At 31.2% G+C, this 144179-nt stretch overlaps 2 protein-coding genes and 1 long non-coding RNA gene across 5 annotated transcripts; 1 reads left to right on the plus strand and 2 right to left on the minus strand.

The window, feature by feature from the left end:
- The first annotated feature begins 301 nt into the window (after positions 1-301).
- Positions 302-119604, plus strand: Sos (Son of sevenless). Of its 3 annotated transcripts, none has more exons than XM_065502141.1 (16): positions 302-566; positions 629-963; positions 1031-1150; positions 42340-42477; positions 53754-53918; positions 53990-54430; positions 54542-54768; positions 54836-54963; positions 55446-55918; positions 55980-56423; positions 66955-67686; positions 67757-67873; positions 72658-73430; positions 118321-118552; positions 118631-119345; positions 119421-119604. In XM_065502141.1, the coding sequence occupies exons 2-16, from the start codon at positions 841-843 to the stop codon at positions 119462-119464; spliced, it is 4872 nt and encodes a 1623-aa protein (XP_065358213.1). In that variant the 5' UTR covers positions 302-566; positions 629-840; the 3' UTR covers positions 119465-119604. The 3 variants fall into 3 exon arrangements, with proteins under 3 accessions (XP_065358213.1, XP_065358215.1, XP_065358216.1); XM_065502143.1 differs by having other exon boundaries at positions 663-963; XM_065502144.1 differs by having other exon boundaries at positions 302-963; positions 118324-118552.
- LOC135951573 (uncharacterized) lies at positions 46078-47376 on the minus strand. Its single transcript, XR_010575982.1, has 3 exons — positions 47281-47376; positions 46594-46746; positions 46078-46528 (listed from the first exon to the last, which is right to left on the minus strand). It is a non-coding gene; the product is annotated as an uncharacterized LOC135951573 (long non-coding RNA).
- A 6209-nt stretch (positions 119605-125813) lies between the features above and the next one.
- Positions 125814-126374, minus strand: LOC135950706 (uncharacterized). Its single transcript, XM_065500235.1, has one exon. It carries the CDS (start codon positions 126372-126374, stop codon positions 125814-125816), a length of 561 nt encoding a protein of 186 aa, XP_065356307.1.
- Between the last annotated feature and the right edge of the window lie 17805 nt (positions 126375-144179).

Genomic DNA, 144179 nt, shown 5'->3' on the forward strand with positions numbered 1-144179 from the left:
CTTGTTAAATACGCCTTGTTACCAGGGTTCAATGTAGTTTGACATTTGTGCGAGCTATTTCTATAATCAGCTGTGCTGCCGATGGCACCTTATAAAATGCACCTTGCCAGGGTTCAAAATCTGTAAAGTAGTCAAGAAAGTTGCTAAATTATCAGACTATTAATACAGTGTTTAGTACTAGTGTTGCATTTTTCGGTTTGGTTACATACGAAATTATACAACAATGCGTAAAATTAAATCGATTTTTCATACAATTCACAATTTTTTCAAGTGCTAGAAGAAAAAATTCTTAATAGAATGGATAATAGTGAAAAACAATATTTGTTTTAAAAATATATTCGCAAAAGCCGTAGTAATAAGCACAAAAAGTATATAATTTCTAATCTTCTCAATAAAATGTAATTGTTGGATATTTTTTTTATAAACTAAATCTATATTGACCGATGTAGTAAAATTTTAACGAGAACAAGAAGCAGAGAATAGAATAGAATATATAAATTGTGTATCCCCTTTGATAAATACCTTACAAGCTACTACTATAACTGCGGTCAATAATAAAAACGTCGGTAAATATTCATTTGTTAATTTTGTGTACTTGTGATTTGCTAATTTCAGTTTTGATAAGTAGATTTAACTATTAAAAAAAACAAAATATAAACCAGATCTTGACTTAGATTAAGTGCGACCGATTAATTCCATTATTATGGTGAATCTTAATGGAAACTCTGCCGTCAAGTAGTGTATACCCCTGAGTGATTTGGCGATTGTATTTTTGTGTTGTGTATGTCTGTGTGAATAGTCTATTTTATATTTCAATTGACATCAAATAAGGAAAATACAATGTTTTCCGTACAACATGGAGTTGGTGGTAGCGGATGCATTAATGATACTGATGGATATGATTTCACTAAAAGTGAAAATGCTGCTCGATGGAGGGGATTGTTTACACCATCCTTAAAAAAGGTGGGTCATCCCGCAAATCATTTGGTTGTTTTTACTTATTACATTTTTCATATATATTCTTTTTCAGGTCTTAGACCAAGTACATCCACGTCTTACAGCCAAAGAGGAGGCTCTGTTGTATGTGGAGACATTATGTCTGCGCATATTATCAATGCTTTGTGCAAAGCCACTTCCTCATACTGTCCAAGTAAGTTGTATAAGTTACATATAGTACTGTGCAGAACATGAGCAACAAAATTAGAATTAACCTAAAACCATAGAATAAAATATAGGTAGTTTGTCTAAAACTAGGTTTATTTTCAGAATATTAAATTTACAATTTTCAGAATATTAAAGCTATATTTTCATAAGTATTAACAAAAATATATTATTTTGTATCGCTTTTACGCCACATTGTGGGCGCATAGTGCCAATACAAAGTTATTCCATTCATTTATATTTGAACAAACGTTTTAACTTTATTCCATGATAAATTTCCTGTATGTAATTTAATGTCATCTTAATTAACCTCGTCGTCTGCAGCGCATTCAACTTCCTTGGGGATCAAATGAAAGGTTTATCTGCAGATATTATTGGCAAGTTTGCAGTATCCAATCCATTTCTTACATCCTCTGTATATTTTGATATCCAATTGTTTGGCCACCAAATTTGTAAAATGTAGCGCAGCGATCTATTGATAAAGGCTTGCATCGCATCCACATAGTAGCACCGATAAGACATTAATTTAAAAATCGCAGTTTATTCCTTATTTGGTTGGAGCGTCAAATTTTGTAAAGGTTAGCAAACGCAGTAGAATTCGTCTACCGATTCGATGAATTGATCATATAGAGAGGCTGTGGATTTAGATTATTACAACTCGTCGCCTTGGTTTTGATAGCATTAATTTTCATACCGTATTGGCTAGCTGTTCTTAATAAGTCATTTATTTTGCTTTGCGTGTCTTTGTGTCGTTTGGATAGGAGGGCAATACTTCAGTCGTGGAAAATACTTCTGTCTCGCAGATAGTAGATTCTGGGTCATTGAGAGCTGATACCATTTATTTGTGGAACCGCTACATTGGGTTTGATATCTGAATAAATTTCCACTTCATTTGCCACATGAAAAAGTTCAGCGAAGTGTTCATACCATCGAGATATCTTATCTGAGTCAGCGGTTAGAAGATTTAGAACACTTCCCCTCATTTTCCTGAATGATATACGTTTACTGTGTAGTTTTGAGTTGCCACAGGCTGCTGCTGTTTCTGCTTCCGCAGCGATTGAGATAATCAAGGCCCGACTATCGAGCCTACATTTCTGTCTAACAGCCTTGTTAAGAGTTTCGTTTACGGTTTGTGCATGTTCTTTTGCGGCAACGGTCCTAGCTGTGTTTATGTCAGCTTTTTAGGCATCCCATGAGTTTGTCATCCAATCCTTTCTCTGCACCAGTCCTAGAATTTCACGACCAGTATTCGGGTAGGCTTCTTATATCGGAGACCACTTTCCATCAATAGTACTTGTTGCTGCTATATTTGAGATATGCGATAGCAGATTTAAGCTATATGTAGCTCTTGTATTAGGATTCCTGAGCTTTTGAACATCCAAACGTTGTTATGTGAGTGAATTATGTATGTTGGTCTGTCCATGCAATTTTTAGTCGTAGTTAGGCTATCAAATTATGGTGGTCGGGCGCTTATTTCGTAAATCCAATAGGCTTCCTCACCACATTTTGTTGAAACATTAATGGTCATTTTGATTTTCTGTATGCCGTCAGGGTTATCTTATGAGCATATTTGCAGGGTAACATGGTACCGCCGATGACAAGGTTATTGAAGCTGCAGAGTTCCGTAAATAAATCCCTATTAACATTTATGTTGCCTATGTCATGTTTTCCCATAATTTCAGGTATGTTAATGTTGTTACTAGAGTGTCCAAAAAACCGGCAAATTTAAAAAACCGGTTTCCGGTTTAACCGAAAAGGTGTGTTTTTGAAAAAACCGGTTTTGATTTTTATCTTTTAAAAAAACCGATTATCCGGTTTCGGTTTTTGTCTTCAAAAAAACCGGTTAACCGGTTTATATTAAATTTTTATTCAATATAAAAAATACGCTAATTCAAAATTTTTGAATTCTTAAGGCAATAATTTTATATATTTCCCGAAATATTATCAAATGCAACAATTTTCTATAAAACTAATCAATATTTTAAAAAATGGTATCATAAAAATATGTTTAAATGAGCTTTTGAAAATATGTTTCATAAGACCGGTTAACCGTCTTACAAAAACCGGTTTTTCAAAAAACCGAAATGTTTAAGAAAACCGAAACCGGTCGAGTTTACAAAGATGAAAAAACCGGTTGACCGGTTTTCGGTTTGGGTTTTGGATACTCTAGTTGTTACCTACCATGGAGTTTATATCACCAACTGTTTAGGTTGTATCCTTTTGGTAATAACCAGGGAAACCGGAAATATGCTCTAAAAAGCGTTTTAAGCGCTTTAAATATGCAGTAAAACATTTAAAATATCGTCCCTGTTTTGAATATTAGTACTATGTGGGTTTTAACAAACTTTTCAGGAAAGCAAAAAAACTGTTTAATTTTGCTATATTTTTTTATATCGCGTTACTCATAAGAAATAATTCTTTCCGTGGACTAATTTGCGAATGTACTTCGCAAAAAGATACATCATTTTAACGCGTTTTCGAGTTATTCAAAAAAACTCCACATAGCACTTTTTGGAAAACAGTCTTTATATTTAAATATTTTTACATAGGCTAGAAAATTAAGGTTTTGGTATAAAAATTGTGGTATATTTAGCTTGGTATAACAATAAAACAGTGTATTCAAATAAAATAAACGAAAATTTAATTTTTTACATAGCAATATATTATAATTATTTACAACAAAGGTAATGATTAATTAAACGATTAGTTAACAATTAGATAACAATATCAAATTAATTAAAAATTATAATGATCAGTTAAACGATTAGTTTAGGATAATGATGTTCATTTCATTGTGCTTTTGAGATGAGTAACAACACACTTATTCTTTAAAAGAGCATAACAAATGTCTCATTTTTTTCAGAAATTCATTAAGCATTGTTGTTGGTTGGTTTTTGGACGAAGCATAGCAAACACACGCGTTTCAATTACAATTGAACACAAAACAACAAAGTCAAAAATAAAAAAAAATTTGAGCGAATTTCGGCCGTATAATTTTCTTAATTTTTCCTTAAAATTTAAATTACATTCATTTAATAAATTGGTTATTTTGTTCTTATTTTATGTGTTTTACATTATGTTTGTTGGGTAGCTCTCTCACCAATACATCTTCATTTTTATTTTTGAAAATCATCCTAAACTTTAGGATAACAATAACAAATTAATAAAAAAATATAAATAAGATAAATAAAATAAGCTAGTAAGAAAGGTCATCATAAAATGAATGATAATCCTTATGAATAAATTTTGTATGTGATTGTAGACTATAATATTTAGATTCATCAATTTTTAAAGGTTTACTATATAACGGCTTGGGTTCAACAACTTTAATTTCCTTTGCTATCTTTTGTTGTAAAATGTCACATTTATTTAAGTGACGTATTTTAATCTTTACTACATTGTCTTTAAAAAGAAGTGCGCGAATATCAGTTACTGTTGCTTTCCCAGGTTTTTTTCCTGATCTAATTGAAGTGAAATTCCCAGGGAAATCTTCATAATTTTTTAAGAATTTAAAATAGAAATAATTTATTTTGTATGGTTGCGATGGCCTGGCTAGTCCATGCGACTTACATAGTCACTCGGGGAATATATAGGGAGCTTAAAAACTTTTTCCAAAGTTTAATGTACACTATCCACTTCCATCATAAGTGGATAGTGTACATGAAATTGAACAATACATTTTTCTAAAATTAATTGATGATTTTCAAGGCCTGTGGATGAAGATATACATACAGTACGAGACACAAATGTGTAAATAAATTTGGAAATATCTATAATTTGAATTTTTATGCTCAACATTTACCAATCTGACAATATTTTTTACACAATATGAAGATCATGATTAGTGAAGTATAGCAATACAAAAAAATTAATGTGAAGTAATGGCATTTAAATACCAGGATATCAAAAAGTTAAAAACTGAATTATACAATTTTGTCGCATTTTCTTTAAAGTTAAATAAACTTCTTATTATTATTTAGAAAAAGAACAATTTTAATCAATTTCATTAATGACAGTTAGTTAAAACATGTTACTAGTTAAGAATTTACAATTCTTTAAGGAATATTGAATATGAAGAAGCTTATCACCGAAGTTGCAAATTCTGTTACCGAGCAGCTGAAAAATGGTATCTCCTATCGAAAAATATCCACCAAATTCAATATTTCTTTTAATCTGTTGAGAACATAGTGAATATATGTGGTTTGGCTTTTCCAGTACCAATTTGTGGACGGAATTCAATTCTATTGTTAAAAGATGGTCTCACTGTATAACGTCTAGTTGCATCAGGAGAAGAAAATAGTCCCCGTGAGGTACAACCAAAACTATCTTCATGCTACCAAATTAAGATTTCAAAACGTGCATCTCTTAGAGAAATCAAAAGATGTGGTTTTTATGCAATAAAGATTGTTAAAAAACCTCGTTTAACTGAAAGACACAAGTCTCTTCGACTAACATTTGTAAATTTTTTTAAGAAATGGACCTTTGATGATTGGGAAAAAGTTATATGTACAGATGAATCGAAAATTAACCATTTTGGAACTGATGGACCAAAATATGACTACCAAAAACGAAATGCGCCATTAAAAGACCGTGATTTTATGACGACTATGAAATATGGTGGTGGAATATTGCCATTTTGTGGTTGTTTTTCTGTGAAAGGTGTAGGAAGACTTCATAAAATTGGTAGTAATATGAATGCAGAAATGTATATAGACATTATCAAGACAACAGATATGGATAGTCTGAATGATTGGCGTGGACAAATTGAAAACACTGTGATACTACAAGATAACGACAACAAACATAAGTCTAAAAAAACCCTTAATTTTTTAAAAACCGCCAAAATTACATTGCTAGATTGACTCCCACAATCTCAGAATTTAAATCCGATTGAGAATTTGGTGCGAATTCACGAATTTTTCTGTGAAAGGTGTAGGAAGACTTCATAAAATTGGTAGTAATATGAATGCAGAAATGTATATAGACATTATCAAGACAACAGATATGGATAGTCTGAATGATTGGCGTGGACAAATTGAAAACACTGTGATACTACAAGATAACGACAACAAACATAAGTCTAAAAAAACCCTTAATTTTTTAAAAACCGCCAAAATTACATTGCTAGATTGACTCCCACAATCTCAGAATTTAAATCCGATTGAGAATTTGGTGCGAATTCTAAAACGTCGCGTTTATAATTATCAAAATGCATTTAGAAACACAACTCAGCTCTAGGAGCGCTCCCATGATATCTAGGGATCTATAATGCTAGAAGAGTGTCGCAAACTGGTGGAGAGTATGCCCTCCAGAATTCAGGCTGTCATTGACGCGAAAGCAGGTTATTCGAAGTACTAAAAAAGTTACTTTAGTAATCTGCGCCAAAAGTGTGTAAATGGGTTGCAGTTATTTTTTTTAGATTACTGGAGTATAATTAAGGAAATATTTTATTTATTTAGTCCTAAAATATCCTTAATAAATATTGTTTAAAAAAACACAAAACGTTTCTTTATAAACATTGCACTTTAAAAATGGTGTCACAAAGTGTAAATATATGACCATCATTTACACATTTTTGTCTCACACTGTATTTGCTAAGGCGCTGCATAAAACTTTGTTTTTATTTTGGTAACTGCACCCATCAGATATGAGTAGGGGGCGGATTTATATGCAAATGCATGTTTTTTCTCGAACGTCCAAATACAATGTAGACTAATTATCTATCCGAATCGCACATTTTGCTGCAAAATGGCATCGATTTGTTAGTGCATATTTTTGCATATTTTATTGATAACGCATATTTTGTTATATTTTACTTCAAAATGCATATTTATATGCATATAAGGCCAATTTTTAATAAAAATATAATTTTTTGTCGTTAATGGGCAATACATTGTTTCGACAAAAATTTTTTTGTCAGTCATTTCCAAGCAGTTCTACGAGACTGTCGTAAACTAGTGATTTTGGATAACTTAGAGAAAAAATACACTACACAATTAACGTTTAAAGTCCTTACACTATAGATTACATAGAGACACTTAAGTGACAATTGTCTTTATGCTAGATTACATGGGATGTATAAATTAACCAATTGACGAGATAAATATTAAGGTTGGATGCTACTTTACAGCACGATCAAAATATTGATGATTTTAAAGGGAAAGTCACAATATAGAAGCTCTTGGCTTTAAAGTTTAAACAAGTATTTATACCAAGATATTACAATTAATATAAATATCCATTGTTTTTTAGAAGAAAAGTAATGTTAAAAATAGTTTTAGAACTTTAATTGTTTAATACCTGGTATAATTTAAAGAGTTCTAACTGCTGGCAACAGTGTTGTGTATTTTTAAGATATTTCGAAATTCATACTTAATTATTTTATGTTTCTACACAAAAATATAAGTGCATATTTTTTAAATTTTTAGGTCATATTTAGATTTTTTTGAAGCATATTTTAGGCGCATATTTTCCAATAATAAATGCATGAAAATCCGCCCCCTAGATATGAGTATTACCTTTTTATATTTTAAACAATAATATTTTAAAAATTGTATAACACAACTTATTTGCCGTTACGCCTCCATCTCCTTCATGCCACACATACAAAAAAACATATTTGGTATTTTTAACATACAAAGTAAAGTTGTGAACTGTAAGCTTTGTTTTGTAATACAGTTCCAAAACTAAAAGTTTTGGATATAATAAAACACTTTGCATATCCATCGTTACAACCAGCTCTTCTGGGGACATTTTGCTAATTCATTATAATTGCTTCAAAATCACCAGTTTATATTTTAAAATTTGAGAGATGGACGAATAGTATTAAATCTCTTAAGAAAACAATTTTGGATCTATAATTTCACTCGGAGACTCGCGTTCAATTACTCTTTTTGACGTTATACTTACCAGTATAAACTTAATGTATTTATAGTGATTAGAACAAGAAAACCTATATGATTAGAAACACATAAGACTTTTTGTTGAAGCATTTAGTATATGAAAATCACATAGGTGCTTTTGTTAAATCCTGAACTAATTAAGATATCAAAAAATGTTTTTGTGCATATGTATGACCAGTAAAGGAACAAATTGCAACAATAAAAAAAATCTAAAAAATCCACATAGTACTAATATTCAAAACAGGGACGATATGCTCTTAAAATTTAAAAAATATGCTCTTAAAAAACAAACTTTTACATAATATTTAACCAAAAAATATACTTTTATTTAAAAAAATCAATCACCCATATCGCGAATCAATATTTCACATGAAATATGTTCCCATTTCCCATTTTTCGTTCATAAACTTTGTTCATGTGAAAAAATTCCCCATGTTGTGAAATTTTTAGATGGAATTTTGTAAACAATAAACAGCTGTTACAAACAAAATCAACTATTGTGAATGAAAAGTTTAGGGGAATATCACGATAGCAATTTTCCCTTCGAGGGAAATGGATATTTCATGGGAACATAAATTTCACATGTTTTTCACGATAGGGGTGAATACAATTCATTTCTAAATAGGAAAAGAAACATAAAATAAACAAAAATAACATGAACTAAAACAAGTATAAAAAAAAATAAATACAACATAAAAACAATAAGCTATGAAAAGGCCTCGAGAGGTATTTTTTGATGATATTTTATATAAATATAAAGTCACTTCTTCAATTAAGGTTATTATTGCAATAAATTACAAAATATTGACTTAAATTTTCAAATAAAAATCGTTGTCTATTGGATCTGAAAACATTTTTATACGTAGGTAATTTTCTTTCGACATCAACTGATGTTATAGGAGCAAAATTTAAAAGACAATATTTCTTTAACACTTAATGGTTAAGTTTGAATTAGAAATAAAATTTGATATTTAGATGGCGCTATTATTAAAATAGTGCTTATTTTATATTAAAAAAAACATTATATTTTTCAATTTTGAATTTTAAACAAAGTAATTAAAAACCTGTAACACAACAGCGAAAAATAAGTAAGACAAAATTTGTTATTGATAAAGTCAAAATATGCTATTAAACAGTAAAATATGCTCTAAAAACGCAAAATATGACATAAATATGCTCTTAAAACAAATATATGCACTTAAGGGTTAAATATGCAAAAATAAGCACTAACAAATTGATGCCAAAATTCTTAAATAGTTCTGAAACGTGTAAATATCTTATCCATGTGCCCATTATACTCACCAGAAAAATATGCATTTGCATATTTTGGTTTCCGTTGTAATAACACATTACATTAAACTTATTATACCATGTTCACACGACGGCATTATTCGTCATTCAACCCCCAATTACGAACTGAATTACATGATTCGCCATACAAAATTTCAAGTGCGAATTACCTTGTTCGTACGTAATTCAGTTTGAATTACCTTATGAATTACGAACGAATGACTGTCATCTCTAATTTTTATCGATTATTTATGTATCAAAATCAGCTGTCCAAACAAAAATGTCAAAACAAAACAAAATAAAGAAAAAGATTTTTGTATTAAATAAATAAATTAAAAGAAATAAAAAGTCTGATTAAAGTTAAATTCTTTTGTAGAAGTAGCAGCTCTGCCATTCATTCAGCCCACACCTCTAATAAAGCCCGCTCGCTGCCCTGGTCCCACTTGCTTGCACTTTTTCTTTTTTCTAATAATGAAAACTAGAAAAAATAACCCGGTGCACTTCGCTACCCCTACCCTAGTAAAATTAAAAAAATATGAATGGAAATACGAAAATGACACATACAAAATTTGAGAATTTCTCAATTACAGTTCACTTGATATTCGAAAATAACTAACTAATTTTGTATGGGAGATACCATTCCACTGCTCTGATCCCACCAATTTTTTAACCTTTTATGTAAATATGAAGCTTTACTTTAACTTGCCTTTATAAGGAAAGGCTATCTAAGCTACTAAGCCGATCATGCTTAGCTAAACTTCGAACAGGGAACAGGAATAAATTCGTTTTTAGCTAACCTCCGCAGAATGGTAATAAATTGATTGCTACTCTGTATTCTTTTAGAACTATAGTTCTCCATATATTCAAAATTAATTATTTACTTTGTGCCACAACCACTAATGCAATCCCGACAATTTTCAGCCAATCTGTGTAAAATGGTAAAAGAGCTATGCGGACAAAGTTTGAAGAACCTTGCAATTATTACTTTGTATGGGAGGTGGGTGACTTACCTTTTCCGACCCCTCCCATTTTTTTGCCCAGATATTCGAAATCAGTATTTACTCTGTATGGGAGGTGATATGCCCTCTAATCTAATTCCGTCTATATTCAGCTAAACTCCGCACAGTAATAAGAAATTAATTCGCTAAAAGTTTAAACACTTTTACAATTATAGTTCTACAGATATTCGAAATTAATTATATACTTTGTTGTTCCAATCCCGAACAATTTTACCGAAACTATGCAAAATTATAAAAGCGCCATTTAGACTAAATTTGAAGAATCTTGCAATTATAGTTCTCAAAATATTTAGAAATAACTATTTACTTTGTATGGGAGGCGACTCACCATTTTTTCCGACCCGTCCCATTTTTGATTAAACTTCATGCAGTGATAAGTAATTGATTCGTATGAAGTTTGAAAACCGTTACAATTATAGTTCTGCACATATTATAAAATAAGTATTTACTTATGTACAATTACACATTTACCCCCATATGCATAAACAGTTTTTAAATTTGTCAAAGGTTTATAAAACAAATTTTGAATGGAAATTTTATTTTATAAACCTTTGATAAATTTAAAAATTGTTTATGCATATGGGAGTTAGAAAATAAAAAAACACCTTCAAAATATATGTTTGTGACTTTAAATTACTAAAGTCATCTTCTTTGTTTTCTATAACAACTCTCACTTAAAACAGAGCGAAATCAATACTATTTAATTGTTTCTCTTATTTATTTACAACAACAAATTGGACAAACGCATTGCTTTGTTTACTTTTTAGCTTAAGGTTCACATGTACACGTTTTTGCATATGTGTTAGTAACATCTTTAAACGCTTATAACTCTGAAAAAAAAAACTGAACCGATAATATATATTCTGCACTTCTGTGAATAAATCCCTTTAAAATGATATATTTCTTGCCCAAATTGAATGTATAATGTGAGCGTAAAAGGGGTCTAAAAAATCGACTTGCCTATTAATATTATGATAACAATTATATTATATTTGTTTAATTAATAATGCTACAATTTTATGTTTTTACTTACCTTTTTTATCCATTGCCAAATCACAAATTTAAAATTCGCACCAAACAAACAAAATAAACAAAAAAACAAAACATGTAAACAGAAGAAAAAAAACAAGAAGAAGAAATAAATAAATGTCAAACTGAATTACGAATGTTGTCGTGTAAACAGGTTGATTCGCAATCGTAATTCAAAACGCGAATTAAGTAATTCAGACTGCCGTGGAAACATGGCATTATACTATAACAACGTTGGAATCTATTGTTGCTTTCTTTTTTATGCAACTTTGCTGGAAGTATTTTACTAGATTGTTTGCCACCAAATTATACTTGTTATTTTAGCATTAAAAAACACTTGTCAAATTGTCTTCGACATAAGCACTACGTACATCTTACTAAAAAACGCGATATACATATTCCTTCTACGAGGTAATATTTATTTACAATAAAAAAATCTTCGTCTCTAATTTAAACTTAGAGCTTATTGCTTTTGAGGCAAATTTTAATGATTTTCCTGAGGACATTCATAATATTCATACCTTGGAGGTTCAGAGCGCTGAAATAAAAGTGTTATGTGAGAAAGTCAAGTCAACATATGAGGCTTGTTTAGATTTTTTGGAGAATTCTGATACAGAGCCTAGTGATGTAGATGTAGCTGCGTCTAAATATCAGGTCACATATGTAGCCTATATTAAATGTTTAGGTGCGATTATTGAGAAGGTGCGCAAATTTAAATCGCTGCCGAACGCAGGTGATTCGACAGCGGTGGATTCTAATTCTAGGCATACTTTGACAGGGGATTATGATTCTTGGCCGGCCTTTAGAGAATTATTTACGGCAATTTATATAAAGAGCTCACGCCTTAGTAATATGGAACGTCTTTGTCATTTAATACGTAAGACCGAAGGAGAAGGATATTGTTTTGAAAAGTCCATTGAGTAATGAGGGCTTTGATGTCGCCTGGCGGGATCTTAATATGGCATATGAGAATCCTCGTATGTTGGTAAACAACCAGCTGAAACTTCTTTTAGCCTTCCTTTGACATGAAAACTAGTGCCGGGCTTAAGACCTTAAAACGCGGAATTACTAGTTGTCTTACACCCCTTTCTATTTATAATTGGATAATTGGGACCCAATTGTCGTCTTTATATGCGTTCAAAGACTGCCTTCATCGACAGATTCTCTATGAGAACACAGTGTAAAGAACAAGACGGTTCTCTCCCTTTGGCAAGATTTGGATAAGTTTCTGACGGAAAGAATTCAGACATTGGACTGTCTTAACAATCTTAAGGGTAACGTTTTGGAAACAAAGTCAAACCACGTAAAATATTCTGTACCTTCTGACGATCTTACTTCTTCGAATATTTCTTGTATTTTATGTCCTAACCAATTTCACTTTTTACGTTCTTGTCGACGATTTAAAAGTCTTCCAATAACTGGCAGAATTTTAGCTGTGAACGAAAATAACTGTTGTTCTAATTGTCTTTCAAGGACACATCATGTCAGCAATTGTAAAAGCAATAATAATTGTTTAATTTGCGATAATCGACACCATACTATCCTTCACTAAGAGCCAATAGAAAATTCAAACTTGGAATGGCCTACGACTTCTTCCGGTCAGAGTTCTGCTGAGGATCTTCGATCCACTAACTCGACACCGAGTTATCATCAACCTTCTACTTCTACAAATGTTACGCAAACTCGACAAGTATTTCATACACGTCAAAATCAATCTGTTATCTTAGGAACTGCATCAGTAAATATCACACATAATGGCAATAGGTATCAGGTCCGAGCTCTTATTGATTCAGGAATGTTCATTCGTTAGTAATCGATTACGAAAAAGGTTTCTTATTGGGGCTGATTTATATCCGCAAATTATGTTACCGGAAATTCGACGAGACGTATTAGGGTCACTATTGGCTCAGAGAAAAATTTTTGCCTGAATACTGACAGGTCCAGTTAATTCTATATAATTATCAGTTAATGGTATTTCACTAACTCGGGATTTCCTAAAAGACCTAATGCTGTCATTTGATTATTCCTCTTTTTATTACTATGGATCTATATCTATGAATTAAACACAAATGAATTCAACATTTTAACTAACATTCGAATTGTATATTTACGTTATCATTAAAAAAGCTCATTGAAATATATTTACATTATGCCTTTAATGGTCAGTTGATGGGTCTGTCTAAAAACCATTTAGTTGATGGATCTGTCTAAAAACCATTGCCCGCAACGGTCAGTTGATGGATCTGTCTAAAAACCATTCAGTTTATGGATCTGTCTAAAAACCATACCTATGCTATTAACATTACAACACACATTAGTGTTGCAAGGTGGCCGGCTATGTTTAGGTTGCATCCTTTTGGTAATAACTACATTAAACGTATTATACTATTTTTAACAATGTTAGAATCAATTGTTGCTTCCTTTTTTATGAAACTTTGCTGGAAGTATTTTACTAGATTCTAGCGAGTAAACCGTTAACGGGTACTTAAATATTGTTTGCCACCAAATTATGCTTGTTATTTTAGCATTAAAAAACACTTGTCAAATTGTCTTCGACATAAGCACTACGTACATCTTATTAAAAAACGCGATATACATATTCCTTCTACGAGGTAATCACACTTATCGTGGTTGGCGTAAACGTCTTACGCCTACGACTGTTTCGTACTAGATTAAAGATAAAATGCAAACTGTGTGTTTAATCTAGTACGAAACTGTCGTAGGCGTATGACGTTTACGCCAACCACGATAAGGGTGAATATTTATTTACAATAAAAAGAAATCTTCGTCTCTAATTTAAACTTGAAATTTGTTTGTTTTATTTTTATAACAATTTTGGAAAACTTGGATTGATGCCAAACACCAACAAAGATATTTATGTTCCCCTTTTCCTCACTACTGGGATACCATTTTGTTAGCTATAAAAGTTTTCTTTATCAGGAAGAGCTGCCGTTTCGGTGGGCGCTAACACGGTATTATACTTGTGTTACGAACCTTAGTACGAAAGGTAGCCGTTATGTTCCTCTCGTCGGTTGGTTTCCATTTAATAAGGCATTGGTAAGTATTTCGGCTGAGTAGCAAACCAATTCCATGGTGTTGGGATGCACTTGGGCTGTTCCAAGTTTATATTCGCGGTAATTTGGCCAACTTATTTCGGACATGCCAAAATTTTTTATTGGAATATTTTCAACATACATAATTGGATTAAATTAATTTATTTGTCGGATCAATTACCAGACCTAAAACTTACTTGAAAACTTTAAATAAGAACGTAATGATCATTGGCCAAAAATATAAACGAAAACTAATTCCGAAGACCACAATTAATAATTTTAGGGCATCCATGCCACTAAGATTTGTAGAAAATTTTAAATATGTAATAAGGATTTCAAGTAGGCTTGCCAGACGTACTGTTTTCAGCAGTACGCGTACTTTTTTTAGTTTTTGTACTTTTAACTGCATAACCCCTAAAGAAGTACGCAAATGTAGTTCTTTTTAGTATCTGTACTTCTTTTTGTACTTTTTTTCTACCTTTTTTGTACTTTAACCATAATTTTATAGAGGTAAACATGTCACTTAAACGACAAATTTGAACAACAGCAGGATGAAAATTTCTATGGGTTTTTAGTTGCAATAATCAGCAAGAGATTTGTCTTTTTAAAAATCGTTCAGCAGAGTTTTTATCGAATATAAGTACTTATATAAAAGGTCGTTTCAATTTAAAAAATTAAATAAGTTTGAAAAACTTTAAATTTTCCTTCTTAATTCAAACATTTCTTTTCATGAATTTGTGGAAATAATTACATTATTTTCAATCAAAAATATTATTTATATCAACTTTTTGACGAAAAAGAAAAATCTGCAGAAGAAAAATGGAAGGAATTCTTAAATAGTGGATCATTTCCTAATTTTGAAAAGATTTGTTGCTTCGTCTTTTCAATTCCTCATTCTAATGCAGCCAGTGGACGAATTTTTAGTTTAATGTATAATTTTTGGAGGAAGGAACGAAATAAACTTTTAATAGAAAATTTGGAAAGCGAGTTAATAATAAAATCAATCTTTGAATACAGTTGTACTGAGTTTTTCAATTTTTTAAAAACCGAAAAAGGTAAAAATGAATTTGTACAACAAATACAAAAAAGTGAAAAATATTTATAATTTATTTAAATCAGTAAATTTTAAAGTCAATAATTTTCAAAAATTAAAAATGTATATATGTATGTACTTATATCAAAGTATACCATTAAAATTATACTTTTTAAATTAATTTTGAAGTATTAAACAATGAAAATTTGTTTTTGAGTTTTTATTCAGTTAAATTAAGAAACCAATAATACTATTGTTTTTAGTCTAGTCTGAAATATATATAAATTCAATAGATTTAAAATCACAAAAACTGATTTAAATTAAATTTAAAGTACATTTTTTTATATTAAATAGAAATATGTAGTTATGATCTCTTTTTTTATGTTCTTCATTGTTACTGTTGTGAACTATTTTTTTGTTAGTTTTTTTTTATTGAATTAAATAAATTTTGAAAATAAACAATTGTACTTCTTTTTATTCAATTGTACTGCTTTTTTAAATTCGATGTACGTTTTTTGACAATTTCAAATCTGGCAAGCCTAATTTCAAGCAAAATATTACTTTGTTGTTCACATTCTTATATAGAGATGTTACGGTTTTATCTTTAGCAAAAAATAAAATAAATTATTATTTTAAGTTAATTTTCCTAAAATTACTTTTTTTGTAATGGCAATATTCTAAAAATATAAAAGCATTTATTTTTACGCTACTTTTGTTGCTTATGTACAGTACTATATGTAATCATAACCCTTTGCCTGTCCCATAAAAAAAAAAATGTATGCTAAAATTTTGTTTGTGTATAACTTTTTAATGATAAAAATAATATAATTTGTGAATCATATATGATGCACGAGCGTGTAAATGATATTTCTGTGAATCATATGTGATTCACAGGACAGGGAAAGGGTTAAATTTTCTTCTTTTTATTTAAAAGTAATATGCATTTTATACTATCTTTATGTAAACGAAAAAATTAAAGGTGATATTTTTTGATAGTATATCGTTTGAAATTGTTTCAAAATACCTCTCGATAATTCTAAACTTCATTACAGTTACAAAATTCAATATTTATTTAATTTATTATAAATATTGTCCTTTAAAACATTATAGTCCGTCCTAATATTCAGTGTCGGATTAGCCCAAAATTAATAGTATAGTTGTTGTTGTAGCTGAGTTAACAGCTTTTGGCCGAGTAAATTTCGGTCACTCCGAAGTACAGTATAGTTCAAAAGATTTTGATTAGGCTGAATAATGATTTGTTGTTCGAATATTGTTCGAACTTTATAGTCGATTAATTATAAAATAAATATGGTCATTTCCATGGAAATATCCATGATTTATTAACATGTATGGACCACAGCAAGGTCCACAAATGCTTTTTTCTAATATATTTAAACAAATTTCTAATTGGAAACATAGGTTAGCTATTAGCAAGGTCTATTAATAAGGTTTATGCAACTAATCAGCTGATAATTGTTTGCCCCTTTGTGTTTACATACTGTGATTGTTAAAATATGTTTACATTTTTTTAATTTGTTTATTTTTGTGTGTCGCGACATTTTCTTTAAATTTAAAGTTTTATTAAAACAAATTACAGTCCCGTACTTAAGTATTGGCACATGATGCTCATTGTACTTTAAGGTCTAAAAAAATATATTTACCTGATAGATTGATGAATTTCCTACAAAATATAACCAACTTCATTTCAACAATTTAATACCATTATTTATTACACTATGCGACATCTGCCCAATGGGAAATGTTAGATCTGTAAAAAAAAGTTATACGTGTCCCGGCGTTTCGCTGGTTCAGGTCTAGGAATCGAGATATATCGATTTGAAATTAGTATGAATCGTATAGGAAAAATTGTATTTTTTTAGCCTTTTTCATGCATTTTGACCATCTAAATGTCAGAATATCGCAAAGTTACCCAGCAAAAATTTTGTGAATTTTTGTAATGACAACTAGTTATTTCATGCATTCTATTGTAAGGAGAGGTGGTTACCCAGCACATTATTTTATTTACTAAAATAAGTACTTATTTTTATACAGGCTGGTAATGAACTTTTGCATTTAGCACAGCTATCTAGTGTGTTTGACTGGAAAACGGAAGGTTAGTGGTTCGCCACCTGTCAAAGCCATTAATTTTTTTGTTCATATCATATTCATTTATATGTTGATGTTAAAACTATTGTTAACTTCCAATAAAATAACTCGTACATGGAGCAATGAGTTAGCAGCTTGACTATCAAACACAAGCAAATAATGTGACTGTTCGATTCCCACACTAGGCAATATTTTTTGTGTTTTTTTTTTAGCTACATATTCTTGTTGTGAATTTACTACTTATTTCTCAACTGATTGTAAGTACATTTGTAAGCTTGACCCCTGAATTTTTTAAAAATCTCGAACAACGGTAAGTAGTGTTTCAGTCAAATAATAAGTAGTTATCGCTTTGCTCCAATTATACTTGCTGGCTTACTAGGTAAGTAAAGTTTTTGCTGGGTATGTTGAGTGAAGTTGTTAAGCTCAACGCCATCTACAACATAGTCAATAAAGAAAAGTGGTATTATTTTATTGAGTGGAACCCTGGAAAATCAGTTTTTTATAATTTTGTTCGTTAGTTATCTTACACAACTCAATTAAAATCTTCTAATACTGTACCCAAAGCAAAAATATAGTTGTACAAGTTCTATAACAATATTATGGTTACGGTAATTATGTATATGATTGCGGTAATCATAATATGTTTAAGATACCATTCATATAATTGAAGCAAGAATATATATGATTGTAGTAAATAAATATATGTTTATGGCAATCATGTTTATGATGAATCATTATATCATAATATGTTGTACTCAGAGTATAATAACCATAATATGAGAACAACACAATATGGTGAAGTAATACATAAAAATGGTTGTCACAAACATATACATAATTACTACAATCATATATATGATTGCTGCAATTATATGAACGGTAACTTACGCCTACGACTGCTTCGTACTAGATTAAAGATAAAATGCAAACTGTTTCTTTAATCTATTACGAAACTGTCGTAGGCGTATGACGTTTACGCCAACCACGATAAGGGTGATTATGATTACCGCAATCATATACATAATTACCGTAACCATAATATTGTTAAAAAAAAACTTGTAAAAATTATGAAATGGTTATGGTAAACATGTACAAGTCTCTGAGTATAGGTTAGGTTCCATGGGTAGCCACTCTTCAAGCAGCTCACTTGGGTCCATTCAAAACTGATCACGTTGTGATACCCAAGGGGTAAACAGCTTGGTGTTTATTATACGTCCGTTGTTTCCATTCTAAACCAACCAGATTCTCTGATGAAAGTGTAGATTCGTCTAAGACTCATCCTTGATAGCTCATCTAAGCATGAAAGGAAGGGTAATCCAAGGATGCGTTCCCTCAGGTTTATCAGAGCCGGGAATTGGCAGAATAGGTGTGACACCGTCTCATCTTCTTCATTGTGGCAGCTTCTACAGTATTCATTATACCGTAGGCCCAATCTCCTAGCATGTGTCCCAATTATACAGTGTCCCGTAATGAAGGAGACAATTAGCCTTATTTGCTCACGACGAAATTCCATAAGTAGATTCGTCCTGCTGGCATCATATACGGGCCAAGTAGACCTCGTTATAGGTTAGGTTTCATGGGCTGCTGCTCCCCAAGCAGCTCACTTGGGTCCATTCAAATCTGATCCCATTGTGATACCCAGGGGGTAGACATCAGGGTATTTACAATACTTCCGTTGCCTCCAAATTAAACCAAGCTCGTCCAAGCATGATAGCAATGGAAATCCGAGGATGCGTTCCCTCAGGTTTGTAAGAGCCGGACATTGTCAGAAAAGATGATACACAGTCTCTTCCTCTTCTTCATTATGGCAGCTTCTACAGTAATCATTGTATCGTAGGCCTAATCTTCTAGCATGTGTCCCGATTAAACAGTATCCTGTAATAAAGGAGACAATTAGCCTTATTTGCTCACGACGGTATCCTACAAGTAGATTCGTCCTGTTGGCATCATATACGGGCCAAGTCGACCTCGCTGTAGCACAGGAAGGTTCATTAGTCCACCTGTTTTGTGCAGTCTCATATAGTTTCTGCTGAACAGCCATCTTGCATTTAACAAGGGAAATACCAGAAAAGGGATCGATTGCCTCCTCACTCATCATCGCATCCCTTTTGGCCAAATCATCTGCTATACAATTACCCTGATTTCCATCGTGTCCAGGGACCCATATAAGCGTTATCATAGAATGTCTCGCTATCTCATTTTGGGATACCCGGCATTCCTCGGTTAACCTAGATGTCGTAAAGACACCCGCTATTCCGTTAACGGCAGCCTTGCTGTCAGTAAATATACATATATCACCAGATATTCAATAATACCTCAGCCAGTTGGATGCACGCTTAATAGCAGTAATTTCCGCCTGCAGAGCAGTACAGAAGTTAGGTAGCTTAAAGTAGGTTTTTATCCCAAAGTTTTCAATATAGAAACCTCCACCGACCCTGTTTCCCCTATTAGAGCCATCAGTATATATCCGTATGACATCAGCAGGAGGGAAGAGTCCGCGCTGCCATAAATCCCTGTACGGTATCATAATATGGAAATGCCTATCGAAAAAAGGTTTTGCGATGCAGTAATCGACATTACCATGTATCTGTCCATAGTAATTCAGTATCCTAGAGTGTCCAAGATCCTTACCAGACCACGAACCACCCGCATTTAATTTCACAGCAGAGTTGAGAGCCATTTGTATCACCATCAAATGCACTGGTAGCCAGTTTAGAATAGTAAAAATTGCCTTAGAGGAAGTAGACCTTATAGCGCCTGTAATCAGTATCGCAATAGTCCTTAGAACTCGTTCAACGGCCTTCCGGTGAGTAGCATTATCCAAGGCCTGCCACCACACCAATACTCCATAGAACAAGATGGGTTTGACGACTGCTTTGAAGATCCAATTGATACCTTTCAGCATAATGCCCCAGTTAGTGCCAATTGCCTTTTTGCAGGAGTAGATGGCCACGTAGGCCTTGTTAATCCTGTTCTGAATATTCATATTCCAGGACAATCTCTTATCTAGAATGATGCCAAGATATTTTGCATTATCCCTAATTTCAAGACTGATTCCAGACTGATACAGAATCGAAATGTGTACGTAATTATCGTTGTAATGAGAAATAAATGACAAAATTTGGTTAAAAAGTGGTAAAGTTATTACAAATTCGCCAGACCATTAATGTGTCTCTTTTTTTTGGTTTTTAATAAAAATAGTTGATGGCAAAGCAAAACGCAAAAAGCCAGGGTATCCCACACAAAGGAAAAAAAAAACACGGGAAAACGTTGGGCATTGAAAAATGCCTACTTCCTCTAGTATAACGCTGTTAGTGACTAACGGTTGATTATTCCTAAAACTTAAAAACGATCTCGTATGTTAGCTTCCTTAATGAAACTAATTAAATGAGAGTATATACCGATGTCATGAGAATTTAATAAGTCAAAAAGATTAGTGAATTTACGAAATAATTGGTGTTTAATTCTAATATCATTGAATTCAGAACAGTGAAAGATAAGATGCTCAGAATTGTCGATCATGTTACAAAAATCACAAACATCAGGCTTTGATATTAGTTTTCATATTGGAAGTGCAAAAAAAAATGGATTTTGTCAGTTCAAATGGACATAAAGTTATTAGCTGGGCTCAGCTGGGCAGAGAATTTAATATAATTTAAAAGCCTGGACATTTAGGCGTTGTTTCAGAAAAAATTGGGTTGCGCATCGCTGCGCCTCATAAGTTATATGTAAATTAGTAAAAGCCCTTTAAGTCTACCATCAAAAAGCACTTTGCGATTCTGATAAACGTTTTATTGCTGTCGTTGTTGTTATTATGCTTGTTTAAAAGTTTTTTCTTGTGGTTAATACGAAGTCATCCGATAGCAGGCAATTTAGCTTAATAAAAAAATCATGTTAGTGAGCGCGATCGTGAGAATTTTAAAGTTTTATATCGGGAGCCAGTTATTACTCACGTTCAGATCTGTAGTTTTTATATTGTCTCATTTCAAACATTGTGTTGTATAAATTTCAAAGCAGTGCATTTAAACTTTGCAAGTCTTTTAGTGGCAGGAGTTGGGAAAGATCTCTAATATTCAACCTCCCATTACTAGTTAATATAATGATAACATCTAAAAACAATATGGTAGATTTTTTATCAATAACATGCATAAATTTAGTGTGTCTCACTGATGTAGTTCTATAGATATAGGAGAATTAATAATTCAATTGTATGGGGGGAACCCGATTCCACCCTCGTATACCCTTCCGATTTTGGCGGAACGTGTAGTTTGTTTTTAGTGTTACCCGCGGCAAATTTAGTGTGCATAACTATTGTAGTTCTATAGATATAGCACAGTTAATAATTATTTTATATGGTGGGTAATTGACTTCCCCCTCCTATATCCCTAAAATTTTGTTACAATATGCGGATTGGTCTAAGGGCTACCCACGTAAAATTTTACCCACGAGCGTCGCTATTATTGTTGTTGAGATATTAATAAATCCGTAAAAAAGGGGCATTTGACCCCACTGTGCGGCGTGGAGGGACACAGTCCTAGACAACGTCTTAGACTTGAGTTCTGGAAGGTCTGAATCTTCCTGTCAACATATCTAGGGGCGTGGGCAGAAGTAGATCTCGCATACTCCATCTTACTCCTTATAAAAGCACGATAAAATCTCAATCCAATATGAGGCCTTAGACCTCCTCTGATGCCCGATAACTTCTTGAGAAGATTGGTAGCTGAAGAGGATTCCCTCAAAACACGATCATAATGATCATTAACAGTCAAAGTATTTCTTATGGTCAGACCAAGAAACTTAAGCGAATTCACCTGGGTAATAGAACAACCATCCACAGTGAGTCCCATATCAAAATTAGCCCGTCTGCCAAAAAACATACATTTGGTCTTTGATGGATTAATACGCAAATTAAGGGAGGAACAGATCGATCGAAATTGACCAACTTTAGAATCATGGTTAGATACCGCCTGGTCAAAAAAGGAATCAAAGGAGAAAATCAGAAAATCATCCGCATACTGAAAAACCAGGGTCCTATCATCCTCAAGAGTGTGAATACCAGCAGTGTATAGGTTAAAAAGTATCGGACTGAGGCAACTTCCCTGAGGAAGTCCATTAAAAACACTGACGGAAATGTTACCCATACACAGCTCCCTTTCAGAGAGAAAACATGATATCCAATCAATCAAATCCAACGAAATAGCCTGACTGAGTAGAATGTTTCTTAGTATGGAAACATTCACACAGTCGTAGGCATTGCTGATATCGATAGATGCCAACACAACTCTCAAACCCGTTGACTTGAGATATGACACCCTTAAAAGAAACTCATTCAAACACGTTGTCGTCGACATTTTTCCTCTGTAAGCAAAAGAACGAGCCTTTTCTTTACCATCATATTCAACAACTTCAAAAAAACTGAGATGAGAGCAATCGGCCTAAAGTTCCTAAAATCATCTAGTGGGACATGCCTCTTGGGAATGGGAACAACCTTAATCTTCCTCCAATGTGGATGCAAAGTACAATAAAGAAACAATTTATTGAAAACGTGTAAAAGAGACTCCTTACATGCAAAAGACAAGGATTTAACCATATCATAAGTGACTCGATCCAAACCCCCCGCAGACGCTCGTTTCCTTGAGTCAAGAACATCAGTGAACTCCTTAAATGAGAAAGGTGTAATATTCATATCAGATGGCCTAGAAGTAGAGAAAACAAAACGATCCCTAGATGAAACTTGATCCGCCAAATGTCTCAAGAAAGAACCATTAGCATCATCGTCCCACATCGATGGTCCATTGGAGTTGTAATCCTTCAAACTATTGACAAAACGCCATGCAGCAGCAGTATTTGGTTGATTATTCACTTCCTCTATTCCTTTTTTGTAATCATCACTTCTAGCTTTCCGAGCCGCCAATTTCCAGGCATCCGAAGCATTTACAGAATCCTCCAGATTCTCCTGTGTTGGATATTTAAGAGCCTTACTCCTTGCTGCAATATGTTTCCTGAAGAGACATGAAAGACCACCATTCCACCAAGCCTTGGGCACAAATTTACCGGACTTGAATGTTGCATTAGAAATTTCAATCCTAAGGGAGTTCATAATGCAATCCATATCTGGTTCCAGTTCTATTGTCGACAGATTCTGCAAGAGTCTGCGTTTAGAAAGAAAGTTGGTCGGTGAAACCGCAACAGCGCCAATCTCAATAATAATAGGAAAATGATGGGAACCGCCAGACCACATGGGACAAGTTCGCCATTGGACTGACATAGAAGATAGCCTAGCAAAGGTCAAATCTAAAATAGTCCCTCTGTCGCTATCTAAATGAGGAAGAAAAGTGATGGAACCATCATTCAAACATACAAAATCTGATCGACTGAAAATGTCTCTAAAACAACATCCTCGGGAAGAGTCCAGCCTGTCACCCCAAAGGGAATGACGAGCGTTGAAATCTCCTCCCATTATAACATTGCGCATGCCCTCAAGAAAAGACAATAAACGCGACAATTCAGCTGCACAAGTACCAGTGGATAGACTGGGTGGAAAATATATCGATACAAAAGTAAAGTTTTGTATCGATCTATTTTCAACCAATCCTTCTGGCACGTATAGATTTCCTGATAATTATGGCACAACCGCCATAATTATCAGGACGAGTTTTGGAAAAAATATTGTAATTCAAAAGTTTACAGTTGGGATCTGAATCGTCAACTTTAAAAATCTCAGAAAATAAACAAACATCAACGTTATAATTGTTGATGTAAAACTCAATGGAAGACTTGTTTGATCTTAAACTCTGGACATTGTGCTGTAAAATCTTCATTATTAATTAGAAGGAGAAGACGATGGATCACCAGATGTAAGGAATTCAGAAAGAGCATTAGATATTTTATTGTTGAAATCATTAAGTACACGAAGGTGGGAACCACTGCCCTCCTTGGTAAAGAAATCCTTAACAAAAGACGAGAATTCGGCAAAGATTTTCTCAAAATCCGAAACCTTAGCTTTATTCTCCCTGTAAATCACCGGCATAGAAGGGTCTGTATCAACAGGTTTAAGAGGTACATAATTAGGTACAGGCCTAGGGGGTGGAGGCTTCGCATACACAACACGATTATACCTCCGTCTGGTAAGAATCCTATTAACTTCCTGATCCCTATCCTTCACAGGGGTAGACTTAGCCACCGGTAGGGATGGGAAATTCCCATCATATTCATTAAATATATCAAACCGATTAGTCGAATATGATTTTATCACCTCAGTTCTAGAGAGGCGTTTAATGGTCATAATTTTCAAAATATCATCCTCCTCGCGCCATTTGGGACACAATTTCCTATCTCTGCTGGAATGAGATAGACCTCCACACAAAAGACACTTCTTAATGCAATTGCCATCACAAATCTCATTAGAACAATTCAAACATCTTTCTTGGAGCGACAACCTTTAGATGTGTGACCAAGGCGACCACAATTGTGTCATTGTCTGAGTGGGGGATAGTAAATATTAACTTTTATATGTGAAAAATCTAAAATAATGTGCTCCGGAATGTTGACTGAGCGAAAACCAATCTTCACAGAGTACGTTGGCGTTTCCTTACCACTGTCCTTATCCTTCTTAACAAACCTCTTAGCAGACACAATATCAACGTCAGAAGTTGCAGACTCACAAATATAATCTTCCGACAACTCCAAAGGAATTCCATGAATCACCCCATAAGAATAAACAAAGGTATCTGGAATAAAAGCCTTCAAACCAATCTGACTCAAATCCTTACCAACAAATTCATTAGCATTAGCAGCAGAATCAAACTTAATGCGGTAAAAAGTTCTACCTACAGGAGTGATAAGACGAATGCCATTAACTCTTACCTTTCTAATCTTCTGATATAGAAAAAGAGAATTACGAATCTTCTCATTACCAGGGTCAGCATTAGAGGAATCAACCAAAACTAAGAAATCACCCTCATGATCCCCTGGGTAAAAATTTTGTCTAGAATTTATAGTGTCACCCTGAAATACCCCAGATTGTCCATTGGGTACAACCTCAACTTCATTACATACCTCCGGAACTACATCCATTCCAGCGCATCTTGAAGCCGCCATTTTAGATCTCAAATTACTCAAAAACTGAGGTACAGTGTCATCTAAATCCGTCAGGGAAGAACTGAGATCAGATGGAATTGACGAATTTAATGAGGTTACCTTGTTGTCCTTGGCCAAAGGTGCCGAGACATCAGGATTAGAATTTGTCCTCTTCACATTACCACGTGACTTTCTAAAATCAGTAATCAAATTCGATTGAAAGAAATTTTCGAAATCCGGCTGTGATGATGTGTGAGCAACAGGGGACGCAGCGTCGTCCCCCATCCTCGAGATTTTTTTAACACGCAACTAACATATTAATAATCACGTAAAAATTAGAGAAGAAAAAAACACCAATTCAAATCGAAATTACAGATCTTTATTATTTTGTAGGAAAATTCCACAGTAAAAAGTAACTGTAAACACTAACACGCTTTTTTTTATTTTTTTTTAATTCTCTTAAAAGTCAACCGTACGCCACAAGCGAATAGAGAGAAGTGGATTAACGTGTCTCAGGCCACTTGAACAAGAAATTTAGGAAACAAATTTTTTTACGGCTGTTTCGAATCTCCATTTTTAATTTTTTAAAAATTTTGTTAAACAAATTTCAGAATTTTTCGAACATCACATTGGGATTTATTGAGATCAAAATAGGGAATAAAAAGATGAAAAACTTATATCAATACCTTTTACAGTTTTTCCGTACCTGCGATTTAAATTTTGCGATTTTCAAGAAAAACTATTTTTTTGTCCATATTTTGGCGAATTTTTTTACTGTTATACATTTGAAGTAAAATCTATTCATAATATTATAGCCCTGGTAATTTTAAATTAGTCTGAAAGTTTTACTAAAATCGGATAACGCTGACCTTTAAATCGTGAAGGTAAAATTTTTCAATATTTGGAATTTCTAATGAAAATATAGCAAAATGTTATATATTTTGAGCCGATTTTAATGAAACTTGAGGAAAATATAACATAAAGTCCAGAATTTAAAATAACACCACAAAAATGGACATTTACCCTTAGCCGCACTTGTGGTTCAAATGACCCTCAACTTTTAAAATATCGAAAAACACAGCCATTTTGACCCCAAGTGCTCTTAAAGGTTAAAATCCATGCTAGACCCCAATGTATAGTTTCCTCAAGTTTCATTAAAATCGGCCCAAAATATATAACATTTCGCTAACTTTTCATTAGAAATTCCAAATATTGAAAAATTTGACCTTCACGATTTAAAGGTTACCGTTTTCCGATTTTAGTAAAACCTACAGACTATATTTAAAATTACCAGGGCTATAATATTACGAATATATTTTACTTAAAATGTATAACAGTAAAAAAAACTGGGCTCATTCGCCAAAATAGGGACAAAAAAATAGTTTTTCATGAAAATCGCAAAATTTAAGTCGCAGGTACGGAAAAACTGTAAGAGGTATTGATATAAATTTTTCATCTTTTTATTCCCTATTTTGATTTCAATAAATCCCAATGTGATGTTCGAAAAATTCTGAAATTTGTTTAACAAAATTTTTAAAAAATTAAAAATGGAGATTCGAAACAGCCGTAAAAAAAATATTTTTTTTGGCCATACCTGCGAATAGGTTAACGGTATTCTACGAAGATAAAAACTCATACACAAGTAAATACGGATATATTTTAAATAAAAATTAGCTTTTATTTTAATTTTTCTCGAAATATGTTAATTTTTTTCCTAAATTTCTTGTTCAAGTGGCCTGAGACACGTTAATGGTCTGGCGAATTTGTAATAACTTTACCATTTTTTAACCAAATTTTGTCATTTATATCTCATTACAACGATAATTACGTACACATTTCGATTCTTTTGCATTCAATTGCAAAAGTATTTATTTAGTAGCAAAATTTTTACAAAAACTGACAAATTTGCATTTTTCCCGAATTTTGGCGATAATACAGTTTTTGGGTCATTTTGACCCAAAGAATTTCCAAAAAAAATTTTTAATGTAATATTCATTAATATAAATAAATCTACATATTTCTAGAAAACAATGCAGAAAGTTAAAGAGATTTACCTATTTATTCCATATAAATAGTAAAATTTTGCATATATCAGAACTTTGACCTCGATGCGTTTACAACTGTTTTTCCATACAACTGATTGTCACTCTAATGTAGGGTTTTTATCCCGGGAATTCCCGGGAATTTTGCTAATTTTTCACTACCCGATTTTGGTGAAAAAAATAGAGTTCTAACTTGTTTTCTATGTAATTTTTAATTCCCGGGATTCCCGACTAAAAATCTCGGGAATTAAAAATTACATAGAAAACAAGTTAGAACTCTATTTTTTTCACCAAAAAACATTGAAAAGTTTTTTGCTTATATCTCGGCAATAATAGACCGCTTATTATTATTTATTTGGGGTTTTTCGTATTAAATTTTAAAAAGTGAATTCATTATTTATTTCTTATTGAATCATTCCAATCTTCAATTTCTTCTCAAATCTACAGTACAAAAAGGCTTAAGACAATTTTTTCAATTTATTTTGTAAATGATTTGATTTAACAAAAATTTAATCATTAAAAGTTTGAATAAATTCTGTTATTAATTAACTTTAAAATTAATTCAATTTAAACAAGGGCTTTGGAATGAATATAAAAAATTAAATATTAGGAATGGATTTACAGTACAGGTCAAAATAATAGCACCACAGAACCTTAAAGCAATCAACATGGAAAATATTTTTATTTTCATAGTGATTTTAAATAAATATACTATAAGATCGTTAATTAATCTCTATTTCTTCTATGAGTAAAGTTTTCTTTAAGAAAAATTAACTTTTCAATAAATTATATGGTATTTTTGAAAAATACCCAGATTTTTTGCAGTCAAAATAATATCGTAAGAAATTGTCGAAAAAATATAGAATATTTATGTTTTCGATTTAAAAAATCGCAATAATATTATAATTTGAATTAATAAATATCGAAGACAAAAAAATTTATTTTACTTTTCAAATTTTTTTAATTACAGTTTAAAAAATTATGATTTCTGAACATACAATTAGCTTAATTCAGAAAAAAACTATTTATAGATATTTAGAAATGGTTTTAAAAAACATTGCGTTGAAATAAAAATATAAATTTCAGGTTGCGAAACCGCTTATCGCTTTTAATCATAACACTCTTGGCCCACCGTTTCAAAAATCAGGCATTTATGTTCTGCACGGTGGTCAAAAGTGGCGACTGTGTTGCAGTTATTCGCTGACCATTACAAGAACAAAATTTAAATTATTTAAATCCTAGAAAAGTTTTATCAATAACAATATAACATCCTCTATTAAAGGTAAAATTTCCAAAGTCACATTATCATTTTTCAACATTCAAGTACCAAAAAACTTTTTGGTCGAATAATTAAACAAATTATATTGTTTGATATCAGACTTCTATAGAATGCCCTCCGAATCCAATTTCAACTAAAATTTAAGATAATATATTCATCTTTTCTTACAAACACACAGATTTTAAAATTATAATTTGATCGTGGTTTTTCTACTATAACATTCGAAGAATATATTGAATATGTGGAATAAATAATTCAATATTATATGATCAAATGCTTGATAAAATCATACTCAGATATAAATCAAAGAAATTATGACCCTAGGAATGATCTATGGAATGATATATTGATATAAATTTGGGTTTCAAGCTAAAAGGTCAATATCGTGGCACAGGATGCGATATCCCCAAACATAATTTCATTAAAACTAGATGGCCAAGAGCCATCAAAACGGTAAAAGGAAACCAAAAATATTTAAGAATTTATTTTGGGGAATGAAAAAATATATTTGGCATACAAGTTGGATACAAAATTTTAAAAATTTTAGAATCTTTATGGGTAGGAGGTGGTCGGTCTCTTTTTTGCCAAAAAATACGAAAACAAAAGTCAGCAATATTTTACTTTTAATAATAACGTGTTAAGAACGTTACAAACCATAATAATTGTTACTAAATTAAATTTTGTCCTGGTTAATTTTTGTTTATTTAAATCGATTTCTATCTTAGTGCTATTTTTTGACTGATGAATTTCGTAGGTAGTTATATATTATGTTGTTTTTCTTTAAAATTTGCTTCTAATTTTCAAAATTATTTTTAATGTTTGAAAGTTTATTGAATTAAGCACAAATTAATACAAAAACAACAAAAATTAATTTAACAGTTTTTACGTAATATTTTAATATAACAATATGAATGTCGTGGTGCTAGTATTTTGACCGCAGCTGTATGGAATGAAAGGCTGACATTCTTTAATTACGGATTAAGATTTTAGTGAATTAAGCTCAAATTTTATTAATTCGAAGCTCTGATATTTAATTATTATGACAGTAAGTTTTTATATGGAATTTGGCCATAATATTCCTAATTTACAGTATCATTATATATTTCGGGAATAGCCGGGTACCCGGGAATGAATAGAAAAAAAATCCCGATTCCCGGGAATCAAAAAAGGTCGGGAAATTAAAAACCCTACTCTAATGTCCATACATGACAGTTTGTTCATAATGAGAGAAAGGTATGAGTATACCTGTTGGTAATATTCATGTATGGTACTGTTTCCCTGTACTAAAGTACTCATTTGGTACTCCAGTGTTTTCAGATCTCTTTTGTCAGCATAATGTAATGCTAAACATTTTGAGATACAATCCCAATTTAAGGGTGTGTTATAGGATTCTAGTGCGGCATCGGCACTGCCTGTAATCTTGTTCCTAATTGTGCTCAAAATCGCAAAATATTTCTGAGTGCCTTTGGCTGAATCATACAATTTGAGAATTCTATCAACACTTTTTTTCCAAGAGCTGAATTCACTACAACTGCCAGAGAATTCCTTTAGACATTTCACAACATCTGGAACTTTGTCCAAGTCCGCCAAGTTATTCCTATATCTGTCTTCTATTGTCTGGTCTTCAAATCCTATGTTCGAGTTAGGGTCTATGAAGTTGTTTATTGCTACTTGGCACTGTTGTGCGCAAATTCGCGATTGTCTCTTCTAAATTGTCAATACGGTTATCTACGCCTGCTTCTTGTAAATTTGGTATGTTCAAAACCGGGGGTCTGACTAAATTGCTTGGATTAGACATTTTTATTTGCTAGTTATTTCTGAGAGATAATAATAGGATCAAACTTTTTATTGACACTTATTGGAGGGTCCCGTATGAATCGCAATAGTTTTCTTTCTTTTTGATTAAGTCTAGGTAATATCTTTAAAAATTTTCAACTTTTCACATAACACTTAAATGTTTCACTTTCACTAATGTTTTCTCTTATTTTATAATTTCTGTTGGAGGGTCCCGTGGGAATCGCAACAGTTTTATTATTTATTTTCTTAAATATAGGATATTAAATATTATTGTTCTTACATTAATAATATAACAGCTTTCATAGCAAAGCTTGGAGTCCGACCAGATCCTTTTTTTTTTCAACCAGTTTATAGTTAATTAAAATATTGGTTATTAATAATCGGTTTATACTATTTTTTTTTTCCATTAAAAAATGCCTCTTACTGTACATTTTTATATTTTGATTTTAAATGAACTATTTTATAATATAATAATAACACTTTTATTAATATTATTACAAACTTTCAATAGTTAATTTGTGTTATTCTCTGTTTTTGATATTTTTATTAAAATTTAGCACTTTTTACCTCAAAGACCTTGTTTGCTTTGATTTACAAGTGACATTTCACGTCATGACATGCTTCTTTTGTTTTCTTATTTTTTTACATTGTCTTATTTTGCTTTTATTTATTTCTTATGTGTGCTTTTTTTGATATCTTGCAGTATGTTTGGTTGATATCTGCATGAGATTTAAACCAATTTATAGTCATTTTCAAACTAGTTAATTTATAGTTAGTGTTTTTTACCAACTGACTATTTTATGTACTACAGGGACATGTATGTAATTTAAAGGTTTGTGTGTAAGTTAATGCTTGTGTTATCCGGTCAGAGAAGCAAGCCGTATCGGCGCGGCTGATGGCTAGCCGCTCAGCTGATTTTTTTCAACAAGCCACGCCGCCGCCGAATTACTCGGCTGGTTGGCGGCTCAATTGCTAGCCGATTTTAATTTTTTTCTATCGTATTTTATTTAATATTACATTACAAATTTATTATTCAATTAATTTTTGGTTCTTTTTTAATATCAGTGAAAACTAACGAAAATCGGTATTTAATTGAATTAGCGTCAGTGTTACCATATATATGCATTTATCTTGTTTTTACTATTAAGATATACATATAAAATCTGAACACATCTATTATTGTCAGGAACCGTAACAGTTATTTATTACTTTTTTCATAAAAGTCATATTTTTTCCAAAAGAAATACATTTTTTTTGATTTATTTGTTTTGTAATTAATTTTTAATAAATAAAAATATTTGGATATTTATAAAAAAAAAACTAGCTGTCCCGGCAAACGTTGTTCTACCATAGCTCACACAAAGTTTGAAGACTCCCACTATAATAGTACTCCAGATATGCATTAATAAATTTTTACTTTGTATGGGAGGTGCCATGCCCATTGTTCCTATATAGGTCAATTGTGAATCTAAACCATCCAGGGACACACTCAAATACACACAACAAATTTCACCGAAATCGGCCCAGCCGTTAAGGAGGAGTTCAGTTACTAACACACGTACAGAAGAATTATATATATAAAGATAAGAACACTGTTGAGACAAATTGACATGAAAATATCTTATAATTTGCTTAAAAGGCTAATTTTATAAGATTTGAAATCGGCTAAGCTGAATTTTTTTCAGCCGGTAGAAAATCGGTTAGAGTCGGCTAGCCGCCGCCGCCGCCGAAAATTGTTGCTCATACGCCGCCGCCGAAATGTTTGAATCGGCTTGCTTCTCTGTAGCCGGTATATAAGAAAAATCACGTTTTTTGCAAATATTGGCCCATAATCATAGTCATAGAATTAAACTCGACTTTACTTAAGTGTGGACTTTAGGTCTATCATAGACAAGTTAAAGTATACTTCTGACGCTGAAGTCGACTCTAAATATAAAACTAGGTGAAGTTGTTTTTAACTCGTTTAACAACAGCATCAGCTGTTCTTCGCCGAGGAAAAAAGTTCGTCACAAAGTAAAAAATGTTTAAAGGTACGGTCAGACACAGCTAATATTTGACGTTTATCGTCAAATATTTCATTGCCTGAATCTGACCACAAATAAAATTTAGAGCAAACAACAAAACAGATGATTTTAGTCAAACAAAAGTATTTGTCGGCACACAAAATATTTTCTTAATGTGAACAAAGTGTGACCACTAGCTATATAAATACCTAAAAAATATATAATTTGATCTTGCAAATATGTTTAAGGTTAAAGCACTTATTTGGAATTCTAAAGTTTTAATGAATTTTTGTTATCATATAGTGAATTTAATTTTTCACTTTTTGTTTGACCAAACTGCTACGAAAAAGAATCAGTAAATTTATTTTCCGTGTGGTCACACTATATCAAATACTTTCATGAAATAATTGTTTGATCAAAAAGAGAAAAACAGAAAATTATTTGCTCAGTATGGCGGAAAAATAAGAGGAGTTTATTTAAATATTTTTGGTACTAAATTAAAGACACAAATTCACTATTTTTATACCCTTCAGCTTCGTGAGAAGGGTATATATAAGTTTGTCATTCCGTTTGTAATTTCTACATTTTTCATTTCCGACCCTATAAAGTATATATATTCTGGATCCTTATAGATAGCGGAGTCGATTAAGCCATGTCCGTCTGTCTGTCTGTCTGTCTGTCTGTCTGTCTGTCCGTCTGTCTGTCTGTCTGTCTGTTGAAATCAATTTTCTGAAGGCCCCAGATATCTCCAGGATCCAAATCTTCAACAATTCTGTCAGACATACTTTCGAGAATTTTGCTATTTAAAATCAGCAAAATCCGTCCATAAATAACGGAGATATGAGCAAAAATCCGAGACAACCTCTGAAAATTTCATCAAAAAACACAATGTATTGCATGCTTTGACAAAAAAACAACAAAACGTATGTTTGGATGTGCAAGTTTTGTGTATTTTGTTTTTTTTTTGTGTTTTGTTTCTTTTGGCATTGTTGTTGTTTTTTATATAACTAAACGTTAGTTTGGTTGTGTGTTGGTTTTTTTTACAAAAAAGCAACAAAACGTATGCTTGGTTGAGCATGCTTTGCGTATTTTGTTTTTTTGTGTGTTTTGTTTCTTTTGGCGTTGTTGTTGTTTTTTATACAACTAAACGTTTGTTTGGTTGTGTGTTGGTTTTTTTGACAAAAAAGCAACAAATCGTATGTTTGGACAAAAAAGCAACAAATCCTGTGTGTTTTGTTTCTTTTGGCGTTGTTTTTTATACAATTAAACGTATGTTTGGGCGTGTGTTGGTTTCATTGGCTTGCGTATTTTGTTTTTTCTTTTGGTGTTTTGTTTCGTTTGGCGTTGTTGTTGTTTTTTATGTTCTTGATAAATTTAGGATGCTGTACGCTGAAAGTGGGCAATGTACATACATATATACTAATTATAAAAAATAATAATGCATCCACAACAAAGGTGAAGGGTATATAAGATTCGGCATAGCCGAATATAGCACTCTTACTTGTTTAACATAAATATATGTTCAATATTTCTTTAATATTTTTTATTTAAATTATTTTCACTAAATAATTGCATCAATAAATGAAGTCTTCTTCTTCACATAAAAGTCATTCAGCATAGGATGAAATACTGGGAGAAAAACTAATTGAAGACATGAAGTCTATGTTGCGATTTTTGCAATTTTATGCGATTTATATTTTTATACGTTTAACATAGTCTAATGTTTGATTATTTTTTTATTTATAAGCTAGGTACTCTGTTCAAAATTTCGTGCGAAATGCTGTCAAACTACATATAAAATATTTGGAATGAAATATATGCGAAAAAATTTTCGCAAAGGCAGTACTCTGTTTTTATTGAGGAAAACATGTGAAATACATCTGGCAACCTTATTTTTCCACACGAAATAACATAAACAGCACGAACAGCTAGCTGTCAAACAGCATATAAAATTTTTCGCATGAAAAAACCATAGTTTTTCGCAAATATGAACAGAGTACTAGGCAAGGCGAATTTGTACAAGGTGGAGTCAGTCAAACAGCTGATAATTTTTTTTCGCTTTTTGGTTCTAACAACTGTCAAAGCTTGTTTTTATATTTAAATATCTACATATTCTAAGCTTATTAACAAAATATGTATTGTTTACATAAATAAGTAAAGCCCTCACTATTCAATTATCTACACTATATTAAGTTTAAATACTTATTTGTTTAATTTGTAATTTTGGTTTTTTGACATTTGTTAAGACCAATTGTTGTTTTTGTAGTACTGACACCCCCTTGTATGAATTCGCCTTGGTACTAGGCTATACATGAAGTTTGTCTATTTTCAAAATTTAAAATTGCTCTTATGTACATGTGGAATATTAACTGAAATTTTATACAGATTGAATTTAAAATCAAAGAAAATTTTTATACATACATAAATAGTATGAATTGATTGTAATTAAAAAATAATTCTTAAACAGTATGATCTGTTTAATTTTTTTTTTACTGCAGAAGAAGAATATGTCTAATAGAATTTTTTCACTTTTCTGATTTTGGTATCATACAAAAAGTGTTTATTATAAATTTTAAGATAATGCGATTGAATTGGAATTAATTAAAAATTTATGTAAAAAAGGTAAACATTTCCGTAAAATTTAACAATATTTGTGAACATGTTCTTATTCTGAATGAAAACAGTTTGGAAAAAGTCGTGTTCGATTAATAATATGTATTAAAAAACCAATAAGCATTTTTACTGGAATTCAAGTTGATAGCAAGTGTAGTTCAAGCCTTGAATTATAGTCAAGCAATTGAATTACACTTTATTTCAATAGCATTCTCAAGTAAAAAGGAAACATAAATTCAAGCCATATGTTTTTTGTTTGAAAAATATTTAATATTTCAAATATTTTTCAAGTATAAAACATAATTACATTTCCATTCAATTTCAATTATGAATTGTGCTAGTAATATAATTTAATAAATAAACATTTAATAATTATATTATTAAATTGTTCATGCTTGTGTTCTTTTCGCGATTTGTTTTCATTATTTAGCGATTTTTAATTTAAGATATAGCAACACTACTTTTGCGATAACACATGATGCAACAGCTGTTATTTAACGCTGTTTGATCTTGCAAATGAATTGCAAGATCAAATAAAAAAATACCCAAAATGCAGGAAAATATTTGCTGTTTAGTGGTCACATTACAAGAATGTTTTCATATTGGCCATGAATGAAATAAACAAGATTGCGCCATCGACAATTCCGTTATTTTAGTGTACTCTTTTTTCGTGACGTCAACAGTGCCCCTTTTCTTATGTTTTGAATGTAAAATACTTACTTTTTATATGAAATTTCGAACCAAATAGTGAAAAATAAATAAAAAAATTAATTAAATATTAAAATGTGGTGTGCAGTAAAAAATTGCAATAATAATTATAACTAGGATCGCCCGGTAGCCGAAATTCGACCACTTTTAAACGCTTTTTACCAGTTTTATGAAAATAATTTTTTAAAAAATGATGTTCTGCAAATCTAGAGAAAATAACCTTTTAAACCATATATGTTTCATCAATATTGGTGGACAATAACATACTTAAAAGTGTACCACAAAAAATCGTGAGAGAGATAATAATAAAAAATCAAAATCGTGAACTAAAATATAGCAAAAATATTACAAATTAATAAAGTAAAATATGTCTAATAACATAAAACCTAAAATATATTTTATTTTATTAAACATAAATAACTTTTAAACATAATTATTGACCTTTCCATTCTAAATCACATACAATTTTCATATTGTTACGAAATTGTACTTGAATTCAAATATAACGATTTTAACGGCTAATTTAAAAGTAGCATAATGCTTTCAAGTAACAGTGCTGTAAAACTGTAACATATCTGTGGGCATTGTTAAATAAAAGCTTTCAGTTGATTTGATTGTAAGTTGGCAACGCTGTATTCGAGTTCGAATAATCAGTTAAAGAACATTGTAGAAAGTACACCACAGATGGCGTATGATCTAGAATATTCGAACTTTGACAGTTAAAGAGCTTTCTAGATGGTAATGCAGTGTTATAAATAGTGGCAGAGGTTGCAGTCGTTAGTGAGTTGATCAGAGACGCTTTTCGAATAAACATCATCTAAGTGCCTTAAAGTGTGTTGTGTTTTTTTCAAGTAAATTCGTGTACAGTATAAATTGTGTCTCTAATTCTGAGAATTTATAAACGTGTATAAAAAAACATTGAGTGGCTATTTAATTCTGTTGTTGTTGTACATTTTAAAGAAATAAAGAGTTGTTACAATTTTCAAACTACTAAACGGCTTTTATTTGCAATCAAAAGTATCCGGTTTATTTAAAGGAAATAAACCAGCGTTTTGAAAAGGTTAAAACGTAACAATATATTACAATCAGTTTAGGGCACTGTTGACTTCACTGAGCTTAAGAGAATTTTTTTAAGAGAGCCATGTCGCCATCTGTGTTTATTTCTTTATGCATATTGGGAAATAAATTTGTTTGACCAAATTCAGCTGTTTTCTTGTTTGCAGTGCAAAAAAAAGATCTGTTCAAACTAGAAACATAAAATATTTGACGCTTAAATAAAAGTACTGAAATTTCATAATTCTTTCAAATGTAATGCAAAATCTGGTAATATTTTACTTTCTAGAAATGTCTTTTTTATTGATGCAAGAAATTAAAATTGTTTTGCAGCTTTATTTAATAATTATTTAGAACAAATATTACCATAAATGTGACCACAAGACAAATATATTTTCCCCTTTGTGTGTTTGATAGTATTTCGGTGTAATTTGATTAAACAAATATGCCAAATAAATGTGTACAGTGTGAACACAAAATCAACCCATGAATTATTTGATGTAGTTTTGATCAAACACATGAAACATCTTGTGTCAAATAATTTGCGTAGTCTGACCCTACCTTAAGTTACAAGATATTGGTAGAGATTTTGCAATTATTGAACAGTTATCAATAAAATTAGTACCAACATATCGTAATTATGATATTAATCTTATCTTTTCCACTTTTCCACAACAAACAACTTTCTTTCTTTAGATGTCCCGGTTACTTTTATTGTTTACGTTTTTTGGATTTTTTTTTAATTTTGTATGTCAGCTGTTGCCACTTGTCTGTTTTTTGTTGTATATTGTATGAAAACATTTTCTACATTTGCGGTGGCACCCAGTTAAAGTCGGTTCCATTTAAAACATATTTTAATTTTGACTATGGTTGCAAATTAATAAAAAGCAGGCTTTTAAAAAGAACCGACTTTAGTGTTTGACTATGATTGTGGGCCATTGTAATTTGTAAAAGTACAAATATAGACGAATATATTTTATTATTTTTTTTTATTTTTTTTTTATTTATTAATAGATATATACATGTATAATGTTATTCTACAAATTAATTCCTTTTTCTGATATATAATAACAATATAATATCTATATTTGGCAGAACATAATTGTTGTATGCCAGATTGGCAGTTAACTATTTTTGTATTGATGAAAATAAAATTAATTCATTTATGATTATTTTAACATAAGTATACATATTGATAGATTAAGAATTAAATTCATTCAATATGAGTTTTCTATAATTCAAGCAGAAATCTAAATATTTATACAGATTGAGAAAATTAAAGCCATTTAAAATGTTAAGAACTTCGTTTAAACTTAGTTGAGCCTGACCAAAATATTTGAATCTAAGGTTGTTGTAAATAGGACAGACTCCTATAACATGGTAAGTGTTTTCTGTTGTATCCAAGTTGCATATTGAACATATAGCAGTTGAATTGTTTCTAAAAGACCGGGCATTCAAATCAAGTAATCCTCCTCTCGCCTTCACTATTATACTGGTAATACGTGATGAGTAATTAGCGACGAGGAATGGGATGTCGATGTAATTTAATTCGGAGTAAAGATCATGATGTTGTGAGGTTGTTGCCTTTAACATATTGTTTTGTTGTTCTTTTGTTATTAATATATTATTAATATATTTTATTAAATTATGTTAATTACTGGTACAATAACTTCATAAAACTATATTTTTTCTTTGTAAACGATTAATTGACACTGAAATATTATTTTCAATCACGAGCCACTATTTTAGAGCTTATTACAACATGGCGTTGCCAGATTTTTTTATTATTTAATATTACCAGTATTTACATATACTATGAGGCAAATGAAGAATTTAAAATACGACTCCAATACACATATAAAAATATAATCCAAATAAATCAAATTGAAGTATTATCCAAATAATTATTGACTATAGTATTGTCGAATTGAAAAAATCAGTAATTCTTCAAACCTTATCAACAGAGAGTATTTGTGGATAATTTTAACCCGCTAACTATTTTGTTTGTGTTCAATCGTGTTTTACACAGAAATTTTTTGTTATAAAATAAAACAAAACTTTTATATTTTATTTTAAATATTAATATAGGGAGGAAACAAAAATTGTGGAGTTTCAATTGTAAATAACTTTTAAATTGTCTTACCAATTTTTACACGATTGGTCTCATAGTAATGGCAATGTACGCTTTCCTAAAAATCCTATGAACAACTATGAACAAGCATATGTGCTTAATACAAATGTGGATTTTCTCACTGTTATAAAGTTCAGAATACGGGTATAAATATGAAATATCTTTTGTGTCAAATTTATTTAAATTCAATGCATTAATAAATTAAAATAAATGTTATATTGTTACTTAAATATATTAACGAAATAAATAGTTTTTATTGCTGAATTTGCTTTTTTTACGTTTAACTAAAATCTCCAAAAATCCCGGAATTTACATTTCTAAAATCCCGAATCCCGGGATTTGTAAAAACCAGTCCCGTTTGGCATCCCTAATTCAGACCGTTTAAAAATACCAATTGCTCACGGCCACTCAAATAAAGGCCTAATTAGTTTGTACGTTCCGTTCCGAATCAGCAGTTTTGTTTTTAGCATAGGGAAATTTGTGTATGTCGTTAGTTTTTCTGTAACGTTGCCGTTCTGTTGCGGATGAATCTGTTGAAAACTGAATTTTGTCCGCAACGTTAAGTGACAGCTAAAACAGCTGATATTATATACACACATAAATGCTAACAATATGAAAGCAATGATGCCAACATTTTTGAAAGGATATATATTTATTATTAACAAAAGAATAAAAAATATATTTTCAAAAAACATTGAAATTTAATAAAATAAATCAAGGACTTAATAGTTATAACTTTTATTCGATAAAAATTGCGAATAATTATTAATAATAAATTATTATTTCATTTATTAAGAATAATTATTATTTCCAATTCTTATTTTTAAAAATTATTATAATTATTACTATTCGATAGATATATTATTAATTATTTTTAATAGTTATGAATAAGAAATAACATAAATGTTATAACTCATTTTATATAATAAAGTTTAGTCACACAGTTTTTTTAATAAATGATGTTTTATTGCAGTTAAGTGGTTTAAATTGAAACAAAACATAAAAACATTGCTCTATTTAAAAAGAAATAACACTTGTTTACTTTAAAATTATTGTTAAAATCTATAATAAAAAGGGAACACCAAAATTACAACTGCTATCGCAACGAAATATGATATCAATGTTTTATGCACTTGAAAATTGCTTATACATAAATATTAAAAAACTTTATATTGTCCCGTTACTTTAGTTTTATTGCAAATGCAAAGCCTATTATATGATCAATGAATACAAATCAGGTTATTCACCTAATGTATCCATCCACATGCATAATCTGCAAAAATAAAACAATTAATATCAAGAAAATATTCAAAATAATTATTATCGTAAATAAAAATAATAAAATTTTTTACTAATAGTTATCTGTAAGAGAAATAAATATTTATTGATCATAATAGTTATGAGCCAATGTAAAAATATATTAATTGGATATAATAATTATGTTTAATAAATATTTATTTTCATTACACATAATAATTAAAACCAATTTTTATAAAATATTTCTTAAAATGGTAAATTTTTTGGTATCTGAAAAATGAACATAATTATTATTTAGGGTCCTTGAAATAAATATAAACTTCTTCTAATGTATGTAAAAAAATTAGGTTAAATTAAATCATTAACAAACAATATATGTATATATTTATAAAAATGTTCACAATAACATGTTGACGGTCTAATACAAAAAACACTAAATCACCAAGTTGGTTTTTTGGTTATTATTTTAAAAACAGCTGATACGATCTTACGGAAAAACTAACTACAATATAACAGCATTCAGAACGGCACAGAACAGAAACGTTACAGAACGCAAAGACTAATGGAGCCTTAAGACTTATTATTAAATTAAACAACAAGCAGATGCAGAGAAACCAAACTTGATATTTAGTTTTGTAATCAAACACAAATGATCAATCAGATATTACCCTCATTTAAATATTTGCGAATGGAATCAGTAAAATCAGTTAAGAGAAAGCTAGTATTTCGGCAGCGGCAAAAACCATATTGACATTCATTAAACATACCTCTAGAATCAATCCACTTTGTTATTTGCTCCTTAATAACTATTTCAACAATAATTGGCCGCATGTTATTTATAGATAGTTTGCGTCCACTTTTTGGAATTGGAATAACACGCGATATTTTCCAATTTTTAGCATATTTTGAAGAAGTTAAAACACAAGAGGTTTAGCAAATGCCTACTAATAAAAGGATAAACTTTCTTTAGTAATTTTTAAAAAGTTTAGCAAATGCCTACTAATAAAAGGATAAACTATCTTTAGTAATTTAACAGAAACACCATCAATTCCAGCCGATGTAGATTTTATTTTAAACAAAGCTATAGAAAGTTCAGTTTCAGTTATATTAGAAAAGGAAAATTAGTCAGTCAAATTAGTAAAAGATGCGAAATTGGGTTCCTCATCAATACAGCTTAATTGACTACCGATAAATTCACTGTTCATTTACTTCATTAACGTCAACATCCGAATTAACATTCTGTAACACCAGAGTTTCACAAATTGTTCCACATCTTTTTGGGATCACTTGATCTAAAAATTTTTTGATTATACGTTCTTTTAAATTTTTTAAATATCACACAAAAAAAAGTTTAAAGGCTAATCCAAAAACACAAGATATCATATGTTCAATAATGTGACTCTACTCAACTGAAATAGATTTTTGATAAGAGACCTTAATGATACAGAAAGTATTTTAAGGTTTGAGGGACCGCTCGCGAAATGCTAACCGAACAATATAAAAAATGTTTAAATTATACAAATAATAAATAATATCAATATCTTTAAAACTAGAACTGGTAGGGAAAATCCTAATTTGTTTGGGATGTGTTATATTTTTGTCCCTAATAAATGAATTAATCTAATTTATTCTAAGCATGTTCAAACGATATCTATGTAAGATTATATAAATGCTGTAATATTATAAATTTACACATTACTATTTTTAGTTTTAAAAGTAATATATACTTATTCTAATTTTTTACGGTAAACAATTACAATATTAATACATTTTTGCTTTTTTAGGATGTTGAAGAGAAGGTAAGGAAGTACTTTCCTTCACCAATTGACTGTTGGGCTCTTACTGAAGCAAAAGAAACAGCATTTTCTAAAAAACGGAAGTCTGTTTTACCTACAGAACGAGTACATACCATGCTACAAAAGGTAAGCTTAACAACGCAAAATTATAATATGAATCTTTAAAGTGAGTGAGAAATCCATTTCTCATTCAATTTCAGTGAATTCATCATGAAAAATATTAAAAATAGAGAATTTAGAACGATAAAATCTAAAAGTTTTAGTTTGTTTGTCTAGCCGATGTTAGTTGCTAGATCTAATAACTCAAAATTTTAAAAAATTTTCTTTTTGCAAGAAATCAACTAACAACATTCCCATTTGAGACCATTTTCGTTTTAATGTAGTGACAACATTTATATAAACAAAAAAGTATTATTTAGAGTTAATACAAAAGTTGAAATAGAGATACATCGTATACATATTTTCATAAAAAAGGTATTATTTTGATTTGAATAATCAAGTTGTTTTATTTAAACTTGGTTGTATTTTTATTGAAATAATTGGTCAATTCACAAGGACTCTTATCAGTCATATTGTCATAATGTCCTAATATATCAAGACTCGGCTGCTCGACTTAACCGACTCTTAGGCATTCGGCGCAGGTCTCTGCTGGTTGGTTACCATAACACAATAAACATAGCATACAGAGTAGTATTATTTTAGGACATTTTTAGCTTGAAAAACAATAAAAACCATTGTGAAATATTAGGACATTATGACAATATGACATGATAAGAGACCTTGTGAATTGACCAAATATAACAATTGTTAGAAAGACAAGTTTACGCAGAAGATTATTTATTTCAAATGTAAAAAAATGTTATCTAATTCAGCAATTTATAATTGAAATAAATACAGATTGACTTTTTTGTCGATATTAGTGTTTATATATGTTAAAGTATTTTTGTGTTGTGGGACTTATATGGCAGCTATGGCCTATTATGATTCGATTGACATAAAATATGTTAACGTGATGTATTATGTATTTTAATTGAATTTCACCTTTACAAGAGTTTTATGGATATTATAGTTATTATCGCAAGTGGAGCTGTGGCCAATTATTGACCGATATTCACAAAATTCAGTAGTATGATTTTTGGATACAAATTACTGATCTGTTTATTATTTTGGTTCAGTATATGGCAGCTATGACCTATTATCGCCGTATAATATTGTAACGTAATTTCTAAGTATTTGAGGGCTATTTTGGTAGAATTCCATTTAAACAACAATAGTGGAGCTTTGACGACTTATGTACTTATATAAAACTTGTTGACCGGTTTTAAATTTTTGTTCAGTACAGATTTTTTTGGGATATTTATGTTTTCCGGAAGTGGTTCTTATTTTTTTTTGTTTTTAATAAAAACAGCTGATGGCAAATCAGCTGACAAAAAGCCACCGTATCCCACACGTAGGAAAAAAAACATTGGGGAAAACGTTGGGCATTAAAAAATGCCTACTTCCTCTAGTATTACACTGTTTGTGACTAACGGTTGATTATTTCCTAAAACTTAAATCAATACGCAAAAAGCTAGCGTATACCACACGAGTAGGGTTTTTAATTTCCCGACCTTTTTTTGATTCCCTGGAATCGGTAACATTTGTCTCTGCATTCCCGGGTACCCGGCTATTCGCGAAATATATAATAATACTGTAAACTATGAATATTATATAAAAATTTCATATAAAAACTTAGTGTTATAATCATTATATATACAGCTTCGTATTAATTAATTCAATTTGAGCTTAATTCACTAAAATCTTAATCAGTAATTAAAAAATTTCATTCATAAATCCATTCCTAATATCTAATTCTTTAGCTTCCTTCAAAAGCTTCATTTAAATTGAATTGATTTTGAAGTTAATTAATAACAGAATTTATTCAAACTTTGAATGATTAATTTTTTGTTGATTCCAATCTACTACAAATTGAGTTAAAATGTATTTTCTTCATTCAGATTTATTTAGCTTCCCAGCAAAAAAAGTGAGGAAGAAGATGCAGAATTTTCACAACATATAGCATGCTTGATGTACTTCCAATTTTGGTGAAAAAGCTATGAATTTTACATTAGCTTGTCATTGGAGGGATGTTGTTCATTTTTGACAACTTTTTACTTAATAAATTCGATGCTTTCGATGCGATTAAATTTCGATTTTAAGGTGTTATTTTAATGTAGGTAGTGGATACCTATATTTTTTGGCATCTTGGATGGAAATATAAATAAGAGAAAAAAGTGATGTAATTGAGCATTTATGAATTGATTTTAATGTAGTTATAAAATTTAGCATTTTAAAACCTAAAATTCATTAAAATTAATAAAATGTTTTCGTTTAATTAAGGAGTGAGATCGAAAAATTCTTAACACACGTTTTTCATTACATTTTTTAACCCAAGTATTATTTGAATTTTTTTTTGATCAAGTTACCTTTGAAAAACATGTCAGTTATTATGTGTAATGTCAATTATATTAATTTTTTTGTTAATCTGATTAAAATGAGTGACCAGAAAAAAGTGCGTACTGAAATTATTAAATATTTTCAACAAAACCCAACTTGGTCTTACAAAAAGTTGGCCAAGCATACAAAGGTCTGCCGTCAAACTGTTTCCAATGTTATTAAACAGTACCGGGAGAACTTGTCAGTTGATAGAAAACCTGGTTCAGGTAGAAGGAATGGTCCACATGATGTTTCTAAAGCCAAAAAAATAGAACGCATTTTCAAAAGAGCTCCCAACACATCCGGTAGGAAAGCAGCCCGGTTAGCTCAGTGCTCGGACTATTTGGTACGAAAAGTTAAAGCTAATGCAGGTTTAAAAACATACAAGGCTCAAAAAGTTCCTGACAGGAACGCTACTAAAAATTTAGAGGCCAAAAACAGAGCACGGAAATTGAAGTCAAGTTTTATAAAAAAATATTCTTGCTGCATAATGGATGACGAAACGTATGTTCTGGCAGATTTTTCGCAACTTCCAGGTCAAAAATTTTATGTTGCTGATGCTCGAGGGAATGTTGAAGAAAAGTTTAGGACCCAAAAGCAGACAAAATTTCCCAGAAAGTTCTTGGTATGGCAAGCAATATGCAGTTGCGGCAAAAGAAGCCACTCATTTGTTACAACGGGCTCTATAAATACCGAAATTTACATCAAGGAATGTTTACAAAAAAGGCTGCTTCCATTCATAAGACTTCATAATGTGTCCACTTATTTTTGGCCTGACTTGGCATCCTGTCACTATGGCAAACAAGCCCTTGAGTGGTACAAGAACAATAATGTGGTATTTGTACCAAGAGAGGCAAATCCTCCAAACTGCCCGGAGCTAAGGCCAGTGGAGAGATATTGGGCTCTTGTTAAAAGAGAATTGAAGAGTACAAAAAAGGTGTCCAAAAGTGTGGTAGATTTTAAACGGAGATGGACTACATGTTCGAGCAAAGTGACAGAAAGCACTATAAAAACGTTAATGGAAGGGTTTCCGAAAAAGGTTCAAAATTTCATCACTAGTGATTAAAACTATAAAAATATTTTTTTTTGTAAATTGTAATAATAATTTCAATCAAATAAAAAAAAAATTAAAGCTGTAAGTTTAGTGGTTTCTTTTTTATAAACATATATGTATGTTAAGAATTTTTCGATCTCACTCCTTAGTTGCAATTATATGAATTATTTAATTATAAATAATTTAATATTTATTAAAATTAAAGGCTTTCATTCAATAAAAAAAAAACAGGTACATATTCAATTGGAGGTACATATTCAATAGGATAAATAAAATAAATTTAATTCAATATTTGAATATATACAAAACAAATTGTTGATAAGTAAGAAATATGAATAATTTAATTATATTTAATATAATATTTTTTAAAACTAAAAAAACAGGTACAAAATAAAGCAAATTCAATATTTAATTAAATAAAAAAAATAATTGTTGAGAACTAAAAAATTGAGGGGTATTTTAATACCAACTCATTGTCTGTGAGTTGCAAGACCTTTTCCGAATCCCCATCTTTGAGGGAGTCTATAGATTTTTTTGCCTTTTGTATAGATTTTTTTTCTTTAAAAAATCTATTTTTGGCCAACTTTAAAGCGTCTCTTAACGTATTCTTAAAAGATTTTTCTGAACTATTCGCATCATAAGTTCCTTCTGAAAAACAATAATGAAATAATTTAATATTAATTTTGTAAATTAAATTAAAATTAAATACTTACGAAATAGTATATTAACAAATTTTGGGTAATTTAGAAGTCTCTGTTTATTATGACTTCCTTCCACATTAAAGTCAACCAACAATTTGTGAGACAAAATGTCTGTAAGGCCTTTTTTAGTCCTCTTTTTCCGGCTATTGCTCTTATAGATGAAATCTGAATAATATAATGAAAAAAAAAATATTTATAAGCTTCAACTTTTGCTAGAATCGGCCACAATCCTATCGCAGAGCTTTTGTACAGTGGCAAGCCATCAATGCCAATATCCAATAATATCTCATTGGAATGTTGCAACAACAACTCCTTTGCTTTTAACAGTTGATTTTCTAAGCCGATATGGATGTACTTTCCTGGTGCGACTGTTCTCTCTAAACATTGTTTTTTTTTCTTTTATGAGGCCACCAACACTAATGGGTACATCCATATTTTCGGCTTTTAGAATTTTAAGGAGGCTGTTGCAACATTCTACTGATGGGTTATATTGTATAAACCAACCCGCGAGGTTCTGCCTTAAGGTTTGTGGCGATTCCTGTATACAATTATACTCCTAATTTATTTCCAACTGTGGGACATTAATTGAAGTTTCAATTGGAGTTTGAGTGATGGAAGCATTTAAAATTTTGTTAATGCGAGTTTTTTCACTGTGGATCTTTCTTTTGAAAGATCTTTTTGAACTCATATTAAACTTACCTGAGATTTTTATACAAATAAATAAATTTTTTATTATTTTTTCACTTTTTCACGACTTATTCAGTTTTGTGTTTAAATTTTTTATGTGAATTTGCGCGTCGTTTTTGTAGTGATGAAGGCATTCAAATTAATAGTTGCGGTTACTCGGTTTCGTAAAAGAACGAGTAGTCGAACCACTGAACAAAATAATATTTTATTGACTTACATGTTTAGGAAAATAATTGTTTTATTTGCAAAATAAAAATATGTTTAATTATTAAAAATTCTAAATTACATATTATTACAAATTGTTATTAATAGTACTTAACGTATGGGTACTTGTGTTAACAACTTTAATTAGTAACCATAATATAAATCATAAATAATAACAACACTAATCAGCTGTCTGAATGTAAACAAATTCAACTTTTGTGTTTTTTTAAATTTATAAAAAGTAAATAAAATATGTACATTACAAAACATAAATATATGAAACAATGGTTGATTAATTTTAATGATTAAAAAATTTAAAAATTGTTTGTATACCAATTTTTACAGGTTTTAATAAATTTTATAAAATTCAAAAAATGTAGGAAACAATTACATCAACGAAATATTTATAATTCAGTGTCAAATACCCATATTTAAAATCACATCTTCAGAGGTAGAAAAGATTCATTTGCAACTTTAGATGTGATTAAAATGTCATATGTAAAGATGCACTTCCATTATTTTTTACTGGGTTTTAATCATTTTCAAAATGAATTGAAAGAAAATTTCTTAAGGCTTTTAGTAAAAGGAATGAATTCAACATATTTAACTGAATAGTTAAGAGATAAAATTTATGTTGATCTCGAAAATTTCCAAATTATTGGATACAAAGGTGAATTTTTATAATACATCTGCAAACACACTCATTATAATGCAGTCATTGTTACCAAGGACTATTGCTGTGTTTCCTTTCAAGGCCAAAATCAATTCTATACTTGAAAATACCAAATGATGTGTCTCCATCAAAAGTAGGGGCCTTTGTTCTACTAGTGATTTCTGGAATAATTCACAACTGTCAATCTTGGCATTGAAGATTATTCACCTTTATTTCTAGATCGTGAAGTTTTCCATATGCTTTTTTAAATGTTCATTCGAAAAACCCCAAATAAATAATAATTATAATAATTATAATAATTATAATAATTATAATAATTATAATAATTATAATAATTATAATAATTATAATAATTATAATAATTATAATAATTATAATAATTATAATAATTATAATAATTATAATAATTATAATAATTATAATAATTATAATAATTATAATAATTATAATAATTATAATAATTATAATAATTATAATAATTATAATAATTATAATAATTATAATAATTATAATAATTATAATAATTATAATAATTATAATAATTATAATAATTATAATAATTATAATAATTAAGATAATTATAATAATTATAATAATTATAATAATTATAATAATTATAATAATTATAATAATTATAATAATTATAATAATTATAATAATTATAATAATTATAATAATTATAATAATTATAATAATTATAATAATTATAATAATTATAATTTTTATAATTATAATTATAATTATAATTATAATTATATAATTATAATTATAATTATATAATTATAATTATAATTATAATTATAATTATAATTATAATTATAATTATAATTATAATTATAATTATAATTATAATTATAATTATAATTATAATTATATAATTATAATTATAATTATAATATATATAAATATATAATTATAATTATAATTATATAATTATAATTAATAATTATAATTATAATTATAATTTTAATTATAATTATATAATTATAATTAATAATTATAATTAATAATTATAATTATAATTATAATAATTATAATAATTATAATAATTATAATAATTATTATAATTATTATAATTATTATATTATAATTATAATTATTATTATATTATATTATTATTATATTATTATAATTATAATAATAATAATAAGAAGTCTATTATTGCCGAGATATAAAAGAAAAACTGTATTAGTCGGGAATCCCGACTAAATAATTTTTATTAAAATACATTTTTATCCGTTGTAATTGAAAGACTATGTTGTCTTAGTGAATGTTTGTAGGACATTAAAATATTTATTCAATTTTACTTCTTATGAGCTAAACATTAAAATTAAATAGAACTAAGATAAGTATGCTTGTGTACTTGAAACATTATCAATGTAATATTTTCATCACAGCGTGGGGTAACAAGCGCACTAGTGATAAGAATGTGTATTATTGCCTATTTCTAACTCTCACTAAATTGTCTATGCATTACATAAACAAAAGAATTAATGTGCATCTTGCAACTAAAATTCTTATCGTTACTTGGGGTTGACATAAAAACTAAGTAATAAACATTTATTTTTAATACAAGTGAACTAATCGTACAGTTTTTTATGACTTAACCCATGCACTTCATACTTCAGTTAAAGTATACTTAAATAAACCCGTGTTCAATTCTGAACATTCTGCCGGGCCCGCAATGGTAATGGTGTAGAAAAATCTATTTCAACTACTTCTGTTTTACTACATTTGTGCTTAATAACTAAACAAATTAATATAAACTAGCATATCCCGGTGCACTTCGCTACCCCTATCCTATTAAAATTTAAAAAATATGAATGGATTTCCGATACAACCTAACTACGTACATGCAATGCACTATGTGTCCAAAAGTCAAAATTGCGGCAAAAATATTTCCAAGGGATCTAGCATCATAAAACTTTGTGCACAGACTCCTAAATAAGCATTTTAAAAAAATTGGCAATAACCCCCTCCCCTCTTTTCTCATAACCCCCCCCTCCCCCAGCAACTCACAAAACATTTTCAAAAAAGATTTCAATCCATATTCTCAAATAACATTTTAAAAAAGTTGCAATTAACCCCCCCACTTTTCTTATAAATCCACCTCCAACTCACCAACAATTTTCAAAAAAAAATTTTAATTCATATTCTCATAGCACTTTCTACAAATAGCATTTCTTCGTTTGTTTGGCGTTTTCTTGGGGCTCTGCTATAAGTAAATTTTAGGTAAGCAATTGTGTATGATATCGTTATAAAACTTGCTACATTAAGCTCTCATGCTTCGGTAAAAGTAGTTAGAATTTTAGTATGTTTCTAAAAAAGGGAAAATTATTTGCTTCGGTGCATGTCGTTGCAAAAAAGCCTGACCTTCCCACAAATAACCACATATGTATCATTCCTTGGGCAAGTACAGGCAACTTAAGTTCTATACTACAGGAAACAAACAACTTTTTCGTAACTTTACAAAAAATATAAATAAAAACACGAAATTTTACACTTAATATAAACATTTAGTAAAATATTTTTTTTTTAAGTACACACCTCCGGTACTGTAATCCATTTTGGTAAAATCTTAGTTATAACTATTTTTTTTTAAAAAAATCACCTAATGCAATTTTTTTTCAGCTTGAGAACTTCATTTAAAAAATTTAAACTTTCACAGCTTTTTATATATAAACTGATAGGCCAATTGGCATACATTTTTGACATTTATGTCGTCGAAGTGTTAGGAATTGAACCGTATTTTTTTTTCAAAAAGCGAAAGCTGAACATTTGAATTTTTGCCACAAAAATTGGAATTGGGCACATAGTGCAATGGTATGAAAATAACACATTCAAAATATTGAGACTCTCTCAATTACAGTTCGCTTGATATTCAAACATTGACTAATTTGGTATGGGAGATACCACTCCACTGATCCCACCCATTTTTTATGTATTTTATGTAAAAAATAACTCATATCAATCTTCACTTTAACTTGCCTTTATATGAGAGGGGTCATTCCTACTAAGCCGAACACGTTTAGCTAAACTTTGTAAAAGGATCAGGAATGAATTCGTATTAGCTAACCTCCGTAGGTAATAAATTGATTGATACACATTTTAAATAATTTTAGAATTATAGTTCTCCAGATATTCGAAATTAATTATTTACTTTGTATGGGAGGTGCCACGACCACTAATGCAATCCCGACCATTCGTATAAAATTTGAACACCGTCACAATTATAGTTCTGCAGATATTATAAAATAACTATTTACTTACAAAAAAACACCTTCAAAATATTTGTTTCAATTATTAAAATCTTCTTCATTGTTTTCTATAACAACTCTCACTTAAAACAGAGCAAAATCAATGTTGTTTAACTATTTCTCTTATTTATTTACAACAACAAACTGGACAAACATAATTGCTTTGTTTACTTTTTAGCTTGAAGATTACATGTACACGTTTTTTGCATATGTGTTAGTAACAACTTTACATGCTTATAGCTCCTAAAATACGGAACCGATTTCAATAAAATATATATTCTGCACTTCTGTGAATAAATCCCTTTAAAATGGTATATTTCTTGCCCAAATTGAATGTATAATGTGAGCGTAAAAGGGGTCTAAAGAAATCGACTTGCCTATTAATATTATGATATCTGAGTATTCTACTTGATAAAAAACTAAATTTCAACGAACATACACAGAAAAAAGTTTCAGCATAAATGTTATGATTCGAATTCATTGATTTCAATTCATAACATTTATAAATAATTTCTTAAATAGTATGATTTTTTTTAATATTTTATGTTTTGAAATAAAATCTAGAAGGCTTGAAAAATATAATTTAAATTTCATTTTTATTTTTATGTTGTTCAAAAATGTTTGAAATTTTTCATGGAAAATTTTTAGTTTTTTTATGATTTTCAGCTACAAAATGATATAAAAAGCGCGAAAATGGTTAAATTGATTTAAGAGGATGAAATGCTTTTATATTTATGAATGTTTTATTATGTTTAATGATAATTTTTAAGTTTCAGATATTCTCCTTTTTATCTTAAAATATTGGCCAATATATGGCTATTATGCAAATATTCTTGCACTAATTCATTATATAATACAATTATAATGCAATTTATTAAAAAAAATTAAGTAAAAAAAGCAAAAATTTCCGTCATGTAAAATTTTATAATATTTTTGAACATGTTCTTATTTTGAATGAAATAAGTTTGGGAAAAAAAGTCAAGTTCGATTAATAATATTTATTACAAAATTCATTCCAATTATGAATTTTTTTTTCTGTGTATGTATATCATGTACTATAAACAAAATAAACTAAATACATAAAATTACAAATATTTTATATCCACTAATCAATAGCAACTCAAAATTAAGCATTGATATCAAAAAAATAATAATTAAAGCAATGTTTCATCCCATAATGTTTTACTGTGCCCCTGTATGGTCGACAACTGCTAATGTCCATATTAAAAAACTACAGTGACACAAAATAAGTTACTTAGGCCGGGTAACTTATCAAAATTTTAAACATAGTTAAGCTTAATCAATGTTTAAATATTTTTTTGTATGGAAAAACAAGTAAGAAAGTATGGTCGGTCAAGCCCGACCATATAATACCCTACACTAAGTAAAAGAGCAAAAAAATGTTTCTTTTAAAATTTCAATAATTTATATTTTTGAGTGATTTTCGGAAGTAGGCCTTATATGGGGGCTATGACCAATTATGGACCGATCACCATGAAAGTTATTTTCGGAAGCGGGTCTATATGGGAGCTATAACTAATTATGGACCGATCGTAACAAAATTTGGTGACATGAATTTTGTGTATATAAAACTTATTTGGAGCGGAATTTGTGGAGATACATATATAAATTAAACATTTATGACCGATAAAGTCCAATTTCGGGAGGACATTTGTATGGGGGCTAGGTGAAATAATGGACCGATTTCAGCCAGTTTCAATAGGCTTGGTCCTTGAGCCGAAAAAATAATATGTGTCAAATTTCATCGAAATATCTTCAAAATTGCGACCTGTACTCTGCGCACAAGGTTTACATGGACAGCCAGCCAGCCGACCAGACGGACGGGCATCGTTTAATCGACCCAGAAAGTGATTTTAAGTCGATCGGTATACTTTAAGGTGGGTGTTAGACTAATATTTTTGGGCGTTACAAACATCTGCACAAACGCATAATACCCTCCCCACTATGGTGGTGTAGGGTATAAATATATTTAAACACTGATTATGCCTTAACTATGTTTAAAATTTTGGTAAGTTACCCGGCCTTAAAATGTTATATAAGCTTCCCTGGCACTTTTCCACTCAAAGACTCCACAGCCTGTCTGGTTTTGAACTTGTTTATGTAAAGTCATAATTTTAAATTAATTTACATTTTTTTCTTCCCACCAATAATAATAAATATACTTACACATTTTATAATATTTTTCTTAATTAATAAAGTAGAAAAGGATTTCTAATTTCCTAAACTCTTTATGACTTTAAGACAAATTTAAAAAAAAAAATTTATAATACCGTAACAAAATAAAAATAAATAAAAAATGATTAATTTTCGCTATGGTTTTTTATCTGCAGGATGTTTTGCAATATAAAATTGATAGTTCGGTCTCAGTTTTTCTGGTAGCTGTTCTGGAGTACATTTCAGCCGACATATTAAAACTGGCTGGCAATTATGTACGAACAATTAAGCACTGTGAAGTTTCAAAGGAGGACATTGAAGTAGCAATGTGTGCCGATAAGGTAACAAATAATAATAAATTTTTCTTTTTAAACGCATATTGATAACTTAATATTTTGTTGATTTATTTCAGGTATTAATGGATATGTTTTATCAAACAGATATAAAGGCAAATGTAATGTCTAGTCCTTTACCAACGCTGCCGGCCCAGCGCACTAGCACAACTTACGAAGAAGTTGTCAAAGATTTAATCAATGACGAAAAACAGTATCAACGTGATTTACACATGATTATTCGTGTATTTCGAGAAGAACTTGCTAAAATTGTGCGAAGTCCAAAGGAACTCGATCCTATATTTTCCAATATTATGGATATTTATGAGGTCACTGCAACGTTGCTAGGTTCATTGGAAGATGTGATTGAAATGTCACAAGAACAGAGTGCTCCGTGTGTTGGAAGTTGTTTTGAAGAGTTAGCAGAGGCCGAAGAATTTGATGTATATACGAAATATGCACAAGAAGTAACTTCACAGGCATCTAAAGATGCCCTAACTGCATTATTGGCAAAACCAAATGTAGGTCGATAGGGTTTAAAATAACATGTGTTTTACATATTTTCGATAAGCATTAGGTTGTGAATTATGTATTTTAATTAAATTTTTGTTTCTTCATTACTCTTTATATAGGCGATGTCTTTAATGTCGGCTGGTCGTGGATTTCGTGAAGCTGTTAAATATTATTTGCCGAAACTGTTATTAGTGCCAATATGGCATGCGTTCGTATACTTTGATTATATAAAAATCTTAATGAAGTATAGTCCTTCACAAGATGATATCGAAAGTTTTGAACAAGTGCAGGGTTTACTTCGACCGCTTAGATGTGATTTGGAGAATATTATAGCAGCGTTGCCTAAGTATGCATGGCTCTGATCGGATTATTATGATGAAAATTTACAATTTGGTAATAATTTATTTTTTCAGGGAATCTTACGTTGCTATGAGTAGCCGAGCTCGCCGCCAATTAGCTATCGAACGCACAAGGGAACTTCAAAATACTGTAGAACACTGGGACAAGGATGTCGGTCAAAATTGTAATGAATTTATTCGAGGTAATTTTTAAAATTTTTTATACTAATCATTCGATTTTGAAAATATTGGGGAGTAGGAAATTTTTTCAGTTTTACAATATATATTAAGTATTGCAATAAATTTCAATACAATATTAACAAACAATATATTAGAGGTTAAGCTTTTTCGAAGCTTATGTCGAAATTAATATTATAAGGCTAAAATAACAAGAATAATTCGGTTGCAACAATATTTAAGGCACCGTTAACTATTTACTCGCTAGAATATATCTATCTATTATAAATTCTAACAATGTCAAAAATACTTTAATAAAATAATAAAATCAATGTGTAGCATCTTCAGGATTTTTTTTTATATTTAAGTGAAATAAAAATGTTAAATAAAGTAAAATAACTAGTTGTCAAATAGTATACTAATTAATTAAATTATCAAAAAGCTTGCAACAACGACAACCTGCTTTTATAATATTAATATGTACCTGCTTATATGATACTTTTTATAGAGGATGTTTTGGGAAAACTCGGATCTGGCAAAAGAGTAGCTGAACGAAAAGTATATCTATTTGACGGTTTAATGCTGCTCTGTAAGCCTAATATGAAACGACAAGCCAATTCTGCAAATACACAAGTTTACGAATATCGGCTGAAAGAAAAATTTTTTATGAGACGTGTCGAAATTAATGATCGAGCTGACACCGATGAGTTAAAGAATGCATTTGAAATTGCACCGCGTGTACAACCACCTGTAACACTCACTGCTAAAAGTTTTCAACATAAAAATGATTGGATGGCTGATCTTATAATGGTTAACACAAAATCAATGTTAGATCGGATACTCGATAGTATTTTATTGGATATTGAGAAAAAGCATCCGTTGCGGATGCCTAGCACTGATTTGTATAAATTTGCGGAACCTGATAGCCCAGACAACATAGTGCTAGAAGAGAGAGAAAGTGCAGGCGTACCTCTTATAAAGGTAATAATACATATTTCATTTGAGAGTTTCAGTTTCAGTACAATTTAATTTCTAATTACAGGGAGCAACTTTATGTAAACTCATTGAAAGATTAACTTATCACATTTATGCAGATCCCATGTTTGTTCGAACTTTTCTCACTACATATCGATATTTTTGTACGCCGCAAAGTCTGCTTTCTTTGCTAATAGAGCGTTTCAATATACCCGATCCAAGTTTAGTTTACACAGAACAGAACAACAGTGAGAAGGATCCTTTAAGCTGTGACACTGATAAATTGCATAAGAACTCTCAACGTGAGGATTGGAAACGCTATCGCAAGGAATATGTACAACCGGTGCAATTTCGTGTTCTAAACGTGTTGCGCCACTGGGTGGATCATCATTTTTATGACTTCGAAAAGGACCCAACATTATTGGAAAAACTATTGCAGTTTTTGGAAAGTGTCAATGGGAAATCTATGAGAAAATGGGTTGATTCTGTTTTAAAAATTGTTCAAAGAAAGGTAAGTACAATATATTTAATTTAAATTGTAGAGCTTGGTGCAAAATCATAATATTCCACAAATTCGTTTCGTGTTGACCTTATACATTTTTTATTTTTATTTATTTATTTATTAATTTTAATTACAATTAAAATTATAATTTTTTTAATTTTAATCTAGCAGCTAAGGCTTTCGGCTTCATTTGTTTATATAAATATATTATAGTTAATAACATAGTAGAAAAATAGAAGGTAGTTTCATTCTCTCTTTATTTTTTAAAATTCTACGTCTGACATGCTTAAGGATTTTGACGTTTTCGTTAAAATAGTAATACCATATTAATTAAAAATTTTCCCATATATTCTTTGAAGTTTGTGAAAAAATTAATACATAATTTTCATTAATTTGAAAAATATTAAAAAAAAATATAAAAAATATTTACTATCAAATTGGGATCAAAGGTAAGATTTTCATTTTCAAATATTTCAAAGCTAATTTGTGAACATTATTTTAAGATTTAACAAACATGAGTTGCATTTTCCCCAACTGCGAAAATACCAAATATTTTTGCAAAAATTCAAATTTAAATTTTTTTAAAGGCTGGATGTATGTAAAACTTGCGAAGAAGATTTGCCAAAAGAGCCAATGGTGTGCTCCGACCATTTCATTAAAAGCAATATTTCAGTTAATACATTAACTTCCAACACAACATACTTAATACATTTTTATTTAAATACTAAATTATAAATTACACATTTTTTGTAAAAAATTTCTCTAAAATAAAAATCATTTTTAGGAATGTGGCAACGCTCTTTATAATGCTCACAAAATAAGGAAACTTCAAAAAACCTTATTTGAAAAAAAAAATTTTGATTGAAACTACCTTCTATATACAACAAATGCAGTGATTTCATTCATATATAAAAAAAGCTAATCAACTCATGTACATCTCTGGTGTGTACATTAGAGTTCTCCAAAAAAATAAAATTGCGAATTGTTTAGAATTGTTCTATGTATTGTAGAAACACGTTGTGTAAAATAACGTTAACTGGTGCCGCAACGACGCACAGTGGGGCAGAATCGAAATTGTTTGGAAATAAATCTGGCATTTCTAAACGGCTGGATAAAATTTGAATTGGGCGTAGCCAAGTATTCGAGTTTAAGTTATTAAAATGGGCCCTACAAATGCTCCAGGGGCGGCGCTATGGTGGCTCAAAGTAGGGTACCTTCGACATGTAACATTTTTAAACACGTGCCAATTTTTTGTTTCCCATCCGATTTCATCCGATCTTGAAAAAACATGTTTGCGTATGCTATTTATCTCTTATAATTTCCTAGTTATCGGCATTTAAAAATTGAAATTTTAAAATTTTGGCATCCGCTTTTTTAAAAATATAGGGCGTACTTTTGGACCGAATGGACTCGAGACAACTAAATTACCAATAACATACAAAAGATTTCAGAGCAATATCAATTACGAATCCAAAAATCATTCCCACGACAGCCGGTTCTACGCACCGGAATGACCCGAGTTCACTCGGCCAAGGTCTGTCAACCCAGCAACAACAACAACGAATCCAAAAATAACCGATTTTCAATTTAAAAATTCAAAAAATAGAATATTTTTGCTGTTTAACTCTTTTTTATTAAAAAACAATTTTCTTTAAGAACATATAACAATTTTATGTTTTTCTATAAAGTTTCTTTACGGAGAACATTTTGGTATAAAAAACGTGTTCTATTTTTCGAACATGTCGGCCCTACGCCCTTTGTAAATTGACCTATTTTTTATCAAAATTTCAACTTTGGGCCACATTTTCTAAAATTCCAGAGCTGGTATCAGAAAACGGAAAGCAGCTTTGGAAACCCTGATGTGTTCCCTATTTATCCCTAAAGTATTTTCCCAGCCCCGAAGGAAATGTGGACCCTATAGGCAAAATTGTAAAAAATAACATTTTTGGGATTTTCGCTCCAATTTTTAGGAATTGCGGGATTCCCTTTGACCTTTTGACAAGTTTTTTTACACCTTGTTATTTAGAATGAGAAACTTAAAAAACGCTGAAAATATCATTGAGTTTCGCTAATAAATAAAGATTTTATTACATCTTACATATTCATTGAGTTTCTAATACTAAAATTTGTATAAAAATTTTAATAGGATTGCAAATATTAGGAACAATTTGATCCACATTTATTTCGAGCTATATTTTTTTGTTAAGATAAGTTAATTTTTGGTCTTACAAAAAAAAATTTCAAGTCAATATCTCAATTAGATTCAAAAATATGCCACTTTAAAACTCCGTCCTTCAAAAATATTGCACTTTATCGTAAATTTTTTTATAAATTTTCTTAATATTTTATTCAACACAAATCATTGGTTCTGAATCAGTCACATTAAGAAAATTTATACAAATTCTTTAGTATGAAAAAGTGCAATATTTTTGAAGGACGGAGTTTGAATCTAATTGAGATATTGACTTGAATTTTTTTTTGTAAGTCCAAAAATTAACTTATCTAAACAAAATAATATAGCTCGGAATAAATGTGGATCAAATTGTTCCTAATATTTGCAATCCTATTAAAATTTTGATACAAATTTTAGTTTAGAAACTCAAACACAATTTTGCCTATAGGGTCCACATTTCCTTCGGGGCTGGGAAAATACTTTAGGGATAAAAAATAGGTCAATTTTCAAAGAGCGTAAGGCCGACATGTTCGAAAAATAGGACATGTTTTTTATACCAAAATGTTCTCCGCAAAAAAACTTTATAGAAAAACATAATACTGTTATATGTTCTTAAAGAAAGTTGTTTTTTAATAAAAAAAGAGTTACCCAGCAAAAACTTACATTGAAAAGTAATGAGCAGGGAAACCGGAAATATGCTCTAAAAAAAGCGTTTTAAGCGCTTTAAATATGCAGTAAAAACTTTAAAATATGCTCTTAAAATTTAAAAAATATGCTCTTAAAAAACGAACTTTTACATAAATTTTAACCAAAAAATATACTTTTATAGAATAAAATCAATACAATTCATTTCTAAAAAGGTAAAGTAACATAAAATAAACAAAAATAACATGAACTAAAACATGTATAACAAAAAATAAATACAATAAAATAAATATAAAGTCACTTCTTCAATTATGGTTATTATTGCAATAAATTATAAAATATTGAATTAAATTGATCTGAAAACATTTTTATACATATAGGAGCAAATTTAAAAAACAATATTTCTTTAACACTTAGAACGGTTAAGTTTGAATTAGAACTAAAATTTGATATTAAGATATAGTGCTTATTTTATATTAAAAAAGCCATCTATTTTTCAATTTTGAAAAGTAAGACAAAATTTGTTTTTGATAAAGTCAAAATATGCTATTAAACAGAAAAATATGCTCTAAAAACGCAAAATATGACATAAATATGCTCTTAAAACAAATATATGCAAAAAAATGCATTTAAGGGTAAAATATGCAAAAATATGCACTAACAAATCGATGCCAAAATTCATAAATAGTTCTGAAACGTGTAAATATCTTATCCATGTGCCCATTATACTCACCAGAAAAAACATGCATTTGCATATTTTGGTTTCCCTGGTAATGAGTTAAAAAGCTAATATACCTACTATTCACTACTTACACAATAGCTTTTTAACCAGAGATCGAAAATAACGGGTTCACTTTCATTTCAATGGTAAATTCACATTCGCAGCCATTTAAAAATATTTGTTTGTGTTATATCACTGAGAGAGTGATTTACTAGAGAACATTTTAGGTTACGGGTTGAGAGAAACAGAATAGAAACAAACACAAATAATCTAGATGAGTGATTTATAATTTATATTTATCGTAAAGGTCATGTTGTAACTTTTATTTGCGAACATGCAAAATAAATCACAAACAGTCATTTGAAGCAAATCAACGCTTAAGTGTATTATCAAAAATCATGAATATTTTATAGAGAAAATCGAAAAATTTAAAAAAATTAAGCAATTTATTAAAAAGTCAAAAATTGATAATTTTACAAAAAACGTATTTTTAAAAAAATCTACAAAATTACAAAATATAATAATTTTTTTAAAAATATCACTAATTTGGAAAAAAAATCTGCAATTTTGAATATTTTTTTAAAATTCAAAAATTTTTCAAAACTTTACCAATTTTACAAAAAATTATCAACACGTCTATACTACAATTTAAAAAATAAATTCTCAATTCTGTTACTCAGACTGCATTACTTCATATTCATCATATTATTTCTATAATTTGTTAAAAATTACTAAAAATATGTTCTACGTAAATAAAAGAGAAAGAACAGTTATTACGATTGAGAACAATTGAATTGTTTATCTCTCACCAAACTATTAAAAAACAACAAAAACTGATAAAGGTAATACAAAACCATGTAAATAAAAATCTTTTTATAACTGTTATTTTGAGTGATTTATTTTTATCACAAAAATATAAATCACAAATTGGACTTTTTGGTATATGGACGAGTTATTTTCGATCTCTGTTTTAACTCATTATTTTAACACAAAATAAACATGCAATAAAATAAATGCAAATTGAGAAAAAGTAACTGATTATTTGTTTTGTTTGTATATTTTGTTTGTTTACTTTGTTTTTTTTTAGACTTTAGCTCATAAACAAGTACTTATGTATCAGATTATATTCCAGCCATTACTAAACTACTTATATGAAATGCAGGTGGTATGTAGTAGTTATTGAAAAGTAAGTTGTTCAGTAATTGCAAGTCATTACCAAGTTTTTGCTGGGTAAGTCACCTTTTTGTCCAAAAAACAGCAAAAATATACTATTTTTTTAATTTTTAAATTGAAAATCGGATATTTTTGGATTCGTAACGGATGGGAAACAAAAAAATGGCCCCAATAGCGCCGCACGTGGAGCATTTGTAGGACCCATTTTAATAAGTTAAACTCAACTACTCCTTGGCTACGCCCAATTCAAATTTTATCCCGATCGGACCAGCCGTTTAATTTCGTAAAATTGTGCATTTACAAGGGGAAAAAATGCAATTTTTTCCGTTTTTGTAAAAATGTTGCCATTAAATAATTACTTTTGCAAATTAATTTAAAAGAATCGAAATGTATACGTAATTGTCGTTCTAATAAGATATAAAACGCAAAAACTTGTTAAAAAATGTTATTAAAAAATCGCCAGGCCATTAACATGTCTCAGGCCACTAGAATAAGAAGTGTAGGAACAAAATTAACATATTTTGAGAAATATTAAAATAAAAGCTTGTTTTTACTTAAAATATATCCATATTTACTTGTATATGAGTTTTTGTCTTCGTAGGCAGTTTCAATTACAAACGCCAATTACAAATTTCAGAATTTTTTGATCATCACATTGGGATTTATAATAGGGAATAATAATATGAAAAAAGTATGACAATATAGTTTTTCCGTACCTGCGATTTAAATTTTCGAGAAAAATTATTTTTTTGGCCATATTTTGGCGAATGAGCTGAATTTCCTTACTGTTATGAATTTTAAGTAAAACCTATATAGTGCTATTAAGGGTTAATTTTAATTTTTATGCTGCTATTATAAATACTAGACTTCGTGTTATATTTTTCTTAAGTTTCATCAAAATCGGGCCAAAATTATATAACATTTCGCTATCTTTCCATGAGAAATTCCAAATATTGAAAAATTTTACATTTGACCTTCACGATTTAAGGGTTAACGTTTTCCGATTTTAGTAAAACTTTCAACCATAGAGAATATACATAGAGCGGAAACTCTGCTGTCAAAGACCTAACTCAGTTGTCAGAAACCTAAGTGGTGAGAATGTATTAGTAGAAAAAACTATGTGGAAACAAAAACAACACTCGTATGTGTGATTATTATTATGTTGAGTAATTTTTTTGTTTGAGTTTTTTTCTAGTTTCCGCTCTATGTTCTCTATGCTTTCAACTATATTTAAAATTATCTGAACTATAATATTCTGAATAGGTTTTACTTAAAATTCGTAACAGTAAGGAAATTCGGTTCATTCGCCAAAATATGGCCAAAAAATTTGTTTTTCTCGAAAATCGCAAAATTTAAATCGCAGGTACGGAAAAACTACGGGAGGTATTGTCATACATTTTTCATATTTTTATTCCCTATTATGTTCTCAATAAATCCCAATGTGATGGTAAAAAAATTCTTAAATTTGTTTAACAAAATTTTGTAAAATTTTAAATTGGAGTGAAACTGCCGTTAAAAAAATAATTTTTTTTGGTCATACCAGCGAATAGGTTAACGGTATCCTACGAAGACAAAAACTCATATACAAGTAAATATTAGGGTATTCAATTAATCGGGTTTCTGGTTTAATCGGCTAATCGAACAAATAATTAATCGGGGTTTAGATTTAATCGGTTAATTTTAAATTATTCGATTAACCGAATAATTTATATTTAAATTTTAAACTATACTTATTTAAGTATTTTATTAATAAAAAGAACAAAAACATAAGCAAATAAACAAAACGTAACAATTTAACCAAAAATAATAAATAATTTTCTTTAGTTTTAATAAAACTCGACTAGAAAAAAACTGTCTCGCTGATTGTAGATGTTGGAGAAATCGAAAGTAAGGCATAATAAAGAATATCCAATATCTCAATTCTTTTCTTAGTTTATTCTAAGCATATAAAATCCTCCATCATACCATTAGAGTCCTTTTTGGATTTTTTAGATCTTAAATACTTCTAATAATTTCGATAAGTTCTGATAAAAATTAATTTCAGTAGTGTCTCATGTTTCGTCTATTATCATGTTCTCATCCGACAAATACATGTAAATTAAATATGGGCATTTCCAGGGGTCACGAAATTGAACGGAATATTTAAAAGCGATTAATTTATCTTAAAAGTTTATTAATGTCCGGTATTTACACAATAAAATATCTCTATTGGTTTTAGTTTAATTGCCTTAAGTACCGGTCGCGAATCTACGGGTCGCGAACGTACGATTTTTCCATATGTTTTTTTTATTATTATCACCATGCTTTTTCACATAAATATCTGCAAATTTCCTTAACAAACAAGTAAGAAAGTATGGTCGGTCAAGCCCGACCATATAATACCCTACGTATATAATACCCTAGGTATAAAGAATTTATACCTTTTGAAAAGCTAACTTTACATCGAATGTTTTATATGGAAAAAAATTTTAACATTTTTAATACCGAGAGGACCAGGTCCATAAAAAAACCCCTATTTTTTCTGTAAAATTCAACTTTAATGAAAAAATTCTCAAATCGCATACTTGGTATCAAAATATAGTAACCCATTTTAGATGGCCCATATGTTCTTAATTATTTTGTAAAGGGTTCCGATAACCCCGCCCTTGGTATGGGCGGGGTTATCGGATTTTTGGGATTTTTCAACACTTTTTTGGGAATTGCGGGATTCGTGATTACAAATTTAAAAATTAGTATATAAATTTATTGTTAGTCCAATAAAAGAAAAATGGAGAAAATCGGGAAATATTTGGACCCGCTGTTATCAAAAAACTGGATTAGGGTGGGCAAAAATGATGAAAATTTAATTTTCAAATACGAATATCTCCTAAGTTATTAGAGATAATTGATAGCTACGACGAGGTTTTTTGTAGTGCTCGACGAGGAGATTCTACATATGTGATCGTCGGAACACAGCCGAAGAAATAGGATCGTTTTAAAAATTTAATATACCCGAGGTGTCCTACTTTGTGGAACCCTGGCCGCACCCCGGTGGGCCCATGCGGTCAAAATTCGAAACTTAAACTTGACAGCACTTCTTTTGTGCGCATGTCAAATTTCATTTCAATCGTACTAATGGTTTAGAAGTTACAGATTTATTTCCCTCTTTTTTTTCTCATACCACTGTGCGCTGTCCATGGTGAAGTTAATGTGAAACTAACTATTGGTGGTATTAGCGTAAATCATGTCTTTGTTGTTGCCGATATTGTGGACGAAGTAATCATTGGTGCAGACTTCATGATTAGTCACAGCATTACTTTGGATATGGGACAAAAAGTCATGAATTGGCGAAATGTTAAAATACCCCTTGACGTCGGATATGAGAGCAAGTCTCAAGTAAGAAAGTTTGTTTTTGTTGACCACAAGATGTTGCCACCGCAGTCAGAGGATTTGGTATGGGTCCGTGAGGAAGTGGATTGTATAGGCAATGGTTTGTTGGTGTTGGAACAAGCAGATGTGAAAAGTGGTCATGTATCAATGGAGCCCCTCGTTGAACAGTGCAATGACGGAATGGTTCCTGTTGGAGTGCTTGGTCTGTCCCGCAGAGAAAAGATCATCAGGCCGGGTTACAAGATGGATGATGGTGCTTCAGCAGAAAAAGAAATGCATGAACTCATTCGGAGACGAATTAAAATGACCAAATGAAAACCAGATATAGCTCACAACGTAATAAGGGTTTGTCATCCAAATTAAGGAATCACTGCAAAGGACCACATAGGGTAGTTAAGAAATTGGAAGACATGGGCCCATAATCATAGTCAAACTCTAAAGTCGGTTCTTTTTAAAAACAACTTTAAAATAAAAACCAGCTTTTTATTAATTTGCAACCATAGTCAAAATTAAAGTATGTTTTAAATTGAACCGACTTTAACTGGGTGCCACCGCAAATGTAGAAAATGTTTTCATACAATATACAACAAAAAACAGACAAGTGGCAACGCTGATCAGCTGACATACAAAATTAAAAAAAATCCAAAAAACGTAAACAATAAAAGTAACAGGGACATCTAAATAAAGAAAGTTGTTTGTTGTGGAAAAATGGAAAAGATAAGATTAATATCATAATTACGATATTTTGGTACTAATTTTATTGATAACTGTTCAATAATTGCAAAATCTCTACCAATATCTTGTAACTTAAACATTTTTTACTTTGTGACGAACTTTTTTACTCGGCGAAGAACAGCAGATGCTGTTGTTAAACGAGTTAAAAACAACTTCAGCTAGTTTTATATTTAGAGTCGACTTCAGCGTCAGAAGTATACTTTAACTTGCCTATGATAGACCTAAAGTCCACTCTTAAGTAAAGTCGAGTTTAATTCTCTTAAAATGTACTTTATTTTTGACTATGATTATGGGCCATGGTTTATAGAATACGGAAATGTGGAAGCCCGAGATCTAAAATGAAGGTCGTACATCTGGAACGACTAGCTGCCTATGGGAGAAGTGAATCTATGCCTATTCGGGACGAACAGGCTTAAGCGGGGCGCAGTTTTACGAAATTGTACTTGAATTCAAATATAACGATTTTAACGGCTGATTTAAAAGTATCATAATGCTTTCAAATAGCAGTGCTGTAATAGCAAACTGTAACATATCTGCGGGCATTATTAACATTGAATAAAAGCTTTCAGTTGACCATTGATCGTAAGTATGGCAACGCTGTTTGCTTCGACCGTATATTCGAATTCGAATATTCAGTTAAAGAACATTGTAGAAAGTACAACACAGATGGCGTATGTATTAGAAAGCTCTAGAATATAAGAGCTTTGACAGTTAAAGAGTAATCTAGAGTGGCAGAGGTTGCAGTCGTTAGTGAGTTTATCAGAGACGCTTTTCGAATAAACATCAACTGAGTGCCTTAAAGTGTGCTGTATTTTTATAACCTACACCACCATAGTGGGGAGGGTATTATGCGTTTGTGCAGATGTTTGTAACGCCCAAAAATATTAGTCTAACACCAACCTTAAAGTATACCGATCGACTTAGAATCACTTTCTGAGTCGATTAAACGATGTCCGTCCATCCGTCCGTCTGGTTGGCTGGCTGGCTGTCCATGTAAACCTTGTGGGCAGAGTACAGGTCGCAATTTTGAAGATATTGCGATCAAATTTGGTACATATTATTTTTTCGCCCCAAGGACCAAGCCTATTGAAACTGGCTGAAATCGGTCCATTATTTCACCTAGCCCCCATACAAATGTCCTTCCGAAATTGGACTTTTTCGGTTATAAATGTTTAATTTATAAATGTATCTCCACATGTATCCCTCTCGTGAACCTCATGATTTCTCCTAGTTTGCAACCAATTACGTCCTCTAGTCCATCGAAGAAACGAATATCGATTTGTTCTATTGTCTTTATTTCCTCGACTTACTCACACATCCTACAAAAATCGGGAGTGCTATTGTAATTCGCTGTCTATCTTCGCCCAACCTTAAGTCCACATTGGGTCATGTGGCCTATGACATCCGACAGTCCATTCTACCCAGGACCGCTTAGTAAATTTTTTCTATATTATAGGTATTCAGCCAGAATACCATATGGTTAATTTTTTCACAAAATGTTAGATGAGTTTTTTACTTGCAAACCAAGTCTCTGATTCAAAATTTAAAATCAAATTAACTTTAAAACATTAAAATAACAGTCGTGTGTTCATAGTATTTTTCTGGCTGAGTAATATTCAATGTACAATTTTTTATTTAGTGCAATGATTAAATATATATGTTTAAGACTATATGTAATACATAATTTTTTTAATATTATAATTCTTTGAAAATGTATATTTTAGAGCGATCAAGAAAAATGTCATAAACAAATTACATTTGCCTATGGCCATAGCCCACCACCTATAGAGCATCATTTAAATGTTCCTGATTCCGAAATAACATTGCTTACTCTACACCCATTGGAGTTGGCTAGGCAACTAACATTGTTGGAGTTTGAATTGTATAAAAATGTTAAGCCCTCTGAACTGGTGGGTTCTCCGTGGACAAAAAAGGACAAGGAACAAAAAAGTCCAAATTTGCTCAAAATTATGAAGCACACGACAAACGTTACGAGATGGATTGAAAAGTCTATAATTGAAGCTGAAAATTATGATGAGCGCGTTGCAATGGTAACTCGTGCCATAGAAATAATGATGGTCATGTTGGAGCTTAACAATTTTAACGGCATATTATCCATCAGTGCAGCAATGGGCAGTGCATCCGTCTATCGCTTAAAGTTAACATTTCAAGGTTTACCTGCGCGTTACGAGAAGTTTTTAGAAGAATGTAGAGAATTAAATGATGGACATCTAAAAAAATATCAGGAACGTTTGCGATCAATTAATCCTCCATGTGTGCCGTTCTTTGGACGTTATCTTACGAATATTTTGCATTTGGAAGAGGGAAATCCAGATTGTTTGCCAAACACTGAACTTATTAACTTTTCAAAGCGAAGAAAAGTTTCAGAAATCATTGGCGAAATACAACAGTATCAAAATCAACCCTACTGTCTGATGGTGGATCCTAAGATAAGGGTAACTATAAACATTTGATTATATTATTTCAATATATTAAAATTTTAAATACACGTTTTTTTTATTTCAGAATTTTTTAGAAAATCTAGACCCATTTAAGGGTATGTCAGACACAGACATATCAAACTTTTTGTACCATGAAAGTCTTCGCATTGAACCTAGAGGATGTAAACAACCTCCTAAATTTGTAAGTAAATTAATTTTACTTAATATATTAAAAATATATTAGAAATCTTGCATTTTTTTCCAAAATATTTAAATATTCTCACCCCATTTATATCCATATTCGGGTTTGCATTCAAATAATGTTCTTCCGAATAATCGAACAATTTCTTTGATTATTTTATTTTATATCATTCTAGAACAATTTTCATATATGGATATAAAATCCACCGACTAAAAATATAAGATATAGCAAACAAAATTGATGGATATCTCTTACCATTTTTTTATTGACAATGCTCCACTTTTTACCACATCTGAATAATTTAATGTCTATGCATGTGTCACGGGACTAGTGAGTTTAAAAAAATTTGCACAAATTCCCACAGAGTATACACTCGTGCATATTCCTATAAACGCACACTACTTTTTTTAAAAAGATTGTAAAAATTAAACATGAACATATTTAGGGGGCTACAAATTTATTTATTAAAGACTTCACTTAAAATATTTGCTGAATTCACAAAACCCCTTGTATCATTGTATCGAGTGTATTATTGAATTCAAATACAATAGTGTAAGCTTGTTGTTGGAAATTTTCATACAAAAATTAAATACACTTATACACTTTTATTTTGTATGTTTTTAAAAAGTTGTATTGGTTTACAGCTATAAATGTCTCTGAGCACACATATACGGGTATATGTGAGAGAGTAATTTGAAAAAAATGACAGTCGGTCTACTTGTTATACATACTACGCTTTCAAAAGCATTCATACAATATACAATGGGTGTTCACAAACTAATAAACAAAAATTTTATTTAATACAAGATACACGATACAAATTGTTGTGAATTCAGCAATTGTTTACAAAAAAATTCATTTGTACTTTATATTTTTTACATTAATTTCGAGATTAACAGCCATTTTAAAGGGTATTTTCCTATAAACGCACTTTAATTTATGGGCCACTGTAGCATTATTAATAATGTGTGGATGATCCTTTGTTATGGATTGTTTCAAAAATACGGCCTGGCATTGATTCCACTAATTTTTTAAGCAGATTGGAATCAGAATCACCAGACTTGTTTAATTCTTAGTTTCAGCTCTGTCACAGTCATTATGCTTTCATTCTGGGCATTATTTGCATAAACTTTATGGGCAATGTATCCCCACAAGTTCTCTATTGGGTTTAAGTCCGGACTACAAGCCGGCCAGTCCAACATAGGAAGACTATGTTCATTAAACCAAGATTTCGATTGCTTAAAAACATGGATTGCAGCATTATCTTGTTGGAATATGCAATCTTCATCCATAAATGAGAGAAGAGCATCTTCCAACAGTTCGTTATAAATCGCACTTTTTATTTTTGTCGGAACAAAACATATTTTCGACTTGCCAACTGCAGAAAACGCTGCCCAAACCATAACACTGCCACCACCGAAATTACGTTTTGACATCCGAACATCGTTTGATCTCAAATCGTGACAATACCATGAGTATGAGTCAGGACCGTCTAAATTCAATTTTTTTTCGTCAGAGAAAATTACTCATCTGTCCATTTCTTATATTTTCTTGCGAATTTTAGACGATTTTCTTTGTGGTGCTTTTTTAGCATTGGTTTTCATTTCGGCTTTTTCCATTTCATGTTTTCATCGTTTCGTAAAATGTGTGCAACGTGTTTGGAAGTCACTGGAAGATTCAATTTGTTCTTTATTTGTGTGGAATTCAATTTGTTGCGGGTTGCTTCTTGTTTTATTAGATTAAGTTGTATTCTTGTTAGTTTTGTATTTCCCTTTGTAGGTTTGCGGACTCCATAATTCCTTTCTTCAAGAAATTTCGCACCACACATTCCGAACGATCGATTTTACGTCCAATTTCTCTATTGGAACATCCTTGGTCGTCAAAAAATTTAATTTGAATATTTTCTTGATCGGACAAAAAAGTTCCCTTGGGCATCTTTAAAAGTGATGAAATTTATTGATTCAAATAGAAAAAGTTGCAGTAAATTGAGATGTTACTATTAGAAACGTACCTTTGGTTGAAAAATAAAACTAAAATTCATAACTTTTTTAAAAACAAATTTCACGCTTGCGTTTATACGAATCTTCCACTTAAAATAGCAAGAACCAAGAACATTTGATCGTATAATTAAGGCAAACAACAAGAATAAGAAAAAAAACTTAATTACTTTCAAAAAGTACCGTTAAGTTGTCTCATTAAAAAGGTAAAATTTTGCATTTGGATGAGAACAATAAAAATATAATAAAAATACAGAAACAAATTAAGTGCGTTTATAGGAATATGCACCAGTGTATTATATATATAAAGAAATCAAAATAAATGTATTATTTTACAATCAAAAACTTTGTATCCATACGCATTAAATATTTTTAAATTAAAAATATTTACCAAGAAGTTATACGGGAATACAAAATTAATATTTTAGTAAAAATTGTGCTAAATTTCCCAATTATTGATAAATTCATTGACATTTATTGTTGGGGGATAAGCTAGTTCCTATGCGCATTTCACTGGCCTAAGCAACCAGATCATCAGGAATCCTTTTATTTTATTTATTTAATCCTTAACCTTTTTAACCTTAACCTTTTCCCAAAAAGCTTTAGAAAAACTAAAGATATTATACAAATCAAACTATAGAGTGAATGAGAATTACAGACACTCAAGCTTTATTTGTAAAAATATCAAAGCTTAAACAAAACACCAACAATAAACATTGAGTTTATATTTTCTATAAGATTGACAATAAAATAAAATTTAAAAACTTACACCCATATGCATAAACAGTTTATAAATTTATCAAAGTTTTATAAAACAAAATTTCAATACAAAATCTGTTTCATAAACCTTTGATAAATTTATAAACTGTTTATGCATATGGGGGTTAAGCTCTACTAATGTTCTATTCGTGACTTTTAAAAATTTAAAATTCGTAGGAATAACAGTTTTTTTGGAATCGTAAAACTTGTGTTTTCTAAGATATACAGTGGTCGACATAAGTCTACGTACGACGACAATTTTTGCCACTTTATGAGAGAAAACCCGGTAAATAAAAAAATAATGCAGTTTTATTTGAAATCTATTTTTATTGCTATGCACCAAAAAAAATGTTGTTGCAATGTAAACTTGCAAAATTATTCATAAAAAACAATAAAAAAAAACATTGACAAAAGTCTACATACGACCACAGCATGTCCTGGTTTTTTTGAATACTAACAGATAAGCAATGCAATTTATTAAGTCTACAGTTCAAAAAATATTCAGTTACTTTGAAAACACTGGTACAGTTAAAAACAAGCTGCGAAGTGGTCGCCCAAAGAAACTACATCGTAAATACCATAAAATTGGCCGAAGAACTCTCAACAAGGTCAGAAGTTATTGTTTATCCACGAACAATTCAAAGAACCTTGGTAAACTTCGAACGGATCGTTAACTTCGTTTGGAGTTCGCCCAAAAGCATTTTGAAAAGGACATGGAATTCTGGAAGCAAGTTTTGTTCACTGATGAGTTGAAGTAGAACATATTTGGAAGTGATGGGAGAGATAAAGTATGGCGCAAAACAAATACAGCAATGGATTCGAAAAACTTACTTGATACAGTTAAGCATGGTGGTGGCAGTGTGATGGTTTGGGGTACTGTCGCTGCTTCTGGAGTTGGAAGTTTGTGATTATTGAGGGTAATATTGATCGTTATCAGTACAAATCCATTTTGGAACAATATTTGAGAGCACCGGTTGATATTTTAACTCTTGGTTAAAGTTGGATTTTTCAGCAAGATAACGATCCGAAACATACGTCTCAAATTGTCAAAGATTGCCTACTCTACCATGCCCACGACAATTGTACATACCACCTCAAAGCCCGGACTTAAATGTTATTGAGTACGTGTGGGAAATTCTACAACGGAAGATCCGAAAACATCTTATTACTTGTGAGGAGAATGTTAAAGGAGAAGCTTCCAGAAGAATGTCAAAATATAAAGTCCGCAGAACTGGAAAATTTAGTTACTTCGATGCCCAGACGCTTGTAGATGCCCGTGGTGGCCCAACGAAATATTGAATTTAATGAAAATTTGTATTCGCTGAAAAATGTTTATTTAGTGTACAGATCGTATGTAGACTTTTGTCAACATATTTTTTTAGTTTTTTGTGAATAATAGTTTAAATTAATTATAAATTTAGCGATATTTTTTTGTTATATTACTAAAAATGCATTTGAAATAAAACTGCTTCATTACTTTTACTTATTATGGTTTAGAAGTCCGCGAGTTACGAAAATAATGGCCGTACGTAGACTTTTGTCGGTCACTGTAGATTTTTTAATATCTACATTTTTTAAATGTATGAAAGGTTTATAAAATAAAATTTCCATACAAAATGTGATTTACCTATAAATCTTTGATAAATTTAAATTTTTTTATAAATATGCCTATTTTTTAATGTTTATAAATAACTTCTAAACAATATATAGTATTACATTTCAAAATATCTCTGACGATTTCAAGCATTGATGTTAATGAATAAAAACTAAAATTGTATAAGTTTATAGCAAATAATCACATTTATCGCGGTTTGCGTAGGCGTTTTACGTCATTGATAGTTTCGTACTAGATTAGAGAAGCAAGTTTCATTTTATCTATAATCTAGTACGAAACTGTCGATGACATAAAACGCCTACGCCAACCGGTATAATGGTGAATATTAAGTTATTTTAACTGGATATTTTTTTAAATAAAATTTTTGGTATATGTATAAGAACTTATATTTGCTTATTTTTATTGATTTACAGCCGAGAAAATGGAGTTCCTTAACACTAAAATCTCCGGGAATTAAACCTCGAAGACAAAATAATAGTAACCATAGCTCAAACAATACTGGAAGTCATACCACAAATAATGGCACACTAAATGCCGTGAATGTTGTTCATTCTCTAACCACTCGTTCACATTCATTTGTACCAGCTTCAGAAGCCAGTGCAGTAGAACAAAGTTCACCAATAAATAGTGGCGGCGTTAATACTCACAATCAGAATTCCAACAATGTTCAAGCATTTTCGGTTTTCGCTAACGTTATCATACCAGAGAGAAACGGTTCGAAGTGGACTTCCTCATCTACTTATAGCAGTAGTAGCCAGCAAATAATTAATAATACGTTTCCCATTGCCCCTGTTCCACCAGCAAGGACAGACATACATCAGTCAGAAGCAAATGGAGGGGAGGAGGCACCACTGTTGCCGAAAAAACCCAATTCAGCATCCAGTTCCCAGGCGGCGTTTAGTCCTACTTTTGGCGATGGTCCCACAGGAACATTGTCACGTTTAAATTCAGCTTGGAATGTGTCCGATGATTGTAGTGGATTGCAGCAACAAACAACCCAATTGTCTAGTAGCAGCATATACAATAACCAAGCTGAGACAGGCAGAGATACTGAACCTTTGCCGTCTCCACTTCCAAGAGTGGTAGTGAGTCCAAGACATGAAATTCATTCCACAAGCAACCGATCTCCATTCCATTGTGCTGCCACTTTCAGCAAAACTAACTGCAGCTCATCCAGCCATTTTAGGTAAGTAAATAACAGTTTATATACACATATACAGTGTTGGAAAAAATAATAGGGATTTCAGTTAGAATATTTGAAAAATGGAGTGGTTTTACAATCTGACATACATAGTTTCCGAAATTATTTTTTATTTATTTATTAATTTTTATTTCTCATAATATTAATTCTATTTACATTTGACTTATGATAGTAAAGAGTTTAGGAACAACGTTCCTTTTCTACTTAAATATAAATTTTTAAATTATAAAATCTATGTAAAGAAAATATATACAAGGAAGGAAAAAATTTACAAAAACCTATATGAAGTAGGGGTATAAGATAAAAGGAAGTTAAACTAAGGTAAATTAAGATAAAATTAAGATGGGATCAGTTCATTAATATGTTGATACTGTGATTCGATTTTATCATTTACGAGTTCGAAACCAGCTAGAACGTGTAGGCGACGAGTTGAATAGTGCCAAGGTAGTTTGAATATCATTTTAAGTAGCTTATTTTGTGCTACTTGGATTTTACATAAATGACATTTTGCAGACGTAGACCAAACTGGATCACAGTAAAACATTACGGGATGAAATATGGATTTAATGATAATTTTTTTTGTTTTCTATGTTAAGCTCCGACTTTCTGTTTATGATTGAGTACATCATTCGAATTATTTTGTTTATTTTATCAATTATATAGGGAAGGTGATTATTGAAGTTAAGTTTGGTATCAAGCATAACACCTAAGTATTTTACGTTATTTTCCCACGGGATGTCATGGTTCATAAATCCAAGCGAAGTTTGAGGAGTGTAACAATTCATACGCCTTCTCGTAAAATATATTACCTGAGTCTTCTCAGGGTTGATTAAGATTTTCCATTTATTAAAATATTTGTTCAAACCAGTAAGAGCTAACTGTAAGTTTGTTGTTGTTGTTGTAGCAGCATGAACAATTTACAATAATCAATCTGGATGTTCTGGTGGTTCTGCATGTTGTTCAAGTCCAAGAAATTGAGCTACTTCAACAGGATGAGTCCATAAATCCATTGGACTGAGTGAAGTAGGGTTGGCTGAACAGTTAAATATGTGGAGGGTGTCATGAGGACCCTGACCACATGCTGGGCATAAGTTAAGGACGGCACGGTCTATGCGAGACCAAAGGCATTAAGCCTGTTGCTCCATCCTGATCTAAGTTGTGCCAGAACGACTCTTGTTCCACGCGGCAGAACCTTCTCGGCGTCTGCTATCGGTGGTGGGCGACCTCCAAGTACGACATTCATACGGTATCCTGCTACCGCGGAATTGATGGCGTCTCTGTGAATGTCGTTCAAAGCTGTCATAAACGAGCGGCGATCAAATGGATCCTGCACATACCTCTGTATGTTCTCCTCGTATTTCCGAAGGTCCTGTCTGACATGCCTCGGGGGAGATTCCAACTGTGTGATGTTGAAGTTTGGATGACTCCTCCGATGACATCCCAGAAGGAACTGTTGCGTCAACATGACGTTGTGTTCCTTGACCGGTAGAACCTTGGTTTCCTCGTGAAGGTGGTGTTCGGAGGTTATTTGAAGGCAGCCTGTGACGGTCCTTAAGGCTGCGTTTTGACAGCTTTGAATATTTCTCCACTGGGTATCACTCAACGAAGGCGACCACACTGGAGCAGCATAGTTGACCACTGACCGGCCAATCGTTTTGTAGGTAGCAAGCAAGGTTTCTTTGTCCATACCCCAAGTACTGCCGGCTAGTGCTTTGAGGACCTTGTTCCTATTTCGCAGTTTATGCGTGATTGCAGTGGCGTGTGCTGAGGAGGTAAAAAGGCTATCAAAAGTGACACCCAAGATTTTCGGGTGGTTCACTGTCGGAATTTGTACGCCGTCGACCATGATGCCTAAATTCAGTTTTACCTCCTTCGTCCAGGTGGTGAAGAGTGTTGCTGATGACTTCGTTGGTGATAACTGCAGGTTACGTGCAGTGAAGAAATTGTGGATTTCATTGAGATAACCATTTACCATACCGCAAAGCTCATCAACGTTGTGACCTGTTGCCAATATAGTACAGTCGTCCGCATACGAGATTATCTCTACGCCCTGTGGGGGCACTGGGAGTTTAGAGAGGTAGAAGTTAAACAGGAGCGGCGACAGGACCCCGGCCTGAGGGACTCCTTGTTTAACTCTACGGGGTTTTGAGCATTTGTCTCTAAACTCCACGAACGACTGCCTGCCACTCAGATAGTTCACTATCCATCTCTTCGTGTTGTTGGGCATTGTGGACTGCAGGATGTCCTGGAAGAGTGTGGCGTGACTGACAGTGTCGAAGGCTTTCGACAGGTCAAGTACCACTAGGATAGTTCGTTCACAAGGCCTCTGCTGATTTAAGCCCTGTGAGATCTGAGTGACTATGGCGGATAATGCTGTGGTGGTACTGTGCATTTTACGGAATCCATGCTGGTGACGAGCAGCTGGTAGTTGACGGGTCAGCTGGGGGGAGGAGAAGAGCTTCGAGTGTCTTCGCTACAGGTGACAAGAGGGAAATCGGCCTGTACGATTGTCCCTCACTCGCGATTTTCCCAGGTTTTAGCAATGGGATCACTCGACCCATTTTCCAGACATCGGGTATTGTTAAGCTGCTCACTGACAAATTAAAAACCATTGTCAGGTACTCGACTCCCCGCTCGCCTAGGTGTTTTAGCATCAGCATGGATATCCCATCAGGTCCTATTGCCTTTGAAGGCTTAGCTGTGTTGATGGCTTCTGCAACTTCAGTTGGCGTGTAAAGTTGTGGTGTGTCCGAGACTGGAAGATCGTGTAGTTTGCGGACAATACTTCTTTTCGCCTTGTCTCTCTCGGGGTGCTCAATGAATTGTCGGCAAAAAGCTCGCGCGCACCGTTTAGGGTCGGATATGGTGGTATCTGCAAACTTAATCGCGACCCTATCATCCTTCTTAGTCGGATTGGAGAGAGACCGAACTGTGGACCACAACTTGCCAACTCCAGAACTTAAGTTGCAGTTCTTCAAATGATCCAACCATTTGTTTCACTTGTCCTCATTTACCAACCTGCTGATATCGCGGTTCAGCTGGGCGATCCTAGGGTCGTCAGGGTTGGTACTTCGGATGTCATCACGCTCATCTGCGAGTCCCGCTGCTTCTGCTGGGAAGTGCGGTCGCACTACGGATATTCTACCAGCGGGAATGAAGCGAGCGGCTGCTGCTGTGATGGTTTCGCGAAACTTCCTCTCTGCTTTGTGTACGTTGGAGGGAATCGGTAGACCATTGAAGATGCGGTCGGTAAATTCTCTGAAGCCGTGCCAGTCTGCTTTCTTTTGGTTGATGTAAGTTCGGCATTCAGAGACGATGAAATCGTTGGGTCTATCCAGACAAACGATTATGGGTAAATGGTCTGATCCTAGAGAAATAACTGCACGCCAGGTTGTGCAGTTAATCAGACCAGGACTCGCTATGGTGATGTCTGGCGAACTTGCGCAATTACCCATAATCCGTGTGGGGGCATCATCATTTAGTGTGCAGAAGGTGGATTCGTCAATCTGTTCCGCCAGTGACGCTCCTCTCTGGTCTTCCCCAAGACTTGAGTGCCAGAGCTGATGGTGAGCGTTAAAATCCCCTAGGACCAAACGAGTATCACCATCTAGTAAGGTCCTAATGTCGGGATGGTAGCCTGTTGGACAACTGGCTACAGATATTTTCCCTTGGAGGCCATTGCAGTTGAACTGCAATATGGATATCACCCCAGGTCTACGGACTGCAATCGATGGTGTGAGCGGCGATGGTTGTTGCTGCTGCTGTTGTTGTATTTGCTGCTGTTGTTGTGATTGCGGTGGGGAGGGTGGAGGTGTGGCGTAGGATGACGACGATGATGCCGAAGACGCCGATGAACTACGTCGCTGGCAGCATGGGGCAACGTAATTCTCCGACCACTCCCTTTCATGATTTAGTCCGGAACAATTCCTAAGGTGACACCAGCCCAAACAAGAGTTGCACCTTAATTGTGTTGACCTGCACCACATCTGGCAAACCGTGCAGAACCATGGTCCGGGATTTACTTCAATTCCGGCACGGACCAGTAGGATGCGGAGCAGCAATGCCGGAAGGTGCAGCTCCGTGATTAAAAATTGTAAAGTTGTTGTTGCTGGGTTGACAGCCCTTGGCCGAGTGAGCTCGGGTCATTCCGGTGCGTAGAACCGGCTGTCGTGGGAATGCTGTAAGTTTGTAATAATATCTGCTGAATATATATCCGAAGAAAGAATATAGATGTGATGCAGTTTGAAAATGTGGGGATATCTGCAGTAAATACGTTATATAATATTGGAGAAAGGCATGAGCCTTGAGGACAGCCGGCAAAAATATTGATTTGTTGCGAATAAATTGTACCTAAGTAAACATTGAACGATCGATTTTGCTGAATATTTTGAATAATTTTTATGAGTTCAATTGGGAAATTAAACTTTTTCATTTTAAAAATTAATCCGCTATGTCAGACAGAATCGAAAGCAGCTTTGATATCAAGTAAAACCATTCCTGTAGATTTGCCAATTGTAAAATTATTTTTAACTAAATTTCTAATTTTTAGAAGCGGTTGTGAGGTGTTATTGGTCTATATGAGAGTGGAGAGTCTGTTGGCTTACTTGGCTTAAGTATCGGAATAGTTTTAGCGATTTTCCATGCACAGGGAAAATTTGCTTAATTTTAAACATGCATTAAATAATTTTGTGAGATATTTGATACCTTTTTTCGGTAGGTTTTTTAAACATTTGTTATTAATACCGTCCAGACCTGGAGTTTTTTTTAGTTTTTAGCTTTTTTATGATTACAGCGACTTTAGAGGACTTGTGTTTGTAAAGCGGAAATGGTTTGCAACACTATCGACTTCTGTTATCGTAGTAGAATCACTAAGACTTGCTGAAATACAGTAGTTTAAATTAAAGCTGTGATCCAACATTTCAGCCTTCTCTTGCTGTGTATAACCTAATACATTGTTGTGTTTTAATGTTGGTATATTGACGGATTTTTTCCTTAAAATTTTTTAAATTTTCCAAAAAGGGGAAGAAGATTTGTCCAAATTGGACAGCATGTGATTCCATGATTTGTTTCTGAAGATGTTAATTTCCTTTGTTTAATTTTTATTTAAACGCGTCATTGCTCGGTGGTCATTATTATCTCTGAAACGCTTCCAGTTTCATTTTTCATTTTTATACCCTTCAGCTTCGTGAGAAGGGTATATATAAGTTTGTCATTCCGTTTGTAATTTCTACATTTTTCATTTCCGACCCTATAAAGTATATATATTCTGGATCCTTATAGATAGCGGAGTCGATTAAGCCATGTCCGTCTGTCTGTCTGTCTGTCTGTCTGTCTGTCCGTCTGTCTGTCTGTCTGTTGAAATCAATTTTCTGAAGGCCCCAGATATCTCCGGGATCCAAATCTTCAACAATTCTGCCAGACATACTTTCGAGAATTTTGCTATTTAAAATCAGCAAAATCCGTCCATAAATAACGGAGATATGAGCAAAAATCCGAGACAACCTCTGAAAATTTCATCAAAAAACACAATGTATTGCATGCTTTGACAAAAAAACAACAAAACGTATGCTTGGGTGTGCAAGCTTTGTGTATTTGGTTTTTTTTTTGTTTTTTGTTTCTTTTGGCGTTGTTGTTGTTTTTTATACAACTAAACGTTTGTTTGGTTGTGTGTTGGTTTTTTTTGACAAAAAAGCAACAAAACGTATGTTTTTGGATGTGCATGCTTTGCGTATTTTGTTTTTTTTTGTGTTTTGTTTCTTTTGGCGTTGTTGTTGTTTTTTATACAACTAAACGTTTGTTTGGTTGTGTGTTGGTTTTTTTGTCAAATAAGCAACAAATCGTATGTTTGGATAGAAGCATATGCTTTGCGTATTTTGTTTTTCTTTTGTGTTTTGTTTCTTTTGGCGTTGTTGTTTTTTATACAATTAAACGTATGTTTGGATGTGTGTTGGTTTCATTGACTTGCGTATTTTGTTTTTTCTTTTGGTGTTTTGTTTCGTTTGGCGTTGTTGTTGTTTTTTGTGTTCTTGATAAATTTAGGATGCTGTACGCTGAAAGTGGGCAATGTACATACATATATACTAATTATAAAAAATAATAATGCATCCACAACAAAGGTGAAGGGTATATAAGATTCGGCATAGCCGAATATAGCACTCTTACTTGTTTTTTCATTTATTTGTTTGTAATACAAAAAGCCTTCAAGGCCAAAAACGTATTACATCTATTTCCATAATATTATTTTAACATTATATAACATGAATATTATTTTAACAATATATTTTTTAATAAACAATTTAAATAAGCCAAAAGTATTTGTTAAACATAACGTAAATAAAAATTAATAAGTTAGATTAAATTCATTCGAATTGAAATTGAAATGTACACCCTTGATTCTTTGATATGACGTATAAAATTTGTTTCAAGACTCCCTATCAGTGGAGGCACACCATTTGCGTAACTATTTAGTGAGCTAAAAATTATACATTTATTAATTGGCCATATTGGGAAAAAGGTCAAGAAGACGTTTTCTAAATAACCTACATGAAAAAGAAAACACTCGTAAATCATTTGGTAAAATATTCCAGTATCTTGAACGATCGTTCAAAAACAGAACATGTTATAAGTGGTATAATAAGTTGTGGATTTCTAGTAGATCTTGAAAACATAAATCGTCCAAGAAGATAGTTTGGAATACCATATTTGATAATCTTGTAGAAATATATTAAATTTCGTAGTTTTACATACTGTCTGAAAGAACAAGATAGAAATTTGATAATAGCTTGAGATATGTGTTCATGATATCCAATACAATAAACAAACCGCACAATTCTCTTGACAACACGAAAGATTCTGTTCAGGATGTGCGAATTGGTACCAGAGTAGACCTCAATGCAGTAGTTTAGATGAGACATTAGCAAATGTGTGGGCTAACGTATACCTTATTCTCGTAGGCAAGTATAAACCAGTGTGGTATAGCCTTCTGAGTCCAAAAGTTAACCGAGAGGAAATAAAGTCAATATGTTCATCAAAATTGAGAAACTGGTCCATTACCACACCAAGACACTTAATTGAATCAACAAAGTTTATGTGTTTGCTACAAATTTCTATCTTGGGATATATATAATCTCGACGAGCAGTGCGAAACATAATGGCCTTGCTTTTGTCTGCATTTATCATAAATGAGTTTTGCATCATCCAATCGAGCAGTTTATCAAGCGTAAATTTTATAATAGCCTCTAAAACATCCGGAAAATCCCTGGAGGCACCGAACAACAGCTGGATATCATCTGCAAAAATGAATGGCTTTACTAAATCTAAATCAAAACAATCAACACAATCATTCATATATAAAAGGAACAAAATAGGTCCAATAATAGATCCCTGTGGTACTCCACATGTAATATCGACAATATCCGAATGGATTCCTTGTACACCAACATACTGTGATTTTTATCGTATACTTCGAGAGAAAATCGATTGCATTAAATGAATTACGACAGAAGTACTTTGCTATAAATTACATAAAAGTTAGGTGGGAATATCAGAAACCTAACAGATCGAAACTAACACAATGTAATAATTGCCAAATGTTTGGACACTGATCCAGTAGATGCATGGTAAAAACTTTTTGTGCAAATTGCGCAGGAAACCATAAAACGGTGGAAACCATAAAACGAAGGAAACCATTGTTAAATGCGCAAATTGTAAGGGCCCACACAAGGCTATGTCTCCTGACTGCCCTAATAGAGAAACATTTTTAAAAATTCGGCAACGTGCTCAACCAAAGAGTAGTGGTCAAAGAAACCAACAATTTAACAATAGGTCAAATTATAACGTTAATTTTCCAAATGTTCTAAACCAGAGCGAAACACCAAACACTTCAAGAATTGGCAATAGTTTACCATATTCACAAAACTTTAACAATAATAACCTTTTTTCATTTGAAGAATTAAAAAATCTTACGATTAGGTGCTGCTCCTCAAGCAGCTCACTTGGGTCCATTTAAATCTGATCCCATTGTGATCGATTGATTTGATTTCTAATTTAAGGAAATGTAAGACTCGTGAAGAGCAATTTGAGGTTGTTACCAACCTCGCTTGTAAGTTTCTTTACCAATGAATAACAATATAAAGTTATTACAATGGAATGCTCGTAGCATTCATAACAAAAAAGACGAATTATTCCACTTTTTGGAAAAAACTAATGTTGACATATGTCTACTATGTGAAACCTGGCTGAATGACAAAATTTCAATAAAACACCAAAATTTTTACTGCTATCGATACGATCGTCAACATAGTGGAGGAGGTGGAGTAGCTATCCTAATAAAATAGAACATACAGCATCAACTATTAGCTCCACAGAACATAATACTTGTTGAAAATATTGGTGTCAGAGTAAAATCAGGTAATGATTTCATAGATATACGCTATAGATAGATAGATATCGCGCTATTACCCTGGCGGATCGATAAGTAGGGATCATACCCGAAAACAAACATTTAATTCGGATCTTCGGAAACTTATAAGTACTAGCAATAACTACATTTTAGGAGGAGACTTTAATTGTAGGCATGTCTATTGGGGATGCCTCAGAAGTAATTGCTGGGGTAACATATTACATGATAAACTACAGCTCAATGAAACTCAAATAAAATTTCCTCATGATAATACATATATTCCGGCAGATCTCAGTAAGCAGCCGTCCACATTAGACTTCTTTCTAACTAATGTGTCGCAAAATATGTCAGCGGTCAAAGTAATAAACGATCTAAGTTCCGATCACCTACCAATTATGAGTGTTGTAAACCTAAGTTACGACAAGGTAGATAATTTGTGTTACGCTTTTAATAAAGCAAACTGGCCTCGGTTCGCAAAATTTATTAATAGAAATCTTCCCACACCAAACGATACTGATACAATAACCAATACAAATCAAATAGATAATATGATAAATGTTTTCAATAACACAATTAAAATGGGAATTGATGAATGTGTACCAAAACGTAATGTAGTACCAACGACAAAACCATTGCCAAATAACATTATAATTATGATACAATTAAGAAATGTATTCAGAAGAGTCTTATCTACACAATTCTTTGCCCACACACTGGGATATTTATCATAATACAACATCTTTGATTGATTTTTTTCTTGTTAGTGGTCAAGGTAATATTACCTTATCGGTAATATTATATCGATTTCAACATCATTAGATATCATGTGGATCATTTTAATTTTTCCTCATTTTATGATAATAACTGCGTAAATTAAATAAACTGAATATTTTGAATTCACTTCTGTCTGAATTGTATGAATTTGTGCCCATTATTAGATTTAGAGTTAGGAGAAAAAGAGATCCTTGGATGAGAATGAGAGAAGTTATTGTAGCAAGGTATCACAGAAATCGTGCTTATAGTGTATTTAAAAATAGTGGAACGGCAACTGATGGGTTGCCAATTAAATTCATAAAATTAGTTTTACCATACATTTTAGATCCTGTTTTGCATTTATTTAATATGATAATTACCACCTCTACCTATCCTAATCAATGGAAACTCTCCCGCGTTGTTCCTGTCCCTAAAAAAGAATCTGCCAATGATTTTCGGCCAATAAGCATTTTGCCAGCTATTTCTAAGATAATGGAACACGTATTGAAGGCCCAGGTTATCGATTATATTTCTCAACAAAATCTTATTAGTGACGTTCAATATGCATATAAAACAGGACATAATACTACTGGCATGCTTTTAGGTATTACGGAAACTATAAGGGACAATTTAAACAGGAACAGTAATTGTGTTATGGTTTCACTGGACCTTTCAAAAGCATTCGACCGTTTGGATCATTCTGTTCTTATTCGAAAGCTAAGAGAAAAGTTTAAGTTCTCTGTGATGGCATGTAGACTGATAAATTCTTATTTAAAAGGAAGATCACAGTATGTTGGTGTACAAGGAATCCATTCGGATATTGTCGATATTACATGTGGAGTACCACAGGGATCTATTATTGGACCTATTTTGTTCCTTTTATATATGAATGATTGTGTTGATTGTTTTGATTTAGATTTAGTAAAGCCATTCATTTTTGCAGATGATATCCAGCTGTTGTTCGGTGCCTCCAGGGATTTTCCGGATGTTTTAGAGGCTATTATAAAATTTACGATTGATAAACTGCTCGATTGGATGATGCAAAACTCATTTATGATAAATGCAGACAAAAGCAAGGCCATTATGTTTCGCACTGCTCGTCGAGATTATATATATCCCAAGATAGAAATTTGTAGCAAACACATAAACTTTGTTGATTCAATTAAGTGTCTTGGTGTGGTAATGGACCAGTTTCTCAATTTTGATGAACATATTGACTTTATTTCCTCTCGGTTAACTTTTGGACTCAGAAGGCTATACCACACTGGTTTATACTTGCCTACGAGAATAAGGTATACGTTAGCCCACACATTTGCTAATGTCTCATCTAAACTACTGCATTGAGGTCTACTCTGGTACCAATTCGCACATCCTGAACAGAATCTTTCGTGTTGTCAAGAGAATTGTGCGGTTTGTTTATTGTATTGGATATCATGAACACATATCTCAAGCTATTATCAAATTTCTATCTTGTTCTTTCAGACAGTATGTAAAACTACGAAATTTAATATATTTCTACAAGATTATCAAATATGGTATTCCAAACTATCTTCTTGGACGATTTATGTTTTCAAGATCTACTAGAAATCCACAACTTATTATACCACTTATAACATGTTCTGTTTTTGAATGATCGTTCCTTATAAGATCTGCAAGATACTGGAATATTTTACCAAATGATTTACGAGTGTTTTCTTTTTCATGTAGGTTATTTAGATAACGTCTTCTTGACCATTTTCCCAATATGGCCAATTAATAAATGTATAATTTTTAGCTCACTAAATAGTTACGCAAATGGTGTGCCTCCACTAGGGATGTCAATCCCGAAATCCCGATCCCGAAAATCCCGGGATTTTTCGGGATCGGGATTTCCCGAATCCCGGGATTTGTGAAAAAGAATCCCGGGATTTTTCGGGATTAACAAATCCCGAAATATTATGAGATTTTTGATATTTTAGGAAGATTTTTGAAGCACCCAAAATACTTAGAAAGTTAAATTTCAGCATATTTATAATACTAATCTCTCTTCAAATCCAAACGCAGCCAGATTTTTTCATTTGAATCAGGGAGCAGCACGTCTCCCTTGCATTGACAGGCTTTTACACAATTTACACTTTTACGAAATTTATGTTCAAGTTATTTTCTGAAGGGGACTAGGGGCAAATGCAGCCCGATTACCGCAGTATTCTACAGTATAATTTCAGAGTACTTACAACTTATTTTGTGGAAAATTTTATAAGGATTGCCGCATAATCAAGATATTTATGACTGCTCAAACAGTACTCCGGGGGACAATTGTATGGAGCTAGCGGAAATCATGGACCATTTATTTTAATTTAATGCATTAGTTTTTGATTTGTTATATTTTTACTTAAATATATTAATGAAATTAATTGTTTTTATTGTTGAATTTGATGTTTTTGACGTTTAAGTAAAATCCCGAAGTCCCGAAAAATCCCGAAATCCCGAAAAATCCCGGGATCCCGAAAAATCCCGAGGTCCCGAAAAATCCCGGGATCCCGGGATTTACATTTCTAAAATCCCGAATCCCGGGATTTATAAAACCCAGTCCCGTTTGGCATCCCTAGCCTCCACTGATAGGGAGTCTTGAAACAAATTTTATACGTCATATCAAAGAATCAAGGGTGTACATTTCAATTTCAATTCGAATGAATTTAATCTAACTTATTAATTTTTATTTACGTTTTGTTTAACAAATACTTTTAGCTTATTTAAATTGTTTATTAAAAAATATATTGTTAAAATAATATTCATGTAATATAATGTTAAAATAATATTATGGAAATAGATGTAATACGTTTTTGGCCTTGAAGGCTTTTTGTATTACAAACAAATAAATGAAAAAATAAATGAAAAATGTGTTCATTGTTACTGTCTCTGGCTCTAGTGACCATTTTAACATCCATACATTTAAGAACTAGATTTATGAGGCGGGCCTTAATAATAGATGGATCAGTTTTATCTAATCCTAACAGCACAACTTTATAAGGCTTTTCATTTTTGGAAGTAAATGTAAAATACTCAAGCTGGAACTTTTTAGTGAGAGCATCACAAACTTTATTGAAATCTTCTTTATTGGTGCAAAACAATTTCAAACCAATAGATATTTTTCGAATTGAGTAATCTTTTACTGCTAAAATTCTACATACTTCATGTACCTGTTCAATTTTACATTTTAAAATTGTTATCGGGGGAATGTTTTCTCTAACAGCTGGGGTCTATTTCACTTAGCTACAAGTTCACAATTATAAGTGTTTTTGCCTGTAAAATTGTGAACTTGTGAATAATTATGTTTCATCAAAATACAATTACAAGTTTGTAGCTACAAGTGAATTTTACAAGTCACAAGTCTACAAGTCATACTTCTACAAGAGGTTTTGTTTCACAAAACAAAATTTGCACTTGTAAACTTGTAGAATTGTAGGAAAAAAGCTTAGGGTCGACGGAGACCCTCTGAAATATTTTTACAAGTTACAAGTGAATGATAAATTGAAATAAAATTTGAGTTTTAACTGAAGAACGTACGAATTTTCGTAGAAGGCAGACGTGTTTTGCTCAAATAATAAAATAAAATTATTAAAAAATTTTTCTTTTTGAAACTTAAGAACTAAAAAAAAAAGTCTTCAAATTAATAAATTTGTCCTTGAATATGGATAAAAATCTTGTACCAATTGGCAATCAAATTAAAAAACCACCGGATAAAGGTTGGAATTATTCATCAACTGTTACTAGCTGTAATTCGGCTCAAAATTATGGATTTTCAAAGCCACCCAATAAAAGTCAATATCTTAATAATGGCCCTGGGTCTTCCTCAGATGATCAAAATTCAAAATCCTCTAATCCACATCAATATACTGTCAATGGATCTAGCTCAATTCTACTATTACAAAAGGATAACAATAAGAAAAAGGAATTCCAAAGGCGATTTAAAAATAGATTTATCTAAATTACGTCATGTTGATATTATTAGTAGGCCTTGCTCTAGTCAAAATAGGTTTTCAATTTTAGAAAATTTGAATCTTGAGGCAAATCAAATTAATAATGTAAAAAAAATCCGGTTACGAAAAAGCAAAGTATTAACAACAAATTTTGTCCACCTATTTTCCTCTATGGAGTTAACATTAAATCGTTGGTGGAACAATTAAAAGCAAAGGAACTTGAATTTAAAATAATTAATAAAAGTAATTTAAAAAGTAAACTTTACTTAAAAGATGTTTCGGCACATTCTGAGATGATGTTATTACTTAGAGAAAAGAATATTGAGTCATATTCGTTTACTCCTTCGGAATTAAGACGTCAATCCTTAGTACTACGAGGACTTTATTACGATACGAATATTTCAGACATTGAAACTGATTTAAATAAATTGGTACCAGATACAGTTCAATCTGTCTCTAAATTCACAACAGCTTTTTCCAAAAAAAAAATAATTTAGATACAGGACTTTTTTTAATTACTCTTAAGGAGGGTAAACGATTAAATGATTTGACTAGTATTCGCTTTGTTTTAAATCAGGTAATAACATGGGAAAAACCTAAAAAGAATCAAAAGGTTGTACAATGTTATCGATGCCAGAATTGGGGTCACATGTCCAAGAATTGTAATCGTTCTTTTGCATGTGTCAAGTGCTCTTCAAATCATGAACCTGGAAAATGCTTGTTTACTCCTGATTCTAATAGTCAACCATTTTGTTCCAATTGCCAAAGTTATGGTCATCCGGCTAGTTGGCGTGGTTGTCCTTCTTTTAAAAAATATTTAGATCTAAAGAAGAAAATCTCAGATAAAGCTAAAGAAAAAAGAAATCAAGTTTCCAATAATGTTTCTGTTGCTATAAATTCCAATTGTATAGATCCCAGTCGATCTTTTGCAAGTCATTTTAATAATGAATCTCAAAACAAGCCTAGTATTGTAAATGAATTTCTAAAAATAGCTAAAGTTTTATGTGAACCTGATTCATTAGAAGTCAGAATAATGAATTTTATGAAAAATTTTAAATCAATTTCTAAATCTCAGGCAATAGCCGAATGTAAAAGTTTGTTACAGGAAGTTTTATCAACTTATGGTCCGTAAGGTATTCAAAATGTGTACTTTTAATGTTAGATCTCTTGTGGAAGGAAGTAGAAGAATAGATTTGTTAAGTTTGCTCAATTGTAATAATATTGATTTTGCTTTTATCCAGGAGACACATTTAAAATCAAATCATAAAGTTTGTTTGGATAACTTCCATCTAGTAAGAGACCTATCATCACAAGGTGTAGGTAGGTATTGCCATTAGAAACAATTATTCATTTTCTAAAATTGAAATTACTGGTTTATCCTTTCCAAATATTTTTATTGAGATACGCATCTCAGTAAACAATTTAATTAAGAAATTCTTGATTGGATCAATCTATATCCCTTGTAACTTTAATACCACTCAATTGGAAAATGGTTTATCAAAAATAGCAAACTTTTCTATAAATTTCGATGGATTAATAATTGGTGGTGACTTTAACTCCAAAAATATGTCATGGGGAGACAATTTGAACAACCTTAATGGTAACACGTTTTCCGATTGGTTAAATCTTAACTCACATTCATTTATAAGACTTTGCAACGACATTCCCTCTTTTCCGAATGGGTGTTCGTTTTTAGATCATTTTCTTTTGAGCTCCAACATTGTAGATCTTATTGATCCAAATTACCATATTGATAGTTTGCCTACATTTTCAGATCACTTTCCACTAGTTTTAAATTTAAAATTATTTGAGTTTGATTTTATTTTAAAACCACCAATTTCATATTTATCGTTTAAAAATACCAACTGGGATACTTTCAGAAACGATTTGACTACGAAACTAATCCAACATTCCCCCCCTTCTTCCAGAAATTTGACGGACGATGAAATTGATTTTTATATTAATAAATTTACTATGGCTGTAAATGTATGCACTGATTTTCATTCGAATAAAATTGAATTAAAATCAAGAAAGTTTGAATCTTCTGAATTTGTTAAAAAATTATTTAAAATTAAATACAGTTGGCAGAAAGAATTGAGGAGAATTTATAACAGGACTTTAAATAGACATAATGGGCAATATAAACTGATTTCTAAACAAATTCAACTTTTAAATATTTTAATAAGGGAACAAGTTAGTAAGGATCATATCCAAAATTTTAATGAGAAGCTTGAAAAAATAAAACCAGGTCCTTTCGCACATAAACAAATTTATAATATTTTAGGCTATAAACGTAGAACAACAATTGGAAACTTATCAGTTAATGGTTTAATTATTGATGATGAGAATGATAAATTAACTGCACTAAAAAATCATTTTTCGGATGTATATGGTGGCAGTTTATTAGAAAGATATATTTCGGAAATTGATAACTTCTTAGCTTCTTTAAATAATAATGTTTTATTTGATTTTGATAACAGTTTTTCTGCTCTGAATAATCAAAATTGCACTCGACTTATAAATATAAATGACATTGTGTCTCAATCTAAAGAATTGAACAATAAGAAATCAGCTGGAATCGATAAAATTTCGTATTTTATAATAAAAAAATTTCCTGTTGAAGCTTTTGAATTTTTAGTTATAATTTTCAATAATTGCTTGAATAATGCCTATTTTCCTGATAGTTGGAAAGTTTCAAAAATTGTTCCAATTAAAAAGAAAACTAACTCTTGTGACATTAATAATCTAAGACCAATTTCTTTGTTATCAAATTTAGGAAAATTATTTGAGAAATTTATTCGTGAAAAAATGGATTTTGGTTTAAATGAAAGCTATATACCAAACTTGCAATTCGGTTTCAAGAAATGTCACTCTAATGTGGACGCTCTTACAAAGTTTCAAAATGACGTTATTTGCAATTTACGAAAAAAGAGTTGTACAGTTGCTCTTTCACTTGACGTAGAAAAGGCCTTTGATAGAGCGTATCACAATGGAATTATTTTCAAAATGAAGAATATAGGAATTGATCTTCATATAATTAAACTTTTCAAAAGCTTTTTTTATAACAGACGTTTTTGTGTACAGTTAAATGATTCTTTGTCTGATTTTGGTCAAGTTTCATGTGGAGTACCTCAAGGTTCAATTCTGGCCCCTCATCTGTACAATATTTTCATTTACGATTTTCCTCACTATTTCTCAAACTCAACTGGTGTTCTCTATGCAGATGATTCACTACTCTATGCTCATCATGAATCTCCAAAAAAGCACTTGAAATAGTGTCGAGACATTTAAGTAAAGTTAAAGAATTTTATGATTTTTGGGGAATAAAAATAAATGCCTCAAAAAGTGAGGCAATTTGTTTAAGAAATGCTTCTGGTAAATGTGCATACTATGTTGTCCCAGAAAATAAAAAATTAAAAATTAGTGTAAATGGTGTTGAAATACCTTTCAAAGATAAATTTAAATACCTTGGTATTCATTTTAATAAACTTTTTAAATTCAATGACCATGGTAAATTAATGTTAAATAAAGTCTATAAAATAAAAGGATGTTTTGGCAGAATTTTGACTCATAAATCATTACAAATTAGGACAAAATTATTAACTTATAAAACATGTTTAAGGCCAGTATTGTTATACGGATTTCCAGTTTGGTTCCATATTTCTCCCACCTTAATGAATAAATTTGATTCTTTGATTTAAAAGATTCTCAAATGTTGTCATTTACAAGGAGTCAGGGGTAACACCTTTAAGATGCTATGTAATTGATATAATTAGGAAATATATTAATAGATTACATTTTCATGATAATGACATTATAAAAGATGTAATTGATTCTCAAAGGGGATACAATTGGACTAATACTCCTTATATGTCTCCTCTTGGATTACAAAATGAAAATATTGTTATCAATATGGCAAATTCTTCACCGGATTTTTTTAAAAAAACTCTTCCTGGATCTCACAGGGGTTAAAAAATTATACATTTGTAGTTCATTTTTATTTTATTTTTTTTTGTTGTTGTTATTTTCTCTAGTTTGTAAGTATTAGTTTTAAGTTTATTCTACTATGAGATATACTCTCACGACACTGTTAGCCTCGGGAGCAAGGGCATTTGCATTCAATTTTTCAAAAAAATTGTTATACACTTATGTCAAGTTTGATACTGTATATTTACTTTCACAATTATTTTAAGACATTACATTATAATCTTAAATGTTATTTTAATATGTATTTTTTTTAAAAAAAAAAAAAAAAACACAATTATTCTTGAAAAAAAAGTCTCAATAAATTAACTTAACTTGATTTTTAACTATTTTTTAATAAAAATTAGTTAAAATAAACACAAAATCAGAATATTTTAATATCTATTTAAATTAATATAGAAAGGTCCTAACTCGTGTTTTTTATTAACTCAAGATTTTTTTTGCTAAATATGATATATGAGTGGACCATTTATCGAAACACGAGTTAGGTCCTTTCTATATTAAAGTAACGATTTATTTTGTTTATTTTTATATAAGTTTCATTATACAGAAGTCATGCCACCTAATTTTAAGGCAATTGGTGTAGGGTATCATATGGTCGGGCTTGAGCGACTATACTTTCTTACTTGTTTTTTTTTTTGCTTTTGGGAATAGCCACTTTGGAAATCTAAACATACATATATAGACAATTCTAAATTAGTACCCATAATTGCAAAAGTATTTATTTTTATCAGTCGCCCCCATAAACATAAATAAAAAATATTTATTTTTATTTATTTACTTATTTATTTAATATCAATAAAAAGAAGCCTTCGTGGCCAAAAAATACATTTTCCAATAGATTGGGTCTAAAAAATAAGAAATATTATTGAAATATGTTATATTGCTTTTTTATACGATATTTTAACATTTTGAGTAATAATAAATAAGAATTGTAAAATTAATATCGCAATATATACATATGTATGTATGTACAAGAACTTGTAATTGTAGAAATTGTAGTTTACAAGTGCAAAAATCTACAAGTGTTGTGAAAATTTTAATGAAACACAATTCATCAGCACTTGTAAGAATTAGACTTGTATTTGTAACTTGTAAACTTGTAGAATTGTAGTTTAGTGAAATAGGCCCCTGGTTCTAAGATAGTTTCATCGTTATTGTCGTCATCGATTGTTAGCAGAGCACAGTGGTCGGTGCTGTATGGAGTCGGCGGCCAAAAATAATTCCAGTGTAGGTATCAACTTGTAGTTTCGGTCACGGCTTTATAAATATGTCAGAACTGTTTAATGATAAAATGGGAGTGTTTGATGACTCATACCCACCCCCTACCATACCTTAGCATCCAAATTCACCACAACGCTCAGTGCGAGGTTATGACATTCTAGTTAATCAAAATTCCATATCTCGGTAATAAATAATAGTACATTTATAATTTTTGGTACAATATATAATAAGGATATTACACAATTTTTTTTCAAAAATGGGCGTAATTGTACAACTGAACTTTTTAAAATTGATAAAAAATTAAAAATCAATTAGAATTCTTACTAAAAAAATTGCAAACTAAATCTGGGTGTGGTCCGCCCGCTCATGTGAGTTTAATAAAATCGACTACTTTTAAGCAAGCCAATCAGAATATGTATTTTGAACTTTTGTTTTTATACGATTGCATTTTTGCCAAAATTTTGACATTTTTTTGCAATTATAATTTGAGCGTGTTTCTAAATTACTTTCTTCAAATGTGTAGCCATCATTTTTAATATAGTTTTTCACGACATCCTTCACTTTTCGAGCTTTTTCAGCATTTTAAGCACCAAATATCAAAAAATATGTGAGCGCGAAAGTTTGCAATTATAAGATGTGACTACTGCAGAAACAATTAATAATAAGGACCAAATTCATGAATTAAAAATATTAAAAGTCCGTGGAAAAGAAAAAACAAACACAATTCTTTACATGCATAACAATAACAAAGCAACGCGAAAATAAACTAACAAAACACCTCACAAAAATTCAAATTTGGACATCGAAAACAACGAGGCCGCTATGGTGTATGGGACATAAATCAAAGAGATGCAAAAGGATGCAGCTGAAATTTCCAATTTTAGAATCTTGGAATATTAACTAATAAACCAGAAAAAATCCCATTGCAGACATCAGGGGGAAACACAACTAAAACTCTAGTTGAAATTGAAATATATGGTCGAACGAACACTAAAAATGACACTGGGCAAATATTAATTTTATAAAAAATACACAAGAAGCTAAACACATTGTAATTATCTTAAAATTAAGTTAATACCTTACAATTCAATATTCATTTTGATTTATTTCAAAAAAACATTTTTTTATATGGTTTTAATTAATTTAAAGTTGTGCTTAATTTTCCACTTTTTCACTCTGCAAAAACCAACTGTCAACATGCTCTCACTTTTGAAGCTATTCCTGAAGAGTATAGTAGGAATAAAACAAAGACAACTATAAATTTTAAAACCTTGTTTTTATAAGAAATAGTGATGACACATTTGGTGACAAACTTTTCACTTTGTTTTTTAATTTTTGGCCTATGGGATCGACCAGTGTGCAGAGGTGCAAAATAATTGGAGTTGACAGTTCTCCGAGAATTGTTTGTTGCTGGTTTTTTACTCATGTTATACCCAGAGCAGGTATCAACATTTTCCTCTCTCAAACGTTTAATTGTGTATGTGTTTTTTTTTTATTTATTTTGTAGTATGAAGTTGGAAAAAAATAACAACTTAATAAAACAAAAAGAAAAATGATAATAAACCGTAACTTTTAAAATAGTCAAAGAAACAGTGAAAAATATGACTTTACACATCAAGTGATAGTGCAAGACTGACGAAATTATTTTAAATCAATTTTTTGTCATTTAAAACATATAAAGGGTATTCATTGCAAAAAAATGGAAAATTACACTCTGATTTTTTTACACTTTTACACAACAAACACAAGAAAAAAATCAGAGTGTAATTTTCCCTTGTAATAACCTTATAATTTAAATAATAGAAAATCAAAATATTTTGCCTATTTTGAATGAACAAAAAAGCAAATCAAAACAAAGAGCTGCTGTGCTGAATTGTTTATTTTATTTTTCATCTGTTTGTGCTTTGGCATTTTATACTTAGGTTTAAATCACCAATGATGCTCAGTTAAATCTAGATTATATAGTATATAAACAATAAGTGAGAAACACAATTTTTAGTTTAAATTAGGTTTAAACGAAGAATGTAGATTATTATCTTTATCCAAGAAACTAAATGGTTAATTCGATTTGAATGAAATTTGATATGCGCAAAGAGGAAGTGCTGTAGAGTTTAAGTTTTGAACTTGGACATCATGGCTTACCAGGGGTCCCCAAAGTAGGACACCTCGGGTATGTTACATTTTTAAAACCATCCTATTTCTTCGTTTGTATTCCAATTTCAAACAATTTACATACATGGAATCCCCTCTTCGAGCACTCCAAAAAACTCATCGAAGCTATCAATTACACCGTACTACAAAAAGAGAAAAAAATCGTTATACACAAACCGGATGACATACAAGAAGAGTTGTAAAATATTTTGTATTATATTTATTTTATCCTGTAAGGATCAAAAGATGTCAAAAATGTTTATCCTTTAAGATTGTCAATAAATTTATTTTAAAAAAATAGTGCGTTAAAGACCCAAATATTTTTTATTTATTTTTATTTATTTCTTTTATTGATTTCAATACATAAAAGCCTTCGTGGCCAATTATACATGTATTGTTAGATTAATAACCATGTTTTACAATAATAACATCATTAATTCAAATATAAAAAACTAAATATAATAGTGTACAAATGGCTCCCCAGCCACACAAACTTTGCTTAAATGAAAAGTAAAAAAAATGTATAAATCCTGAAAACCAGATATTTTCAAATATTAACAGAAGAAAGATATTGTAAAACTTTTAATTTATATGTAGAAATGGAAAATGAGAATAATTTAAGATCCGATGGCAATTGATTCCAAATACGACAGATCCTTATTTTAAACGAATGTTCGAAAATTGAAAGATGTATTCGAGGTACTTCAATTTGAATATTCCGAGTAGAACGAATAAAAGAAAATATACCAACAAGATAATTGGGTTGATCAGTTTTCATAATCTTGTAGAAATGTAAGAGTATACGTAGATGTAAGTAGTTTGTAAAATTACAACGAAGAAAAATGGGAATATATTCTGAAACACTGTAATGATCACGCAGCTTAAAATCAAAAACATACCTAACAATTTTTCTAAGTATACTCTTTAGACTAGACAATCAATAAAGCCTAACGTAGTACCAGATACGACTTCAAGGCAGTAATTAAACTGTGACATTAACAAGCCATATGCTAAACGGTATCTAACAAATTTCGGTGTGTAAGCTTTAAAAGAATAAAGCCTTCTTAATGCCAGACATGTTCTTTTAGAAAGCCAGTTAATGTGCAGATTAAATATTAGGCTGGAGTCAATAATAATGCCAAGGCATTTGATAGAGTCAACATTTTCAATAGTTCTGCCATCAATGTAAATTGTAGGATTTAAGATGTCATGATTTGGCAAATGAAAATTAATGACTTTTGTTTTATTTAAATTTACACTAAGCTCATTAGAGTTTATCAAATTAACAGTAACAGTTTCAATACTCGAATTAATACCAAGTAGTGAAACAAATTGCGATGGTTCAGTTAAGTTAGAATAAATTAATCTACTAGCAGACTTAGAGAATTTAACCCCTTGTGGACCAAGGCTTTAAATCGTTGAAAAAGTTGTATTTTTTATGAAATATTAAAAATAAGTACTTCAGAAAGTTATTTACAAAATTTCAACTTTGTGGAGGACCTGCAAGGATCCGAAAGGGACATGGTACCGTTGGGTCAGCATCGGCCAAAAGATAAAAAAACTCATCGATTTTTGTTTAAATTTTATTAATATATTGATTAGTTTTGTAACTTTTATAACATTTTCTATTACATGTCGATTTTATGGTATTTTACGAAACAGTTTTTTCTGTCATTACAACATAAATATACACCACAATGAAAACATGAAATAATTCACCGTTATTCTGGGTAAGCGAATTTGCCAATAGGTAAAAAAAATATATTATTCCAAAGATGATAGTGTACTTCAAAGTACTTTTGGGCAAAAAGGGTCAAAATATGTTTTGTTTTCATTTTGTAAGCTTATTATTGTTATGGTACTTATAAGTACCGTCGGTCGACAAAGGGTTAAATTTATCTATAAGTTTTCTTATAAGAATCTTATGATTGACTCGATCAAATGCCTTTGATAGATCCAGAGAAACCATTGTACAGTTTTCATGACGGTCAAGTTTAGTTTTTATTGAGTTATGATTTCGACGAAAGGCATATTGATTGGAGTGCAGTAATGAAAACTACAGATTCTAGTTTAATAATATTTTCAACAATTTTCGAAATTGATGGTAAAATGCTAATAGGTCTTAAATTATCGGTACAGTAATTATTATTTTTTGCAATTGGTACCACTCTAGCCAATTTCCATGCATTATGAAATTTGGAAACTGTAAAAATTGTATTAATCAAATGACAAAGATATGATGAAATCAGTGGAAATATAATTTTTAAAAACTTCATAGGAATCATATCATAACCTGTCGCATTAGATTTAATGGAGTTCATTGCAATGAAAACATCAGATTCTGTAATATTTTGAAACGAAAGCATTTCTGGGCTTTCAATAATATTATCAAAATCAAAATTACCAAAGTGATTAGGATTGAAGTTATTCAAAAATCCCTCTGCAATCAACTCAATATCACATTCCAATAACTCAGGTCGCTCAGTACCTACACAACCAATCTCACGCACCTTACGCCACATCTGGGAGCTGTCTAAATCCTTAAAAGCACTAACACCATAATTCTTACGCATCTTTCTAGGAACTAAACAATGTAGATTTTCTATCAAATTATTAAGAGAAGAAACTTGTTCATTCACATCATTAGTAAGAACAAGTAAGAGTGCTATATTCGGCTATGCCGAATCTTATATACCCTTCACCTTTGTTGTGGATGCATTATTATTTTTTATAATTAGTATATAGGTATGTATGTACATTGCCCACTTTCAGCGTACAGCATCCTAAATTTATCAAGAACACAAAAAACAACAACAACGCCAAACGAAACAAAACACCAAAAGAAAAAACAAAATACGCAAGGCAATGAAACCAACACACATCCAAACATACGTTTAATTGTATAAAAAACAACAACAACGCCAAAAGAAACAAAATACGCAAAGCATGCACATTCAAACATACGATTTGTTGATTTTTTGTAAAAAAAACCAACACACAACCAAACAAAAGTTTAGTTGTATAAAAAACAACAACAACGCCAAAAGAAACAAAACACAAAAAAAAAACAAAATACGCAAAGCTTGCCCATCCAACCATACGTTTTGTTGTTTTTTTGTCAAAGCATGCAATACATTGTGTTTTTTGATGAAATTTTCAGAGGTTGTCTCGGATTTTTGCTCATATCTCCGTTATTTATGGACGGATTTTGCTGATTTTAAATAGCAAAATTCTCGAAAGTATGTCTGACAGAATTGTTGAAGATTTGGATCCCGGAGATATCTGGGGCCTTCAGAAAATTGATTTCAACAGACAGACAGACAGACGGACAGACAGACAGACAGACAGACAGACAGACAGACGGACATGGCTTAATCGACTCCGCTATCTATAAGGATCCAGAATATATATACTTTATAGGGTCGGAAATGAAAAATGTAGAAATTACAAACGGAATGACAAACTTATATATACCCTTCTCACGAAGCTGAAGGGTATAAAAATGGACGAATTATCAAATTGATTAATGGATTGTGCAAGCTCATCAAAATTTATGTGGTTATAATCCTTAAGGTAAATGTCATTAGCTAGCAGTTGTGGACAAAATTTATAACAAACTAGTTGTCCCGGCAAACTTTGTTCTGCCATAGCTCACACAAAGTTTGAAGACTCCCACTATAATAGTACCCCTGATATGCAATAATAAATTTTTACTTTGTATGGGAGGTGCCATGCCCATTGTTCCTATATAGGTCAATTGTGAATCTAAACCATCCAGGGACACACTCAAATACACACAACAAATTTCATAGAAATCGTCCCAGCCGTTAAGGAGGAGTTCAGTTACTAACACACGTACAGAAGAATTATATATATAAAGATGAAAATTAAACTATGATTAGATAATAAGAAAGGGAATTGCATTTGACCACTATATTCTACTAAGGATGGTTTACTTAAGACAAAATAGTCGTAAGCAGTTGTGTAAACATGTTAATCCACAGCGGTAAGCTAAAGATCGACAATTGTTAGACTTATAAACATTAAATAGATCATAGTTAAAATCTCCTGTTACGATAATGTTACTAAATCTATCAAATAAATCACTATGCATTTCCTCAAATACATCAATCTGTCCATTGGGGAGTTAAATTACGCCTACATTACCAAAAATTTCAATAAATAGAGATTCACTTATACCATACATATTTCCTCGAAAAACAGTTTTATAATGTAATCTTTCAGAAATATAAAAACAGATTATAACCGGGTAGTGCTACTGATTGGGACAAAACATTCGACTTAAACCACGTTTCCGTTAAGGCAATAATATCAAGACCAGAATTTTAAAATAAGAACTTAAATTCCTCAAGTTTCACATTATAAGTCGAACTACTTAAACTTTGGACATTAACATGACCAATGTTTAAGTTACCAGGAAATGTAGAAAGTTTGGTTCGCAAGGAACCATCTCTGGCTACAGGACCAAGATTTAAATTATGGGACATTCCAAGAAAAGCTAAGTTTGTGTTTTAGGGAGAGCACAAATATAATAATTCCTCATTGACTGATAAATAATATATGTATGTAGTTAACAATAAAGAAAAAATATATAAAAAATAAATTTAATTACAGTGATAAACCGTTTTCCATTATAGCGAAAACAGTACACCACTATAGGATCACACACCTCCTTCACATGCACGCCACAAGCAATTACACAATTAGCGAACAAGTAAAGGTAATGCATAAATACCCAAATAGTGCACTACCCACCATAATAGTAAATGCAAACATATTCAAAATAGCAAAATTTAGAGGAAATAAATGTTTAATCAAATTTAAGCAATATAAGAATATATAGACAGTGGAAAAAAGCAAAGCTATTTATAAACAAAAATGGTAAAATAAGCAATAGCAAAAGAACTCACTTTTATTATTGACCATCAAAAAATTTACGAAATAAAAATCACTCTTAATTTCAAAAATAGCATTATATTGTGTATATAAAAATATTAGTTTTAGTTTAGAAGTTACTTAGTATAATCAAAATAACAATATATAAAAAGCAATGGTAATTATTTACAAAATAATTTTTTAAATAATTAAACATTAACATTGAAAAGTTCAATTAATTCATACAAATTAACAGTCTTAACATCATCATTTGTCATTGTAATTTTACATTTTGGAAATTCACGATTTATAATGCTATAGCGGATAATTTTTTTTCTTTAGTAAGTTTCCAGCACATCATTAAAAGCTTAGTTGCTAGAGGAGAATAGTTGTCATTTAGGTATATACGGGTTGCTGTAGATCCACCCTCAACATCAGAACGCTTTAATGACTTAGTTTTAAAGTATGAAGACATTATATTATCACGAATGCAAACATGACGAAACTTTACAAGAACTGCTGTTTTCTTCTTGATGTAAATATCATTAATAACATCTTCCGAGGTAATTTCAACTTTCAGATAAACACACAAGGCCACAATAGATTCATAAAGGTTTATAAGGTCATCAGATAATCCGGTAATAATACTATCAGATCTATTTTGCCGTAGATGAAGTAAGTGATTTTGTAATTCCATTTCAGTTTTTTTGTTAAAGCTTATTTGGTTTAAATCTATTTGGCTTTTACAATTATTCTATACTAAATGTCAAAATTTCATCCTTTATATATATGGGGGATTTCATGTCAAGTGAACCAACTTTTGAAATCGATGTCTTCCGATCGGGATGAAATTTGCACCAAGGTTAGCTCTATTGGATAGTAACTCAGACACAATTTTTCAACAACATCGGTCGAGAACTCTCTGAGTTATAGGGGGTAAAATTTTGACAATTTGGTCAAACAGGGGTTTTTTCTTATCCATGTAACTTATTACCTATTGTTCTTAGCAAAATGTGTTCCAAATAGTATAGATAGCTATTTCTTCGATCTTTCGAAAAAAAATATTTAAAAAAAAAAATAAAAAATTTTTAATATTTTTTTTCCGAAATCAAAAACTTTTTTGACTTTTTTTTAAAATACGCTATTTTTTTTTATTTTTTTTTTTTTCTTAAAATAAAGTTTAGATATTTTCCTTGAACACCTACTTGGTCGCTTAGTGGGATGCGAGTGGGATATCTATCAAAATAAATATTTTGTAACTCAAAACATAAAATTTTTGACTTTTTTTGCAAAATCAAAAACTTTGTTGACTTTTTTTTTTCAAAATGGACCCTTTTTTAATCTTTTTTTTTAGGTCAAACAAAAGCTTAGATATTATCCTTGAAGACCCTTTTGGTCGCTTAGTGGGATGCGAGTGGGATATCTATCAAAATAAATATTTTTTAACTCAAGACTTACAATTTTTGACTTTTTTTTTTGCAAATACGATTTTTTTTTCCAAATGGGCCCTTTTTTTAAAATTTTTTTTGTAGTCAAAAGAAAGCTTAGGTCCATTCCTTTAAGATATTTTTAGTCCCTTAGTGGGATGCGAGTAGGATATCTATCAAAATAAATATTTTGTAACGCAAGACATACAATTTTTTAATTTTTTTTTGCAAAATCAAAATTTTTTTCCAATATGTGCCCTTTTTTAATTTTTTTTTTTTGCTCAAAAGAAAGCCTAGGTCCATTCCTTTAAGATATTTTTAGTCCCTTAGTGGGATGCGAGTGGGATATCTATCAAAATAAATATTTTGTAACGCAAGACATACAATTTTTTAATTTTTTTTTGCAAAATCGAAATTTTTTTCCAATATGGGACTTTTTTTTAAAAATTTTTTTTGCTCAAAAGAAAGCTTAGGTCTTTTCCTTTAAGACCTATTTTGTCACTTAGGAAGATGTGAGTAGGATATCTATTAAAATAAAAATGTTGTAACTCAAGACATTCAATTATTGACTTTTTTTTTGCAAATTCGAATTTTTTTTCAAAATGGGCCCTTTTTTAAAAATTTTTTTTTAGTCAAAAGAAAGCTTAGGTCCATTCCTTTAAGATATTTTAGGTCCCTTAGTGGGATACGAGTGGGATATCTATCAAAATAAATATTTTGTAACTCAAGATATACAATTTTTGATTTTTTGGCAAAATCAAAAACTTTTTTGACTTTTTTTTAAAATGGGCCCTTTTTGTAATTTTTTTTTTTGCTATAAAGAAAGCTTAGGCCTATTCCTTTAGATGGTTTTGATCGCTTAGTGGGATGCGAGTGGGATATATATCAAAATAAATGTTTTGTAACTCAAGACATACAATTTTTGTGTTAAAACATTTATTTTGATAGATATCCCACTCGCATCCCACTAAGGGACTAAAAATATCTTAAAGGAATGGACCTAGGCTTTCTTTTGAGCAAAAAAAAAAATTAAAAAAGGGCCCATATTGGAAAAAAATTTTGATTTTGCAAAAAAAAATTAAAAAATTGTATGTCTTGCGTTACAAAATATTTATTTTGATAGATATCCCACTCGCATCCCACTAAGGGACTAAAAATATCTTAAAGGAATGGACCTAAGCTTTCTTTTGACTACAAAAAAAATTTTAAAAAAAGGGCCCATTTGGAAAAAAAATCGTATTTGCAAAAAAAAAAAGTCAAAAATTGTAAGTCTTGAGTTAAAAAATATTTATTTTGATAGATATCCCACTCGCATCCCACTAAGCGACCAAAAGGGTCTTCAAGGATAATATCTAAGCTTTTGTTTGACCTAAAAAAAAAGATTAAAAAAGGGTCCATTTTGAAAAAAAAAAGTCAACAAAGTTTTTGATTTTGCAAAAAAAGTCAAAAATTTTATGTTTTGAGTTACAAAATATTTATTTTGATAGATATCCCACTCGCATCCCACTAAGCGACCAAGTAGGTGTTCAAGGAAAATATCTAAACTTTATTTTAAGAAAAAAAAAAATAAAAAAAAATAGCGTATTTTAAAAAAAAGTCAAAAAAGTTTTTGATTTCGGAAAAAAAATATTAAAAATTTTTTATTTTTTTTTTTAAATATTTTTTTTCGAAAGATCGAAGAAATAGCTATCTATACTATTTGGAACACATTTTGCTAAGAACAATAGGTAATAAGTTACATGGATAAGAAAAAACCCCTGTTTGACCAAATTGTCAAAATTTTACCCCCTATAACTCAGAGAGTTCTCGACCGATGTTGTTGAAAAATTGTGTTGGATAGTAATCCAATAGAGCTAACCTTGGTGCAAATTTCATCCCGATCGGAAGACATCGATTTCAAAAGTTGGTTCACTTGACATGAAATCCCCCATATAAAGTTCAAATTAAAATATAAAAAAAATGTATTAGTATATAAAAAAGTTTTATTAAGAAAAGAGCATGTTTATAACCTACACCACCATAGTGGGGGAGGTATAATAGGGTAGGGCAGATGTTTGCAACATACAAAAGTATTGTCCCAACACCCACTGCTCAGGATCACTTTCTGAGTCGACTAAGCGATGTCCGTCCGTCTGTCCGGCCGTCCATTTAAACCTTGTAATCAAACTACAGGTCGCAAGTTTAAAGATAATTCGACAAAATTTGGCACAAACATTTATATTGCCCCAAGGATAAAGCCTATTTAATTTTCCCTATTTGAAAATAGTTAGGCTCTCATAAATATCATAATTATAAACATATTCAAACCAAATTCAGCACAATTAAGTTTTATATAAGCCGAACTCTTGTGACGACCAAAGTCTGCAGGCATCGTTTTGTTCTCAACAGTCCTTATTTTTATATTTGTTATTTGTGATTTTATTCTATATTATATTTTGATATTGTTTCTTATATTGTTTTATTATGACGTACCGTTGATTTTGTGCTAGACTGAAATGTTGAGCTTTGTTTTATTATTAGTCTACTATTTCATATTTTTCTTTTATATTATTGTATGGTTTGAATATAACGTATATTTTGTGAATAGTAACTCCACCTATTGCTAACTGGACAAGTATGATTTACATCAAAACCATCTAGTGGAGCCCTGTGCAAAACAGATGTTTGTAACAACACATGGTTGTAAGCAATGGTGGTGACGTATACGAAACACATGCTTGTAACAAGTTGTGAGTACAACACATGTATAAATGTGTGTAGATTTAATGCATGCATGATCATGATTATATGTAAAACACATGTGCGTACACAACACAAAAGGTATAAAAGGCGAGCTTTTAGTCGACAGCGAGGAGTTGGTTCGTAGGGACCAGTAAGGTAAGAGCTACTAAAGGCAGTGGGTACACGTCTTTGCTATATTTTAAATTACTGGCTACTAAAAATACTAGTGTGGAGGAATTGGGAGTATTGGCAAGAGGGTACTCTGTCTATACTTGGTTTTCCGCGTGCTGCAGTCGCAAGACTAGACGAGGAACGAGTGTTGTTGAGAGGACTGTGGCTTTCCCGCTCTTTCAGGAGCACTGGTTGTGAGTCTACGACATAATTACGTGGCGTATTTTCGAACCTGTTTAAGTATTATCTGTAGTTAGTGTAGAGTATAAATAAAAATTTTTTAAATTAAAAAAAAATTTTAAAATTTAAAAAAAAATTTTTTTTTAAATTTAAAAAAAAAAAATTTTTAAATTTAAAAAAAAAAAATTATAATAACAATCGAAAAATTTTTTTTCCAAAAAATTAAAAAAACAACTGGAAAAAAAATTAAATTTTGTTTACCTAAAAATTTTGAAGTATAATTTGGTGAAGGGTATATAAGATTCGGCACAGCCGAATATAGCACTCTTACTTGTTTTTTTTAAATGTACTCCTCTGAAAATTTGAAGTCCTTTTAAAAGGAAACATGATCACGAAATAAAAAACTGAATACGCAGTTTTTCTCCATTTAATTAATAGTTTCAGACGTATATCATCCCGTTCTTGTCTAATATTTAGTGTCGTACGGTGTTATCTTTTATAACTTAGGAGATATTCGCATTTGAAAATAAAATGTTCAATATTTTTACTCATCCTACTCCAGTTTTTTGATAACAGCGGAACCAAATATTTCCTGATTGTATGTGTCAATTAAAAAAAGATTTGTTTAAAAATAATGACTGAGTCCAATGTTATGCATTTGAATTTAAAAAAATTTAAAAAGCCGATTTATTTTTGCAAATTTTTTGGTAAAAAAATACTTTTCTTCTTTTTAAGTGATCTCAAAAAATTTATAAGAAGATCTATAATGAGTTTATACTGTTACGTTTTAACCTTTTCAAAACATTGGTTTATTTCCTTTAAATAAACCGGATACTTTTGATTGCAAATAAAAGCCGTTTAGTAGTTTAAAAATTGTAACAACTCTTTATTCAAAATGTACAACAACCACAGAATTAAATAGCCACTCAATGTTTTTTATACACGTTTATAAATTCTCAGAAATACAGACACAATTTATAATGTACACGAATAATGTTCACGAAGAACACAACACACTTTAAGGCACTCAGTTGATGTTTATTCGAAAAGCGTCTCTGATAAACTCACTAACGACTGCAACCTCTGCCACTATTTATAACACTGCCATCTGCACTCTAGTTTGCTCTTTAACTGTCAAAGTTCGAATATTCTAGATCTTACTAATACATACGCCATCTTTGGTGTACTTTCTACAATGTTCTTTAACTGAATATTCGAATACAGCGTTGCCAACTAACGATCAAAACAACTGAAAGCTTTTATTTAATAATGCCCACAGATATGTTACAGTTTGCTATTACAGCACTGTTATTTGAAAGCATTATGCTACTTTTAAATCAGCCCTTAAAATCGTTATATTTGAATTCAAGTACAATTTCGTAACAAAACTTTTTAAAAAGCTAACTTTATGTAAAATATTTTAAGTGAAAACAATTTTGATATTTTTGATGCCGAAGGGGCCAGGTCCATCCAAAAAGGCCTATTTTTATGTAAAATTCAAATTTAGGGCAACATTTCTGAAATCGAATAGTCGATATTAAAATATAGTAACCCACTTTATTTTGTAATGGGTTCCGATAACCCCGCCCCCGGTATGGATATTATAGCCAAAAAACTAAAAATCTCATTTTTGGGATTTTCAACACTTTTTTGGGAATTGTGGGATTCCTGATTACAAATTTCAAAATTTGTACTGTAACTGTAAAATTTCACTAAAATATATTCATACATAGATTTTTTTTTTTATTTTTGCGAAAACTCAATAAAAAGCATTTTTTGTCATATTTTTCAAAAAAATATTCCATGAATTTTTTGATTGTCAAAAAATTCATATATTTAAAAAAAATACAAAATCCCTTATCCGTAGATATTTAGATGTGCATAAACGTGTTGTTGTTTTTCAAGCAAAATGTTTTATTTGTAACTAAGAACTGTGTATAACATTATAAACCGTGTTGGGAAGGAAGAATAATTGGAATTAAATAAATCAACTTGCAGAAAAATGGCTCTTACAAAATGAACTGAAAGAAAATAATAATAACTACTGAAACAAATTCACAAAGAGGCATGCAAAGGATCTTAAAAATGAATGTGGACTATCAGTTTCGCATGAATGAGTTCAAAATGTCTAAATAAAAACAAATGTTCATCGCGAGTAACTATAAAGATGCCGTTACTTTCGGGCAAAATGTAGATTAAAAACTACACTTAGCTATTTATCACATTTTTCTGTCAATAGAGTGTTAGGATGACGTTATTTATTGTGATGAAACAAAAATAATGCTCTACAGCCCCGGTGGACCAAACATGGTTTAGAGAAACCACTGACTGCCCTTGGAAACAAAAATATAATACCCACGATCAAATTTAGAAAATTGTCTGTAATGGTGTGGGGTTGTATTCAGAGTACGGAAATAAACAAATCAAAACGTTTGCATTCTTTTTGTTTTGTTCTTTGCAGTGACTAAAACAAAAACCAAACAAAAACAATGAGAATGATTGTCATATTTTGTTTTGTATTGTTTTTGCTCATGAGCGCAAACTGTACATTAATATAAACGTACGCAGCTAAAAAAGAAAACAGTAAGAACAATATTGAAACATTCTGATAAAAAACGTTTAACAAACGTTTGGTAATTGATTTACTCATTATAATAGAGAACACAGTACAAAAAAACAAAACGAATAAAAAATACGTTTCTCTATCTGTTCTGTACTCAAATGTACGATTGTAACGGTAAATTAAATAATGAAGATGAGTGAAAAGCTAATCGTTTCGTTTTCTCTCTTTGTCACTTGAAAAGTTTTTGTTTTGTTTTTGCTCATGTACAATACAATATAAAAATTTTGATTTGTTTTGTACATTTTGCAAACGTTTGCGAAATGTTTTGTTTGTTTTCATACTCTGGTTGTATTTCAAGTAAACAAGTGGGATAAATTAGAATTGTAGAAGACGTAATGACCATTAAAAGGTTTACTGACTATTAGTGCTCAAAAAATTCGGTTTCTTTACCATGAAAATGACGAAAAATTTAAAAACAAACTATACCATGACAACGAACCAAAACATAAATCATATTTATGACGACCGTGGTTTCTTTATAACTGCAAAAAGGTTATTGATACACCTCTCCCAAGTACAGATTTGATTCCCAAACATGAAATTTTTTGAATAAAATGGTGGCAAAAAGGCCTTTGAAATAAAAATGAGTTAATTAGATTTATTAATGAAGAATGGTTCAAAATTTCCCTTGTATACGATATTCTAAAACTGATTCTGAGCAGGTTGGCATCTGCGATTGATGGTAAAGGTGTACGCACAAAATATTAGAAGATATATAATCCCATAGTACTTTATTTTGAAAACAATTATTTGACACTCTTGAATACTGTCTTATTTTCTTTTTTCATGCATTCTTCCTCACTATAATTAGAATTTTAGGTTTCCTTTGTCTTACTACTTTAAAATAAATAAAGAAGATAAATTGTAAGAAAAAATCTGCAAAAAATGAAAAAATATTCTTTTTATTTATCAATTAAATTATAAATATGTTGATTATTTTCAGTTTTGAAAACAATTCATTGACAAACTGTACATATCGAGGCCTAACCGCAAAAATAACGTAAGTGCCAATTTTTCAAAATTGACTTTTTAATGAAAATCAATAGAAAAGTGTCGTGCGCATCAACACCCGAAATAATAAAAATGAAGTGTTTATATATACAGAGATAACGCAAATTCAATTATATCGTATGCGCCACTCACCTTTTTGCTTTACCGCAAAAATAACTTAAGCGCCATAAAAGCAATAAGTGAAAGTAAGAGTATCCGAAAAACTGAAGAGAAAATCAAAATAGATTGTAATACAATTAACGGGAAAATTTGTTTTTGTTCACTCTCACCAATTTTATAATTTCTTGTTTTGTTTTCTTGTTTATGAAATATGCAATTGGATTACATCAACCGTGAGGAGTGGAGTTCGAGATCCAGTCATATTGTTTTGTAATTTGGTTTATTGAAAATTAAGTTCGCAGAAATTATAGTTTTTGTTCTTTATTATTAATTTGAAACCTATAAACATATTGGCCCATAATCATAGTCAAAAATAAAGTACATTTTAAGAGAATTAAACTCGACTTTACTTAAGAGTGGACTTTACGTCTATCATAGACAAGTTAAAGTATACTTCTGACGCTGAAGTCGACTCTAAATATAAAACTAGCTGAAGTTGGTTTTAACTCGTTTAACAACAGCATCAGCTGTTCTTCGCCGAGTAAAAAAGTTCGTCACAAAGTAAAAAATGTTTAAGGTACAAGATATTGGTAGAGATTTTGCAATTATTGAACAGCTATCAATAAAATTAGTACCAAAATGTCGTAATTATGATATTAATCTTATCTTTTCCATTTTTCCACAACAAACAACTTTCTTTCTTTAGATGTCCCGGTTACTTTTATTGTTTACATTTTTTTGATTTTTTTTAATTTTGTATGTCAGCTGTTCAGCGTTGCCACTTGTCTGTTTTTTGTTGTATGAAAACATTTTCTACATTTGCGGTGGCACCCAGTTAAAGTAGATTCAATTTAAAACATACTTTAATTTTGACTATGGTTGCAAATTAATAAAAAGCAGGTTTTTATTTTAAAGTTGTTTTTAAAAAGAACCGACTTTAGTGTTTGACTATGATTATGGGCCATTGCTTTCTGCACTGATTTAGTTAGTAAAATGTGTTCCGTTCAGTGTTTTGTGTCAAAGGTTTTTTATGTTATTAACTTTTTTGAAATTATTTAAGGTTTTCGAAATGTCACTTGTGCCTTACAGTGACACAGAAAACGAGTCCAATATTGATAATGACGCCATCGAAGAAGAAACATGTGTTGGAAAACGGGGCTATAAAAAACAAAAAAAACAATTTATATATAGTGCTCAAAAATTTCTTCAACCAAATCCTTGTCTTAACAAAAAATGTGGAAATGATTGTGCATCAAAATTTTCTGAAGTAGATCGCCAGGCACTTCACGAACATTATTGGGGCATGAGTAAAATAAGACAGCGAGCTTGGTTGACTTCATGCATTGCGCAAAAAAATATTAAAAGATCGAGAACAGAGAATTGGACAAAGATCAAATCAAGCATATTTTTTTGAAGGAACAAAAACAAAGGACGGAAAATAATTTGTTTTTATGTGCTAGTTTCGACCTTCAAAAAGTTTTGAATACGCCTCATAGTAAAAATATTACACTGTTTTATTCAAGAAAATACGCGTATTACAATTTAAGTGTTTATGAAAACGGGACAAGAAATGGATTGTGTTTTTTATGGGGTGAAAAAGACGGCAAACGAGGTTGTAATGAAATTTGTACAGCAATGTACAAATATCTCCTTATTTTAGACGAAAGGAAAACTGTGAACGATTTAAGTTTGTATTGCGATAGCTGTGCCGATCAAAATCACAATAAAATGAAACTAATTAAATCTATTAAAATTACTTACTTACTACCAGGTCATACTATGATGCCTGTTGATTCTATTCACAGTACAATAGAATCATTTACTCGAAACCGAACTGTATGGGCTCCTAGTGAGTGGCCTACAGTTATTCGAAGTGCAAGAACAAACCGTTACTGTTATGAGTGTATATCGTTAAAGCATTCTGATTTTCTAAACTGGAAAATGTTTTCTGATCTGCTTCTTCCAAACAAAATAAAATTAAAATTAAGCACGATGCGGTCTGCAATTTTTGATACAACTATGATTACAATTAAATACGGCTATTTTGATAATAGCGAGGAAAAGACTATTAACATTGATTTAATACTTATACGGTCCGTGGACCTCCTCCTCTATACAGCACAGAATTAAAAATTTCCTCATATAAATTTAACGATCTAAAAGCTCTTTGCAATAAAAGTAGTATTCCTCAAAGTTTTCATAACGAATATATTGGCCTAAAACATTCCCAAAATATTAAAGACGCCTTAAACGAAACAGATGAAGAAGATGTGCCTTAATTCCCTAAGCACCTACTATTAGGTTAAATCTTTTTTATGATTTATTAAAAATTTATAATAAACTACATACTTTAAGAAAATAAATTTTTTCGAAACTTAAGACAATATTTTTTCTTTGTAAAGCATTTATCGTATGCGCCACTTTTTAGTCTCAGCTGCCTATAATAGTGGCGGTAAAAATAACTTAAGCGCCAAAACACATTTGTTGCTCACAAAATTAACTTAAAAATGCATTTATCGCATATATGAGACCATTAATAGACTAGTTTTTAATTTTCAAAGAAATCCTTCGCACAACTTAAAAAAAAAACGAAGCGAAAATAACGTAAGCGCCAAAAATTTGATTTTTGGCGCTTACGTTATTTTCGCGGTTAGGGCTCGATATGTTTCATCAATATGTTCAAGATGTCATTTGAATGGTATTATACACATATGTATGTATCTGAAAGATACACATTCTTCAAATTAAAATTTTAATTATGAATATTTTTTAATGAAATTATACAGTTATACAGATTTTTCTATTGGAAATGGAAAACTAGAAACAAATTTTGAAATTTGTAATCAGGAATCAGGAATACCGCAATTCCCAAAAAAGTGTTGAAAAATCCCAAAAATGGGAACACAAACCCGAGACCCGAGGTGTCTTACTTTGGGGACCCTTGGCCGCGCCCCTGGTGGGCCCATGAGGTCCAAGTTCAATACTTAAACTCTACAACACTTCGGACTAACAACGGTTTAGAAATTATAGATTTATTTTCCTTTTTTTATTCTATACCACTGTGCGGCCTATTATTTTTTCCAACACTGTATGTTTTTTAATACGAGGATATATGGGCGGATTAAAATACGAGTTGACAGACGCTTAAATCAGTTTTGAAAACGATAGATTTCTAGTGTGATTTTTTAACTAATTATTATTTTCTCCCAAAATATATCACAGATGCCAAATATCAATTAATTTTATGTTTTTATTTAAGTTAATAAATTCGCCAATGAAATTAAAAAGAATTTAATCAGCAAATGTTATAAAAAATTCGGTTTCAAAACAAAAAACAAAATATATTATTTAGGAAATTTCATGAAATTTAGTTTTATGATATGATGCAACTAACAAAATAAGAATTATTTACTTCCGATATTTACGTTAATTCAATGAACAAAACATGGATTTAAAGAAAATGAATGGATGCAGAAATTACTGTATTTCACATATTCAAAACACCGATTTTTTCAATACTTGTTCGCTATTCCGAAATAAATGAATATAATTAATAATGGAATTTCTTGAGTAGTGAAATGGAGGTAGTGTTGTTAGCTCTTCAAGTTTCTTCAAAAAATGTCTGTTATTAAGATAAATTAGAAGTGAAATGATTTTTGAATTTTGAATTTGTTTTATTTAGAAACCATCTGAAAATTTCGAATCGAATAATAAAAAAATCAGCCAAATCGCTCCAGCTATCTCACGTGATGCTATTACACGCATGGGCCATTTCATTTTTATATATACGTCGTCAATATATTAAAGGAGGCCCTGGAAGAATTGGGCTATCAGACAAAGAATGTAGTCAATATATTTAATAGAGACAAGGTTCCTCAGCCAATGTTTAGGGTTGAGTTAGAGCCTGAAGATGTGAAATTAAAAAAAATTAAACTCACCGTATATACTCTCTAAGATATTTATTGAATCGTAGAGTAAATATAGAGGAACCTCTTATTGTACCCTACACACAGGCCTGCACTCTTCGTCACAATGTGGTAACTGCGGTGGAGATCATTCCGCTAATTATCGCGGATGCCCGGTCTACAAGGAGTTACTAAAAAGATTAAGAGAGAGGCAAAAGCTGGTGAGAGGTGAAATGGTTAAATCAACACCTACAAATTCGGTATCTACATCTAGACCACTAAGCTCTGGAGTAGATTTTTCAAATGATAAAATAAATGCGGCTCATCCATTATCACAGGAAATTAACCAAAGAGCTACAATTAATGCTGGAGCCAGCTCATACGCCAGTTTTTTAAAAACGGGTTATCAAAAGCCAAAAGTCCCCCAAAATATGGGAGGGTTGGAAAACCTTATGCAAGCACTTACTGAGAATATTTCCTCTCTTAATCAAAATATGACTAACTTCATGTCATCCATGCAAAACACAATACAAGAGCTTCTGATAGCACAGAACCAAATGATTCAAATTCTATTGACAAGAAAATAAAATTTTTAAAGACATGTTTCTGGAATGCAAATGGTTTAAACCAGCACAAATCGGAAATTTCCCATTTTATGTTAAGTAAAAGCATCGATGTGATGTTAATTTCGGAGACACATCTTACAAATAGATATAACTTTAATATATCCGGATACTCATTTTATTACACAAACCATCCGGATGGTAAGGCACATGGCGGTACCGGTTTCATAATTAGAAACCGATTGAAACACTATGCCCTAGATGCGTTTTCAAAGGATTATATACAAGCAACATCTATTCGCCTTGAATACCCAGATGGAGAATTAACTCTGAGCTCTACATATATCCCACCACGTTTTTCGATGACCAAGGAGAAATTTGAAGAATTCTTTATGACACTAGGAGATCGGTTTCTGGCATGTGGAGACTACAATGCCAAACATACATATTGGGGTTCGCGACTGGTAAAACCCAGAGCTCTAGTTGATCGCAAAAATTGCTTAGATTTCGTGTCTCCTGGACACCCAACTTATTGGCCAACTGATCCTAGAAAAATTCCTGATCTAATAGACTTCGCCATATGTAGAAATATTATTCGAAATGCAATATCCACAGAAATATCCTATGATCTATCTTCTGACCACTCTCCTGTAATTATTAATTATTGTGAGAGACCCAACATCCCAAGATTTCCTAAGGACTCTTTGTATTTTAAGGCAAATTGGCTAAAATATAGGAAATATATCAGCAGTCATATCTGCACAAATCCTAATTTACAGTGTGAGGAAGACATAGATAGGACCGTTAATGACTTCACGTCATTGATTGTTTCGGCTCTGGAACACTCTAGGAGCCTAATCCCTTCAAAAACTAATACGCCTATTTCAAATTCGGATATTGAAAGACTTCTTCTTGAAAAGAGAAGACTCAGAAGAGAATGGCAACATAATAGATCACCTGCTGCAAAGCAGAGGCTGTCCGCAGCAGTACGAAAACTTAAAAGAGCCCTTCATTTAGAAGAGTATCGCAAGTACAAAATACACTAATTTCTCTCTTTGGAAGGCAACGAGGAATATTAAGCCACCGGTAGAGGCACAAAGTGCTTTAAGAAAAGCTGACAGAACCTGGGCACGAAGTGCTATAGAAAAAGCCTCAGTATTTGCTGAACATTTAAGTGAAGTATTTCAACCCAATTCCACGGCAAATGAGTTTGAGCTAGAAGAATTGTCAGCTTCAACAATGGCTAATGCAGCCCAATTCGATATTAATCCTGATGATGTTAATAGAGTAATTAAAAATAAATTAAACTTGAAAAAATCACCGGGATATGATTTAATAACGCCATCAATGATTAAAAACTTACCAAATGTGGCAATAATTATGCTTTCTTTATTGTTTAATGCGATCTTGAAACTAGGAATTTATCCAAAAAATTGGAAAATTTCTCAAATAAAAATGATACCTAAACCGGGTAAAGATTTAACCCTGCCATATTCTTATAGACCTATTAGCCTACTCCCTTGTTTGTCGAAGCTATTCCAGAAAATTTTCCAGGAAAAGATAACACCTTTTTTGAATGATGGAAACATTATCCCAGTACACCAATTTGGTTTCCGTGAACATCATGGCACCATTGAACGTTTAACTGGAGAGATTAGAAAATCTTTTGAATTAAAGAAATATTGTTCTGCCGTCTTTTTAGACGTTGCTCAGGCTTTTGACAGGGTATGGCATAAAGGTCTAGTACATAAAATCAAATGTTTACTACCACTATGTACTCATAAATTGCTGGAGTCTTATTTATCGAATAGACTTTTCAGAGTTAAGTACAATGATTATGTGACGAGAGAATACAATATTAGAGCTGGCGTTCCACAGGGAAGTATGATAGGACCTACATTATATTTGATTTACACCTCCGACCTGCCAACGTGCGATAAACTAACAATTTCAACATTTGCTGATGATACCGCCATTATTAGCTCACACGTAAACCCATTCATGGCATCTAGTCAACTACAAAATTATCTCGTACGTGTGGAGTCATGGTTGAAAAACTGGCGAATAAAGGTAAATGAGCTGAAAAGTAAACATATTACGTTCGCTCTAAGGAGAGGAAATTGCCCACCTATCACACTCAACAACGTTAATATACCGCAGTCTGATTATGTCACATACCTTGGTATTCATCTAGATAGACGGCTTACTTGGCGCCGACACATAGAAACCAAGAGACTTCACATGCATTTAAAAGCCTCTAGCTTTCATTGGTTAATCAGTGACCAATCAAAATTAAGCCTTGAATTTAAAGTCATCCTGTATAAGACCGTTTTAAAACCAATTTGGACATATGGAATTCAATTATGGGGAATGGCTAGCAACACCACACAGTGGTATGAGAATAAAAAAGAGGGAAATAAATCTGTAACTTCTAAACCCTTACTCCGATTTGAATGAAATTTCACATGCGCAAAGAGGAAGTGAAGTGCATTTTTTGAATGGACCTGGTCCCCTAGGTATCAAAAAGTATAAATTTTTTTTCATTTAAAATATTTGACGTAAAGTTAGCTTTTCAAAAAGTACAAATTCATTATACACTTGGCCGCATAAGTTTGCGTACAAACTACTTTATATATTTTAACAGGCTATTTTAGTCGTAAGTAACAACGGTAATCATATGAAATTGGTTTTTATTTATAGATAAACATTTGAAAATTATGATAGGTATTTTCTTTTTGCATTTGCAAAGTTTGGTAATAATTGACAGCTTAAAAACAATGGTTTGCTAACTTTTCGTGTATGCAAAAGTATGCGTACATAAAAATTAAAGGTAATTTGTAACTGTTTTTTTTATTGTGTGATACTAAAATACTGCAGTTTTTGTTTCAAACTCATCATAAAAGTGATTTTTGAAAATTTTTTGTTTCAAATTGGAATAATTTCAAGAAATGGCAAACAGAAAATTAATTAATATAGCTGAACGTAAAATTATTATACATTTACGGAAACGAGGGAAAACTGCGCGAAATCGATCAAGTAGTTGAACGTACTCACTCCTCCATCCAGAGAGTGATAAAAAATTTTAAAAAGGCTGGAATTTTTGTCTCAAAGCCTCGTTCTGGTCGTCAACCAAAATTAACTGAACTCGAAAAAAGGGTTATAATGCAATCTGTGAAGGAAAACCCCAGATTTGCTGTATCGAAAATGGCTGAAAATTTAAATTCACAATTTAATAGACATGTGCCCAAAGAGACTGGCTCAGAATTTTGAAAAAGGCCAACTATATAAGCCATGTAGCACGGAAAAAGCCTCCAGTTTTGATAGTTAATAGACAGAAACGAATTGCTTTCACTAAAGAACACATAAAAATGCCTCCAGAGTTCTGGAAAAATGTTCTGTTCACGGATGAATGCAAGTACTGCATATTTGGCATAAAAGACCGTCAGTTTGTTTGGAGAAAGCCTTGTACAGTGCTTAGTCCCAAAAATTTAAAACCAACAATTAAGCATGGTGGTGGTGCAGAGATGGTACGAGGCTACATGACAAGTGAAGGCGTGGGAAATTTAGAATTTTTTCCATCGACAATGGATCATAAGGTCTATTTAGACATTCTAATGAAAAATCTTACAGAAAGTGTTAGCAAATTGGGCATTGAAGATGATTATATATTCCTGCAAGACAACGACCCAAAGCATACTACACACAACACAAGGCTTTGGTAGTTGTTTAATAAAACAAAAACAATTGAAAACTCCTCCGCAGTCACCAGACCTAAATCCCATAGAACATTTATGGGATTTGCTGGATTGAAAAATACGAAACCATGTAATAACATTGAAGGAAATGCTTCAAACAGTATTAGCTGAGGAATGGAGAAATATTAGTTCCAAATACACCGAAAAACTGGTTTCATCAATGACAAAACGCCTTCATGATGTTCTTGGTCGTCGGGGTTATCCAACTTATTATTAAAATACAGTTTAGTTTATAAAAATCAGTAATATTTTATTTTTTGTTTATGTACGCAAACTTTTGCCTACATGTGGAATTGAATTTTTTTATGAATTGAATTCTTGTAAGTTGTGTTGATTCTTAAATATGCATTTTACAATGCAGTTGTGTTCTGAAATATTTAAGAGTTTTATATAAAAAATTTCAAATGAGTAGCGTTTATTTTTATATCCAAAATTAGAGTATACTTTTAATTTTCGTTCTTGTACGCAAACTTATGCGGCCAAGTGTACATCCTCTTAGAAATTTTTAGATAACTTAAAAAGAATAAAAGTACTTTTTTCCCCCAAAAATTGCGAAAAATCGCCTTTTTAATTTTTTTAAATTCAAATGCATGTAACTTTGGACTCAGTCATGATTTTTAAACACTTCTTTCTTTATTTGATATATACATCTATTGTTAATCCTATAAAAGAAAAATGGATAAAAACTGGAGTAGGGTGGGTAAAAATGTTCTAATATCTCCTAAGCTATAAGAGATAATAGATAGCTACGACGAGGTTTTATGTAGTGCGAGGAGATTCTATATGTGTAATTTTTTTAAAATCGGAACACAGACGAAGAAATAGGATCATTTTAAAAATTGTACATACCCGAGGTGTCCTACTTTGGGAACCCCTGGTCCCGCTCCTGGTGGGCTCATGAGGTCCAAATTCAAAACTTAAACCCGACTACACTTCCTCTTTGCGCATTCATTCAAATCGGAGTAAGGGTTAAGAAGTTACAGATATATTTCCCTCGTTTTTTATTCTCATACCACTGTGCACCAGTATTGATCTTATGCAGAGGGCCAAATCTAAAATTCTTAGGACCATGACGGGAGCACCGTGGTACATAAGAAATGAAAACATCCACAGAGACTTAGAAGTGACATTGGTAAAGGAAGAGTTTAAGAAAGTCCGTGAGAAATATATTGTAAAGCTGCGAAACCATCCCAATACGATTGCAAAAGTTCACCGTTATTAGAGTTATTGATTCTGAGTAAAATAACGAACATTTTATTTTAGGTCACGTTTACTTTTTTGTGGGCGTGGCTTTTAAGTTTCAAAATATTTTGAACATTAAAGCACAAAAAACCCCGAAAAAAAATCGTTATTTGACTCAGAATCAAAAATTCTAATAAAGGTGAAATTTTGGACTTGATAAGAAATGTTGCTAAACCCGACTTAAGTGATGTAGTTTTAATTTTTTTAGCATGAATTTATTTGTTTTACTTTTAACTTACAAATACAGCTTTCAATATAAAAAATGTATTTGAATTCCTGTATGTAGACTTTATTGGGCTACTGTATATGCTTTAAGGAATTAATTAATAAATCGTTTTTACCTTATTTTAGGTAGTATCCTAATTTTTTTTAATAAATTTGTTGCAATTGAATATTTTTTGCAGTTTTAATGAAAATTTAATGAAGAACCTTTTTTAGTTTAAAAAAGTTGTTGTTAGTAATTAAAATAAAAAAACATAATAAAATTAAAAATGTATATCGAGCCCTTTTCGCAAAATGACGACAGCGACATGATATTATTTTCGTTTTTTATGGAAATCGATAATTTAAAAAAAATTTCAATAGAAAAATAAAAAAAGACGTAAGTACACATTTATTTCCTATTTATGAATTTTTTTAATAGCAAGGTGTCGGTTACATCTAAATTTTCTTTTAAAATATATGAAATTTAAAAGAAAATTTTGAACTTATTAATGTTTTAAATGTGTTTTAAAAATTTGAGGTCAGCTTATTTTGAAAAGAACGCTCCTAATATAAAACTTAAATATGGATACTTTGAAGAATCGGAAATAATAGAACGTTGTATGAATCCAAGTACTCGATCAAGTCGCAACTCCAAAAAATATTAAGGAGCCTTTGCCATTGTATAATGACTTCCATAAAATAAGTGCCCGTAAATACAAAGATTTGAAATTACTTTGTGATAAAAATACGATCCCTAAACAATATCATAATGAATTTTTAAATCATAGATATGACAATAATGTAAACGAAGAAACTGACCAAGATGTTATTTAATTTTGAATTATTTTTCCATTAAAATTTAAATGTTACTTAAATTTGTATGTGTGCTTGCTTATGTATTAACTTAATTAAAACTTATGATGTATTACACTTAAATTTCCTCTTTTTTAATAAAAAAATTTAGTCGTAACCGACATAATTATATTAATATCGTATGCGCCAAAAAAAATCGGATATAGTGTATATATGAAATTGAATCAAACTGCATCCTATATCTCAGATATGATAATACTTATTAACGGAGTTTTAAAGAAATAACATCATAGCCTACTCCAAAGATATTTTAAAAAAATGCTCTCCTGTAAAATTTAGTTTTGGTCGGTTACGTCTTTTGTGCGAAAACGGCTCGATATATAAACTGCTTTTATTTAAAATAAAAAAAATGTTTTTATTTAAGTTTTTATTTTTTCATACAAATTTATGTTGATGATACGTTTTTTTGTTTCAGAAAACAACTATTCAAAAAAACGTAAGCCACATATCTTAAAGTGTACTTTGAAAAAATGATTTTTTTTTATAAAATATATTTCTAGAGTCATTGTAATTCAGATTTGAAAAATTTGTTTCAATATCTCAAGTAGTTTTCATTTTATATAATTTTTTGCTTCTCCTATAAACTTATGAAAACATCACTTTTTATTTTGCATTTTAGGTGTATATTATTATTTTTTTATTATTAGGTAAAAAATTTTGTTATGAGTAAAATAGTTTAATTATTCAGTAATAATAATCCGAAAAATATTTAAATTTTCTTTTGTTAATAAAGCAGTCCGCATGAAAATGTTTTTATGGCTTCATCGAGTCCTCAGTTTTCTGGAACAGACGTAACAGTAGATTTTAACAACCCCACAGTACCTGTATCACCACATGTAAATGTACCCACTGCAGCAAATGTAGAGTATCGAGCAGCGCCACCACCGTTGCCCCCAAGAAGGAAGGAACGTACGGAAAGCTGTGCTGACTTAGCTCAAAAACGTCAAGCACCAGACGCACCAATGGTAGGTCAAATTAATATGAGTAAAAGTTAGTGATAGAAATGCAATATTAATAAATATATATGAATTCTTAAATTATAGCTACCACCACGTGATGGCGAATTAAGTCCACCACCTATTCCTCCGAGAATTAATCAAAATCAACCATACCATCAGCTTCACCATTCCACTGGTACCAGTTCTCGTGTCCAAACAAACGATTTTATGAGCGGTAATAGTTTGTTATTACCTAATACTAGCAGTATTATGATACGACGTAATTCAGCAATTGAAAAACGTTCTACATCTACGTCCGGGGCGTCGGGCACTTCGTCGTCGAATTCTATAATGATAGCGACGCCTTCTTTAACGACAAGTCCTGCAAATGCGCCAACTGTGGTTCCTCACCTAAGTCATTTGAATACAACAGCAGCAAACATTACATCGGATGAACAATCGATATCGCCTGCATTAAGTTCATCGACAACCACATCACCCATGACACCTATGACACCCATTTCGCCCCATATCCCTTCTGGATATCAAAGTTCTGATATTTGTAATCATTCACAATTATTTTTCAAAAACACATCAAGTTCCTCTACCTCCTCCTTCTCAAGTTCTCAGCATCAACATCAACTTCCTTCAATACATCACCCACAATACCAGCACGCACATTCTCATCATCACAGTGTGCTTGCTGCAGTTACTGCTATACATCCAAGATCATCGCCAAAGGAGTTCTCTCCAAAAATTGATGGTCTTCCCAAACTTCCACCAAAACCTAGTCTAAGCGGTAATATTTGCAACAATCCAGGTACTTATTATATCCAAGAGTACAATTCAATTCATTAAGCGCCTTCATTTACGCGTTCGCTGTTTTACGTTTCAGATAAAGGTACCATGTTTCCTTACCCAAGTACAAACCAAGAATAATATAATATTTATGCCGGCGATGTGATATGGATGCAAAAAACTATTGGTATTTACTCATCATATGTTATGTTATTGTAAATAAAAATACATTATTGACCGTAGTAAATAATAACAATAAAGTATAACACTATTGTTAAAAACTGTGTTTCATTTTTACTATACAAAATTTCAATTATGTAAGTAGTTTATATGGGCTAATCCTGCGTGACGAACGTTTCATTCGTACACGTTTTCATATTTAAATATGAAAATTTTTTGGTTTTTCAAATAAGATACCTCCAACGTATCCTATACGCTAAGTGAGATTTAAGTGCAATTCCAAATGGCATAAGACATTTCCTTTTAATTGCCATTTCTTGCGAAATAATTGATCGCAAAATTTTGTGACGCACGTTACAAAAAGTGGATGTAACTTTAAATGTTGAAGTGTTTATTCGTAATTTTAGCGACTTTGGCATAATAAAGCACACAAAATCTTATTCCTAAAAGAAAGATGAATGAAAGAGAATTCTAATATAACTTATTTGCATGAACAATCATTTGCCGTTTTCATAAAAAGCCGAGAACATTTTGTTACGCACGTTACGTGACGCTCGTTACAAATTATACAGATGCTAGAAAATTATTTCCTTTTCCGTGAGAAGTTGCGAAAAATTCCATTCAAAGTGAAATTACTCAAAATTCATTTGTATTTAAATTGAATGTCAAAAATATAGCTGCCAATCGAACCATCTTGTTAACATTTCAGTAATTATAAAAACACATTAAAAAATTAATTTTTTTTGTATAAAATTAAGATATCTGACCTAGTGTTGGATTTGATAATCATTTTTGTATGAATGACCATCAAAATACATTTATCGTAACCAACCAGCAGAGACCTGCACCGAATGCCTAAGAGTCGGTTAAACCGAGCTGCCGAGTTGTGATATTATGACAATATGACTGATAAGAGACCTTGTGAATTGACCAAATATTTTAAGTTGGTTAAAATAATGGAAAAGAAAACGTATTTGGCTAGATGCATTAATAAAGGTTTAAATAAAATAAACATAAACAAGTAAGAGAGCTATATTCGACTGTGCCGAATCTTAAATACCCTTCACCAAATTATACTTTAAAATAAATTTTTTTAAATATTTTTAGGTAAACAAAATTTATTTTTTTTTAGGTTTTTTGGTCATATCTCCGTTATTTATGGACCGATTTTGCTGATTTTAAATAGCAAACTTCTCGAAAGCATGTCTGACAGAATTATTGAAGATTTGGATCCCGAAGATATCTGTGGTCTTCAGAAAATTGATTTCAACAGACAGACGGACAGACAGACGGACATGGCTTAATCGACTCCCCTATCTATAAGGATCCAGAATATATATACTTTATAGGGTCGGAAATGAAAAATGTAGAAATTACAAAATATATCCTCACGAAGGTGAAGGATATAAAAAGAGTGGATGGAAATCACAGACGACCTAAATTGTATTGGACCACCACTTCGTACATGTGAGGGTTGGTTGAAGGTATGGGCGGACTTTAAATTAAAAAAAAAACTGGCGCACAAGGCCGAAAGTCATGCAACAGGTAGTGGAAATTTGAAACAGTTTATATTATCACCATTAGAAGAGGCTGCAGTAAATTTATTGGATATGCACACTATTTTACAACACAAAGAACTAGACCATATTGCGCGCAAAATATGAAAAATAAAGATGTTATGTTTAGAAAATAAAATTAAAATAATCCACAAAAGAGTGAAAAATTATGAATACTATTCTAAATATCAAAAATGTTATGTTTATAAAATTGTAGTGTACTTTCTCTACAATAATATATGGCAATCATGTATATGTCATCACTTATTATCTTTATTCTTGTATTACTCCTTTTACTTTTCTCTTCCTTTTTTCCTTTTGTACAAAGCACACGTTTTTTAGTTACACGTTAAAGTTTTAATAAAGTAAATTGTATTATTAAATTATATGCAATCAATGCGTATTTTACTTCAATACACAACCGTTGTTGGCGACGAGGAGGAAAATCGAATGAAGCAGTAACATATAGCGCAAATAAGAATTCAACAAAAACCATTTAATTTTTTTTTCAACAACAAATGGAAGCGCAGGTGCAGAAGTTACTAGAAGCCATCACATCCATGACAACGGCCATGCAAACTCAACAGATCAACACAAGCGTAAACATTATTTCAAACTTCGAAAATTTTGATCCAAAAGTGGAAACTTTTAAAAATTATAAGGAACGTCTAGAACTTCACTTTCAAGTTAAACAAGTTTTTGCTGACAAGGTTATGTGTGCACAATTATTGTCCAATATATTGGACCAGTCGTAGTATACCCTAGTGTCAAAGTTAGCTGCGCCCAAAAATGCCAAAAATTTACAGTATGATGAAATAGTTTCAATATTGGACTTACATTTTTGCCCAAAGAAAAATGTGTTGGTCGAACAGCATAAATTTCTTTGTAAGATACAAAACGAAAACCAAACTGTGGCAGAGTTTGTTGCCGTATTACAGAAGCGATCAATTGATTGTGCGTTTGTATGTGAATGCAGCAAGTCCGTGGCAAATATTTTTCTGCTAGCGCAATTTATAAGGGGATTGCGTGATAGTTATATACGAGAGCAGTTACTTCAAAAGCCGGAATCAACGTTTATGGAAATTACACAAAAAGCATTAGCCTTAGAAGCAGCAAAAACTGACAACAGAACTATTGCAAACAGTGCATCGACTTCAACTACTGATGTTCATCAAGTATGTCAACAACAGCAAAGAAAATATGACAGTCAGTGGAAACCAAGCAGTCGAAGTAAGAGTAGAACGCCCAGCTCAGCGACAAAAATCAATTATGGGGAATTGGGTATTGAAGGCTTGTGCTTAAGATGTGGTAGAGGCAATCACTTGTCAACAGAATGCCGAATTAATAAAAGAAACTTAAAACGTAACGCCTGTGGTAATGTTGGACACGTTAAGTTGGGGTGTATAAAGAATAGAATTAAACAAAACAAACAAAATATAATCAATTATACATCAAATGCGGTTGATTCTTATACAACATCATCCGAAGGGCATTACGGCGTTAATAACATTATAGATACATATATAGAATAAACATTCAATTTCATCGTTAGATTCACACAAGTTTTTCACAAATGTTTTAATCGAAGGGAAGACCCAGTCATTCGAAGTAGACTCTGGTGCTAGCTTTACGCTCATTCCTGAAATGATTTCAAAAAATTAAACATCAACAAATCTATCAACAAAACAAATGTCGTTTTTAGAGCATACACTGGGGATATTTTCAAGCCCTTAGGAGTTGTCAATGTGAACGTTGAATATCAGGACACAAAATCAAATGAGGATATGTACGTTGTATCCAAAGAGCTGTCTGCCTTACTAGGTCGCGTTTGGATACGTCATTTAAACATAAATCTAACGGAAATCGATCATCATAAAAATTTAGAGCAAAACAAAAACATAAATTCGATTAGAGAAATAGAAAGCAAATATCCAGAAATTTCTCAAGAAAATGTGGGATGCATCCCTAACCTAGTCTGCAATTTAAAGCTTCAAGAAAGGGCGAAACCGGTTTTTATCAAGGCAAGACAGATACCGTTTACACTTCGAGAAAAAGAGCTTGGAAATATGGAAAGGGATGGCATAATAACAAAAATAAACACAAGCCATTGGGGGTCGCCATTAGTCGTAATTCCAAAGCCTGATGGAAACGTTCGGTTATGCGTCGATTATAAGGTCGGTGTCAACCATCAGTTGCAATCTGCTCACTATCCAATAAAAAATTCAATGAAATCTTCAACAACTTATAAAATTCCAAGTACTTTTGCAAATTGGATTTATATAAGGCATATTTTCATGTTAAGGTCGACTCAGAAAGTTGTTTAGTACAAGCCATCTCAACACACAGAGGTACATATCAAATGAACCGATTATCGTTCGGAATTAAATCAGACCCAAGCGAATTTAATCGTATTATCGATCAGATTTTTCAAGGTCTTGACGGAACAGTCTCATACTTTGACGATATTGTAATCCACGGCTCAACGTTAAAGGAATGCGAAAGTCGTCTAATAAATTGCCTTGAAAGATTAAACGAATACCGGTTACATTTAAACAAAAACAAATGTGAATATTTTAAAGAAAAAATAAATTACCTCGGATACGTTGTTAGTTATACCGAGGCCTGAAAGTGCAGATGAAATCAAAAGATTCCTGGGAATGATTACTTATTATCCAAAATTTATACCACGTTTCCACGTAGAGTTGGGGGTAGTGCACTAAATGTTGAGTGCAATCAACATTGCACTAGCTCTAAATATATTAAAAAATATATTTTTAACTAATTTTAATCAGCTTTAGTGGTAGTGAAGTATTTTTATCACTAATATTTTTTGATGATAGTGATATTTTTTTTAACTATAAATAGTTAAAAAATTTAACAATAACTAAAAAAAAGCTTCAATATTTTTCTTTGCATTAATATATTCAAAATTAGTGATCATGAAGTTATTCCAGTTTAAACTAGAGTATTAAATATATCAGCCCAATTATGAATAAAAATTTCCCCTTTTCTCATTTTTCCTATTCAAATTCAATGGGAAAAAACTCCCGGGGAACAAACTCCTGCGGAATTTTTTATTCATAATTGGGCTGTATGTATATAATGAAAAATAATTTTGTATTTATTAATCTTGTTCGATTAATAAATAATATTTTATAATTCCTCAGGATTGAGAAATTATAAAATTTAATGTTGGTGAAGTTGAGAAAAAGGGGAATAAAATAAGAACACAAGGAATTAGTGTTTAAGTAAATAAAAAGGGATTTTATTTGTATGCTCACCGTTTAATAAAATAAGAACACAAGGAATTAGTGTTTAAGTAAATAAAAAGGGATTTTATTTGTATGCTCACCGTTTGGCTGTTGTTTATAAAGTAAATTTTATTTTTTGGTTTCAATGCCATCAAGGCTTTTTTAGAACAACGTTATAACGGTTAACTTAAGTGTTTCGTTAAGTTACAAAAAAGGGTTTACAAATGTGGATTAATTCAAATATACACTTAACAAAATTACTCAGAAATATAATTCATTTTTATAAATTGGAATATATATACATAATAAAATTCAGGCTTAATAATAGTAACGATACATTCAATAATTAATTCGATAATAAATTAAACTTTATGTTAATTTGGACATGGCGCCCCTCGTTGCACTAATTGTTTGGGGAAGTAGCGCACAGGACTACTGCTAGCGACCGGATTGCCTCGGAGAGAATTCGCTGATTGGGAGTAGCTGGTTGGGGACGGTTGCTACTGGTGCGTCTTTGGTTGGAGTTGATGTTGTGTGATGGATGATACGTGGTGTGGTACGCGTGCTGGTGGTTCGATGACAATGAGTATAGGTGTTGCTGGTGCATTGACGAGGACCATTTGTGTTGCTGGTGCGTTGACGGTGGTTGGATCTCGGCTTAGTGTGAAGTTGGCTTCGATGGAGGACCAAGCGGCGTTCACCATGCCGATCGTGTACGTTGGGCCAACACGTTCAACAACACGTTGAAACCCGCGAACGCCGGTTTGGGTGAAGGAGCGTGTGATGTAACTGTCCGCAGTACATACACGTTTCGGGACTGTCACAGCTGTACACATTATGTGTTCGGGCAAAGCAATTAACGCAATAATTATGTCTTCTTGCTACTCTATTGCGCTCGGTAGAATTCATAGCCATAAACCGTATACAAAACCGTAGTGAATGGTACCTGTGGCACAGTTGGCACTGGTGGATGGATGGTGAAGAGCTGCGCATGTTGAAAGTAGAAGATAGTGTAAGTGATTGGGAATATGATAATGAAGATTTCTGGAAATGAAGGGGATTAGGGATAGGAAAGACGAATAATATGAGGTATGTATATGTAAATTTTTAGTTGTTTCCGCTTGAATATTATTGTTATAAGGTAAGTAACATAATTTAGCTATAGGACGAGTGATGATACCGGCTTTCGTGCGGACATCAACTACTCGAACGTAATTGTCTGAGCTGCTATGAACTTTTTCGATTCTGCCTAGACGCCATTCGCAAGGCGGGAGAAGGTAATCTATTACTACAACAAAATCTCCTAACTGCAAGTTTGGTGTGGAAAATTTCCATTTATACCTCTTAGTGATTTCAAATATTCTTCCTTCCATTTTAACGACAGTTCTTGATGAATTGCCTTAAGTTTTTCCCATCTATTGATTAGGGACACATGTTCATATGATGGATCAGGAAGAGCCATTATAGGGCCTCCCCGGAGGAAATGACCGGGAGTCAATGCTGTTAAGTCTGTTGGATCTTCTGACAGAGCGGATATGGGTCTAGAATTTCGATACGAGCTAATACGGTTGCGAATTCTTCGAAGGTAAACCGATGAGCTCCAGCAACTCTTTTTAGATGGTATTTGAAGCTTTTGACCGCCGCTTCCCAGAGGCCTCCCATGTGGGTAGCCTGTGGCGGAATAAAAGACCACTCGAAGCCGTGAGTGATGTATTTTTGGGCAATGTCTTGCGAAACTGATCTTATGAAGTTATTAAATTCTCTACGTAATGCTCTATTTGCACCCACGAAATTTCGACCATTATCAGAGACTAGTTTATGTGGAAGACCACGACGGCCAATAAATCGTGCAAATGTGGCCTGAAAGGCGGGGGCTGAAAGACTTGAGCAGGGTTCTAAGTGAACCGCTTTCGTTGCAAAGCATACAAATACGCATGCATAGCCTTTTATAATAGATGATTTCCGTAATGTAGAACTTTTGAGTTCAAAGGGACCAGCAAAGTCAACACCTGAGATATGGAAAGGAAACGACAGGGTACAACGGTCGGTTGGTAGAGCCGCCATTATTTGAGAGCAACGTTGTTTTTTATGTATTATACATGGTTTGCAATATCTTATCAACTTTTTAACTCGGAGTTTAAGACGAGGAATATAAAACTCGGTTTGTATCATGCGACACATCAATGTACATTCACCATGAGCTAAAATTTCATGCAAGTAAGATAGATACAAATTACAAAAGATAGAATCGCGTGGTAAAATGATTGGAAACCGCTCGTTATAAGGTAGTAATGAATTTGCTAATCGCCCATTCCCTCGTAAAAGACAAGTAGTATTCAGAAATGGATTAAGTGTGACCAAAGAGCTGTCTCTGGGAAGAGATTGATGTTTAGAGATCATTTCATATTCACGTTTATGATCGTTGCTGAGCTAGCATAATTAATCTAATCTTTACAGAATTGACTTCTTGCTGACTGAGTTGAATATCGTTATGAGGTAAGAGATTGGTTGAATTAGCGAAAGTCGGTTTAAAGCGTCGTATATATCGAAAAACATATGCTAGAACTCTTAATGCTCTGGTATATGATGAAAATCTTTGGAGAAGATCTACAGAATTCACCGTAGTTTGAACGCAACTAATGGGAACAGTTTGAGAACAGCTTGGAATTTCTGATTGATTTGACATTTTAATTTCGGGTGATTTAAATGAGTTTAACGGATTACTTTGTGGCCATTCAGAAGGGTTTTATAAGGGATTAATAAGCCAATTGGGGCCATGCCACCACAAAGTGTTATTTGTTAGGTCTTGGGTCGGCATCCTCTGGAGCCGAGATCTGCAGGATTAAAATGGGTGGGAACATGTCGCCATTTTGCCTTTGGAAGTAGTTTGTGAATTTGGCCAATGCGGTTAGAAACATAAATTTCCTTCCATGTTGCTGGTGGTTTAGCTAACCATCCTAAAACGATAGATGAGTCACACCACTATTTCGCAATTATTTAGATTGAGTGATAATACGGTATGTTGTGCTAACGTAGCGGGCAGGACTGCGCCTGAAAGTTCTAATCGAGGTAACGTTGTAGTTGCTAATGGTGCGACTTTACTTTTAGAAACCAGCAAATGGGAAAATACTATGGGAGTAGGTGTTTGTATTCGAATATAGACTGCTGCACAATAGGCCATTTTCCAGGCATCACAAAATCCGTGAATTTGAATCGTGTCAACGGGAGTGAACTGAATCCAACGTGGGATTTGGATTTCTTTAATTTGCGAGAGATCGCTTATGATTTCGTTCCAGATTCAGAGAGAATCGGTGCTGACAAAATCATCCCAATCAATATGTTCTAACCATAGTTGAATGAGAATTTTACTTTTGATAACGACGGGCGATATCCAACCCGCTGGATCGAATAATTTTGCTACCGAAGATACTATTTGGCGCTTAGTTATTTTTGTTTCTTAAGATATAGGTTCAAAATCATATGTGAACGAATCAGTAAGTGCGTTCCAACGAATGCCGAGAGTTTTCGTTGCACTTGTGTCATGGAATTTGAGAAAATTCGAATCGTAAAGATCTTCTTTGGGAAAAGATAACAAACGGGAGTTGTTAAATGTTACTTTCTTTAATGGAAAACCAGCTGATTCGAGAGTTTGAACTAGCTCTTGTTGGGATTCGAGAGTATCTTCGATTGAATGTCCTCCAGTGAGAATATCATCTACATAAGTTTCTTTGCGTAATATGTTTGATGCTTTTGGGAATTTATTTTCGGAATCAGATGCTAACTGGAATAACGTTCTAATGTCCAAAAAGGGTGCACAATTTACCCCAAATGTAACTGTTTTGAGCTCGTAATCTTTAACGGCCTCTTGGGGGATTTTTGGAACACAATTCGTTGAAAGGGCCTGTCTTTGGGATGTATCTGACGATACATTTTTTTTTATATCTCCACTAAAAACATATTTATAGAATCTCCAATTTAAAATGATCGTCATTAAATCAGACTGAAGTGTGGGTACTGGTCCCACACGTACTGGTAGTACGTCGTTTAGTGAAAATCCTGATTTGTTTTGCGGGAAGCATTGAAAACTACTCTGACTTTCGTCGATTTACTTTCTGGTCGTACGACCGCATGGTGAGGAAGATAAAATTAATTGCATTTGTTTTGTGCGAAGTATTCACGAGAAGTTGTTTCTTCCATATGATCGAGAGTCATGTACTCAGAGAGAACGTCGTTGTATTGGGTACTAAGTGACGGATTTTTTGTTAAGGTTTGTTCCATTCGAGCATATTGACTTAGAGCAACAAATCTTGATGGACCTAGAAATCTAGATTCAGGAAAATCCTGTCTAAATGGTAATCTGACCATATATCTCCCATTTGGAAAGCGTTTTGTGGTCTGTTCATAAAACTTTTCGCAGTATTCATCCTCAGGCGGGAATTGCCGGGCTGACGGAATTTCTTCCTGTTCCCAGAACTTTAGAACTACACCCACGATTTCGATGTTCAAACGATTTCTAATCCTTTCCGATATGAAAGTTCTCTCAGAGCCTGGGTCAATAAGAGCTCTTATTGAAAAATGTTCTCCTCTACTTTCTATTTGAACCATTGCGATTCGGAGTAAGACTTTAGTATTGTTAGTGGCGTAATTTGCATGAACTTGGGAATTTTTTTTAAAATTTGATGTCGATGGTTTTATTTCAGCTTCATTTAACTCAAATGATCTGGAATTTTCTGGTTGTGCTTCAGAATTTGTGTTTCGATTTTGTTGTGCATTCTCACTTGGAAACGTTTGATTTGTATTATTTCGGGAGTTATTTATTGAGCGCATATGAAGCAAAGTGTGATGTTTTTTACCACAATTAAGACAATTTTTCCTCGAACAATTTTTCTTAGTGTGTGGTTGCGATAAACAATTGTTGCAAAATTGATTCTTGAATACAAAATCAACACGTTCTTGAATCGAAAGTTTACGAAATTGTGAACAGATTCTTAAACTGTGATCATCAAATGCAGTCCTCATAGCCTCCTGAAAATATATGAGTATCGCACGGGGGCAACTTAAGGCCAGTACTTATTTTATCATTTGTGGAATTTAAAGGGGCTGAAACAGCGCTAACCCGAGATCCTGTACTACCTCTTGAGGTTTTCATGGAATCAAGAAGTTTGGAAATTGTTAAATAATACATGTCAACACATGTATCGTATTGTTCCTGCGCCATATTTTTAACATCTTCACTTTGATCTGATAGCATTAGATCTTCGTATGATTTCTCAATTTTATTCCAACGAGAGTCTATATCTTTCATTTTCAAATCTAAAAGCGCCTCTGATTGGCTTAAAGTTACTGGCCCATCACATTTTTTGCAAAATGAGATTAAATTCTTTGCATCAAATGCAAACTGATTATTAGGGGATGTCATTATTTTAATTTGTTATTACTTTTAAGAAATATAGATTTATTTGAGCTTGTAGAGAAATCTTTGAAATGTGTAGAAACGAGATGAATCCTTTGTATGTTTATTTTTTAAAATGTTTTCGAAAAATCCTTTGTAATTTGGATTAAAATTCGACCAATCCTTTGTAATTTGGATTGCTATTGATTAAAATTGAGAAATACTTTGTACTTTGAATAAAAATTCTACAATCCGTTGTAGTTGGATTAAAATTCGAAAATCCTATGTAATTTGGATTAAAATTCGAAAATCTTTTTTAAATTGGATTTCTTAGATATTGATGGAAGGTGAGAAAAATTCCGATAAAAATTAATATAAGCAAAATAACAATGTTTTGATAAATTCAAATAAAATTTGACGATTAGCGAAATTTGGGAAATATGTTTTTCCGTTTTAATTAAAATCGTTGGAACCGACAATTTTATTAAATGTTCATATTCTTTTTTTGAAAATAGTATTCCGTTTGCAATTACTATGAGATTAAACACCGCGATTTAACGTCAGAGAAATATTGTAATGTTTCGAGAGAACAATGTTTGTTTTTTGTTTTAATGTTTAATTGAAATTAAAATAAATTTTAAAAATTCTCGTGTATTGTGTTCCCTTAGTTCCACAATTTTAAATTTTATATTTAAATAAATTTTTTATAAAATTTCTTGTAATCGCCGTTCAAATTTGTGAAATTAAAAGTTTAAAGCAAGGAATTGCCGGTATTAATCAATCGGAAACTTTAAAACCCGGCACTAGTATTTCAAATTAGAATTTTCACGTTAAATTTTGTTAAAATATGTTTTAGTTTGATCACTGTGCAGGTGTGTATTCACTTTTTAAACAAGGAATTGTTTAGCTGAAAAATTTTGCAAATGATCCAAATTTTATGAGAAATTTTTATTTTATTAATTGCCAATATAATTTTGTATGTAACCACTATTTTAAATTAATTACCAATTGCCAAGTGTAAATTTTAATTTAATAAGAAAATTAATTTTGTTTGAAAAATTAATTTTTATTAATTGCCAAACGAAAAGAAAGATCTTTGTTCTCAAGTGCATTAAATTGAGCTTAGTGCAAAAAATTTCCTTATTTGTAAAATAATTTGTCTTCACTGTGACCACTGTGCGTTGATGTACATGCATAAAGAAAGAGTAAGTAAGAGTAACAAACCGCCAACCACAAAGTAAATAAATTTCAACACAAATTTTCTGAAATATTTTCCAATTTAATTTGTTAGTCACTGTAGAATTTTCTAGCTGAGTTTGATATTTTGTTCATTAATTTTTATTATTATTATTCCTTTATTGTAGATGCTCAAAGAAAACAATTTAATTATTATTTTTTTTTACTAATATATTTTTTCTCACCTTGGCCCACTATGCATTTTTTTCTTATTCTTTTTCTTTTATGTACACAATTATTTAAGAGAACAACAAAGAGAATAAGAATATCACTATCAGCGTTGCCGTTTTGGGCTTTTCCTACCAAATTTGGTAGGATTTTTTTCGTTTGGTAGGAAGGTAGTTTAAATTGATTTTTGGTAGGTTGGATCAAAAAGTATTTATTTACAAGATAGATTTATCGCATTATTAGAGATCACTAAGGCAGATGCAGTTTCAATTTTCCAACTTATAACAGATTTCTTTTCGGCACATAACGTTCCTTTAAAAAACTTGATCGGATTGGCAACAGACGGTGCTAACGTTATGGCTGGTGACGTTACTTACTAATGAAACTGACTTGTTTTACATTAAGTGCATATGCCACTCACTCCAACTCTGCTCTAGTTATGCATGTAACTTGTTGCCAAAACATATTGAGCTTCTTTGTGGTAATATATATACTTTTTTCTCTCATAGTCCCAAAAGAATTAACGAGCTTAAAGAATTTCAGGAATACTGTTCTGTGAAATCTCATAAAATATTAGGTGTTTGCCAAACAAGATGGTTATCTTTAGAAGGTGTTATTGCAAGAATTATAGAACAATGGGACAGTTTAAAATTGTATTTTATATCACGTTTTTAAGACGTAAATGGTATAAGAGCAGCAGAACTGGCCGAAAGTATGTCTAATAAAGCCAGAACTTATTTTTTATTCTTGACATACATATATGTATGTATGTATATATATATTGCCTATTATTAATAATCTCAATATAGAATTTCATTCTGAAAGTTCACGTTTGCCATATTTATATACCAGTATAAAACTAACTTTTTACTAATTAAAGGTATTTATAGACGGCAATACTGAGTATTAACATTTGTCAAAAATTCAAGTATCATAATACAATTTCATAGTCTAAACAAAATTTGTATTCGATTTTGAAAAAATACGAATGATTTTTTTTGATTTACGGTCGGTATTCAAAATTTTTTTAAAACAATTCAAAAACCTTTTATTTTCATATGTATCAGGTAGGTATTTTTAAATACAAATAAGGTAAACAAAAATGTCAAGAAAATAAAAAACTAAAAATAAAAATAAAGTTTTCAGAAAAATATCAATCAACAATGAAATAAAATATTTGTAATACAATCGTGTAAACAATAAATGTTTTTTCGAAACGATTTTTTGGAATACCAAATGATTTCAATAATATTTTAAATTTGATAAGTGTTAATACTCAGTATTGCCGTCTATAAATAACTTAAGTAATATTATAAAAAAGAACTGATTAACAATAATATTGAAATTAATTTCAAAAATAAAAATAATCATATTGAAGTTCAAAAAAATTTGTATGCCTATACAATTTTTTTGAACTTCAATATGATTGTTAAATGATGATTAAAAGCAGAAATGTATGTATATTGAAAACAATCTTATGCTATGTTCACACTTGGGCTTTTAAACGCGTTTAAGCAAAATTTTGATTAGTTAATCAAAGCCGTTCACATTACATTTGAGATGATTAAGTTGACACTAAAATGATTAAGTTGACAAATAAAAAAACAACAAACAAATTTATATTTCTTTAAGGCATTAAATATGGAAATAAATACTTTATTAAAGATATCAGCAAATTATTTTAAACTTTTTAATAATGAAATTGTGAACATTGATGAATTATTTAAGGTTTTTTAAGGAAAAAAAAGAAAACTTCTGTCAAAATTTATTTATCGGTACTACACTAAAAGGTGGCCGATGCTACATCATCATCAGTTTGAGGTATGTTCAGTTGATCCTACGTGATTAATGAAGTGATTAAGATTTAATCATGTCAATTTGAAGTGATTAACAAATCATTTAAATGTATGGATAATCATCTCGATTTTGAAGTGATTAGAGCTTAATCACGTTTGAGATGATTAACTCTGCAAATGTGAACATAGTATTAGCTCGGATGAAATATTTGAAGTTAATCATAATCATAATTAAAATTTAAACGAATCGAAATGTGTGCATATCTGTAGTTCTAATGAGATATAAAGGACAAAAACTGTTTACAAAATTTTAGAGACACGCCATTAACGTGTTTCAGGCCATTAGAACTAGAAATGTAGGAACAGAATTAAGATATTCTGAGAAATATTAAAATAAAAGATATTTTTACTTAAAATATATCCATATTTACTTTTATTTGAATTTTTGTCTTCGTACGATACCGTTAACCTATTCGCAGGTATGACCCACAAAATATAATTTTTTTTAACGGCAGTGTCAAATCTCCATTTCAAATTTAAAAAAAACTTTGGTAAGAATTGTGCTGAATTCCCAATTATTGATAAATTCATAAAATTTATTGTTGGGGATAAGCTAGTTCCTATGCCCACTCCACTGGTTGCTTAGGCCAGATCATCATGAAACCTTTTCCCAAAAGGCTTTAGAAAAACTAAAGATATTATATTATAAAGATATTATCAAAGCTTAAACAAATACCAAATTTTGTTTAACAAATTTCAGAAGAGTATGAACAGAACAATGAACAGAAATATACGACTTGACAAAAAAACCGGTGAACGGCAAGAAATCAAATAGATGATTGTCCTCTAAAAAAAGGACGTGTGGTCATCTTAACAAAAGTAATATTTCAATTGATCTTTTGAATCACTTTGTGGAAGTAGAATTTCACCAAATTTTGACCACATATAGAATCAGTTGTGTAGATTCGTATTATACAATAAAAATAATGCTGTATATGCGTATACACTATTGTTTTATTGAGGGGACGATATGTAAATACTTTTTAAATAAAAAAATCATAATTTTCTCCAAAAAAAAAAAATATTAGTATATGATTTTAAAAAAATGGTAGGTTTAAAACGATTTTGGTAGTTTTATGACAAAAATTTGGTAAAAAATATTAGTATATGATTTTAAAAAAATGGTAGGTTTAAAACGATTTTGGTAGTTTTTTGACAAAAATTTGGTAGGAATAAAATTTGTTCAGTGGCAACGCTGATCACTATGTTCAAGGCAGTGATACCAGGAGATTTTTTCAGAAATCCCTACGATTATGAAAAAAATCCCTTTTTTTTCCATACACCCACTTTTTATTTTCCCTACACTACTTTTTTCAAATTTGAACAGCTAACTTAGCTGAGCTAAGGCTTTAGCGGATTTCGAATTTGGCCACATCATTGATTTTTTCCGGGTCAAAAAATGAATCCATTGTTTGGGTTTTTGTTTCTGAAAGATTTTTTGTACATTTGGGTATTAGCTTGTTTACTTAGATTTGATTTACCGCAATTTAATATTTTGTCACCAGCCTTGCATCTACATTTAAAGTCGTCTTCTTTGACCGGCTCCAGCTATCCCAATAGATTCTCTTCTCTCTACCAACTTGAGCTGTATTTCTTTAATTTGTATTCATAATTCTCAGAAGACGAATTGGACTTTTTTTTCTAAAATTAGTTGTTTTAATGTTATTTATTACTTAAAAACATACTTATTAAAATGTTTTTTGCAAAGATGGCGTACGTATGTAAAAAAATGCACAAAACCAAACAAGTGTTTACTTCAAAAGAAAAATTTATTTGAGAAACTACTCTAGTAGATTTCAAAAATTGTCAAATAGCGTAAAAAGAGGAATCAGTATATAATTTGAAAGCGGTGATGATATTAAAAATGTCATATTATTTACTTCATATTATACCAAATTTACGAGTTTATACACTTAAACAAATTTTATATTTTTTAATTCTATAATTGGAAAATATATAGTTTTAAATTGCCATTGCAAAAATCTCTACAATTCGACAAAAGTAAGAAATCTTTCCCTTTTTTCCCTACAATATGGGAAAATTCACTACACTTGGCATCACTGGTTCAAGGTTAGTAAGTCTGCTTTTACACAGGGCAATTTTTCTTGCGCAAGTCTAGAGTTTATAGGAGAGAGAGGCAAGAAGAAAGAAGAGGGGTACACACTTGCTTGTACTGGCAAGTCTCTTCAAATTTCTTTTGTTTTCTCATTTTCAATATGGCGTCTATTAGGTTTTGACATACAAAATTGCTCACAGACTTGCTGTGTGTAAACAGACGAGCAAGTTTAAAAGGGAATCGACGAGACTTGCTTCAAGTAAACTTGCCCTGTGTAAAAGCAGACTAAAGCACAAATGTATGTTGGTTTGAATGTGTATGTGTGTATATTATTTCTAATATTTTGTTGCTGATCATCGACTAAAAGGTGGTGGTTTTTTGTTAAGTTTGACTCTCTTATTTTCTTATTTTATTTTAATGGGAAGAAATGTTCTTTTCACTTTTTATGCTATGTAATTTTTTGATGGAGTTCGTCGACCTTGGAAATGTAACTTTCGTCACAATTTATTGGAAATTTTGCACTATTTTCCAGATTTATTAATTTTTCTTTGAAGATTTACAGAAATTTGGCAACGGATTATGCATTTTTTTCACTTTCTTTATTTCTTATATTTTCTCACTTAGGAAATTTTTTAACTGTATATTTTTTGGAGATTGTACAAAAATTTAAGTTTTGTTTTAAAATTGGGCAATTATTTGCATTATATAAGAAAATATATGGCATTAATTTTGGGCACTTTATGCAAAACTTTTGTTTTATTTTTTTTTCACTTTTTTTAACACACTGCACAGATTTAAGAATTTTAAGGGATTAAATGTATAAATGAATTATATTTTCACTTACTTTGATATTGTACTTTTTGTACTTGCGTGTATTCTGTAGCTGATTTTCCCGACGGTAAAACAATTGATCATCAGTTTGTGTCTCGGAATTTGGTTTCTTTCAGGGATGAATTTAGGTGACCAGTTCACTGTTGGAGAAAGATCATGTATTTATTAATCTTGATCGATTAATAAATAATATTTTATAATTCCTCAGGTTTGAGAAATTATAAAATTTAATGTTGGTGAAGTTGAGAAAAAAGGGGAATAAAATAAGAACACAAGGAATTAGTGTTTAAGTAAATAAAAAGGGATTTTATTTGTATGCTCACCGTTTGGCTGTTGTTTATAAAGTAAATTTTATTTTTTGGTTTCAATGCCATCAAGGCTTTTCATTTTTATAAATTGGAATATACTAATAATACATAATAAAATTCAGGCTTAATAATCTTAATAATAGTAACGATAAATTCAATAATTAATTCGATAATAAATTAAACTTTATGTTAATTTGGACAAATTTTGACTTAAAAAACTAAATAAAAATATTGACTTGAAGAAATTATAGGACATTACAAGATTTAATTTGTTTAACGTTACATATATTAAAAATGGAAAATACAGTCTCAACAAATATCCAATAATAAGGCAAATGTTTTTTTAAATTTAACACGCCTTTGGCTTCTTCTGCTCAGTAGAGCGTTTATTTTCTTTTAGTGGAATGGTGGATTCTCCTCGGAGAAATAAATTAAGTGATTCGAATTTCGAAAAGCTTATTTTACTTAAAGCCAATAGTCGCTAATTATTTTCTAAGTTATGTATTGCTTATTTCTCTTTTTATTGTAAATTGTGTATTTATATACCGCTTTTACGTTTTTTCCTAAAATATATTAACTTAAACTATGAATAGAGTAAAACATTTCTTTGTTGAAAAAATAGTGCAGGAATATTTTTTTAACTAAAAATTTTAGTATAGAAAAAATTATTTCATTAGACTGGAAAAAAGATATTTTAACTATTTTCAAAATATTATTAGTTAAAAAATTTTAACTACACTATCACTATTATTGAGTGAGGCTTATATTTTTCAATTCATCACTTAACATTAATAAACTTAGTGAATAATTTTACACTACCACTAACTTAAAAAATTAGTGCACTACCCCCAACTCTGTTTCCACGTTAACATTTCACCTACGCCAACTTTTAGAAAAAAATAAAAATTTATTTGGACAAAAGAATGTCAGGAAGCGTTTACAAATCTGAAGCAAGAAATTTTAAAGAGTACTAGTGCCATTTAATCAAACACTGCCAGTAGTATTAGTGTGCGACGCAAGTCCAACTGGTATAGCGGCCGTATTATCACACATCATGGATGGGGAAGAGCGACCTGTAGCCTTTATCTCACGGGCATTAACAAAAGCTGAGAGAAACTACAGCCAGTTGGCAATAATTTTCGCAATAAACAAATTTTTTATGTATCTCTATGGAAGAGAATTCACGTTAATAACCGATAATCGACCCCTATCCAGAATATTTCACCACAACAATAAAACTCCAGCGATGATTTCTGGCAGACTTTACGAACTATAAGATAGAAAATCGAAAGGCTGAAGATATTGTAAATGTAGATTGTCTATCCAGAGCACCTATAAAGGAAACACCAAATTTCGAACATTTTATTGATGAAGAAGTAAGGCCCTAATTTTGTAAATCACGTCACCAAAGTGATGTTTATGTGCAAAGCAAAAACAACATTTCACACATTTTAAAAATTTGTTTTTGTTTTCTGTACACAATTTTCAAATTATGAAAGGTAAATCAACGCTTGAATTTTTGTGCGTTTGTTTGGTTCACAATTTGTTTATGTGCAAAGCAAAAACAACATTTCACACATTTTAAAAATTTGTTTTTGTTTTCTGTACACAATTTTCAAATTATGAAAGGTAAATCAACGCTTGAATTTTTGTGCGTTTGTTTGGTTCACAATTTGTACATAAAACAAAAACAATTTTTTGAAATGTGTGAATTGTTGTTTTTGCTTTGCACATAAATATCACTTGGTGACGTGATTTACAAAATTAGGGCCAAGAATAATTCAAGAGAAACTCGTAAATCAAATTTCAACATATTCAGTTAGAACAATTGCAAACGAAACAGACCGAGACGAAGAGCTTTCAAAGTTAAAGAAAGATTAAGTCCACGGGGATAACGCTGACCCTGATTATTCAATTCAAATAAATTTTGAATGAATTGCACCATACTCACATTGGCATCGTAAAGATGAAACAGTTGTCAAGAAAATATTGCTATTGAAGGCTATTGACAGTGATATCGAGGAAATTGTGCGGTCATGTTCCAGCTGCGCTAAAATAACAAATAGCCCACCAAGAGTTCCAGTTCATAGTTGGGAGGAGCCCGATGAAAATTTTCAAAGAGTCCACATAGACTATGCAGGGCCTTTTCAAAACCATTACTTTTTAGTGCTGGTGGATGCAAAATCGAAATGGCCTGAAATCAGATTCCAACGAGATGCCCCAAACTCCGCAAAAACAATAACGTTGCTACAAGACATATTTATACCCTACACCACCATAGTTGGGAGGGTATAATGCGTTTGTGCAGATGTGTAACGCCCAAAAATATTGGTCTAACACCCACCTTAAAGTATACCGTCTGACTGGCTGTCTATGTAAACCTTGTGCGCAGAGTACAGGTCGCAATTTTGAAGATATTTCGATAAAATTTGGTACATATAATTTTGAAACTGGCTGAAAACGGTCCATTATTTCACATAACCCCCATACAAATGTCCTCTCGAAATTGGACTTTATCGGTCATAAATGTTTAATTTATCTACACAAATTTCGCTCCAAATATGTTTTATATATGGGGCATTTCACGTCAAGTGAACCAACTTTTGAAATCGATGTCTTCCGATCGCGATGAAATTTGCACCAATGTTAGTTCTATTGGATAGTAATTCGGACACCATTTTTCAACAAGATCGGTCAAGAACTCTCTGAGTTATAGGAGGTCAAAATTTGACATTTTGGCCAAACAGGTGTTTTTTTATCCATATAACTTATTACCTATTGTTCTTAGCAAAATGTGTCCCAAATAGTTTAGATAGCTATTTATGCAATCTTTCGAAAAAAAAAATTAAAAAAATTTAATAAAATATTTTTGATTTTTTTTTTTAGATCAAAAATATTTTTGACATTTTATTTTTTTTAAGAAAGCTTATGTCTTTTCCTAAGCGACCTATATGGTCACTTAGTGGGATGCGAGTGGGATATCTATCAAAAAAAATATTTTGTAACTCAAGATTTAAAATTTTTGAATTTTTTTGCAAAATCAAAAACTTTGTTGACTTTTTTTAAAAAAATGGACCCATTTTTTAATTTTTTTTTTGCTCAGAAGAAAGCTTATGTGTTTTCCTTTAACACCCTTTTTGTCGCTTAGTGGGATGCGAGTGGGATATCTATAAAAAAAATGTTTTGTAACTCAAGACATACAATTTTTTACTTTTTTTGGAAAAATCAAAAATTGACTTTTTTTTTACTTTTTTTCCAAAATGGACTCTTTTTTATTAATTTTTTTTCTCAAAAGAAAGCTTAGGTCTTTTCCTTTAAAACCTTTTTGGTCGCTTAGTGGGATGCGAGTGGGATATCTATCAAAATAAATGTTTTGTAACTCAAGACAAAGGTTTTTAAATTTGCACTATTTTAATTTTTTTCATATTTGTGTGTAAACCTTAAAAATTAAACTTACGCAGAGAAACTAGACACATAAGCCTCTCCGATGGTATGTAACATACCCAACTAAAATTTCATAGCCTCGATACTGTAATACCCATAATATGTTAACCTCAGGAATAAAAATCACTTTTTTTCTATGGAAATGTTGAATAATTTAATTTTGTTATTTATTTGTAATAATAATTAATTTAATATATAATAATAATAATAATAAAAAGATGAATAATTTAGTAAAATTTAATCTTAATCACAATAGATCAATTTATATAATAACTATTTTTACACTTAATTTATGAAGTTTTTAAATTTTCAAATATCCATACTTTTATCCTCCTTATTTGTCACCTTTATTAGCTGCTTTTTTTTTGTCAATCCTTTCTTGGCGTTATTAGATTCAGCTACTGATTTCGCTGCTGGCTTTTTTTTTTGGCTTTGGAAAGAAATCGCATTGAGTAGATGCAGAAAACTTTTTTAATTTGAGTCTTCCATCGACAAGCGGTATGAAAGCATGGTATTGAGCAGTGCCATCGATTGTTACCGCAGCATCGAATCTGCTCTTTAGTGTTTTCAATGTTTCCTCATGATCCTCTTTGCTACTAAAAACTATTTTAGTTTCTTTACAATAATTCTTTGCCCAATGGAATAAAGCAGTCGCATCTAAGATGCGATCTTGATGAGAGCACTGGAGGCTATACTTCGCTGCATTTCTTTTGAGGTTTGCTCCAATACCATCACATGCTCCTTTACCATGAGCAGTAGGATGAAAATGCCACTCAGCTGGCATTCCAAAATCTTTTTCATGAGCTGTAAGATTTACGAAGCTACTTTTGTTTTTAAAATGTTGACGAGCTCCGTCCGAAACGTAGTATACCTTTTCTACTGTAAATTTTGATTTTAGATAAATTTGATTTAGATAAAATTTGTTTCTGGGGCACCTGATATTTTAACAATGAAAATCACGTGCGCTGAAAACTACCTCTAGGATTGACTAAAAAAACCGCAAGATACAAAACTCAGACAAATTTTGGGGGTGGAAAATTAATAGCGGTCGGCCTCATATTGCACCCCTCCAGTGGCTATTATCGGTCAGTTGTTGTGGTTTTTATTTTTAAGGTTTTAGAAACACTTACACACAAATATGAAAAAAATCAATTTAAATACATTTGTCTTGAGTTACAAAACATTTATTTTGATAGATATCCCACTCGCATCCCACTAAGCGACCAAAAAGGTTTTAAAGGAAAAGACCTAAGCTTTCTTTTGAGAAAAAAAATTAATAAAAAAAGAGTCCATTTTGGAAAAAAAAGTCAAAAAGGTTTTTGATTTTTCAAAAAAAAGTAAAAAATTGTATGTCTTGAGTTACAAAACATTTTTTTTATAGATATCCCAATCGCATCCCACTAAGCGACAAAAAGGGTGTTAAAGGAAAACACATAAGCTTTCTTCTGAGCAAAAAAAAAAAAAATTAAAAAATGGGTCCATTTTTTAAAAAAAAGTCAACAAAGTTTTTGATTTTGCAAAAAAATTCTAAAATTTTAAATCTTGAGTTACAAAATATTTTTTTTGATAGATATCCCACTCGCATCCCACTAAGCGACCATATAGGTCGCTTAGGAAATGACCTAAGCTTTCTTAAAAAAAATAAAAAAAAAATTTAAAAATGCCCATTTTGAAAAAAAAAGTCAAAAATATTTTTGATTTAAAAAAAAAAAATCAAAAATATTTTATTAAATTTTTTTAATTTTTTTTTTCGAAAGATTGCATAAATAGCTATCTAAACTATTTGGGACACATTTTGCTAAGAACAATAGGTAATAAGTTATATGGATAAAAAAAAACACCTGTTTGGCCAAAATGTCAAATTTTGACCTCCTATAACTCAGAGAGTTCTTGACCGATCTTGTTGAAAAATGGTGTCCGAATTACTATCCAATAGAACTAACATTGGTGCAAATTTCATCGCGATCGGAAGACATCGATTTCAAAAGTTGGTTCACTTGACGTGAAATGCCCCATATACAAAATTCATGTCACCAAATTTTGTTACGATCGGTCCATAATTAGTCATAGCTCCCATATAGACCCGCTTCCGAAAATCACTTTAACGTGCTTAAATCACTTAAAAATTTTGGTATCTACACAAAATACAACATAAATAACTTTCATATAGACATAATTCACACGACCTAATTTTATGGTGATCGGTCCATAATTGGTCATAGCTCCCATATAAGGCCCACTTCCAAAAATCACTCACGAATATAAATTATTGATATTTTAAAAGAAAAATATTTTTACTCATTTACTTGGTGTAGGGTATTATATGGTCGGGCTTGACCGACCATACTTTCTTACTTGTTTTTACTCATGGTCTCCCACAAGTGATGGTCTCAGACAATGCTACTATTTTTCAAAGCGACACATTCAAAATTTATTGTATAAATAATGGCATAATACAGAAATTTATAGCCCAGGACACCCCGCAACAAACGGATTAGCAGAACGCTACGTGCAAATATTAAAAAGAAAATTAAAAGCTATGGAAGAGGACAATTCACTACTCAATAACAAGGTGCAAGAAATTCTTCTCCGTTATAGAGCAACTCCACTAGCTAATGGGAAAACACCATCACAGTTATATCTTGGTCGAGACCTTAAAATTAAACTTGATGCTATCCGCCCAATTCAACATCAAAAAGCTACTGCTTCGTTGCCAGTTGTTCGACAGTTTAGCGTGGGAGATAGGGTTCAAGTACGATGGTATGAAAAAAATAAATTGTTATGGAAAAATGGAACAATTAAAACCAAGTTTGGTCGACTTCATTACCAAGTGGCGCTTGACAGTGGCTATGTGCTTAAATATCACATTAATCAAATGCTCAAATCGGATATAGAAAAACCGAAAAATTCTGTTTTCGTTGCTGAACAATCATGTATATGTCATCACTAGGGGGCGGATTTTCATGCATTTATTATTGGAAAATATGCGCCTAAAATATGCTTCAAAAAAATCAAAATATGATCTAAAAATTTAAAAAATATGCACTTATATTTTTGTGCAGAAACATTAAATAATTAAGTATGGATTTCGAAATGTCCAAAAAATACACAACACTGTTGCCAGCAGTTAGAACTCTTCAAATTATACCAGGAATTAAACCATTACAGTTCTAAAACTATTTTTAAAATAATTTTTGTTCTAAAAAAACGATGGGTATTTTAATTGGTATGATTACTTGTTTAAAGCCATAATCTTTAGAGCTTCTATATTGTGACTTTCCTTTTAAAATCATCAATATTTTGATCGTACTGTAGAGTAGCATCCAATCTTAATATTTATCTCGTAATAACCCAGCAATTAAGCAATTAGTAAATGTATCCCTAATAGACGGAAATTGTTAATAATACCTAATCACTTGGCTGACTCCAATTTATATATTTTGGTTCATTTGACGTGCTATTTGTAATGCAGATAGAAGTCAGCATAAATTTTGTCACCTACATAACATTGTCACTTAAATAAGTGTCTCTATGTAATCTATAGTGTAGGGAATTTAAACGTTAATTGTGTAGTGCATTTGGGTCTAAGTTATCCAAAATCACTAGTTTACGACAGTCTAGTAGAACTGCTTGGAAATTACGTTAACTGTTTATGTGTTACAAAATATCTTTTAAATCGAATTTGCAATGAAAACAAATATGAATGTTTTTCGATACATTTAATAAATTTTTGATACTTAAAAAACTAAACTTTTTGATGAAAAACGTTTTGAAATGATAATTTTCAATTACTGATAGAGAAATTAAGAACTTAATGCCACTTTCTCGATGTCGAAAGAAGTTAGTCGATAACATTTACTGCTATTTCTATAACAAATTCGACAAAAAATTTTTTGTCGAAACAATGTATTGCCCATTAACGACAAAAAATTATATTTTTATTAAAAATTGGCATAATATGCATATAAATATGCATTTTGAAGTAAAATATAACAAAATATGCATTATCAATAAAATATGCAAAAATATGCACTAACAAATCGATGCCATTTTGCAGCAAAATGTGCGATTCGGATAGATAATTATTCTACATTGTATTTGGACGTTCGAGAAAAAACATGCATTTGCATATAAATCCGCCCCCTAGTCATCACTTATTATATTTATTCTTGTATTACTCCTTTTACTTTTCTCTTCCTTTTTTCATTTTGTACAAAGCACACGTTTTTTTAGTTACATGTTAAAGTCTTAATAAAGTAAATTGTATTATTAAATTATATGCAATCAATGCGTGTTGTACTTCAATACACAACAAAAATTATTGTTGAATATTAGATAACTGAAAGGGATTCGAGCAATCAAGTATTTCATTCAACGAATTAGCCATTCCACCAGGAAATTGGACATTCCTTTAATATATGGTATACATTCATTTCTTGACGACATGTACTGCACTCAATAGGTTCCGTTCGGTTATAAAGATGTTGCGAATTGAAGAGCGCCTTACCAACTCTAAGACGAGCAAGTATTATGCACTGTGACTAGGGTTTTTATCCCGGGAATTCCCGGTACAAATTT

Source organism: Calliphora vicina, chromosome 2 (assembly GCF_958450345.1).
Source record: "Calliphora vicina chromosome 2, idCalVici1.1, whole genome shotgun sequence".
Lineage (NCBI taxonomy): Eukaryota > Metazoa > Arthropoda > Insecta > Diptera > Calliphoridae > Calliphora > Calliphora vicina.

Bases quoted from the DNA above. Each gene is read 5' to 3' on its own strand.
- Sos (XM_065502141.1), top strand. From the start codon at position 841: ATGTTTTCCGTACAACATGGAGTTGGTGGTAGCGGATGCATTAATGAT. The intron at 1,151-42,339 runs GTAAGTTGTATA...TTGCTTTTTTAG, and splicing joins CACTTCCTCATACTGTCCAA to GATGTTGAAGAGAAGGTAAG. The intron at 54,769-54,835 runs GTATGCATGGCT...TTATTTTTTCAG, and splicing joins ATTATAGCAGCGTTGCCTAA to GGAATCTTACGTTGCTATGA.
- LOC135950706 (XM_065500235.1), bottom strand. From the start codon at position 126,374: ATGGCGGCTCTACCAACCGACCGTTGTACCCTGTCGTTTCCTTTCCAT.